The 121,896-nt window shown below is 48.2% G+C and overlaps 14 protein-coding genes across 25 annotated transcripts; 8 read left to right on the top strand and 6 right to left on the bottom strand.

The window, feature by feature from the left end:
- Window positions 1–34,847: 34,847 nt before the first annotated feature.
- On the bottom strand, window positions 34,848–51,350 carry LOC1277975 (protein drumstick). Of its 3 annotated transcripts, none has more exons than XM_061662742.1 (4): window positions 50,414–51,172; window positions 41,657–42,159; window positions 39,724–39,744; window positions 34,848–37,238 (listed from the first exon to the last, which is right to left on the bottom strand). In XM_061662742.1, exons 2-4 carry the CDS (start codon window positions 41,875–41,877, stop codon window positions 37,187–37,189), a joined length of 294 nt encoding a protein of 97 aa, XP_061518726.1. In that variant the 5' UTR covers window positions 41,878–42,159; window positions 50,414–51,172; the 3' UTR covers window positions 34,848–37,186. The 3 variants fall into 3 exon arrangements, with proteins under 3 accessions (XP_061518726.1, XP_061518727.1, XP_317494.1); XM_061662743.1 differs by having other exon boundaries at window positions 37,174–37,238; window positions 39,724–39,745; window positions 41,660–42,159; XM_317494.3 differs by lacking the exon at window positions 34,848–37,238 and having other exon boundaries at window positions 38,211–39,744; window positions 50,414–51,350.
- A 12,788-nt stretch (window positions 51,351–64,138) lies between these two features.
- Window positions 64,139–68,726, top strand: LOC1277974 (dihydrolipoyllysine-residue acetyltransferase component of pyruvate dehydrogenase complex, mitochondrial). 6 transcript variants are annotated; one of them, XM_061662762.1, is made up of 7 exons: window positions 64,139–64,253; window positions 64,607–64,838; window positions 65,275–65,465; window positions 65,731–66,132; window positions 66,273–66,960; window positions 67,036–67,191; window positions 67,263–68,726. In XM_061662762.1, exons 2-6 carry the CDS (start codon window positions 64,708–64,710, stop codon window positions 67,163–67,165), a joined length of 1,542 nt encoding a protein of 513 aa, XP_061518746.1. In that variant the 5' UTR covers window positions 64,139–64,253; window positions 64,607–64,707; the 3' UTR covers window positions 67,166–67,191; window positions 67,263–68,726. The 6 variants fall into 6 exon arrangements, with proteins under 6 accessions (XP_061518746.1, XP_061518743.1, XP_061518747.1 ...); XM_061662759.1 differs by having other exon boundaries at window positions 64,196–64,515; XM_061662763.1 differs by having other exon boundaries at window positions 64,196–64,515; window positions 66,321–66,960.
- Window positions 68,727–68,805: 79 nt separating this feature from the next.
- On the bottom strand, window positions 68,806–70,017 carry LOC4578400 (uncharacterized). Its single transcript, XM_061662778.1, has 3 exons — window positions 69,603–70,017; window positions 69,193–69,531; window positions 68,806–69,118 (listed from the first exon to the last, which is right to left on the bottom strand). Exons 1-3 carry the CDS (start codon window positions 69,672–69,674, stop codon window positions 68,948–68,950), a joined length of 582 nt encoding a protein of 193 aa, XP_061518762.1. The 5' UTR covers window positions 69,675–70,017; the 3' UTR covers window positions 68,806–68,947.
- A 530-nt stretch (window positions 70,018–70,547) lies between these two features.
- Window positions 70,548–73,431, top strand: LOC1277973 (FAS-associated factor 2). The gene is made up of 2 exons (XM_317491.5): window positions 70,548–72,472; window positions 72,545–73,431. Exons 1-2 carry the CDS (start codon window positions 71,324–71,326, stop codon window positions 72,713–72,715), a joined length of 1,320 nt encoding a protein of 439 aa, XP_317491.2. The 5' UTR covers window positions 70,548–71,323; the 3' UTR covers window positions 72,716–73,431.
- Window positions 73,394–74,310, bottom strand: LOC133394088 (protein C10). The gene has a single exon (XM_061662781.1). The coding sequence runs from the start codon at window positions 74,308–74,310 to the stop codon at window positions 73,807–73,809; it is 504 nt and encodes a 167-aa protein (XP_061518765.1). The 3' UTR covers window positions 73,394–73,806.
- Window positions 73,394–80,729, bottom strand: LOC1277970 (histone-lysine N-methyltransferase eggless). Its single transcript, XM_061662746.1, has 9 exons — window positions 80,517–80,729; window positions 79,901–80,407; window positions 79,486–79,835; window positions 79,272–79,404; window positions 79,072–79,212; window positions 78,724–79,010; window positions 76,604–78,632; window positions 76,325–76,485; window positions 73,394–76,200 (listed from the first exon to the last, which is right to left on the bottom strand). Exons 1-9 carry the CDS (start codon window positions 80,635–80,637, stop codon window positions 75,994–75,996), a joined length of 3,936 nt encoding a protein of 1,311 aa, XP_061518730.1. The 5' UTR covers window positions 80,638–80,729; the 3' UTR covers window positions 73,394–75,993.
- Window positions 74,640–76,588, top strand: LOC133394085 (MTRF1L release factor glutamine methyltransferase). Its single transcript, XM_061662769.1, has 2 exons — window positions 74,640–75,239; window positions 75,303–76,588. The coding sequence occupies exons 1-2, from the start codon at window positions 74,640–74,642 to the stop codon at window positions 75,762–75,764; spliced, it is 1,062 nt and encodes a 353-aa protein (XP_061518753.1). The 3' UTR covers window positions 75,765–76,588.
- A 638-nt stretch (window positions 80,730–81,367) lies between the features above and the next one.
- LOC133394086 (glucose-6-phosphatase 3) lies at window positions 81,368–83,402 on the top strand. 2 transcript variants are annotated; one of them, XM_061662771.1, is made up of 6 exons: window positions 81,368–81,642; window positions 81,734–81,898; window positions 81,967–82,152; window positions 82,214–82,508; window positions 82,586–82,701; window positions 82,785–83,402. In XM_061662771.1, the coding sequence occupies exons 1-6, from the start codon at window positions 81,635–81,637 to the stop codon at window positions 83,017–83,019; spliced, it is 1,005 nt and encodes a 334-aa protein (XP_061518755.1). In that variant the 5' UTR covers window positions 81,368–81,634; the 3' UTR covers window positions 83,020–83,402. The 2 variants fall into 2 exon arrangements, with proteins under 2 accessions (XP_061518755.1, XP_061518754.1); XM_061662770.1 differs by having other exon boundaries at window positions 81,368–81,638.
- Window positions 83,403–83,527: 125 nt separating this feature from the next.
- Window positions 83,528–92,612, top strand: LOC5668204 (uncharacterized). 2 transcript variants are annotated; one of them, XM_061662774.1, is made up of 4 exons: window positions 83,528–85,655; window positions 87,391–87,856; window positions 87,993–88,141; window positions 88,215–92,612. In XM_061662774.1, exons 2-4 carry the CDS (start codon window positions 87,392–87,394, stop codon window positions 88,441–88,443), a joined length of 843 nt encoding a protein of 280 aa, XP_061518758.1. In that variant the 5' UTR covers window positions 83,528–85,655; window position 87,391; the 3' UTR covers window positions 88,444–92,612. The 2 variants fall into 2 exon arrangements, with proteins under 2 accessions (XP_061518758.1, XP_001689040.2); XM_001688988.2 differs by lacking the exon at window positions 83,528–85,655 and having other exon boundaries at window positions 86,413–87,856.
- A 2,389-nt stretch (window positions 92,613–95,001) lies between these two features.
- On the top strand, window positions 95,002–96,450 carry LOC1277968 (uncharacterized). The gene is made up of 3 exons (XM_317486.5): window positions 95,002–95,160; window positions 95,416–95,741; window positions 95,837–96,450. Exons 1-3 carry the CDS (start codon window positions 95,146–95,148, stop codon window positions 95,997–95,999), a joined length of 504 nt encoding a protein of 167 aa, XP_317486.3. The 5' UTR covers window positions 95,002–95,145; the 3' UTR covers window positions 96,000–96,450.
- Window positions 96,451–97,958: 1,508 nt separating this feature from the next.
- On the bottom strand, window positions 97,959–102,012 carry LOC1277967 (17-beta-hydroxysteroid dehydrogenase 13). Its single transcript, XM_317485.5, has 4 exons — window positions 101,290–102,012; window positions 98,646–98,902; window positions 98,465–98,578; window positions 97,959–98,364 (listed from the first exon to the last, which is right to left on the bottom strand). Exons 1-4 carry the CDS (start codon window positions 101,884–101,886, stop codon window positions 98,283–98,285), a joined length of 1,050 nt encoding a protein of 349 aa, XP_317485.5. The 5' UTR covers window positions 101,887–102,012; the 3' UTR covers window positions 97,959–98,282.
- Window positions 102,013–105,300: 3,288 nt separating this feature from the next.
- LOC1277966 (angiotensin-converting enzyme) lies at window positions 105,301–108,831 on the top strand. Its single transcript, XM_061662757.1, has 5 exons — window positions 105,301–106,029; window positions 106,119–107,513; window positions 107,581–107,864; window positions 107,930–108,080; window positions 108,145–108,831. Exons 1-5 carry the CDS (start codon window positions 105,952–105,954, stop codon window positions 108,298–108,300), a joined length of 2,064 nt encoding a protein of 687 aa, XP_061518741.1. The 5' UTR covers window positions 105,301–105,951; the 3' UTR covers window positions 108,301–108,831.
- Window positions 108,424–112,590, bottom strand: LOC1277965 (endoplasmic reticulum junction formation protein lunapark-B). 3 transcript variants are annotated; one of them, XM_061662766.1, is made up of 6 exons: window positions 112,320–112,590; window positions 111,609–111,743; window positions 110,447–110,676; window positions 109,800–110,374; window positions 109,472–109,717; window positions 108,424–109,398 (listed from the first exon to the last, which is right to left on the bottom strand). In XM_061662766.1, the coding sequence occupies exons 2-6, from the start codon at window positions 111,633–111,635 to the stop codon at window positions 109,202–109,204; spliced, it is 1,275 nt and encodes a 424-aa protein (XP_061518750.1). In that variant the 5' UTR covers window positions 111,636–111,743; window positions 112,320–112,590; the 3' UTR covers window positions 108,424–109,201. The 3 variants fall into 3 exon arrangements, with proteins under 3 accessions (XP_061518750.1, XP_317483.3, XP_061518751.1); XM_317483.3 differs by having other exon boundaries at window positions 111,966–112,563; XM_061662767.1 differs by lacking the exon at window positions 112,320–112,590 and adding an exon at window positions 111,893–112,295.
- Window positions 112,591–113,740: 1,150 nt separating this feature from the next.
- On the top strand, window positions 113,741–117,141 carry LOC1277964 (GATOR2 complex protein MIOS). Its single transcript, XM_317482.5, has 5 exons — window positions 113,741–114,092; window positions 114,174–114,356; window positions 114,426–114,566; window positions 114,634–114,753; window positions 114,835–117,141. The coding sequence occupies exons 1-5, from the start codon at window positions 113,966–113,968 to the stop codon at window positions 116,829–116,831; spliced, it is 2,568 nt and encodes an 855-aa protein (XP_317482.5). The 5' UTR covers window positions 113,741–113,965; the 3' UTR covers window positions 116,832–117,141.
- The last annotated feature ends 4,755 nt before the right edge of the window (window positions 117,142–121,896 follow it).

A 121,896-nucleotide genomic window follows, 5' to 3' on the forward strand; every position in this document is an offset into this window, starting at 1 on the left:
CGATCGGCCATGTTTGTCTCAATTTGCTCGCGCGCTGGATCAGTCAGTGTCTCCTTTGTAGTTTGGTCACATTGGGCGCATTGTGGCGGTGCGGATCTGGTTCAAATGTTGGCCACAGAGAGAGAGAGAGAGACAGAGTGAGCAGCATGGGACACCCGATTTCTGCCAAGCAACCGTATGTGTGTAGGCAGTACGTTCTAAACCATGGGGATGTGGCAAGTTGAGTGGAGGAGACGGGAGTGCCCTCCACACAAAAGGGGGGAGACATCTTGTCGACAAACCGAGGCCAACGATCGCGCCCAACGTCAAACGATCGATCCGTTGACAGACCAATAGAAATTAGCATACGCGGGCTGGGCTCGGTCACGTCACTTCGAATTGGTGTCAGCACCTTTTTGGCAACTTTCAAGCATTCGTGCACGCGGGTTCGCTTCTCTTACTCTCGCTCTTTGGAATCAATATTTGTTTTGGAGTTCAGTAAGTAGCTAAAAGTAAGATAAAAAAGAAGTCAACGCTTCAGGGAGGTCTGGTGAATGTGTCCTGTTCACTATTTGTGGCTGATAACAGGAATCTCACGTGCTTACGCAAACAAGCATTTGAAGTTAATCGGAAACAGTTTAATTTTCTTGTTGAAGCCACGGTACGTGGAAGCTGTCCAATTTCAACAAAAACCAAAAAAAAAAAACAACCAAATTATGAGTGTTTACATCACCCATCAGCAACATGCTTCGAGTTCGGTACCGCCTCAATTAACCAGATCTAGCAGGCTGTAAAAACTGAAAGCTTGCCTCGGAACATCTCTATGCCACTTAATCAACGCTCCCGACGTCAGCTGCTAGAAAACGGTTTTCCAACTCTATCATCGCTGTGGTAGCCTATTATCGAAGGGTAAATATTATTTCTTCAACCCGAAAGGGAACCGTCCTGCCAAATCAGGATACATACGGATGACACGTAAATTACGTACGATTAGCCGGGCAGGAAGCAGGAACACGTCACGGCGAGCCCGCATGGCAACGACTCTGTGTCGGAGGGCGTGTCAATCGAAATCCCTCCGGCAGGATCAAAGCAAGCCAACGTCAAGCGCTAGGGAGGAACTCTCTCACTCGCTTGTTAGTTGCTGCCACGGAGGGATAGATCCTTCAGGTCCTTCAGGTCCATTTTTAATTGAAATTTTATAATCCTCCGATAATCACGTGGGGTTTCGGGTATGGTAGAAAAGCAGTTGGCGTCACGGTGCCGTTGGTGCCATGCTGCTGACAAGGATCTGTTTGCCTGTGCGTGCACGTTTCCAACGAAAAGGTTCAGGTTCGAGGCTTCCATTGCGCATTTTGCTGTGTTACGACGTATGGTACAGAAACAACAACTGATATTGAAACCACAATTTGCAGACGTGCGTACTTTTTAAAATGAACGGCTTACGTGCTTTATATAGAAAAAAACAGGATTTCTGTAAAGTATGTTAAGCACTGGGGTTAAATAATCCTGTCAGGAACAACCCCTTTTCCAAAAACTCACCCCTTCGGAAGCTGACCTCGGAAGCCCAACATTTAACGACGCAATTGAGCACCGTAAGGAAGCCTTTCAAATCAAAACAGGACACATCAACTGTGGAAGGATATGTTTCGTGGGGTGTTTAGGGAAGATGTCCTCGCTTTTTTTGGATATACCGCAAAGGGTGTGACATCATGGTTTTCCCAGGAAATAGTCCATGGCAACGAAAGATTGAATCATACTTGAAAAAATGGAACATGTCATTATCGGCTCATGAAAGTAGGCTCTGAAGTTCCTTAATCTAAGTGTCTTAGTATAAGTGATATTTAGAATGCGTTTAACGTGATTGTCATGGCGCCCAACAACAAGTTGCAGCTACAGAGAAAATATCTGAAACGAATCGAAAAGCCATTCAATCCATTCGAAACACCCTCAGTTCCCAAGGGGACTCCCCGAAAAGGGTGTGTAACAGCTTCGAACGCTGGGACCATGTTACGATATTCGGAGAATTCCTTCGGTTGTTCGGTTTGGGCGAGTGGCGCCCCGCGATCGAAGCATCCCTGCTGCTCGTCAGCGCAAGCGCAACGACGAGCCCAGAAGATGCGCAAAGATTTATCGCTGATTGATCAGCGACGGTCAAGGCACAGAACCAACCCGGCAGGAATTTCGACAACACCGGATCGCGTAGAGTCATCCTCTGGCATCGAACAACACACCGCCAAGGATATACACGAACGCGGCCCCGACGAGGGCTGGGGTGAGCAAACAAGGCAAGGACCGCGTCATGTCCCGGGCAACGGGTTCTCCATCTTCGTCCGTTCGAGTGTACCAAGACGCGCAACAACACAGAGCATCGTGTACTGCACACGGTGGTGTTCTTCGTCCCGACGGGTAGAGATGGTAGAGAACCTGGGAAGTCGCGCCAAGCGTGCGCGTTGATGGGATCAGCGGTTGTGAAATAAAACAAGACCACAAAAGCCACAGCAGGCACACACACACACACGGTACGACGACAGCCCTGCGGGATCGTATGGGGGTTTGATTTCTGCGGTGATTTCATCGATACGTTCTGAAACGTTCCTGGCAAACTTTATGGTTCTGTTCTTGTTTGGAAGCTCCCCCGAAATGACATTGTCGTTTTCATCGGCATGCGATATCCCGTGGATTATTGGTTTTTCGGTATTTATTTTCGGGCTCGTTCCTGTTGTGCGCTGTCGCCTCGGTGCAAAGCAACACACACACTATTCTTCAACTCCACTTCCTTGGTTCTTTGTTCCTCCCCTCGAGCGAAGTGATGAAGTGTTGAAGCGATGACTGGCGTAGCAGAACAAGATCTTCCGAGCCGAGGAGCAGGCCATGGCCGACATCGAGCGAGATGACATCCGAACGAGATGCGGCCAGGAAAGCTGGCAGTTTTTGACTCGTCATGGCGCTTTTCCATAGTGTTCCTGTTGCTGGAGGTCGCCGGCCGGTCGCCGGCCCAAAAAACAATCCACCACAATCGTCCCTCACTGTGGTCATCGTGGCAACACCAAAGGTAGACAGCAACATGGTTCAGCCGGCGGACGCCTGGACGCCTCTTCTCTGCTGTATTCTCGCTTTTTCGTCCTCTCTCTCTCTCTCTCCCTTCAGGCTGGGAGCGCCCGAAATAAGATGACAACTCCCTGCTGGGCGAAATCTCCGCTTTGGAAAGGGTTTTTCGCAGTCTTTAATGAACTACCCCGTGCTCGTGCTGTGGCAGTGGATTAGTTTGCTCACTTTTTGTGTGACGATTCTCGGCCGCAGCGTTTTGTGCTGGCTTCTACGCTTGCAGCATCCGTCGGGGACGGGGGCGACGACGGTTGGACTCAATTTTTGGCAATTATTACGATTTCCGGTAGAAGATTAGATTAGATGCAAAACATGCGAGGCAAAAATGGGCTTCCACCCAGCGACCAGGCAACTCAGTCGCAGCAACCACTCTTGTTCCTCGGACCCGTTCCCGTGTCGGGAAATGCATTATGGCGGTGTTTTCTTTTCCTTCTCCGGGCGACCCGACGCGACGCGGCACCAGAAAAAGGGGAAGTTTTGGGATAGCCTCTGTCTGGGAGGATAAATAAATTGTTGTCAACGGTCGTCTGGAGCGGAAATGGGCATTCTCGGGGTTGATAAAGGCGGCCCGATTACCGGATGATCGTTTGTAATTGTAAAGTGTTCGTTGTTTTGATAGAAAAGTGTTGTTATCGGTGGTGGAAGAGTAAGGATCGCTAATCAGTCACCCTTTTTAGGCTTATCTGATCGAGACATAATGGGAAAATGTTTAAAAATGAGTTGTTGAAAATGAGTGTGACACGAGATATAATTTTTCTAATCGATATTGGACCCTCCGTTCTTGAATTCTTTGCTGAAAAATGAGAAAAGATATCTTGAAGACATACACACATGTTTTGCAATCGTACGATCAGCATAAGACATAAATCAGGTTCTGTGAGCGGAAACAAACGTCAAATGGAAATCAAAATGCTTCTGTCAACCACCAGTTCCTTTTTTGCCCTGTTCCCCCCGTCATTTGCCCCCCTTCGACGATTCGCCAGACCCGACCCGGGTGTCCGTCCGTCCGCTGGCTGTCAAAATAATTAATATTAACATGTCGAACATGTCTGTCGGTTGCTCGTCGGTGTGCCCGACCGCCCTGCACTGACTTTGAAACCATGATAAATCGGCTCAATGTCACCCCACCTCTACGGGTAGGCACAGATCTCCCCAAACCCTCCGAGGGCCCTTTCGCTCAAACAATGGCCAATCCTCCGAGTCGTGACAGCTGCACGAGCGCTTACCCACGGGCGCACACAGTCTCCGGAGTCTCCGTTGGCATCCGTCATTGGACCATGTTCGGTTGGCAACCACTCCCCAGGACACAGAGCGCAGTGTGCGCACCACAAGCGAGTAGGAGTGTCCCCGTAGCCCCAACAAAGGAATCTGCCAAAGATGGAAGTGATGGGGGGATGGGGTGGATGGGGGGGCATTGAATCGGTAATCAAATGCGTGGGCAATAATGCTCAATAACAATAATGATGCGTTTGCGGCCCCGGGGACGCGGTGCACCCAGGCCAAAGGGTAGCCCGGTGCGCCCTTGGGGCTTCATTGCTGGCTGCGGTGCATCCTTCGGCGAACTTCCCTGTTTCCGAAGCAGAGCGACGTGCAGGGACGGTGGGCTTAATCGTACCGGAGAAGAATTGCTGAATCGGGATCGCCCCGGGCTGGGTTCTGCCTCAACAATCATGGCGCACGAGATCAGCTCTCCCAGGGCCCGGTGCTCGGAACAAAAGACGAAGGTGAAGGGACAGTCGGCTCGGCCCACTCAACTCCTTTGGGTGACGTCGGAACGTCGGAGGTATTCATAACTCCCCATCCAGCCGAGCCCCAATCTCGCGGCCGGAGACAGGAAGTGCAGTGTCGAATTATTAGCTTTCCTGCATAAATTTACCGCCACGGGAGAGTGATCGTTCGCGCGCGGGTCGGCGGAATCGACTGGCCTCAGAACCTCACAAGACGTCTCGACACAAGACGCGGGCGCAGGATTTGTGGCACGTCACCAGTTTTCAAAACTCGCCCGGCACTAAATCGTGAAGTATTGATCGCGCGCACCAGACTCTGTTGGTCTCCAGGCACCCTCTCCTGGCACCACAAAACCCAAGCCCAAAATGGCAAAAATGGATCGTACGCCCGGTTGTTGGTTCTTTATTTCCGCGGTTCAGACACCAGCGACCAGACCAGCGCAGTCGAGGGGCACATAAACGGATCATTCAGTCGGCGGCTGTGAAACCTTTTTCGCGCTAGTCACACACACACAACGAGCTGGACCGAGGGCCTGAACACCGAACGACTATTGAGACGTCTCCCATTCATCGATTATCTACGCATATCAGCATAATCGCTTGCGCGGTCTGGTTGCGCGAGTAGTGCACATGACTGACGCACACTTGCGCGCGGCGACGGGCCAAGGCGTTCCAAAGACCTAACAATAAAGTGTGCAACATACAAGCACACAACCATGGTTGAGTGGACATGGGTTTGGGAGCGATATTGAATCGCGCTTTGGGGTTTTCTCACACTTTCCCAAGCGTTCGCAAGGCATTAGAAACGCTTTGTGGCTCCGTTTAGCGCATGACGGCGGCGGCGGCGCGGTTGGTCGTTCTCGGCTCGTTCGGAACGCGGTGGACAATGCGGTCGTGAGGTTCTCATGTGCCGACACATTGGGCGATCGATGGTTGTTGAAATTTCTGGCCTGGCAAAAGGTGACAGTGAGGTTAGTGCGAAGAAAACCATCAAGCTGCGTTAAGAAGAGAATTACTGATGGATGTCGCTGGGACGCTAAAGAGTAACACAATATGAGGAAAACATTGTGTAGCCAGAGCTATTGTAAAAATAGCCATATAAACAGCTAAATCAATGAAGCGATTATTCTTCTTAAATGCATCAACACTCAATTAAACAAAATAACTTAATAAGCTCTTCAAATAGCCCCAAAAGCTAACAAAGCAGCAAACAACGAGCAAACAAGCGTCATTTACAACCGAAACATAATCATTAGGAATGATGTGTCGTGACGCAGAACTAAACCCCGTCTTCGCGCCTAAACCCTGCTGCCTTCACAAACGAGGAACGCGAAAGCGTGTCTCCAAAGTCGTGATCTTGCGCGGACCGTTGGTGTGGCGTGTCGGCGGCGTTGGTCGCACCGAGTGACGACGAATCGATTATTTGACAATTTAACGCCTCGCCCTAATCGGATTATGCGCGATGGATAAATATTTGCCACACAATACGGGTAATGAGTTAATAATCCTATCGTCCATCCCCATTGTAGTCCAAAACTTACGAGTGTTTCTTACCCACTCACGCCGCACCGGTTTGTGCTCCCAGCTCCTAGCCATTGGACATCGTACCCGCCACCCGCAAGCCAAGCCAGGCTTATCAAGATTCCATTTCAAGCCATCCCGGGACCCTCCTTCCCGGAGAGAAGTGTTACACGCCCGTTGTGTCCGTCCCAAGGGTGTCTTCATCTTCGCTCTCCCGTGCGCGCGCGCGCTTGCGTACAGTAATCCAGGTGCGCGGACCTGTTGAAATCACGACTGATTAATCGTCTTCAACACTTTGGCCGGTGCGATAAAACCCCACGGGACAGGTATCTCACCGTCGATGGGCCGGGAACGGGAACGATGGTATGGTGAGAGATGGTGAGATTAAGATGGATTACATCGGTGATTCGGTTCGAGCTGCGCGCTGCGAGCTCAGCAGCTCAGCAGGCTGGGAGGGAAAGCTAAGCAGACCATGGGTCCGGGGATGCCCGGTTCACCCTTTCCAGTACCGTCCAGCCGTTAAGAGCCATGAAATGAGAAATTGAATTAGAAATCTCGCAAACGAAACACAGAAGAATACCACGGATGAAAGCTGAAATCAAAACAGAGATCAAAATTCTTTCTCGTTTCCAAGTTTTATTATTATGATAAAGTCATAATTCCTTGAATATTTCTATCCCTCCCCTTTCCGACCGACCGATCGAACGACTCGATCGTCCCCTTTGGTGTGGGGCCCGTTTTTGTTCGGCTTTTCCTTCTGCCTTCCACTCCGCTTTTCAACGCTGATTGGAAATCAATGATGAACGTGAATTTGAATAATACAATTTTATTGATTGTTATTATAATTAAGACGACGAGCAGCGGACAAGCGTGAAGCTGTGCAATCGTCACGATTTTACGTCGTTGCCGTGTTTTTTGGTTGTTTTCTTTTTGTTGGCTTTGGTTTGATGTCCCCGTTTTGTAGAAAAAAGAGTGATCGTGAAGGAGTAGAAGAGAGTCGGTGGACTTTAGAAGATCGAAGGAAGAAGGTGTAACCATTTGGTTGTCGTGTAGATGTATGCTTTTGTGAGTGTGGATTGCATTGCGGAAGATTGTCAAAAATGGACGATGGGGATGGCACGGGGACCAAAAATGGCACGGGGACCATTTCTTACGAGTACTTGAGGTTGAGAAATGAGGTTTAAGCAGAAATGTGTTCTAATTGGATAAGTAGTTACAACAATTTGACGAGACACAAACCTTCGTTGCCCAGTAGCAATGCGCTGAGTTAAACGACATTCACATCCCAATCAAAACTAGTCATGGCTTCAAAAACTCAAAATGTCTAATGATCGAATTTGTATCCCTTGTTGCCAGTGACACCGATCCTCTTGTAGAAGTAAACGATCATCCCGCTCCTAATAAAAACCCAACTTATGGGGTGGTCAAAGATGATTAACTTCTCACCCAATTGTTTGGCGGCATCCGTCAAAACATCACACCAAATGCCAATCCACTTCAATTCCTCCAATGGTTGAATAAAATGATTCCAACGCATTGCGACCACCACCGACGTGCGATCGCGGCAATCGCTGCCCATCCCGCTGCCATCGGAGTTAGCCATGGGAAAAGTACTCAGCGTATAAATCGTTATAAAAGCGGCTTAAGTCAATAATTCTTTTCTCGCACCTAAACAGAGCACCTTCCAACAGTGTTGGGGTGAAGTGTCCATCCGACCGTGGCCAAGCCATTGATCATATTTAACAGCATTCATACCTTCATACGCCCGCTCTCCAAACGCGCCCGTCTGAATGAAAGCAAAATTCTCCCCCCATCGATTTGATGCGATCTTCAGCTCGTTGGGCCATCGGTCGTGGTATGATTTAGTTTCCACTACACCCATCCCAGAAACAGACCATCGCATGGGGACTCTCGAGCACTCCGGGGCCGGCGCAAACCGTTGTAACTCATCCTTTGCGCGACGAGCGCGTGATTAATGATCAGCCGAACCGATCCTGGCGATCCAGGCGGAACCAATGCAAAGTCGATCGTTTTGTCGAATTCCGAATCATCGTAAACGGGCTGATGAAACCCGTGGGTGGTGGGTGGATCCGAACCATTCCAAACAAGCGCGATTAAGTGCGCGCTGAGGGGGGAGATAAATAATTGCAGAAATAATTTCATTTTATTATGGCCGCAAAAGCGGAGCCTCGTGACGCGTGCGCACATTTTAACGTCCAACTGTATCGTGGGTATGGGGAGCAACAGCAGCAGCATTTAAGTGTGCATCGGATCGGCCACATCGATCGCGTGGTATTGCGTCGGAGGGCGCGCGCGCTCGCGCGTATACTCTCGGACCTACTTGCGCAAACGCGCGAGAGGGTGCGCGATCGTGCGATCATAAATAACGCGTACCGAAATATTTCGATTGCGAGCGATTGTAAGTACTGCTGGCACACGGCACATGATAGGGAGCGCGGGCACCGACCAAACGGGCCGACATCACTTACAATCAATTTAAATCAAAATTTATAAATAAAAACATAAATTTTTCTCAACAATGATGATAAATTAGCCCACATTCATCAAGCGACCGTCAGGATTGATTCAGTGAGGGCGAAGATGAGCCGGAGATGGGAGGTGGCGTGGGTAGAATGAAAGGAAACGAAAATATGGCTCAAATCGAAAATCGTACTCGTGGAATCAGCTTTTGGAAGATCCAACTCCACGCGTTGGCATAGCAAAACGATGTCATTTGCCTTGGTATGTTGAATGCTCTTGGTGATGAAACATCTGGACAACAGGTCGCGGGTTGACTCACACTTTGCTAGGGGAAATCCACCGAGATTAGCTTGGGAAAGCAAAGACTGTGACTAACCAAAACATTCCGCACAGCCTAAGTTTACTTTCCTGACCACACACCGTAAGTCACACTTCAACCAACCAAGTGCTGTACGGTGTGATGATTATCAACTTAACCCAACCCGACGCAAACAGACCCTTCCGGCTGTTGTTCCGGCCGACACTATTTGTTCCTGACCGATAATCTGAAACAGACTGTTCGACTGTATGGAATTTATTTCCGGGGTGTGACCACCGCTTCATTCCTTCAGGATAGTTCGCGAAAGCAGCTATTCGAATGTTTTTGTGAAAGACACAGCACCGCATCATTGACAGGTGGTCACACGACCAAACTAAGAGATCGAACCGAGTGGGAAAAAGGATAGCAAGTTTGTTTGTTTTCCACACAAGAAGACAAGCAAACAGCACCAGAAAAGCGGGCACAAATGTGTGGAAGGTTCTGGTTACGTTTAAGCTTAAGCTAGTTGTTGTTTAACAGTTGCTTCAACACTTCCCCGTATAAGCTGACCGACACATCGTAAGCTTTCTTACGTGATAAACAGCGCTCGGGGAAGGATTACGAAGCTTCACGCCATTGTTTGTCTATTTCTAATTCGATCGCAAACAAAGCGGCGTGATTTGTTTGTCCACTGTCCGGATATCCGTTTACCTACAAGGAAAACAAATTAAACTGCGCGTGTGTGCTTTTCTATTTGAGCTGGCAGTTTAAAAAAGAAGGAAACGGTCACAAAAAGGCCTTTCAGCTGTCTTGTATGATTGAAATGACTCACATTGAACGTAATGAAGCATTAAAGTGGACATTCAATTAGTAGAACAAAACCAATGTAGTAAAAGGGCAATCCGTCCGGCAATTGCTGGAATTGAAAAGCACGGAATTACCTGTCGATAATGACCAGCGTTTGTAATCGATGGAAATAGCCTCATGTCAATTATCGAACCACACTGACAATGCCACAGTAAACCATTCCACTTTTGCACCGCACAACTCGTCATCCGACAATAAAATGGAAATAAATTTAATAAAGCTTCCTGTGCTCGATCGATAAGCCCCGGCCGGCAAGCGTTGTGATAAAAATAAACCCTTGCCGTCAGCACTAGGGTGATCTCGGATCGTACGAAACGATTACCATAAAATGGAAATCTCATCCACCGGTGTCCGTGCAGTGCGGAATGGCTAATATTACTGCGATTTAATTGAATGTTTCAATTGCACATAAGCCACCCGATGCACCGATGACGTTCGTCATCACCCTTGCTGCACGGGCCCGCACGACTCGCACGGCCACTCCATGGTCCATGGAAGGGTGCGGCACCCATAAACGATTGCACTTAAGCTTCCACCCACCGGGTTCGTGCAGAACGTGCAGAAGGAGAAGGGTGAAGTTTGGCTGTTGTTGCCGTTGTTATTTGCCTTATCCGTCCCATCCGTCAGGGCAGACCGGCCCGGGGAGCAGGGAGTGATGAAACAGGGCTGCGAAGACTTTTACAACTGTGCAAGGCAGTTAAAATAAAATACTAGCGGGTCACCAAAGTTCACAACCGGCGCTGGTGGGATGTATTATTGTCTGCTGTTGTGGCTGCTTGGCGGTTCCGCCTATTCGCCCCAGTCCTAAACCCCCCCATTCAACCGGTGCCATGCCAATAGGTCACCCTTGTGCCTCCTGCACCTTCCCGCTTTTGCGGCCCAGATAGGTTGGCCGGATAAGCGGTGCTGCAGAGCAACAAGAAAAAAAGTAACAACAATCACTCGATCGGTCGGCAGGGTAAGCGGAGCTTTAAGGGTGGAAGGACACGGTGCTGCCGTGTAAGATCTGCAGGCGGTCGACCTCCCCGACACACACACATACGTGCGCGGTAGAATGTTTCATTCATTTGCGCGCGCGCACACGCTCGCGATCAGCGCCGCGGCTGTGAGAATCCGTGATCTTCGATCTGTGGCTGTGAAGAATTCATTCAGTCCTGTCCTCCCCACAAAACAAAACTGGTTCCTTTCGACAGGCTCGCGGCCAGGGAAGGGCCCACTAGAGGGCCTCAACCCTGCCGCTCGCTCTCGGGGCGCATTATTTGCTCGATTGATTACTACCTTCGCGGGTGTCTGGCTGGCGCGGGACTGGCGCGCCAGGAATGTATTTTTAGGATCCTGGCTTTCCGCTCAAGTTCCGCTTCAAACGACGGCATACTTTAGCGAGACGCCTGTTTCCCATTTCCGTTAGGCAGGGATGGGTTGCGATCGTGTGGGAGGGTGCAGGTATCTTCTCCAAGACACAACTCTCGGGGAAGTTATTTTGCCGAGACCAGAAAGCCTCCAAATTGGGCTGTTGTGGCAAAAACAAAGGATGATCCCATGACGTACCGTGAGCACCGAGCATTTTGAAACACAATAGAGAATTAATCTTCCCCTCGTTCCCCTCATGCGGCCCCATTTCTGCTCTTCTCTGCTACCCTTGGCGTCGCTTGGCAAAGTGGGACGGCCCGACGGCGCATCCTTCGCGCGTCTAACCTATGATCTTTGACGCGGTTGGAAGGAAGACGTTTGCTCTGCTCGCCGCAAACGTTCAGCTATGAGCGATGTGTCGATGCGTACACGATACAAGTTAATTTACGCTGAGCAAACAACGGGCCAACCTTTAGCCGGTGTGGTTATGCCTCATCTCCCTGCAGAACCACGCTCGAAACGGAAACAATAAAAACGGTTACGATAAAGCAGCGCTCGGATGAGATCATCGGTTCGGCTCGGGGAGGGCTTTGGGAAGGACCACGACTCCCAGGCGACAAGTGGTGACAGCCAACGGACATTCCCAAAATCGATTGTATCGCTCGAGCGGCCGTTACCGTCCCCAGTCCAAACGGCTACCATCGCACCAGGCCGTGGGACGATGAAGCACGCGGGCCACGAAGCGAAGGGAGACCAAAATAAAGCCGCGATCGAGCCCCGGCCGCACCAAGGTGTGATAATCTTATCAGCAAAGCACTTAATTATGTTCGAATTCCCCCACACCCGCAGGCCTGTCTCTGTATGTTTGTGTGTGTGCTGGAATAGCCTGTCGATTATATCGTCTTGGGGCTTGCGCAGTGAGTCTTGAGTCATGCCCCGGTGGAACGACACCCGGAACGCGGTTATTGATTCAAGGTGTCGCCCGCGATGGCGTTAGACATTTAATTATCATAATGCGCTGTAACTGAATACATCACACGTTCACGCACGCACCGTAGTAAGGATAAGAGTAATGGTGCACATTGCGCACACGCACACCCCGTACCCGTAAGGCGTGCGTAGGGAAGAAGGGGCCATTTGTTTTTCGGAGACTTTATTTATTGACATAATTTTGAGGGCATATGTTTTGTGGGAGTTCCAGAATGTTCCAATCTATTTGGTTTTTTTGTTGTCTGCAAGACACTGAAGGTTTCAAACAATTGCACAAAAGAACTCATAGATGCCAAAGTCTTATCTTGGGGAATGACTTGAAGCAGATTGCAGTTAATTGTGCATCATGTTTATCGTGTTGTATAATTCCAAAAAAACACAACCACCGTGCTCAAAAATTAACTTCAGCACACACACACGCGGTATCGATATCTGTGGCCTTTCATAAAGATTATCGAAACCGTTGCGCCTTCAGGAAGCAAGACCGCACTTTACTAAATATCTCAATATCATTCGCCGAAACTCGTGCCATGGAACGGAGCGATCCAACCTCACCGTCGCTTCCCTTGCTTCCCGATGCCGTTCCCGCCTCCTGGTCCGTAAAGAGGTCCTTTCTACCTCCGACAAGGTCGTCAAAGTCAACTTCAATTAGCTTCGTGGCGCGGCGCACTGTACACACATAGCCCGATCATGTACATACGGAGCATTAGTCCGTTTCGCGTGTTCCCCGATCTCCACTACATGTCCATACCTTCCACCTGGTCCTAGTTCAGCGTCGTTGAGTTGAGGCAAAGAAAAATAAAACCAACACAACCGCGAGCGGTTTGCGTATGTGTATAAATTCCTCCATTTAATATGAGTGGTGAAATTTGATACTTTCGATACTTGTACTTGGGGCTCTGGGGCCCCCAGCCCGTGGCCAGCAGGCGTTCGTTCGGCGCACACTGTCGCGAAATCGTTGCTTGTTCGATGATCAGTGAGCAGAAAAAGGGGGAGGACTAGCAAGACACACAGCACACAACAACCGAAAAGAAAAAAACGCTCACAATCACTGTTCGAACCAAATGAAACGAGACAAACCACCCGAAAACGCCCGAACAACGCATCAACAACAGCAACAGCAGCAACAACATTCGAAACAACACCGAAACACACTTATGAAAGCTTTTAAAAGCTAATTTTTCAACCAAAAAACCGCAAACGGACTCAAATAAATACTCCCCTCCTCGTTCGCTGCTCTTTTCCGCTCTTTCTCCTTCCCGCCTGACTGTGTGGCCGATAAATATGTATCTCCGAAAGCAAACGGGCACAATTGAGAAGAATCATGCTGCTGTGCGGGGAAGGCAGCCAAGTGACGTCGAAATTGGTTGTTGTTTAGTCGCGATTTTTCTTTCGCGATGTTTGCCTGGCTAATTTGGCCAACACCGTCCGCATGCAGCAGTGTGTGCGTACACGCAGTCGCTAACGATCAGCTTGTTCGAGCCGACACCGAGTGCGCCCTCGAAATCCTCGCGCAAAGCTGCAAAAGGATGGTCTTTGGAGCATTGCGTTGGCTAATTTGAACGCAGCAACCATCGGCGGCGCCATGCGACTGTGTGGGGTATCATCGCAACAGTTGTTCGCAACAGTCGGTCCAGGTAGCCTTTGACCTCTCCGGCAAAGCATCGTCCGGATCCACCGTTGCGGGGCAAACGACCTGTCAGAATCACACCATAAAAGTCACGAACGTTACATCATAAACTCCGTCCAGTACCGTGAGCCGTTTGCATTTGTGGAGACAAGTGTTGTTTGCACGGGGCCGGCCGGCTAGCACACAAACAAACCAGCAACAGCACAGTCTCAGCCACACACACAAAACCCATCCAACCGCGAGCGATCAGACCGGCCGATGACAGTTTCGGGCCGAAACAAAGCGAAGAAAAACGAAAGAAAAAGGCCGCCACACGCCGTGCGGTCTACCGCAACGGAATGTCTTTCTCTAGTTGCCAGGGCCGGGCAAGATATCTTCCATCCCCCCTGTACTGTGGAATGTGTCCGCACCACCCCACTTCCGCTACAGATCCCTACAGGGCGATTGCATTTCACGGGGCCAAAATTCCGCGTAATCAGAGATTTCTTTCTCGCCTTTTTGTACCACAATGCGCGTGGCGTAGATGAGTTTCAATTGTCCGGTCGGATATGTTGCATTCGCTAAAATTGCGTACCTTTCGAAACCGCGGGTCTCAGTTGTTGGTTGTTGGCGTACACGTGTTAGAGTTGTTACGGCTTTTTCCGACGAATGTTTGTGACGGATGAGCGTGAATGTGGTACTGGAAATTGAAGAACTAATAAGGATACATCAAAGTAAGCTTGTCTCTTGGAAACAGACCAGCTGAAATCTTGGAGAAATGAAAGCTTCATGAGTGACGACATGAAACAAACTAGTATGAATCTATTAATGGTATGTTGACAATGTTGAATTACTGAATTCCTACAAATGATGTGTGTTTTTTACATTTTTTACAAAAGCATTCTTTCGCAATTAGTCATCTTCAAATTAAACAAGTTATCACAGGCACACATCGGCGCTTTATGCTCATCAAACCGCATTAAAACGCCTCCTGCAGGGATTATTTACATTCCAAAGCTCTTATCGCGTTGAAATGTTTGTCCCCTTCTGCCTCCATTTACCACGTTGGAATGTGATTTTGGCAACGTACTTGGACTCAGCTTTTTTGCGCGCAAAAACGAATCCCTTCCCTTCGTTTCATCATTGTCCATCAACTCCTCTCCCCGAGATGCCTTCACGTTTATGCATTTATGGCTCTTTAAAAAATCATTTACACCGCACACAACCGTCTATCATACACGCACGGTGCAGGGACAAACATCTTAATTGGTTGGGCGCCTTCCTTTCGGTGCAGTTTCGGCCCACTGCGCTTCGTGCGCCTATCTGATGATGTAGGACATTGCTCTGTGCATGATTTGAATGCAGTTAAAAGCGAAGGCACAAGTCGTGAGAGTGATGCGGCTGGTGCGATTAGCTTAGATGGTGAAATACTACTACCAACTCCACCACACCGTCGGCACCGAATATGATCCGTGGCGGGTTTGGTTTAACACATGTTCTTTGCTTTTTGTGTCCTTTGCTTGTCCGTATCGGTGGATCTACCGTGTTTTATTTGTGGGTTTCGAGATGATTAAAGACAAAGAAACCATTTAGCGAAAAGTGCATTAAATCTTTCAGCAAGGCTGCCAATGTTTCTCATGAAAATAACCGTCTTAAGTTCACATACATTCTTGCATGTGGCAAGCCTCAGAAACACCTATGGAATGGAGCAATATAGCATTTGAGTAACAACCACGCAAAGTCGTATCCTCTGTTTTAATCAACCCAACTTCAGACCATTTCAAAACACCTTCGCACAATCGACCAAAACACAGACCCAGAGTCGTTCAATTATCGCCTTCAATTACATGCTCGTTGCACTCCGGGCGCCCTCTCAGGTTGGCTAGGGAAGCTAATAATTTAACGATTATTATGCCCCCTTATAGGACAATTTCCGATACCTATCCAAATGCTGCAACTGTCCCCGCTCGTATGGCAATTCACACACTTGCCCGGGGGGTTCGAATCCGTAGCGTTCCTTTGGTACAGGCGCCGTCGGCTTGTCAACAGGTTGCTTGACGGCGCGTGACACAAATTGCCCTGCACGACTGCAGCACCGGGTGGTTCAGCCGTTGGGAGACCGATTAAATGTAGAATTAGGAAAGAAATGTGTTCCATCCATCCGTCAGGCGGTGGTGGTTTCCGATAGCGCGCCTGCCAAGAAATCCATTAGCTTAATTATCTCACGACGCAAGCAAATGTGCTAAATGGCTAAACGCTTGGTGCGCCGGCTGGTGAGGTCGGCCTATGCCGTTGCACTTTGCAAACCCTGCGCGATTGGCCTGTTGTCAATCGGGGCAGAAAATCGTGCTATTTATTGGGACTCCGCGTTAAGGCACGTACACGATTTAACCATTTCAGTGCGATGGGATTGTTTCATATCAGTTTCATAAGTTATCCCCGTTTAATAAGAGCTTGCGATCTTTTTTATAAATTGTGTTGTAAGCAGTCTATGACTGGCCAGTTATCATCATTTATGAAGTGTTATAAGCGTCATAAAAAGGTTTTGTTTAAAGCCACGTTATTCTACAATTTCAACCGTCAATTACAGTCATCCCAAGTCAAGGGTTCTAGAACCAAAAAGGTGATCGTAACTACCACACACGTCATGGCTTGCTTTGTGCATTCCACTCGAAAAGCGCTACATCTAAATGTCACACTGCCCATTCGCTTTCAATTCTTACCGCGTGTGCGGACGGTAGTAGCCAAGGCAACGAGGAAACACGTGTTAAACATAGACCACGACACGGGCGCTCAAATGACCCTCGTCCGGTGGCCGGTTGAAGCTGGCCACAAAACATGGTAGCCATCGCAGTGAATAACTAATTTGAGCGAATTGTTCTCGGCTGCCCATTGCGTGTCAGCAACGCCTGGCCGCAACGATCTTTGCCCTTCGCTTTATGGGGGTAGGGCCCGACCGTGTGAGCGGTTCCAATGAAATCTATGCAAAATGCACCCGTAGCGAACGGTGCATGTGACGGCCGGACAATGTGTCAATAATGCGTCAAGTTTGAGGTTCGAGCAAGTCGGATGTTGTGCCGAGTTTATGTCAGCTGCTTGACAGTGGAAGGAGAGGCTGGGACTCTGTCGGGAGCTGTTATGGTAGAACGGGTTGTGAAGTCGTTTAATAAGCGTAATCAGCTAAAGTACTACGCTGAACAATACAATTAAAAGAATTGTTTAATTCCATGACATCACATCACAGAGGTTAAGGAGCATTAATACCATCATACAACATAATGAAGCTTGTTAGGTCATGATCATTTGAAGAAATAGCAACAATAATTGAAGGACTTTGAAATTTCCCAATATTCAATAATTCTTTCAGTTTCGCTTACGTCATAATACCACCGGGTACGTTACGGGTATCTTTTTGTAATATATTAAACCACAACAGCTGAAAACAGTTGTTATCTACCAAGAAAATGACCCAATCATTAAGGGGAAATTGTTTCTCCAAGGATCCAATATCCGGCCATTGACATTACCCTAATCTTGCACCGGGCATTGTAATGTCTGTTCAGGAAATCTTCACACCTTCGAGGATCTCCGAGGTAGCTTTTCTGTTGCTCTTTGATCATGCCATCCCCCTGACACTGCTGCGTCCACCAATCCTCGCACCTAATCTTTGATAATACTGCAGACGACGACTGATTGTATATTTTGACAGAGTCGAATTTACGAACACCGATAGTGTCCCGAGGTGGCCACTTTTCAGCCGAGAGAGTTGTTAGCTCGTCCCATTAGAGATAACCTACCGACTTGAAGGTGTCACGATGGACGCACTGTCGTTGTCGTGGTCTGCTGTCCGCTACCGCACCCGGACACATTTTACTACATCCAAACAGGGAGGTCCAGAACGGCGAGAGTGCGCAGGAGAAGGACGAACCGACTCCACTCGATCGGTGTCATTATCCCAACATGGATGCATACCGTTTGCCAGGTTTACACACCACACAGGCCACACGGATAGGCCAGCAAGCGTTCGACGGAGGTGACAAAACAGAGGCGGAGAAGGGACGTCTGGGAGGACCTGTGTTCGAGGAACCTTTGCGACACCTCGACGCATGTGGGTGGGCTTGTGATCAGCTGCGAAGCTCCGGCACGACCTCGCAATCTAATCTATATGGGTCTCTCTAAAAGACCCGCTCGCTTGCTCGCGTGCACGGCCCAGCACACCCAGTGTGTTCGGAACGCGTTTGTGGGTCGGGCCGACGGGTTGATCCGTCGATGTTTGCCTTGCTCGCACACCTTCCGACATGTGTGACTGCGGCCGGGGCACCTTGTGCGCTTCTCGGAACGATTCGGTAAGCCGCCGCCTGCAGGCCAGCGCAATCGTTTAACAGCCACGCCGCCCGGAAACTGAAGCCTGCTGCAGCCTGACACCATTAGACGGACCGACACATTAGGAGAAATACAGCCGAACAAAAAAAGGAACATTAACCACCACCACTAAAGCAAACAAATATTTACCTCAACTTCCCGTTTCGAAATGGAACGGGTGATATACACACACACACACACAAGGAATACGAAGAAATACAACAAAAGTCACAATATTTCCTTTTGGATTCCTCCCCCCAAGACGTTTTTGTCAACCACCAATCGGGGCCGAAAAAATAAAGCACACACGATCGTAAAAGTTCGAACAATCACAGAGGCTCGTTTACACCCACTCATCGAAGTCGTTTCCCGCTTGTTCCAAGTCAATTAGGCAGTTGTCGTCTAGTTTAAGATATCATTTCGTTCCCGCGGGCGTTCAGGGATTTACCACCGGCGTCGGAATTGGTGGGTGGTTTCGGACCATCACCCAATCAACTGGATGGAAATGGACAAAGAAATGGACGTTCTTTCGTTGCTGGGGAAAATTAATAACCCTTTTCAAAATGAGCATTTGATTGAACTTCAAAGCAGAAGCTTTTAAGGTCCTTTGTTGCTACAAGCATGAGTTTAGGGTATCATTTCTTCAAAACCATCATTTTATTCGAAAGTTTATGATTTATTTTGAATGCTACTCATTACTATATGTAACCTCATAAACCAGATCCACAGGAAATGTAGGCTCCTATACTATCCATGTTATTTAGCAGAGCTGTTTTCCTTTCACAGGTTTCTCGTAACTCCTATAAAAAGATCACAAAAGAACGAGATTCAAATTGTGCCTCCAACTGTGCTTTTCAAATACCAGTTCAATATCAGACACATGCCCACTGGAGAAGTTAATTAGCAACGTCTCTTGCCGTGCACTACGGGGATCGATGATCATCACTCCTTCGTACTCCTTTGCAGTACGATCGCCAGCAAGACCACCACATAGATCACTGCATCAAGGATCTCTCGTGTGCTGCGGTTGAACTTCCCTTTTTGCAGGACATAATAGGATAATCATCGCTGTTGGAAGCCGTGTCTCGGGACAAGCTTATTAGCTGCTTGCTGCATCGCTTCGCCTCCGCACGATGCAGGGTAACGAGGTCACCAACGCCCTCGAGCGATGTGTGAGCATGTGTGTGGGCATCGATTTCAAACGATTTGCTCCGAAATCCTTCCCGAAACTGATCCTACCACAGGCTACAATGTACCCTGCCGCGCAATGTTCTCTGTTGTCCCGTGCATGATCCTCCTGACGCACGGTCCTCCCTACCTGTCTTGTGTGAACGGTGTGCTGCGTCCTGGCGTGGTTATCTTGTCACTTGCCCATCACACCTAGCACACCTTTTTTCTCGGTGGGTGTGTGTTGTGACAGTCTGTTTAGACTCATCAATTTCTCTACAGGACAAGGGAATGCGAGGAATCCATTTTACGCATTGGGTTCCACTTTGTTGTTGTTGATGGGTGCATATCTTTGGTCCTGTTTTGATTTCTCTCTGTGTTTTGTGTCGCTTTTCGACCACCATGATCGATGCATACGATCGTCAGTGATCGTTATTTTCGTAAACTTAGTGACATTTAAAGATGCTTTCAAAGGAATGCCAAGCCTTAAAGGATGCGAAAGGATGTTAAGGGTTGCTACCTTCATCAAGTAGCTGTGAGCTTATGAACGTGATCAATGTGTCATAATGCGATTACCACCAGTGCAATCGGCTATGTCCTGCCATGGATACTGCTGTACGCCCATAGACAAGAAGATCCAACCGATTCAAAGCTACAGAAGGAAAGGATCGGTCCATCAAGCTTCCAAATATTTACCCAACATACGACGTTATCTTATAGGCGTACACAAGATTAACGGCAATGCCATGGCCACCTTGCTGGATGGTGAAGTTAATCCGCTTTTGCTGCACCTTTAGCACCTTCGACTTCCAAAAGGGGATTACAACGATCGGATCTTCTACTGGATGAACTGAATCTCGCTCTCTAGTTGGCAGTGGTGGTATTTTCGGAAGGTGGGATTTTATTTGCATTAAAATGTAATTCCACTGTTTTGCCAATTATTCCTAGTGTTCGTTAGGCTGCGTCGCTTCGTTCCAATGCCTATGCGAATTATAAAGTAATCCTAAAAGAATCAGCAACAAGACACGCTCTACACGCCCTAATCTCATCAGGCCAGTCTTTTCAATCCTTTCCTTGTACGCTTGGCATCTTGGTTTTGTTATTCTCCGTACTAGACTGCCTCGGAAATGTTTTTGCTACTAACCTTCTCGTGTTTGTTTCGTTTTTTCTTCTCGTCCACCCCGAAACATTTCCCTTCCAAGTTTGGCATATCTCGTCGACTGCACAACACCAATCCTCACCGATCGTTTCGCCACACCTTGCGCTGGCACACTACGGTGGCTTCCGAGTAAAGGATGCAAAAAAAACCCCAGTCTCCGATCGCATCTAACACCACTCCATGGCGCGGCAGTTTCTGCAACCGTCCGTGCCTTATCAAACGTGACCATCATAAACATCTTTCAACAAGCGAACCGTCCGGCGAGAAACAATTCAATAAATTATCTTCCAGCCTTTCTCGGAGCCATCCCGCGCTGTCTCTTCGGCTTCTTGAGCGACTGCATCGGACTGGGGTGGGACATTATGCCGACGCCGCTCGTCGTTGTCTAAGAGCGTCGGCCCCCGTCCAGCCTTTGGTATCTCGAAACAAAAGCCAAACCCCGAAAAACACAAGGCACGGGAAATATATTAAAATGTATCTTTAAATGTACAATTTTATGACAATCGGGTGGACACTAAATAGATATATTAATAAAAATGTCACCCACGCGGTGGTTCCGCTCCGCTCGCTGGTCACGGGGTCGTCGAATGGTATTTGGTGTTGGATCGTTTTCTTCATTCCGTCATTTTCCTGCTTGCGAGAGACCTTCGGCGTTCGGAGATGCTGGCTGCAGTGTCAGTATCGCTGTGTGCCGCTGTGTGTGCACCGCGTTGCTTCAGCGCACATGTTAGAACGCTCGTTAGCTGGATGTCGTAGAATTTACTCTTCCATTACAGTGTGTAGCACACGCAGCGCGATGTCGTTTGCGGTAAACAACCCTCAACACGCGAGAATGTCGTCACCCGATGGACGATTTTATGAATCTATATTTTTGTGTGTTCGTTCCCACCATCATTACCCGTCAGGCGTGTTAGTTTATTTGTACGACCACCACACGACCTCCCTCATTTATTGCCGATGCTTCACTTACGAAAGAAAAAAATCGTCACATAAACAAAATCAGCTGGAGACGGATGAGACATTCTTCCGAAGCGTTGGAGTTGGAGTGTTGGTGTTTTCACAACCAAAAACACACACTCACAAAAACGACCACAATCAATTTCCAAATCGATTGTTCGCACGGCACAACAAGAAATAGATCGTTCGATCGATGGTTGCTTCCGCATGCATGATCAGGCCCACGAGAAGGCCACCATGGTCGCCCAAATCGAGCGACTGATCGTGGAGCCAGGCGTGTGTGTGTGTGTGTTTATCGGACTCGAATCGACATTCATCCATCCATCGAATGCAAAAGTTTACGATCTTGAGAATGAGAATCGACACACCATCATGGTTAGTGGGATGGTTGGGCATACAAGAGGGGACCAACAAAAAAAACCAAACGCACATTGCAATTATGGTGAGTAAACAAATCATTTCCATCATTTCGGTCTGGTTGGAAGTTGCAGACTCGTTGGTAGATCGGGAGGGACCTTGGTGAGTCAGCTTGACGCTGAAGCTGGAGCATGTGCATATTTCAAAGTCTCCCACGGCCATCAAACCACAAATCCCACCAGGATTGAAAGCCTTCGATAAATATAAATACGGGATGATGTCAGCTACTTTACTAAATTGTGGCACTCTAAATTTCGAATGCACTCCGATGGAAATCAGTTGGTTCTGGATGGTGTGTTGGTTTGATTGTTTATTGCAAATGCATTTGATAAAATTTGTTGTTCGATTATGGTTTGAAAGACCAGAGGTCCGGTTTGAGATAAATTTGCAAATCGTCATTCAAAGTGAGCGCGAGAACATTCAAACCTACTATCATACGCTTTGCGATACTTGATATGGCTAATTTTATTTGCCAAGACAAGACCACTAACCAAAAGAAGGTTGAATATCAGCAAATAACTCACTGCAACGCTATGTACATGGCAATTTAACACGAGCATTGGCTACACGCGGGTAAAATACAATATTTCATAACTACCAGACGGGCGCAGTCACGGCAGTGGCAATTTCTGTCACTCGTTACCGTTCGACAGTAACTAATGGTCGCCCAGGGACTAGCGTCACCCTTCCACCCTCCATTTTAAGCGGCTTTTGATCACGTTAGAAACGGATCTATTGCAACGCTGGTGAGGTGCGGCAAGTCAGTCAGTCGTTTCACAGTTCCTTTCCAATTAGAAGCACCTTTACAGAGCAGCGGGGTCGTGTTTGCGGAATACGTCACCATCGGGTCGCCGTGTAAATTATGGAAGCCCCCGACGAAGGACCTGTTCCTGCGCCTGACATGGAGGTCTCAATCTATACACTTTGTAGCAAAAGCGTCTAATTTATTTCACCTTAAGACACCCAACAAACAACCCACCACGAAGGTTGCATGGAGCCGAAATTAGACATCCATCTTCCATGCTCTGGTGCATCCTCATTCATCTTGCCATCTCAACGGCAACAAATTCATCAGATTATCCCCCTGGCAACGAGGTTCAGCACACAATTTCAGCCAAAAAGCCACACTCTTCAATGTCACCCCGGTTTGCAGGAGATAAATCTTTCTGCTGCATCTTCTCCTTTTTGCATGCTTGATGCACTTCGAACACAGGGACACAGGGACGTTGGTGGACGGGAAATCATGCTTAAATGTTTTGACAAAATATGGGCGCACCAAGTGGTGCGAATTTCTCCACTCCCAAAAGGTTGGTGCATCTGCTCGTGTTCGTGGATGGCAATCAATTTACCGGCAAATGGAGTGATGCGCTTCGGGGACTCATCCGAGAAGTGCGAATTGCCTTTTCCGGTATGTAAAACGAAAATGTATCACCAAAAGTGTACGCGTTTGTCTTCTCGACCACCTCATGTTGTAGAATGATGAAGCGAGTCCATAAATTGTTATTTGCTGCAACAGTTTGAACAACTACGAGAGGGTATAGGGTGTTTCATTTTAATGCATTATTTTTAGATTCAAATTTGTAAGAACTTTGTAAATGCAGGGAAATAGCTAACTAAAAACATTAAGGTAGAAACAACAAGCTTTTATTTGGTACATTACAAGTACCTCCAGTTAACATCTTAAGTATAGTTTTCAACTTTGGAGATAATTAACCAAAAAAATCCCTATTAAGTTGCCCTGTTGCACACTGTGTACGCTGCATTCCACAATGTCCACCTTGATTCATGGGACCGGAAATGAAACTCCACCGCCCGAAAAAGGATCTTGCGCATCTTCCTTCCAGCAAGGGCAAGCTTCTCAATTTCCCACACTCCATTTGGCGACATCTTTTCACATTGCAGACTGTGCAAAAGAAAGCCTGCCCACCCCGCATGCTCACCACCACGCACGCAGGGGCAAACAGACAAACGGACCATTTACGCGTGCGTGCACTCGTTTAGTTTTTCGGAGCGCATTTCAACAAACGGCGGCGCAATGTCGTAGCACCGAAAAAAAAGAGCACAAATCGCGCGATGAAGCACATGTGAGGGTTCAGAAATAAATGCCCAACAATCGTGCTGCGGTACTGCTGTAGTTTTGCGCAAGGTCTCGCGGTGTTTGCGAAGCGCACCGGCGAGTGTAGCGAGAGCAGGATGGCGCGAGCACGCGAGCGCGCTGGCCGTGATATGCGTGTCGTCCGGTGGGGCCCACGAAATGGGCCACACAAGCGAAGCGGGGACTGCGCGCGCGCGAAATATTACTGAAAATCACACATAAATCACGGTGATTTATTGGATTTTTATTGTCTTGTTGTTTTTGTTACTTTTCGCTTCGCTGTGCTTTGTTTGCTGTGACGGGCGTATTGGTTTGCGTTGCCTTTTGTTGTTGTTATTGTTGGGAGGATTGCGCAGCAAAGAAGATCCATTTGGTGGTAGAGCGGGAGTGCTCTGCATTCTAGTGAATTTCGGGCTTTGCTTCAGTTTCATAATATCTCTGTCCAGCACCGTATTGACCTTTCTGCCGCGGTGGTTTTTAATGATTCTTTGGCGACTTTGAGGGGCTAGCTGGTCGAAGGACACGATTCGAACGTATCGGTGATCCTGTCATGCTGGGTTCCCAAAAATGATGGTTTAAAGGTTTTAATGACCATCTTATCACCGACCACACTGATTGTGGCTTCCATATACGTTTACGTCAGAACTGTAACAGCTTCACATTCCATCAGCGATGACTAACGCGTGCCGCAAGTAATGGCTACAGTCACTGAACATTTCATTTCAATTATGAGCAACTACTAACGATCGTACAAGCACTAATGTGGTCGTAAGGGGTAACAGGCACCACTAACAGCGTGCGCTTTAGATTTGACGAGAGCCCGGTTACCGGTGTACAGTGTGTGGTAATATTTATCGTTTTTAGTGCGCACCTTGACACGTGGCTTGCGGCGATGGAGACGCATGGTAGTGGGCGTAAAACTGCGAGCCAGACAGACAGACCCACATCCAGTCGAGCTGCGTTCGATCGTACATTAATTCTTACATTATTTATTGCATTTCTAGCGCGGGCTACTTGAAGTGCGATACTGATCGTTCCAAGCGCTTGTACGCTACATGATTGTTATAATACGTCCTTTCTATGCTGATTAGCCGAGTGTAGATCGGAGCGCAGAGTACGTGTCAAGTACATGTTAATGAGAAGCTGCTGCTTCATGAATGTTTCATGAGCTTCAGAAACTAATGACTCTGTGTACACGGCTAATTTCTTTCAAACTTCCTCTTTTTCTTAGCATTTCAAGTAGTTTAATTGTATTTTTTATCGAAGAAACAAGCTTCTATCTCCAGCATCTCTTGAAGGATTGTTTGCCCGAGCGTTGCGTTGATGCACTTTTTCCTATCATACCTTAGCGTCTCCTCTTTCTTTTACCCATTTAATAATGATGCTAGAACAAATTGCTCCCAGGCGCATGTCGCTACATTCCTGCAATCACGATCATCGTTGATCAACATTCCACTGGCAACGTACGGAAAAGGAACCCCGCGCTAATGTTCTATCGCAATCGCAGCTAAAGGAAAGGCTTCCACGCCATTGATCGTAAAAGAAAAAAAAAAGAAATACTCCCGATACTCGTCGCTTATTGTCAGCAATTTGTCATTCGAAATGGCCGTCCCGATACCGATCTAGATAATTCTCTGCTCGGCACGGTGTGTTCGGAACCGAAGGCTGCACCGTTGTGTAGGACAGCCCTGCCTTGGAACCCATTGACAACGGCGTCGCCTGTCAACCGTTCCGTGGGCGAACGACACACACACACACACAGCTCACTAGGGGGTGCGTCTTGGTATGTGAGGGGACGAGATCGCTCCCTGCACCTGGAAACAACCGGTGCAAACGAAGTGAAGACGCGTGACGATAAGTCAATTCGTTGACACCCGCTGCCACGCTGGCACAGCCAGGGGTGGATCCGGTGGGCCTGCACCTATGCTCACGCTTTCGGTGAAGCACAGTGAAAACGCCCCGAAACCCTGAAGCTGCCTGCCTCAAACGATCATTAATCAGCGCTTCAGATCCCTGGCCGTACGGTGCGAATGTCGTCAATGAAGTGACAATGCGGCGATCGGTTCGGAAGACAAGCGCGTTTGCCCAATCACGGATCGAATCGATCCGACCGTCGAGCATGGGCACTCCCGGGGAGTTTATGCTTTTTGCCTTTGGGACGACGCATGCGAATTAATGTGCTGCTAAGTAGTGTCTTTGGGGAGCATGTGGGTTGTTGTTTGATTTTTAATGACGGTGGGAAAATAATATTACTATCGGTGTCTATTTTCACAGCTTAACATTTATGAACCTTTTATAAAACTTTTATCTCAAATGATCGCAACGCTCTGTAAGGGCGTATATAGCTCACACGGGCGCACACCGTTTACTAACAAGCTCCCATCAGCCCGCTGATCATCGCCATTTCCCATTCGTTCGGACGTAATCCGTTTAAGCGGGCAAGCTAATTGAATCGTTTCCGCGAAGATTAATTTGAAATCGATGCCGTTTTCCATTCCGCTGCTCCATTTGATCCAATAATCGAAACGCATTCTTTCTTTTCTTGTTGGCTAATTTTAAGCACTGCGTCTTGCCTCCGTTCCCATCCTTTTGTGTCCCATTCAGGCGATCGAATTTGAATTTGAATAAGCCGTAACCAAAACACCACCATCACACTGGTGATCTCCCCAGTGGAGCAGGAAAACACGAGATGGTATAGCACCCGTGAATCAGTCGTTGTAGCTAAGCAGCGGCGCTTATTTGATGTTGCTTCTACAAACTTCGTACGATCTGGTTCATTTCATCCCCGGGGGCGTTTCGCTCCGCATGCCAACCCGACCCAAAAGTCCACTCCACACACACACACTCCAACACTCTCCCAGGTTCGTATCGCCCTCATCATCATCACACAGAAACAGAAGTTTCCACCGTTCATAAATTATGCTAAAATCCTTCCCGAGCCCAAGGAGCGGGCTGGACACCGAAACTTCCTTCTCTTCGGCGTGGACTTCGGTAAGGAAAGGTGGATGCGGTGCGGTGCGAGCGGGGAAAGAGAAATATTATTCATAATTATAATTTCAAAACAGCCAACCGGCGGGGCATCAATCGCTATTAATCGCCCCGAAGATGGCTCCACAATTAGCGGGAATGAATCAGAAGTATAAATTATCATTTGCTACTCTACTGCGAGCTGCTGCTGCTGCTTGTTGCTGCCTGTTGCTGCTGCTGATCTGTGGAGATGTTTAGCTGGGTTTCTTCTAGCTCACAATCAAGTTCAATCCTAGCGACAGTCGAACAACCACCCTCACTGCACACACACAAACACTGGGCCCTCGTTGGCTTGTTAATAGTTCGAGCTCCCCTCGCGATCACCGTCAGCTCGCTCTCGCTCGTTTGCTATCCCGAGTCGCAATCTCCATTCAAGTGACAATTACAAATCGCTGCTGGACAACGCCGCCGGCACTGCAGGTGGGCCAGCCCAGCCAAGAACGACGCCCGAAAGCGGTTGGACACTGCTTGGACCACCGTATGGTGCCGAACGATCGCCCCCGCTCGAGAAAAGTCCGCAGGCACCGCTGGTATTCTTGGTCGGGCATAATTGGATCTATAAATATTAGATTACTCCCCCAAAGGCCCACCGAAAAGGGGTGCACATGGTGTGTGTGTGTGTGTGTGTGTGTGTGTGTGCAGTTGCCGCATAGTGTTGTGCCGCACCGGGTGTGCTTAATGCATTGTTGTTTGTTGCTGTTGCCAAACCGTGGCGCAGTTAATATGCTGCAGCGGCGCATGATAATGATTTGAAATTTATGGTTCGTGCGCTTTGGGATCTGACCCTCGGGACCGCGGGAGGATCAACGACAGCGAAGGACGTGTTTTTTTGTGTGCAGCTGATGGGATTGTTTTGAAGACAGTTGTGGGGCGATGTGCCCCGTAGGACCACGCCATGTTTGCACTAATTGTGCCCCAAACAATATTAAAACAAACAACTGATTCAACAGGACATACAAACAACAACAAAACGCACACACTCTGCCGCAAAACCTACACCAGACACACAAAAACAAAGAGGCAAAGGAAACAATGCCACCCTTGCGCAGAAAAACCGGATGGACCGCATCACAGATTGTATAAATTAATTTATCAAAATAGTAGCCAAATTATGCACGGTGGGTCTCATTTTCGTATTCGTCAGCACAAGCAGCGCTCCTCTCATGTTCCCAACCTAGCCGCAAGGCGCCGTAATAGTGTAGAATGTTAGGTGCTCTGTCCCTCCGAACGCCACTCATGCATCATCCGGAAGCTTGGGACTTTGGATACGAGGGGTTTTTGTTTTGTTGCCGTTGCCATTCCTGGGTGAAGATTTCGGGTGCGAAATTTATGTCTCCGGCTGTGTGATCGTTCTCAATATCATCCTTACCCCCACTAGCATTCTAGCCAGTGATCCGATACGGTTGCCGGCTGATGCTACAGACCCACGGTTGGTTCCAGAGCACGCTTCCTCGTTGCTTCCTCCCCAACATCCCGAGGAGCTGTCCCCACTGCTCTTGGGTTCGCATATGGCGCGACCGAAATATGACAGCCCCGGAGCGAGAGATATATTATTAAAATGTCAAAAATTATATGTTTCGGGGATTATAAAATATTAAAATTGGTATCGTACTTGAAATTTGATACAGAATCACCGTTCGCTACGGTATGGTGTCCATTTTCCAGAGCTTCTCGCGTCTTGCTGTTGTGGCTTCTCGCGTCCTCTACCGTGCCTTCTCCGGGGGCGGCCGAGAAGGCGCGTGATGAGTCTCCCCCTATTTGCGATAATATGCTGCCGCACGAGGCCTGCGCAGGAACGACGATGGGGTCCGTACCGACAATCCGCCGGAAACCGGCGCGCGCAACCTCCCGCGCGACGCAAACTTGTTTGAAAAAGCTACACCTTCTTTATGGGACACCTCCATCGCGGTGTCCACGATGCGTTCAGGTGAACCCGAAAACTGAGCACGGGTTCACTGAAACACAGCCCAAAGACAATCGAGGGGTGAAAAAAAAATGGAACCATCGAATAAAGACGTGGATAATAATAATTTTAACTTCTGTCCCACTGTCCCGGCCACGGAACACGCACCCTCACGACTCACGACCGCCGGGTGCGATGTATAGGGGTTATGTAAGCTTTTAGAAGTTAATTGGCCACTCGATCTGCTGCAGATGGGAATGGGATGTCGTCCGAGACCGAGGCGTCCATATTGAAGATGTTCTACGCGGTTGGCTCTAATAAGTTACGATCCCCCAAAAACCCGTATGGCGGACAGCAAATGTGTTTGGAAGAAATTTGAACCGCTTCCTGAACTGGCTCGAAATTTGATGGTAATGATTCAGAAGTGGTTACGCATCAAATTACGACCACCGAACGTACCGGAGTGCTTTCCAACGATGCCTATCGGCTTTGGCAGGTTGCTATAAATAATGCTGCTATCGGTTCGCTGCTACGATTTCGATGCTTCTGGTCCATTTCGTACCATGACATCAACAAAAGGTACGTCCGGTTCGTCGTTTCCGATCCACTGTTTTTCCCAAAGTCTAACCGATTAATCGCATTACGGCATGGGGCTCAACGCGTTGCCTAGCTACCGATGTGAAGCTCTCTCACAGAAAATCACCGCTGCCGCCTGGGATGACAGACAGGCGGCGGTCCGTTCGAAAAAGTGATTGAATTCGGCAACTTCGGCTTTGTAATCGTGATCATCCCCATCGCACGATCGCAACAAAGTTAGGTAGCGTCGGGCTAAGCGCCAAACCGCACCGGCTCGGTCTAATGAAGTAGATTACTTTATAAGACGGTCGTATGCGTCATTTTCAATTTACTTCTCGTCCGCGTACTGCCCGGGAGCGCCTCGTTCGCTCGGATCCGGCGCTACTGGTAATTAATTTCCCGCATCATCATAATTCGTCTTCGGTCTCGTATGTTACCGTCGGTACCGGTCGGTAGCAATCTCAAGCCCCAAATCGGAAATGTCTTGCTGGAGGGCGGACGACGATGATGGAACATTCATTCCGTTCTCAAATCCCCTCTTTCCTGAGCGTAAATCTGTTAATCATCCAAGAGTGATCTCGTAACATCTTGGGCCAGTCGGTTGAGCCGGAAGGATCATACAACTGAAAAGAAGTAATATCCATCGTACTGGAGAGTTTTCCTGCTTGTGGCCTTATTCATGCCCTCCTTTCTTGGAGATGCATCGGACAGGAAAACTGAATCAAAGTCCACGGCACCACGAACGGAAGCAGCGGTGGCTACCGAAACCCAAAAAAGCTCATCTCTCTCTCTACCAAGAGTCTTCCGCCGGCTTCTTTGCACGATCATCATCGCTTGTTAACGAATGCGTAGCGTATTAATTAGCTCGGTTGATTAGTGTGTATGTAAAGGCGTGGTGTAATTAAAAAGGCTTGAACAATCTGTCTGTACATTGTTGGGTTTATATTGGTGGTTGTGTAAACTCAATAGTCGAGCCGAGTTTTAGCCCCATCCCGCTCCTGTATCCTGTGGCTATTTATTACCCTATCAGCTCGATTTGATCTTTATCATTTTGGGCTACCGTCCCAGATTCAGCAGCTCAAGCTCACCCATCCATTTGAGCCAGCGCCAAAGAAAAGATGCAACGGCAGTAAAAACGGCAACAAGCAAAACGTGACGGGAAAGATAAACAAATTCGTTCGGCGAACAACTTTATCTCGTCTCGTCCGGTTGCCGGGATAACCTTCGGGAAGAAAGGATTGCTCTACCTTCGGCGAATTTGCGTGCCTCTTGGTCTCCCCGGGCATCCGCGAGGGGGCATCATTAACGCACAAGTGCTTCCAGTGAAATCGTGTCCCACCTTGGCTGGGACCGGCACACCATATCTCCGGACAGAAATCAACGAAATTATTAATCACTACCAATCTTAACGAGTAATCTTGGGACTACCTCTGTGGCTCCGTGCACGGCAAAATAACAGAACCACTCGAAGCAGTAGTAGCTGGCGCTGAAATGCAGGGTAGCAGATTTTAGGCTAATTCCTTGACACCAACCGTCACGCTACGCGCGGTAGCGTAACATAACGGACGATTATTTGGAAGCGCAAAACGGAGACAAATAACGGCCCCGCGAGGTCTTGGCTGCCGACCGGTGAGTAATACCAGATGAAGCGATCGAGCAATCCTGATGTCTTGTTCGAGATATGCAGCCTGGGTTTGGGAAGCTGTTGCTGCCTGATTAAGATCAGACGAGTCTTCCCGTACGGTGATTCCTTTCTTGTTTGTACGATGACTCAAGATCGCTCCCAAAGACTTCTGCTCCACAAAATTAGGTCTAGCGTTGGGTTTTGATGGGGAAAGATCATCTGAAAGCCTTTGTTGAAGTACATGATTTTACATGCACACACATGCACCATGTTAGTGGCACACTACGCGTGAGAAAAGTCACCCAACGAGGTCGGTTTACCGTCCGTCTGCTGCCCGGCCCGACACCATTCGTCCGATTATTATTTCTTATTATTATTTCAGCTAAACATTCTAACCATCCGCCCCGCAGCCCGACACGCGGGTGTCGATGGAAGATGAAAAGGGCCGGCTGAAAGGCGATCAAGCGCGTCGAAGCTGATCGATCGATCACCCAACAACAACCACAAACAAGCGCAACAACAACAACAACAACAGCACGCCGCGGCTCTACAACAATGATGAGGTGCGCACGATGCCTGATGATGACGCTGTTTGATCGCCGTTTGATCGCCCGATTGGTCATCGTGTGTCATTTTTAATAATAGAAATATTAACACATTGACCGCGGCCCGCGTGCCCGGTGGGGTGACCAGTGCCAGTGCGGTGGTGGTGGTGATGGTGGTGAGTGACGATATCAAAATCGAAAGATCTCAACGGGCAGATGAGAAACGAACCCGATAGCTTGGCGTGCTTTTCCGCGGCCGGCCGGACGGCCGTTTGATCGAGCTGTGTGGCGCACACGATCAGGGCGATAGGGGTATCGGTTACCTGTGTATCACTTCAGTTCCCCTCTCCCACGTAGTGATGGTGGCCACTTATGCTGGAATATTAACACCGGCCTCCTTCGACGGCTTGCCGAAAGCGTCCGGGCGCGTGAGCACACTCAACCGGATCGAGAGACCAGACGCTTCGTCGGTGTGTTATTTTATCACACTTCCACTTTGTAGTGTAGCGCGGAACGCGGGCCTGTAAGCGATACTCGACCAGCCACGCTTAGTGTTAGCTGCCATTGCATCCTCTTCCCTCTGCCTCGCCCGTCGTTGCGTCGTCGTCGTCATCCGTTACAATGCACTGGTACTTGATCACTCGAAGCACCCGGCACACCGTTTTCAATAGACTTCATGGCCTGCCCAGCCTGCCGACAGCTGACAGTTGCGTTGCCCACCCTGTGACAGCATCCCAACCTATCCGGTCGGGCCAGAATTCGGCAGATCAATCGGCCAGCTCGATCGGCAGAGTTGTCGAAAATGCTCGATACGGGCATCGAAGCAACAACTTATGCTACTCATCGCGGGCCAAACACGGGCTGCTTCCCACATCGGCACTGCCTTCGCAGCAAGATGCAACTCACTAGCGACGACGAGTGGCGCACTCGATGCTCGATTGGTCAGCTAAATTCCTGTGCGATGAGTTGTCGGATCAACACTCCGAACCCCGAGGGCCAAAGTGCGAGAGCTTCAATCACTCCCTGGCGGGAACGCGGTAAAGATGAGACGCGGTGGTGAAGATCGCGGTAGTGGGTTTCACCTTGTTTCCTTTTTCCCGTGAGTCATTCGCTCAGCTGCTCCCAGCTCCATCCCGCCATGACGTTGGGGGAAAGGCATGAAGGGGAATTTTATGTTTCAAACACGCTCAAGGATGTGACTAAGTAACGATCGCTTTTATGCAGTACATGTGATCGCTTGTTTCTGTCAACGATCGTGTGTGTAGAGGTGACTCTTCATCATTCTGTTGGTCATAAATTCCAACCAGTAACTGTTGTTAGCAACCGAGTCTTTTGATGTAAGTGATAAATCTGCATATGTCGAAAACATTTCGCTTCTATTGTTTTCTATTGAGATTGCCATCTTTGAGACAAATTTTGTACAGAATGTGCTACCTACCTTCCAACGAGGATTGGCATACTGCAAACACACGTGCGACCCTTCACTTGTAATAAATTATGAACAATTGCTTAATCTTTCTTCGTCGACACATGCCAAACCTCACTTACCCCTTAGTGCCCTTTCCAATTCCCAGACAGATCAATTTCATCCCGAAATGCTCACACGCAGCTCACAGCGCCTTCATGAGTTTCGAGATACGTTTCGTGCCGAAGCTGCCAGCACGATCAAACTGTGCACATCGAATTGAAGTTTCCGAAAACAAACCCAGCAGGGCAACTGCTGCTGCTTCTACGAACGAATTTCTTCCAACATCAAGTACGGTAGCAATCACACCAACACTACAATGGAACGGTGCGTTTTGTTTGCCAGCACAAAACAATCGCTCACACAAAAAAAATAACCTTATCACTCTATGGGGTCGTTACGGTGTACAATCGGACGGTGTATCCTCCTGCAGGGGGGAGTGTGATATCACGCTAGAATTCTATTCAACTGTGGTCGTTGTGGAGTACATTCGCTACGGTGGCAGTAAAACGCACTGGCAATTCCGTCGAAAGCAAGACGTCTGCTGTCTGTCAGCAGGTGGGCTGCAGCCATCGCCGAACACACCACACCAACGCTCGTCAAACGATCGCAAACGGACATAATTTATGATGTTTTGACTTTGCTGTGCAATTTGGGCGTTGGGTACATTCGGCGCTGGAAGGTACATTGAAGGTTTTATGACACTTTCAAAGCAGTACGGTGCATCGTAGTCGTATATCCTTTCGAAAGTTGAATGCATGGATGAAAAATCAATCCAGACGGATATGCTCAATTGAGCTGAATCGTTTCACACTGTAGACATTGGAAATGTTCGCAATTCGCAACTCTCTGTGGGATCGACGGAACCGCAGCTAATGGATCAGAATATTGTTCATTCATAAAATTATGAATCACTGAGTTTTGCTCATCGCACGGTGTGTTACAGCTTCCATGAATTCGGTTTTTTTCGGTATTCATTCATTGAAATGCGCTGCGTTCGTATGGCGTCCAGCATTTTTAGGCCACATCCGGTGCGATGTGGTCGTGCGATGAAATATGGTTCCGATGGAATCTAATTTAAAGTGACTTCCAGCACCACCGAACGTCTGAAATTCTCCGACGTCGTGGACACGATGGGTGGAGGTGGAAGGAGGACCTTTTTCCTCTGCCCAGTGGACATTCACCGATAAACGGAACGAAGAACAGAACGCAAAAGGATAGAGAGAAAGAGAGAGATAGAGAAAAGACGCGACGAAGCGAATCTAACAGCGCATAAACGGGAAAATATTTATGTTATGATTATTGAGATTGGCGCAAAGAGCTCCCGCTGTGACGCGATTTTCGTTTGTAAATTGCTTTTCATCGTCTGTGCAAGGGAGGGCTACATGTGCGCTGAATTGCGTTTATTTGGGGTTTGAGAATTTCGTTGAGTTCCTTTTTTTGTTTTTGATATCACTTGGCAAGCTTTTTTCAGAAACCATTTCTGAGAAGGAAAACAGCAGAAAGATCGAGTAGAAAGAAATTTCAATATTCGATCGAATGTCATCGTACTTACCTTTTATACACCAATCCATATGTCATCATAAAACAAATCAGAAAGGAATAAATGAAAAAAAAACAAGCTTTTCTATTTCAATTTTCATGGCATATTTTGCCAGCTCTTTACTGTTGCTAATAATATTCAAAATTGTTTGCAATGCATTAAATGTACGATTGATACACTCCTTCTGCCACGGCACACACACACACACGCATGAGTTGCCGTTTTTTCACACAAATTTGCACGCACAGACCTATTGCCGATGGATTGGAGTGATTGTTCGGTTCTGCTTTCAGTTAAGACATACATTTCCGGTTTTGTTTAGTAGATTGTTATACTCTGATGTCATACGGATGAAGTAAGCATTATTGAAATCGTTTCTTGGGCGTATATTGATGAGACAGCAGTACGCACAGTACCCAAGTTTGGCACCTTTTTGGGAGCAGTCACGCTACAAGAATACAGCGCTGTGCTGTGGTAGCCTGGATAAACGGAGGGCAGGGATAAAATGGAGGGTTTTCTCGTTTGTATCGCCAGTTTATTGATCAATAAGCTGATTGCTCGTTTGCTCGTATGCTGTGCTGACATTGCTACTAACATAATTACAGCAGACTAGAATCTATTCTAAGCGCGGTTTTAACGTATTAGTCTAGGGAAAATAATTAAAACGAAAAGCTGTCACTCTCCGCAGCTCGACGTCATCACCGTCGGATGCGAATCTGGAAACGGAAGGAAGCGTTTGACGTAGAAGGAGCACTAATACCTAACCCTGTGAAATGAACAATCGCATGGGTCCGTGTATCCGACGGCCTATCGGATGCTAATGTAAGTGATTTACACAACACGGTCAATGCACAACCTCCAAAACTATCTTCATGACGACGAAGCACCGCCGATCGCAGTTAATAAAACCTGATGACAGGATCCTTTCTTCGCCCCGCGCTAACGAGTCGCTAATGCCGGCAGGGTATTCTGATGCAAATTTAATTTTACCTTTTTATCGGTGATCATGGATGGTGGAGATAAGTTGCGCCGATGATTCTCTCACATCAATCAACGAGCGATCGTGGGCTCATCGGGCCATCCTAACCACAACCAAAGACGACACACCGTGCACAAGTACGAAATGGCATGTTCCGGGTGGCAACGGTGGAGGAAACATGCTCAGCAACTTTATTGGATGCCGTTAGTGCAAATGACCACTCTTTTGCGTGGTATGGAATTGGACGGGTATGCGTGTTTGCGTGTGTTGCGAGTGTATGTGGGAATAGGCCAAACATTATCCGTGCACAAGTTTTAGCAGCGCGTGTAAAACGGTAGATAAATCATGGCATTGGCAAAGTGTGAGGAAAAGGCGGGTCGGGTCGTGGAGTTCGGTGTTATGTCTATTGCTACGTTAACCTTCCTACTCTATCGCTTACAAATCAACAATCATAACTGGGATAGTGTAGTATATTAATACAACATATAAGTCCTGATCGGTGCTCTTCCATTGTACGCGTACAAATCGTTGTTTTGATTCGTAAACTCATGTTTCTCTCTTCCTTTCCTTTTTAAAAGCTGTCTCACGATCACTCACGATCACCGATCACTGTTTGCTGTGTTTTTTGTTCAAGCATAAATTAGTAGTAAAACTTAAATAGTGGGTCAATCAAAAATTGTGCCGCTCCAGACGCGCGCGCAAACTCTCAATGTAGTATGATTTTGATTTTGTGCTTATTATAGGCCCATTTTTGCGAGCTCTCTGTTCTCTCTTCTATCAAACACAAGTACAAGTCAGTATAATTTTGATTCTGTGTGTCACATTGGGTAAGATATGTACAGATGGAAACGACTCCGGTTCGTTCACATTCTTCGGACACATTGGCGCTTCGAGAGCGTCGATGAAAACAAAAATACGATACGTTCAATGCTCCCCACTACTCGTTAAGCGTTAGAATCTTATTTAGAAGGAATATTGTACATACACATAAAAGGCCGCAACTCGATGCTCTTTTAAATAACTTATTCCAACCGCACCTACTACTGCTTTTTGTGAGTACATCGTCTTCCACTGTGTCCACACGGCCTGTGCTTGCCGGACCTCGGAATCACTCTCTCTCTTTCTCCTCTCTTCCTCTTGCGTATGCCTATCTTTAACGCATTTTCCGCTCACGAATAATGTTGATGCTTGCTTGACAATAATAATAATAATATAATAATAATATAATATAATATAAAAATAATGTATTACGCGTAGCTCTTTATCTTGTGAGCGTGTTTTTTGTGTTTTGTTTTGTTGCTGAAATCATGAACTCATGGGTAGGGGGTAGGATACGAAATCTAAATGCATCTTTTTATGTGTTGTAAAGATTTAGCAGAAAAAATAAAGTAAAAAAAAAACAAGACAAGCAAGGGTAAAGCAATCCGCCGAAACTAGAGCTCAGTATGCTCGATTGTTGTTACCGTTCATTGTCCTATCCATATGGATGGATCTGTCCGTGGGTGTGGTTGGAGGGAAAAAAGAGAAAGAAAAAGAAAAAAATACGAAAAACAGATAATGGTGATTTGTTTGCTGGTTGAGCTTTTTGTTTGGTTGAGAATTTTTTTTTTGTGTTTTGTTGAGAAGGTTTTTTGGTCAATCTAATCAAATAATAGAACAGAAAACAAACTAAGTACCAGAAGAAACACTCTCACAATCGAAAGAGAAACAAAACCGAAAAGCCAAACAGAACCAATACAGCCGAGCAATACACATTATTGTATTAGCGGGTAAACTACATAATTTTGGGGTGCAACATTGAAGCGGAGAGTGGGAAACGGAAGGAATAAACCAACACGCTGGCAAGGGTCCATTTGCAAAGAGTTAAGGAAGGAAAGGAAGGAAGGATCTGAGCAGGCTGTGTGCGACTAAGTAGTGTGCGGAAAATGATAAGTGGCTACTAGTGAGCTAGTGAGTGTCCCGAGGTGATTGAGTGTTAGATCAGTAATTTTGTAATTTTGCATCGAAAGCTACGGTGATGTTTGTTTGTTAAGTTGTTGTTGAATTTTTGTTTTCATAAATTTTGAGATAGTTGTGTATATGCAGTAGGTTTGTGTGGGTGTGTGTGTTTGTTTGTTTGTTTGGTGACGGTTTTGTGGAGTGATCATTGCGTCATTTGTGCATGGTTAGAATGACGGCACACTGTGCTCCACACCACAACCCCGAAAGGAACACCAGCCCGGGTACGTCGATGATACCAAACTATATCACAAACATAAATCTTAGCAAACTAATAGTAGAAACAATTTTGAGACCGAAACGTCCCGAGTGTACGAGTGTTCCTTCCGGGGTGTGCAGTGTGCACGATCGCCTGTTAATGTAAACGGTGTCCTTCGATCGTCATTCGAGATGGAGAATTTTGAAAGCCTTTTTCCGAAACATTGCCCACCGAAACCGATCGCGACTGTTTCGATTGGCTGTGCAATCATTCGAAACAATTCGACGGTCCGTGTGGATCGACATGAACATGAGTCCTTTTTTTTTGGTGTGTGTATGTGTGTCTCTGTGTGTGGTGTTTGTTTGTGTCACTTTTTGGGCCAAAACAGATCGGTTTGAGTCGGGTTTTCTTGCACGTGCATCGTGCTCGTGGTTGCAGACGCCGCGTCCGCGTAGTGATGGAATTCCGGTTCCGGACATTTGATGAAAAGCGTCGCTTAGCGCAAAGGATGGCAAAAAGGGGTTGGTAGAAAAGGGTAGAAAAGGGAGGGAGAAAAATGCTATTGAAAAAAAACATTATGGCGGGTAAGGAACTGTACTGCAGTAAATTTTGAAGTTTAAACAAACAACAATTCAAACATAACTGCGAGAGAGCGGTACAAATAAAATAAAATTTAAACACATCAAAAACATTCGCCATTTGGACATTACAATGAAAGCAATTCAATCGAACAAAGGCGCGAAACAAATTGATGGCTTGCGAAGGTGATGCGGTTACTTATAAACATTAAACGGACAATTATCGCAGAACAGTTATGCTTACGTTAACAACGACTCGCGATCGCGTGCCTGCTCTGCTCACTCTCTCACTCTCTCTCTCTCTTTCTCTCTGTTTCATTCTGACACAACTGCTAAAATCTTTTTACTTCTATTACGTTTGCTTGTCTGCTGCTGTGCTTGGCTCACGCTACACACGGCCAGACACGCTGTTCTGTTATCCTGCTAAGATGTTCCTTACACCGTTCGATCAGTCGCCGCCGGTGCGAATTGTAGATCCTTTTTTATGTTTGCACGCTTCGTGTTATCTCGTCAACGCATATGCCACGCTTTTCAATCTTAACACATTTCGCTTGACTCTAGCCTTTCCCGGCCCTGTTCTTGTAATCGGCATTCTACACCGCTAGGCGCAAGTCTACACGATCCGCTCGATCACACACGGGCTGGTTCGAGCTGATCTGTTCACTTTGCACTCGCCTAATGCTGGGAGATTCAAAGTAAGTAGTTAGTGTATGCTCTCGGTTCTGGTGTTGTGCTTTCCCCGGGTGCTTTTCATTTTTGCTGTTTTGGCGTGTTGTTCCGCTTGTCTCGCAGACAAGTGGCTTCAGCTTAAGTACCCACACTACACAGGTACACACACACATGGGACGTTTGTTTCGCTCCAGCTTTGCACTACTTGCTTTAGTAAGGTTTGGTTCTTTGCTATTCACCATTACGCTTTGTGTGTATGTATATGTTTTTTTTCTTTTTTTCTGTTTGTTGTTTCGTTGCTCTATTTATATACGGTATATTTATATGTTTCTCCATCACCCATTTGTTGTTTAGAAGTTTTTATGTTGGTTGATTGGTTGGGGTTTTACTTTGAGTGGTTTGTTGTTTTTTTTATAGATATATGTGTATATTTGTCGTGTAATAGGTATGTGTTTTGCAAATAAATGAGTGTAGATCGAAGGGAAGTGGGTTTTGTTTGTTTGTTTGTTTTGTTGTTTTCAAATAGTGCTTACCGCCAAATACATTGACTGCATCTGTGTGAAGAAAAGGAATAAAAAGAAATAAGAAAAAACGAGAAAAAAGACATTAATTAACTTCATATAAACAATAAATCAGCACTACAATGCAGTAACGTTTTAGCAAAACTGATCAAACGATCGTCGCATTCTGGTTAACATTGTAAAAAACTTTCAGATTGATGATCTTTCCGAAGGATTTCTCGTCATCCCAAAAAACGAACAGAGAAGACACAACAATTATTATATCTACCGCGTGCGGTGACCGATCATGTTACACCATCAAACGATGCCTCGAAAGACACGACACAAAACATAGGAAAGCAACGGAGCAGTGTGTCACGCCGCTTTGATCAAGTGTGTTACAAGCCATCAAGAAGCGTGAGAAAAGATTCATCTCCGTGTCATCTTGGAACGCGGTACCGTCACACATTCCTCTCGCCAGTTGAAGTAAGTCCCAGAATAAGAAAGATGACTAAATGTTAAACCAAACCCTTTTAAACTAGCAAACCCCACAGGGAGAAAGCTGTTTTTTTTTAGCGAAATAAAGCATTGGATGAGCTAAACAAACAAATGAATGCTACATTGGCATACTGGGGAGAGAACACTACGGCAACGGAACTGCGAAATAGAATTGTCATATGTAAATCAGTCTGCCATGGGGACCGTGGACCTTGTGCACGGCTGAAGGTGGACGGGGCCTGACATACGATACGTTTGGTCGTAACTTATCAACGGTGCGTTTTATTACTCTATTTCGTTTGCCACAAACTCTCCCGGCGACCTGCTTCCAGCCCAGCGAGGTGGCGAGGCAACTTCTAAAGCCATCTAGTTCGTTCCTAGATTCTTCCTCAGCACACACATGTTATGTTTGCTCTCCCTATCCCTCCCCAGTGTGGTGATGAATGAACGCTAACCTGAATGAACGATCGGTCCCATCCATAGGCTTGAATGAGCCGTTGCCGAACAATCTCCGTACAAGATTATTCAAACCCGATTGTCCGATTGCTTAATCGTCAAACACGGCCAATCCAGTTGTGCCCATCACTTTCTTCCCTCATCTCATCTAGCTGCAAGTGATGCGTGCGGGCCTGCACACACACACGCACACACACTTTGCTCAAATATTAACCTCCAACAAACGCACCGACAAGTGCCGACACGCCGACACGTAATGGTGTAAGGTCATAAAGCTTGGGCACTGATAAGCGCAACACCACTCGTAGATAACCTCTCTCCCCCTTTCTTGGGGTTGTTGTTTGAAGTTTGCCGCCCCGTTTTTTCGCCCCGAATAAGGACCGGAAGAGACTAGCTGGCCGTCTCGTGTCGTTACATGCAGGGTTGACGAAAAATCCCATCGGCACAACACTCGCAAACGATAACGAATCCGCCAAACGAGACGGTTGTTGCAACGTTCTGCACGAACCACCAATGGTTCGTACCTTTTTCCCTCCGCCACACGCGCGCTATCGACCCGGCGATAAGTTGCGGCTTTCGCAGCAACAATAACAACAACAACAACAAAAACGATCATGTCCAGAGGATGTGTATGTTTTCCAAATAATCCGTACAACAATATCAATATTGACACGCACAACAACGACGGCCGCAACAAAACGGAACGGTCGATCGAGGGTTTAGCCGATCGAGGCAAAGACCATGAGAAGCCAACCAAAGCCCGAGAAGAACCGTCAAAGGAATTGAAAGGCAAACAGAAACACACTAACAGCCCTACGGCTCAGACCGCAAGCCTCGAGCTCATTGGTTCCCCCAGTGTCGTGGGTCGCGTGGAATCGCGCTGTCGTAATAAAGCGCATTGATCGACAAAAGGCGTACCGCCGGAAAGATCTGTTCCGATTCCGAATCGATAAGCTTGTGCATTGTGAAATAGATTGCCCAATATCTCGTTTCTCCCCCATGGGACACTTACCTGTGCGAGCGTAGATTGTCCTGCCGCTTGAAGTATTTGCCGCAAACCTCGCAGGAGAACGTCACCTCCGGGCTTTTGTGCGTGCGCTCGTGGATCATCAGGTTGTACGGTTTGGTGAAGCGCCGCTGGCAGTACTTGCAGACGAATTCGCACTTTGGTCGCATCTTGCGACGGAAGTCGGCCCTACGGTCGTCGTTGTCAATACGCATTACCGCAAACATGGTGGTGGTGTATGTTGCTGGCGCGTCTAATGTAAGGTGTTAATGCTTTACCGGTGCTCGGTGCTCCGGTGGTTCCGTCGGCCGCTCGGTGAAGATCGACGCTCTGCCGCTGATGATGCGCGCTGTCTGTCTGTCTGTCTCTCGCTGTCTTGCCCCCTTTTGCTGGGTGGTGGGATCGTCTCGACTCCTATCGCCTACGTGCCGGGACGGGTGTAAGCCGCCGTACCAAATCTCACTCAATCGGGGCCACAATGTGTTCCGCCGGAACACGATGATTAATGCCTGCAGTAAATGGGGATGGTGGGGGGGGTGGGGGGAAGGGGAAAGAAATAAAGCGTTAAAATAAGATAAACTACTGGTGAGCGTAAAAATAGTTGATGGCGTTTTACGCGCCAAAGGCCAAGCGCCCCCGTTACCAATTGGTACGAGGTTTTATCTAAATTGCTGCAAAATTCCACCTCCACCGCAAGTGTGTGTGTGTATGTGTGTGTGTGTGTGTGTGTGTGTGTGTGTCGTGTAGCGGTTGCGTAAATATTTGTGTGATATTCGGTTGCGCTAGGTCGGTTTGGTGCTGCCGGTGGTGCCTGTGCAAACGATCATCAGCACTAACGACCACTGTAGCGGCATAAAGGGGAGCACGCAGTGTTGTACACACAGTTTACACAAGGTGGCTGCAATAGATTGCGAACGCCTACAATCAACTGGATGGATGAAATATGAACTGCTGCCCCGTCAGCAACCTCATTTTTCATCCGGCAGCCTCCCTTTCTTGAAGCGAGCATCAATACAATGCATCTAGTCTGCTACGTATTGGCTCGGATTGTTTACCCTCTTTCGAGGGCAAAGCGTACTAATTTCAAATCCTTTTAAAATTTATGACCAATCAGGTAGAGGATTACTTTTTTGCGTTGTATTTACTCTACCAACTGTGCGATCTAGAGCGTTTCACTCCCATACAATTCATGCAAACTACACTTCCTGCCTGCCACAGACACCGGTCGCAATCGTGACGCGCTACCACATTTAATGGACGATATAAACTTCTTCCCTCCGCGACATTGGCTCGAGCTGTGTCACTGTCACACGGGATGACCTCCAGCAACATCAGCAGCAGCAGCAGCAGCATCTCATCATTCCCAAACCCCCACATGTCTGCATCTCGGCGTAACCTTCACACTGGAGCTTTTGGAGCAATAAAACACTCTCGTCCAAGGAAGGCGCAGAGGAATACTGTGATAAATGCTACCTCACAGCGAACACTGAAACGGACACTCAAATGGACACTTATGCAGTTTTGTTGCTTCCCATTCGCCTAGCCCCTTTCTGCTGCTAGTTGGGTTCGATTTTTGGTTCGCGCTTAGGAGATAGATAAATCGAATAAAAAAACGATTTAAGCTACCTTCACTGCTGGCTTCTCGAATTTGCCCTTGCCCACTGATCTCCGACACTGATAAGCGCCCATTTAGCGAAACCACCTCCAGCATGCAATCGTGGCAATTGCTCGCATCACCCGACCATCACACAGACGGAAGCTTTGCTTTCATTCGAGACGAGATTGTCGAGACGCCGGGGACTGGTAATGGGACATCGTCATTCGCTTTTTTAATCGATATTGGCGCCGTTTATGATCCATCCACGATCGTTTGCTACCATTGCTCGTTACCGTCCGTCGGTGCCAGCGGCAAACGATTGCGGCCAACGCACAAACGCCACGTTTGGCTACGGCAGCATCAAATTAGTGATCGTAAACATCGGATCTACGTGCGCGCGGCCCGCCACGCATAATCGCGCATCGCGCAGTGTTGATGACCTGTTCCACAAGCCGGAAACTCGTTTCCGTCTAGCCACCGGTTTTCCTACGCCCTGTGCCGCCACGGTAACTACCGGTCATCTCATCGTGGGCTTTGAATGATGTGATCGGAGATCGTGAAGGATATATGTGTACACCTCCTCACTCAGGTGTCTTAAGTGGGTGTCACTCTTGCAAACGAAGGGTCACGCAGAAGCGTATCGGAAGCTTTCCATTATCCGAAATGGCTACCAAAGTAGTTTTTGGATTAATCAAGTTTTTTGTTTTTTTTTTTTTGCGCACATCCGAGCTCGATATCGTTTTATCACATTCCTTCAGCGATACGATCGCTTGCTGCTGTGAGCTTTCGCACCACTAATTGATTCATCGCGAAACAGATAAATAAGCCTTCCCTCGCAGTGGGACGCTTGTCAAAAGTTCCACAGCAGCAGCAACCAAGCACACAACCAGACAAAAAATACTCCAACCCACTGGAAGACTGGAAACCCCACTGCCATGCAGCATGCAGCGCAGGGTCTGCTGCTGCTACTGCTGCTGCTGCTGCACTTCCCTTGTCAAGATGTTGCTGCCTTGTTAGCTACCGGAATGGAGGCGCGTGATACTCCAATTGCGCCCCGAAAAAAAAAAACACACACACACACAAATCGGTAGCCCGGAAACGCCACAGCCGTCGATGGTGCCCTGCCAGAGCTTAACGATCAAACGGCAATCGGTCGGGGTCGAGGGCTGATGCAATATAATTGAAATTTATTGCCCCGAAGCCGTGGGTGGGAAATTAAGTTGCTTATAATTTATGTCAGATTTGCGCCCAGGGGATGATGCTCAGCCGGATCGGTAGTAGTAGTAGTTGGCGCACTAATGGTGAACCCTGCCTAAATGCCAAGCGGCGTGCTAAGCGGTGTGTTAATACGGGAGCTACCGCTTGGGGTTTCGGGATGACTGATTTTTCGAACGAAAATGAATATCCACAGAGGGTTATGTGAAAGAATGAAACAAATTTGATTCCACAAATCAGACAGGATGTGCCAGGGGACAGGTGTGGAATGACTCGTGTCACACTGAGTGATATTTCAGCTGAATGTGAAGAACCCACAAACGGTGGTAACTTTAGCTTCAAATTCATTCCTTCGTAACCTACAGAATGACATTCGATCTTCTTCTGAGCCTAACCGCACACGCGCTCAAATTGCTTCAAATCACCTTTTGTGTTAAATTCTTCATAATCGACCAAACAAAACCCGATCCAAACGTTTAGACATTTGTCACAAAACGCAACGCAACCGCTGACGTACACTGCTGAGACGCTTACTTAACACGCGCACAGCCGTGATTCATAGTAACCGACGGGACAGACAAAGAAACACCGTCAAGCGTCAAAGAAGGCGACGACGACGACGACCAACAGGCACCACCGTCGCTGACCTTCCATGACGTAAGGGTGGCGCAAGCTGCGGAAGGCTGCTTTTTGTACCACCCGAAACCCTGTGGCTGCTGCTCCAACCTGTGTCATTTTTCAAACCGTACTAAACATGCGCACCCTTCCGAAAGGTCTCGGACACGGCGGCGCGTAGTTCAATCAGTGCGGTGATTCAGTGCCGTGGTTGTTTGCGTCCTAACCATGCGTGTGTTCCGGAGGTACACACCGCTGACCTCTGGGGGACAAGCGGGAAACACCGAATCCGCGAGGGGAAGTAATTTGCCAACGGTCGTCGTGGCTTAATAGCCAACCCATTAGCTTGTCGCGCACTCGGCATCCCAAACCATTAAAGTCTCTCTCCCCGCGCGTCCCCGTCATACGGGAATTGGTAGCATTTGTGTTCGTTTCGGTTTGTATGAATTGGCTGCGGAATCCGTATTTACCCTGACGGTCAACTTCTCACCTCACCGCTGGCGGTGCTTGTTACCGTGGCTTGATTGCATTATTTCATCTATCTTCCCACCACCACCACCACCACAACAGTATGAGTCATCATGCGCGTAGCGGCTGTTGGGCAGATGTTTAACATCAAGTGGTAATAATAATCCTCTTGCAATGTAAAAACCGAAAGTCTATGTTGTCTGCTTCTTCGATAGCTCTGCTGAAAGACCACCCCGAACCGTCTCGGGGTGGGTCTCGGGGCACTATTGCGCAGGGTCTGGTTGGTTCATTGTTTCGGTTTTCGGTGCTCGATGGGTCAATCGAGGGTTCGAGGCTTCAGAAAGCGACGGATCTCCTGGTGAGAGGAGTTGCCTTTGCCTTTTGCTTCATCACATAGACACACACAGCTACAAGCAGGACTCGTAGAGTTTGCCAATCATGTGGTTTTTTGGGTCAAAATACACAAACAAAGCAGCATCCTGGGCGCTCCTTTCGTGTGCTGGTTTTTGGTTGGCATTGCATGAGTTTGTTTGCCATTTATAGTTCCACAAAGGCTCATCAATGTGTTTAGTTATTGTTTCCTAATGGCCCAAAGACAATGCTCGCCATGAATTGTACTGCACAAAAGTGAGCTGTTGTGAGTACGGTTTGGGAAATTCTCGAAATTTTGAGACAACTAAATTGAGAACAAATGCAACAATGAGTCGCTTGGCAAAATTCACACCGTACCACACACAGACCGGATGAAGTGTCCATGAATAACGAACCAATTTCTTGCACAGTCAACCATAAGGGATCAACATTCAACTGACGACCCGAGGCGCTTTTGGAATTAACTTGTGGCAAACGAGGGCGATAACAAGGAAGAGAGCGTTGCATTACGGAATTGCCCACTTCACACCGCCGTGTCTATGTGTCGTGTAAGCAGCCAGGCGAAACCCAACCTATCGCCTACGACACATCCATATTGCTGCGTTGCAACTGTGACTTAAGACCTCTCAGCGAGCAGCGAGGAGGAAAGCCACACCGAACAGGGGTGGCAAATGAACGAGCGTACACACATCTTCCCACCGTGTACGCGTCCTCATCATCATAATAAAGTGCATTCGTCTTGTAAGGCCCATGGTCCCCGTACACCCGACGCTTGCGTCTGCTGCTGCTGCTGCAGTTACGAAAGGCCGCCGCAGCCAGAGTGCAACATTCTGCACATTCCAAGCAGTGTGCGCAAAAGGCGGAGGTACCGGCACCACCGTGTTCGAAAATGGGAAGTGCCGAGTTGCAAACAGTGTTGGACATGAAAATCTGCTGTTAATTTTTAAGCGTAACGCTTGCGCCGACGGTTGAGCGGTAAGCGGCGTGGTGTTGTCATGCGCATGCGCAAAAAGCAACAAAAAAAAAAAACGGGGATGTTGGCGAGAGCACTCGGCTTGGTGTGTGCCCTCGGCCGACAACGATCCGCATCGGGTGGTCTTGGTTTTCGATGTGCAACGATTTTTGCGTACACAAACGCAGTCGGAGCTGGGGTCGGGGGCCCTGGGACGACTACAAGGGACATCGGTGATTAATGAGCGGAAAACGAGGCCGGTTTTTCTCCCATGTTTTGTTTGCTGCCTTCCCCTCAGTTGAAACTGCAGCGAATCCCACCTGTGTGTGGCCATTTTTCTCTAGCTCATTTACGGGCTGGCAAAGGTCGAAAGTGTCTAATTGTTGTGCACTTGGTGGTGTACCGTGGGTTTACATCGACGAGTGCAGTGCATCGAGTCTCGATTTATCATACTTACTTAAACACTGGGAAAAGAGATATTGGAATTTGGAGGATTTTCCATTCCAAACATTCCATCAACCACCATCCATTTGTGCACCGAAGGGCGATGAATGAAGCGAACAACGATTTGTTCCACATACAATCGATTCGAATGATTTATTGAATCGCTGAACAGCTCGAGCCACTTCATTCACAAGTGCACGCATACGCAACCGATCAATTGTTTGCCCGCACGATCATTCAAAGGCTTAATTCAGGAGCAGCCAGCTTAAAGAAATGGCTCAAAAGAATCTTTTTCCCTTCCTCTCTCTCTCTCTCTTGACACAGCAAAAAAGGATATGAAAAATGACTCCACACCCACTTGTGGTATGATGATACTGCAGATTCCTCTCGTCTGCCATCGGGAGATGCATTCCTTTATCCCGAACACTGCATCCTTTTATCCTTCCATTTGCTTCCTTTTGTGTGTTTCAATCCTCTACCCCATTCATGGCCGTTTGGTGTGCGTGGCCGTGTACGACAAGCAAGGACAATCAATGCCGCCTTTCTTCGGAATCACTTCTGCGGCTTGAAGTGCGATCAGTTTTCGGTTGTCCGATCGAGTGGACTTGAACATCGAGCCCAAAACGTCAACACTCGAAATAAAGGGGCTTGCGTCCCGGGCAGCTCAGCTGTGGCTCGTGTTTTTCGTAACGTGTAGGATGCAATGAGAAAGTCCTAGAACCATAAATGGAATGTCAGGCAAGGCCTTCAATCGATTCGATCTCTCTGTGAAGATTGGAACACACTTGGTCATTTACAGGTGAAGACATAGAGTGAAGAAATTTCTCTTCTAATCGATCAGCACCGAAAGAACATGATAAATGAATCAGGTGACTCAACAAATTATTGCAATAGGTTTCACCTTAAGGATGGTCCAAGAGCTTTTACAGAGAATCTGTGTGGTATGAATGTCTTTATTCGTTTCAAACTTTTAATTGGGATTCATTCGTTGGTTTTAGCGAGGAATCACAGACAACTGCGCATGAATGCTTCATATAATTTGAAGCAGATACTTTCGCAACGCAGTTCAATCTAACGAAAATGTGTCACAACTAGACCAGCCATCTCAGAAAAGGCTTCCCACGCGATACGCGTTTCTAGTTCAGGCCAAAAATAAAACACGCACATACGCACACACACGCAGACCCATCACAGAAAGAGGCACGCTATAAATCTCAACCGTCACAGCATCAGCGTCATCATCGTCATCGGTGCCAATTTTGGCTGCCAGTTTTGGGCCCCACGGCCACGGGTGCCACCAATAAATTAGCTTCAACTTTTGGAGCATCGCGACGCACGAAAGTAGCGAACCCAAATGAATGATGGCCAATGGCGTACACATACACACACACACGATCGAGATGGGTGATTTTACGACATCCGCTAGATTCGAACCTCCGTGCAGCGTTAACGGGAAAACGCGCCTCAAACTGGTTCGACCGGACGACCGGGATCGGTTCATCAAAGCGGAAGTAATGGGCCGATGGCGGTGGCCGTCGGCAAACCATGATCGTGTCACCACCACCATGGCCGGTGTGGCGTTTGATCTGTGCCGAGCTCAGACACTAGTACTACTACTACTACTACTACTACTGGCTCTACTCCATCCATTACGCTTTACCGGGAGTCACCGTGTCCCAAACAAACATACAACGAGCTCTTATCTCATACGAACGCCGAGACCGGTAACTACCGATTCGCAAAGTACTTTGGCTGCAGGAAACAAAAAGTCCCCCTCCGCGCCCAGACCCTTGCGTTGGCGATGAACAAGATTTACTTTTCTGCCACTCTCGCGTTCTTGTTCTTTTTGTCTGCTCTCAAACCACCCCCTTTTTGCAAAACAACCATCAAACAACTGTCCGCCTAATTGAGGGAACATTTAGCGAAACATTGGTTTTCGGGTTACGGCAACTGTCTCTCGTCGCCGCCGACGCCGCCGATGACGAAGACTCCCAATGACGCGATAGTGATCTCGAGTGTAGATGGTAAAGCATGTTGAACGGCGAACGGCTTCCACTTTTGAGTAGAGCGTGCTGTAATTGGCCTCTTTCGCGCCCGATAGATGACTTCATTACGTGACGGTTCTATTTATTATATGTTTGGGAGAAAAGTGGCGATAACGAATGCTGTTAACGGTTTAAAGTGTTAAATTATAGAGATAAAGCCACGCTTCTTTTTACAGTCAAACAAACCGAAACCTAACGATCACGAGAGTGCGTTATTCAAACGGCAGACGATCGCCATCATGCTTTTGCTTCCGTTTGGTTTGGTTTGCGCCGTATTCTCTCTTTCCCCTCATTGGCTACTGTGCTGCGGGCGGGCACGCGCTACCGGCATTACGCGCGCGGTAGCATTAGCGCGTCCGATCGCCATGTGTATGTGTGTGTGGTTGCGCGCACGTGCTTGTGTGTGTGTGTTGGTTGCGGTGGAATTATTAAGAAAGCGGTAAAAGCTCCGTTTCCACGCAAAAGGGGAAGCGTACGCGGGCTAAGAAGACAACTCCACCGCAGCATCCAAGCAACCGAGCGCAACTGCTATTGGTTTTCTCTCGCTCGTTCAGCTACCTGGCATCGGCGGAACGAGCGCACACAGTAGCACACGCACGCAGACCCGTCCGCATGCTATCTCTTTCGCACGCGCGCTGCAATACGGTAGCCATTGCGTAAAACCGGTAGCGCCATTTGCCGTGACGCGATTCGTTCCTTGCGCCTGCGTTCACCGCGGGCGAGATTATTACTTTCCACCGAAACGGTAGCAAATGGAGGGTGTTGCCGATCAGATGTGATCAACATCGACGGCAAACAGCGATGGAAGATGTCGCCAAATCGTTCGTTTTGTTAGTTTGAGCTAAAATTGTTCTAATTGTTTAACCATCTATACTAAACGAGTAAAAAAAATGCCTTATGCACATAAGCCGTCGGCAATTTGACATTGCACTTCCATCACAAAAACCTCCCATTTGAAAGGCGTTGGAACTGTCTCCATTGCGTAATTATTCAACAAAAGAAATATAATTTATGCAACCAATAACAGTACTTTAGTTTAATGCTTTTTTACTTACCTTTCGGGTGATTGCTTTAACGTTGCAATAGTCTTGACACAACTGCTCGTCTGGTATTATGAAGCGGCTTTCCAACACTTAAATCCACTCGTAGAGTCGTTTATTAAAGTGCACTGCTCCTCAAAGCTAGCTTTTAAAACCCGCTTTTGTGTCACTTTTTCCTCACAACTTCCTTATACGGTCACGATGCAATAGAACTATTCACACGTTTGTGAGGAAAGTATCATCCTTTTACTCGCAAAAAAGAATCCGTCACTAAATTGGCACGATCTTTTCCACTGTTTGTTGTGGTCGAAAAACCAAAACCGTTTCACTTTCACCTTGCAAGGCGAAAAAATCACACAAAAATAACACGGGCTCGGGAACTCTGAAACTACCCGACACGTTTGCACGACAAGCGTGTGTATATTATTGAATCTGCGTTTGTGCCGTTTCGATGCAATCACTCCAAACAGGGGTACAAAATTTCTCTCGCTCTGCTCGGCTCAGCTCAGCGTAGCTCGGGACGAAGCGTTCTCGTTCGATCGAGTTCGAATGATCGTTTAACGCACCCGTGTCGGCGCTGGTATATCGATAGGTCCCCGGGATCTGCTGCTTCTGCGCTGCTGGTATATTGCTGCCGTGCTTGTTGCTGGTGTGCTGCCGTTGCTGCTGCCGCTTACTGCAACTTCCGTACGTGAGCGGATGGGATTGGTTACTGGAATTGACTTCTCCGGCCCGACCTGGGCTCGCCCCGTAATGTGTAAAGCGAGAGCGGGTGCGCGGTGCACGAGGGACGAAGGGTGATGGTGGTGGTGGTGGTGCTGCTGCTGCTACCAAAAACCCGACTCGCCTATCGCTGTGTGCGTGTGTACGTGTATGTATAGCTGCTTAGTAAGCGCTGGACCTGGTGTCGAGCGAATGTGTGTGCGGCTTGCGCTAGTAACAGAAGTCAAAAGACCTTTCTGAGCAATAGTAGCCCCGCTTGACTGCGGGCTGCGATGTGATGTCGGGCGAGCAGCGTAGACATACACACACACACACACATCGGAGCACAAAACACCGGGGGCTGATTTCGAGCGTGCGAGCGAAACGGAGCGAACGGTGATGTTTCGGTACATAAAGCGCAAAGGCCAGGCGTTTGTTGATCTTCACGCTGAAGCGAGAAACCAACCTCGAAACGAACCGGAGCGTGACAGAGAACGGGAGAGAGTGAGCGAGCGGGAGAGACTCTAACGACTGCAGGGGAAAAGAGCGAAGTTCGAGATCAACCGCTGAGCAGGCCATGCTGGGCTCCCTTGGCTTTTTGTGTGTATCCCGATTGATGTATATCGGCACCGTGTTGTGGGCATTTACACGGCCCATGGCCAGTGTGCAGGGTTAGCTCAAGCTGAGAAAGGGAAAGAGAGAGAGAGAGAGAGAGAGAGAGAGAGAGAGTACCTTCTGGAAAGAGAGTCGGTCAGGCAGCCCAAGGGACGAAGACGCATCGTGCGAAAGAGAAGGCCCGATCCCCTGGTGTACAAAAGAGGCAGGGAGCACACGGCCCACACGGCAGATAAGTGGCAGGAGCGGCTGGAAGAGGCCGGCCGCCGGCGGTCGGCGTGTGAGGTGTGAGAAAGGGGCTACTCGACGATGCTGCGCGCGCGTAGGACGGAAGAAGATTGAAACCGAAATAAATGGTCTCGAGCTGGGCTTTGCTGGAGGGTGGAGGAGTGAGGGTGGAAAGAACGAGATAGCAAGCACTCGACGAGTGCCTTAGAAACTAGTAGCCGTTTCATTGATGCTCCCAGCCGTCGTCCCTGCTCATGCCACGCTTCCCTGTCGCCGACCCACGCATTGAACACGCAAAACGCAGGAGCCGATTCTCCCGGGCACCTCCACTCATCATTCAAAAGGGGTGTCGGAGAGATAGCGGGCAACAGAGGATGAACAGGAGGGTGTATATAAAATATTTATGTAAAACGAGAGCCAACTCCCCTGCGGAGCGAGCGACTCTTTTCGAGCAGTTTTTAGATACATCGGAAGGCAATCGAGCGGGACGGTTCGCGGCTGCGGACGGTAGGGCTGCTGGTAGGAGCGGTTTAATCTGGGAGATTAACGCTACCGCGCAGATCACACAATTAATCCATCCATTCGATTGCTTGCGTTAAATTCGTTTTACCAAAACGCAAGCCCGTGGCGCAAACGGCCAACGGAACGGTCCCGAAACGGAACGGCGAGGGCAAAAATGGCGAACGAGAGAAAAGTAGGCGTGGCTTTCGATTGCGTTTTGCGTTCGCGCTTGGCTGGTTGGGGATATTAACAAAAAGGGAAACAATTGTTTACACAGCGCAAAGGTGGCCACCAGCTTGAAATTCCGGACAGGGTTCGTGGATTGTGAAATAATGTTATGCATGTTTCTAAATATTCTTGCTCCATTGAGTCAATATTTCATCTTTATGAGAATCTTAAAGGCATTTCGTCAGTTTAATCCCCATTTCTTTTCATCCAATTACGACAAATTGTGCATACCATCATCTCGTTTTCGCCCATACATTCCTCTGGGAACAATTTACCGTCCACCAAGATCACGCCACAGGAAGCTGCGCGACTGCTGGGGCACATAATTCTCCCTTCGCCCGTGCTCCACCAGCAAAAGAGCGGCAGCAAACGTAAAACGGTTAAGTGCGAGCTGCCTGTCTTTACGCGCGGCTCGCCCAATAGAATGCACAGCCGCCAGCATATGCAAACGGTCCGATACATAATGTGAATTTGCCCCACCGCAGCACGGGTACATAGCGTGCGCGCGTGCGTGTGTATGTGTCGTGGTTTCGGCATTCAAGCGCGTCCGTTCTTATGTACCGAGCTCTGGGGGTAAATGCTTACCGGTGTTGAGCAGACGGAGAAGATTCTTCTCTGCCTCTCTCACTCACACGTATCCCGCCGCAGCGAGCACATTAGCGAGCGGACCGGCCACCGAGCATAAACTGTCGCTACCGTGCGACGCATTGCGACGCTTGCCGTGCGGCTGTGTGCGTTTTGCTCTCACATGATCGTACGAGATAGCTCAACCAGGGGGACGGGAAGGGCGGTTTTCGGGGCTCACGAACGAACCAGAGTACGATAAATTTCCCTTCCCCGCTTTCCGTGGGCTTCCTTTGACGGGGCTGACGGGACGGACGGTGGGGACGGTCTCTCCCACAGCCTGAAACGGTAGCACCAGGAATGGCTCAACGCAGCAGTGGCGGCAGAGGAATATCGCGGAAAAAACGGCTTTTTATCTCTTCCCTTCTGGCAGCAGCGAGCCCGCTGCTTGCTGGTTGGTTGAAAGGGTGGTCGGATTTTATCGTCCACCGATGTTCGATTGGTCCATTCTGGCGAGGTGATGCGGTATGAGGCCCGGCAGACACGTGGCTGTGTGTGTGGGGTGGGTTGCAGGAGTGACCCCCTTCGCATGCGCGCGCTCTCGCACTCTGACTGGATCCCGGGGGAAAGCTTGCCGTTACATCCTGCTGTTCGAGTTTCGGGGGAACCTGAAGCTACCTGAAGCACGATTAGGCTGTGATGAATTAATTCGCCCACAGCGAGCTGCTTTTTATGCTTTCAGCTTCCCTGCTTTTCGGGAGATTAGCGTGGAAATAGATCTTTATTAGCGCACAATCAAGATCTGGTTAGGCGAGATTGCGTCTTAAAACTAGCATAATTTGTGAAACTAGTTGAGGGAAATGCAAATTCTGTCTTGTGTCTTATTTGGGAAATGCTTGGACACCTAAGTCCTTTGTATATTAGACCAGAGACATGTGTGAGAATAGTGCTCTTATCTTGCTAATATACTCCTATTACTGGAACCAGCTTGTCAGCACGATCAAGCAACACCAAATCCATGACTCTACCCAAAGAAGCTTCCACGAGAAACGATTTCTTCGTGATGGAAAAGCTTAACTCAACCACCCTTCGCCTTTTAGGGCCTCGAACATGTTTCTGATGATCATTCTTTCCCTCTGCAATATCCAATCTCAGAAACTACTGATAAACGAATGCTTCAACCCAACACAGCACTTGCTTCTACCGTTCGCACCGCGAATATCTCTCATGCTGATTGAATAAGCTCCACCAGTGCCACCGTCCAAGACGCCCGCACGTTTTCATTCAACCTGCTGCTCCCTTCCTCACCATTGCGTGACACTAAGTACCGAATGATGAAATTATTATTATCATTTCCTCCCGTGCATGTTTCGCCCTCAACCCGTGCACGACTGCGGCTCTGCAAAAATCGATTAAGCCACCGCATTCGAGCTTCTTTTAATGGTTGCTCGCTATCGCATTGCCGCAGCGGCTACCATCCATCGTGCACTGGCAGCTACCAGCTACTCCTGTGTGGGAAATCCTGGGAAGTCAATCCAAGCAGGCCATGCCAGCAGCCCATCAACTGTACCGCCGACTGGTCACTCTCCCGTGCCGTGTGATCTTCGGAGGAATCACAAATGAACTGCTTCGAGCAACCGTTGCACCCTACAGCGGTGCAACGGTCATTATAAACGAATGAAAATATTCGGAACAATTTCCACCCGCTTATGATTGACATCGACGTGACCGACCGAGGGGGAAGGAGGTGGGCTTGCGCTAACGGCGGCAATTGCGCGTCTTACGCGGCCGCACAGTTACATACGCGATCGCGATCGCGTTTTCAGCTCGCGTTCGTGCTTTCTTTCCACACCGTTCTAAACGATTTCATGCTTCAGCATTAACCCGCACACGGACGTGTTCTCGAGTGTGGTGGGAAAATGTAGCCTGATGATGCGTCTGGGTGGAGGAACATAATGATTCCTTCCCGGTCGGCACTGATCGCGTCCATTTGAAGGAATGATCAAAGTTTCATTCATGAACTATCGCAAAACAAGAATACTTTGAATGGTTGATAATTATGTTACATTACATACCTTTATAGTGGGATAAATTTTCCCAAGAAATTATGCTTAAGATTGATAAAAACATGGAATTGATTTGATTTCAAATAAAGGCAATAAAATATAACACCAAGTTTGTTTCGCAAAAGATGGTTCTTTCTTTTTCTGAAAGCAATAAAATGCTCCACCGAAAACATTTCCCCAACTAAGTGCATGCTGGCTTAACCCACGCATCAAACTCCTCCTTCACGTCTACCATACAACAGCTTAAAGATGTCCAAAATCAAACAACATCCGTCCCATTTGATTCAAAAAAGGATCCCATTTTATTAGTCACTTTTTGTGGGTTGTGCAATTCATACAACACATCTCCCCCCCAAGAATGCCCCTTGGACGCGACGGAGGTTTCGCACGATCTCCCCAGCATTTGCCCATTATCTGCCGGCCGGACAGCTTGTCACATCGCCAGCAAACACACCAGACAGTATGCTCGTAAATCCTGCCCCAATCATAAATATCAATCAACATTCAGCTCCGGGGCCACAAAACACGACGCTGCGGACAGAAAATTGTAACCCCAAAGTGACGTTATACAGTCATAACGATGTTTAATGTTTTACGAGCCGAGTTTGACCGAGGCGACATGGGAGAGATAGAGACACAGTTTGTTGGTTTTGTTCGTTTCGTCCAAGCATCGAACAGCTTTACAGCCAATATGTCACACGCGCTTCTTTACTTTTGCTTCAGCGCCCGAGTCTCCCGACGACCACAGTAACGGATCTCCTCTGCGTCCCCGAGGACTCCGAAATCGAACGCCGTTTAGCAGCGCGGACGATCGCGCACATTAAAAATCGAACATGGTACAACGCCGATGAGGGGTTACGAGAAGAAAATCTTTAATTATCAATTAACGGTCACCACACTCGTGTGCGCGGCCATCATCAACGCGCCCGACCGTTGTACCTGCTCGATTCGATCATTCCCAAAGGGTGGTGGTGATCGTTCCCTCGTTTGCCGATTATTATTGCAGGCTGGTCCACTGAAGCACCCGATCCTGCCACGGGCCGAATGAAAACCCACGGCCACGCCACGGTCCCGATTCCGACAAACGATTCATTTGAATGTCAGACGGCGCATAAAACTCGATGTTATTATTAATGCGATGGATGGGGCACACGCGGCTCCGGCGCTTGCGTCCTGTGGGAGAACACAGGTATGAGTCAACGAGGGTCCACAGGCCCGGCTAAATGGCGCCCGTGTTTGTTCGTGCATTTGGATATGATATTCTGACTGACTCACTCATTTGGTTTGCAGGAGCTTCATTATGTGTGTGAGACCAGTTGTGAGCAGCAAATTCCAAGAAGCATTGCAAAACTTCCAGAAAAAACGGAATTGTCCTCTAACTTCTCGCTGACTCCTAATGAAAACGCTGTTGTAGAACAGCAATAACCGAACTAACAGCCCCAGTGCTCTTATTGTCGGAGGCGTTTTAATTACCTCACATACAAATGATCAAAAATGAAATAGAACCAGCGTTGCGAAAGTGGCCGCCATTACGCGCACCCACTCGCGACATCTTCATTCTCGGTAATCGGGTTTCTGTACCGTCTCAAAAACAAACTTGGCTTTTAATTGCTGGCTGACTCGGTGCTTAAATGACACAAAAAAGCTCTTCCCAAAAATCAAAACGCCAAGCTCGATCATCTGTTTCCCCCTGCCGATCCGCACGCTACTAATCGATTCCAGCAGCGCAACAACAGCGCGCCCGGCCCGTTGCTCATTTGGCGTGGCAACTGCGTGACATAAATTATTGCTTTATATGTTAATGCGATCATTACTATTTATAGAAGCATCAAAATATTCACCTTCGTTTGGTTAATTATGCTTGCCGCGGCTGGCTACCCTCCCGGGGGGGGGGGGGGGACCGAGGGAGTGCATTTGATTTTTCGGTGTTGATGCGTAGCCGTGCTAGTTCCTGCGGTGAGTGCTCCTGCTGCTTTTGTGCAGGCGAATCGGGATAAAGATAAAGCTCACGCATGCACTGCACTGTGCTGCTGCGCCCGGTTCGATGGAAGCATGTGATCATGTGCAGGTGGGATCACACATGTGGGGATGATCTTCATGGGGCAGGAAAGGTAACTTTGGGGGCAACAGGATGATTCTAAAAGAAGGTGATCATGTTGATAGACGATCATTGGCGAGTGCAATTAAGTAAAAATGCAATTTCAAGTATGAAACGCTCTAAAACACATTGGAATGAGCAGAACTTGGTAGTTCTTGTACATCTTGCTGTTTACACATGTTACAGGATGCACTCCACCACAGCAACGTTGAATTGCATTCTCCATATTCATTCAACCCGAGATCCAAGACTCCACTGCATTCTCGCGCCCCGTTCGATCGCGATCGTTGTCTTTGCTTTGTTCTTCACTTGTCCTACCCAACGGTGAGAATGATTTTCAAGCATCCGAAGGGGGGGAATACCAACAACAACAAAATCACCAAATATAATTTACGAGCGTTTCGTTTGATTTTAATGTATCAATTAGTTTGATATTTTTATTTTTACGATTCACACAGTTTCGGGCAGCACACGGGCGAGAGAGATAGAGAGGGAATATCAAATGCCAACAGCGCGCAAAATGGTTCTGATTCTTGTTTTATTTGTTTTGCGTTTGTGTTAAACGTGCGCTAAGTGTTTCTGTGTGTGATTTTGGGAGGGTTGTGTGATTTTTTGTTCTTTTGCTGTTTCTATTTATTTTCGACCATTGAGATTATAATGCGGGAGACCATCGAGGCGGTTTGCCGCTGCATCGTCGGTTTCCCGTTGGCCGCTGGGATCGCTGGGATCCTTATTAGCAGTGTTCGCCTAATGATCAATCCATTTGTGGTGAATACACCTTCGCAGGATCGGCGAACAGCATGGTTGCGGCGGCGTGTTTCTGCAGTGCGGCTTTTTTGCGGCAAACTGTTTTCAATTATATCTGAACGAATATTTATCAATTTATTGCCATCATAATGTTTCGGCCACGGTTGATGAGCGGGACACTATAAAAACGGAATGCTGTGTCCAAAAAAAAACGATCGTACGAATAAGGCGTGGGGAGTGCACAGGATCATGTTACACCTTAAAGTTTGAGCAAGTGCAATATTTCAATTATAGTATTGTGCACATAAAATGCAACATCACAATGCTGGTATGCTAATTCAGCCTGCATCGCAAGGTTTAACGCTTCTCCGACGCATAAATCAAACACTTCAGATGAAGAAGCCCCAAAATTAGGCTAATGATATAAATCATATCATTAGAGCTTAAACAAAATCACCAAACAATCAATGGCCATTTCATCGCAAGCCGCTACCAACCCTTCTCCTCACAAAACGATGACCGAAGGGCAGATCCTTTCGCCCCAAAATGCCAATCGTTTATCGCCTAAACCTTAGGCCTGAAAAGCTGCGAAAGCTCTCACGCTATATTGCGCCCCTTTTGACGAAACGGTGAGCCACCAACACCACCTTCAAAACCTTTCATTTTGGCTCCAAATCATCCTGATTAGTTTGGCCGTATAATTAAACAGCAAAACGAAACGGTTCCCACCATCATGGGACAGTCGAAAAAAGCGAACCATTGGCTTAAATTGTAGGGTATGAGCTCCTTTTTTGCTGCTCCTGCTGCTGCTGCTGCTGTTGATGCTTCTTCCATTTCACCAGGATCCCCATTTGTCCAGCGCGGGAGAAGATTTGGCACACGGGGCAAGGTGTCCCGAACGCCCCCCAATCCCAGGGAATGTGCATAATGTACCACGATCGCGGTACGTTAGGCTTTTTGCCATTGTTGTTTGACTCCTTTACGTCAAGCCTGGCGAACCATTCGCTCCCATCGATTCCTAGACACAAACACACAAGCGCGCGCGCGCGATTCCTAGACGCTCATCAATCAACCGCAACGAACCCCCAGAAAAGCTCGCCATTTCGCCGGGCGTTCGGGACACAAACCCCCCTCGATCACATAATCTCAAGAAGCTAGGCAATAAACTAAAGACCACCGGCTCTTTCTGCACAATTGATCGATGGAACGAAGCGACCGAGCGACCCATCTCAATGGCACAGGTTGACCGAGGTTGAAGGGACTAGGCCACACGAAACTATCACGACCAACATCTTTCCCTTCAACCTAGGGCGATCCTAGGGACTTCTTAGCGAGATGATGATTTATGACGGAAGAAAATTAGTCTCCCGTTTGTTTGTGTGTTATTTTGTGGTTTTCAGCTCGCTTTTTTGCCCCTTCTCTCGCGCTCTCTCTCTCTCCCTCTCAATCCAATTGTGACTGCCCAAATTACTACTTGCCCCCTTTGCTGAGCCATTTTGTAATCAAACATCGAAGGCGGGAGGCTGATAGTTTCATTTCGCATTAACGCAAACCATCCTCACAGTCACATTCGCTTTTTTCCCCCTGTTCATTACACACTCGAGAGGCTTAAAGATTTATTTGTTTGTCGCTTTTTTTCTCTAAAGCTTTGGCATTGTTTTTTTGGGTTGACGAAACGAAAACTCTGATTAAGAAGCGTGTCTTTTGGGCTGGTTCGTTGCTCGATCGGGTTCGTGTTCGTTCGAGAAACCCGTTACATCAGGTCGCAGTGATCGAAAACGGCACCGAAAGCGGCTAGCAGCGTTGTGCCTAGGCGGAGTGGGAATGATTACACATTACTCACCTCATAATGCGCTTTGATCCCACACAATTAGGGGCTGCAAAGTGGGTGCTATTATAGCATAATTGACCTGTTATTAAATATCGCTTAAAACAAGCATGGTGTGATCGAGCCAGTGCCCGGGAGAGCTAGGCTAAATACGTCATCGAAAACGGCTGGGGCGTAGAGTTGGTGTAAATAATCAATAGATGTGGGAGCGTATCGAGCGGAATAGGAGTTTTTAGTCCATTGATTAGTGATTGTAATTAAGGTAGAATAATGTAAGGAAAAAATTCGCTGGATCAATGTTGGTTGAGTAGGTTCACGAGTATCAATATGATGAAATTGAGCCCCTTTGAGCACCTCTATGGATACAATGACAAAAATTTCTTCTCTTTTTTGCTTCTAAGGCATTATAAAAATATTCTAAAAAACATTTCAAACAAAATATATCTTTCAGCAACTTTTTTACGTTACATTTGCATTTGCGCCGTGTCGTACTGCTCAAGACTCACACGTACATTTATTTCCCCTTCTTTTAAAGCCCCCTTCCCTGTTTCTTCGCAACCTTCTTACTCTGTACCGTTTTGTTCGCTTTATCGTGGAGCTTTCCTTTGCGCCCACCCGAAAAAAAAAAATGACGCACACAACAATCACGGAGGGCAAAGCCACACACAACCGTGAGATCGCACATTTTAATTTAACGCTCCAACCCCGTCCGTCCGTCCGCACCGCCACACGGCCAAGGCATTCGTTGGAATTTCGTTTCGCGATGTACGCTCAAGCAAAAGGACAAGGAAAAATCGAGCCCTGCACACAAAAAAAGGCTTTGCGAAAGGGGGAGGCAACATGCGCGGAATGCGCGTTCCTTTGCGCTCTGGCCGTGGAAGTGGAACCGCCAGTGGAACCGCCGGTACCGCACGCCCAAATTCGGTACCGCGAGGACCCACGCCCGACCAAAACCATGCGAAGACAAACAATCAGCTCACTTAGCCTGCCATCGTCCTCCCCGTGACGTGACCATATGGGTTGGGGAGGGAGCGGACGGGCTGTGTGCACAAGGTACACAAGGTCCTCCCGGAGGCGATCGCGAACTACAGTGGCGCAGATTCGAGTCGCGTTTGATTTTGCGTCTTCGTCGCCGCGTCGTCGTTGTGGTTGTCGTCGGGTGAGATATTGCGCGCAACAGTACACGGGTGACGGTAATCGCCCGGATCGAAGCCGGGAAAGGATTGCACACAGCGCTACAAACAATCCTCCCACGGCCGAACGCGCCCAGCCCCAGTCAGTAATCGCACCGTTTATGCCGGGGCAGGGCCGGGATGAAAATAAAATGCGCAGCAAAGAACGAGAGCAGGCGAGGGAGGATACGCTAGCCAGAGGCGAAATTCTGCACACCAACAGCTCGTTCGGCGGCTGCGGCGTTCTGGAGACGTTGTTCGAAATCGTCCAGTCCAAAAGTTTGCATAAGTCTCGCTCCCCAATCCATCGCCTCCCGGTGGATCGGCAATCTAGCTCAGCTTCAGAGCTCCAGCGAAGTAGCCTGGGCATATGATCCTGTGTGTGTGTCTCCAAGGCAACACCAGGGGGATGGGGCACAAAGACGAATGGAGAGAGAAAGAGAGAGAAAAAAGCAAAACGGAATAGCAGCGAGCGGGGGAACACAAAAATTTATATAAAACCCGCCCGGGAACAGCGTGGGAAATGCACAGTAGTGTGTCTCTAATGTCTTATGTTTTGCCTCCCTTTGCTGTGGGGGGAGAGAGAGAGAGAGCAAACGAGCATGCGAAAAGGGGAGAGGAAATACCATGCCCAGAGCACCGCGATGGTGAGAGTCGCGAAGAACGCGTGTACCACACAGTCCATTCGGTGCAGGAATTCGGGAAAAGAAGCCGGTGGTCCTGTGGAATGGCAGCCGCCCCAATAGCCGCCCCCGGGAAACGAGCCGAGAGACAGAGCGCGTCTATGACTGTTTGTATGTATGTGTGTGTGTTGAAGAAGGGAAATGGATTGGGGGGGAAATTGGAGAGCAAAATGGGGAGCGGGACAGATAAGGACGGACAGTTGAGCGCTTCTTTTCATGTAGCCCCACGCAGACTGACTCCACGCAAGGGGTCGATGCCGGGTAGGGAAGAATTTGGGGTGGGCCATTCTGGTGGTGGGTTTTGTGTGAAACCATTTACTGTGGAGCCCGCGTCCATTGGTAGACAGTTTGACAGTGAAGGGTTAGGTTCGTTGTCTTATTATTATAGTATTAAAAAACTTACTTTTTCTTTACAAATTATAAAATATCAAAATTTATAGATTATTTTCTACCAAAATACTGCAGGTTTCAATTGCATCTTGAAAATGTCAAACAATTAAAGCGTAGCGTTTTTGGCACAAACCTTTGCCTACTTCGATGGCCCGTGTAAATGCCAAATCCATGCAGAGCGCCAAACAATCGAGCACTGTTGCTCCAAACGCACATAATGGCCAGTAAATAACGAATTGCTATTATTGATCGCACAGGGCAACATGAAGGGAAAAGACGAAGAAATAAGGAAAGAAAAACGACGGCAATCGAAAACCCTTGCTGAACGATCGAGGGGAAATCGATTGATAAATCAAACATCGTGACCGTTGCTGGGTGCGGCACCGGATTCGAGCCCGTTTCAGTCCGTGCGATCGTTCGGTAAGGGTAGGTACGGGCGCCCTCCTCCCTCCCAATCGATTGTACCACCAAGGACCATCACCACACGCCGCGGCCCATCTGGGCAGGATCGGTGTGGAAGAACACACATACACAAACGGCACAGGTAAATGCCTATAATCAAAACGCGAAGAAGCTAAAACGGCGCAAGAGAGGCATTAAATTCCACCACGTTTGTGCCGCCGTCGAAGGGGGGACGGGGAATAGGGTTTGAGAAGAGCCGGGGAGGCACAAATAACAATAACAATAAGCTGGCGAGCGAGCCCTTTGGGGCCATAGAGGCGGAGTAATTTCGGAGTCCAGCCTGATACCTGCGACACACACACAAACACACACACACAAACTCCACCTCACGTGGACGGGGCACGTATTCGATTGGCTTAAGTGCGGCCGTCGTCTTCGTCGCCGTTCTGCAGGAATGTTTTGGGCCGAATTTCGATTCGGTTTAATGCGGCGCGTTTCATACTGCGCACTGCGTTGTTAATTCGTCGTTGAGGTGGTGTACTTTTGTACCATCCCGAACGCGTTGTACGTAAACGTACCTTCGATAAAGCAGTAAAGTATGGGCTGTATTAACAACTTAATCAGCAATCAGCCAGCGTACGATGGTTGGTACAGGCAGAAGCAACGAAAAGTCGTGGAATTCAAAATGGTGCTTATTCGAATGGAGCTTGGATGAGAATGAAACTAATTTTTTCATACAAATATGTATGTTTTTGCAATGATTTTAATAGAACGAGAATCTTTAGTTGAATTTCCGCTTAAGAAGACCTTAAGATGATCATGAAGGCTTTAAATGAAAACTATAATGACAGAGTCAAACTCTTATTACATTTAAAGGTAAACTGGTCGTATCATGGCCAAGTCTCTTTAATACTTCATTCTTTGATCTGATTATTCCAACTTAGAAATCATATGCACGAGGAAACAGCATGTAAAAAGTAAATAGCAAATCACAGACAGATTTTCATGACGTATACAAATAATATACTAAACTTGATACTATCAAACCAACAGAGCAGCATAACATTTGACTTTCTTCACGAGGTACACTCTAAACACTAAATAAAACTTCGTCATTCATTCCTCGTTATCCTAGGTCAACGAATAATCATTACATATCCGAAATAGGAAAAGAAAGATAAACTGAAAAGGAATTTTGCTGCATGAGAACATTAGTCTGTGACAATATAATACCTTCTTCTTAATGTATCGACCTACGCGATGCTCCAAGTCGAAAACAGATTCCTCCCGAAGATTAGAAGCGAATAACGTCTAGCTTTCACAGAACCAGGAGGTGTCTAACATAAATCCCTTTATATAAGTTTGTTTAATTTGCTTCATTATGTTATTGTTACAAAAAATATGCATTTCTCGAGAAAAACGACTAATTTCATTTCTGGAGTCGATCGTTACTCCATCCTGTAACGGTTACCCGTACCGTACTGGTTATTGCAGTTTAAATCTACCAGTAATGTCAGATGGTTTATACCAGCGCGATCCAACCTCCCGATCCCGGCACGATTTTCCCCGAAGTTTGACAGCTCTCGCAGCGAGAGGAACACAAGCATTTCTGTACATCTTTCTCGTTTGAGGTAAATTGATAATAATTATTTATCAATGAATATTTAGAGTTAGCTAAACTCCCCCACTCCCTTAATCCTTTCCGACGGACGCACTGTACGCGGTACGTGCATCGGATTATCCCGCCCTATCACTGCCACGGTACTGCGGTACAGACCGACACAGAAGTAGTTCCGCGTACACTTTCATCGCCAAGGTCGCCGCGGTCGGTCAGAAAGTGAAGGAGTAAAAAATCTCGTCCTTCCAGCATATTCCATACCAAGCTGTGTGTGCGTGCGTGAACAGATTTTTGGCAAAATTGCAACCGCGCGGCGCCTCTATTGGCAGTGGAAATATTAACCTTTTTCGTCCTTTACTTCGACAGTGACTGGGGGCCGGACGCAACAACCACACACACTCACACACGTCACACACGTAGTTCAGTCGTCGTGCAGAGCTTGAAGCGATTGGACCACTGCCGTTAAAATGTTACGAACAATCATCGTACGAAACGAGAATCTCCTGCTGCAAGGATCGGTCCGCAAAATACTGAAAGGAACTGCCGTCCGCTCGCTCAGCAGTGAGTGCGCCAAACGATCAGCCGCCGGCCACCGCAGGTAGGTCCCGTCCGCCGAACTGCTGCTGCTGTTGGTTATGTAATCTCCGGAAAACGAGATAAATCGGTGAATTTGTCGGTGTTTTGCATACTGTTCCCGTGTGGAAGCAACCGGTGAAATAATGGCACGTGCCATTGCGTGTCCGCCTGCCCTCCGGGAAGGACAAACGACTGTTTGGAGTGCGGTGGAAGTGTGGCCTTGGTTTTGATATACGATATGTTGTGTAATCTAAGCAACCCACTCACCACTCACTGTCTAGGCGCCAGCGGGTGGGAGGGAGGGAGGCCGTGCTTGCAAAACGTCATCATGTGCATGTGCGTGTGATTGTGTGACGATGTTTACCGAAAGATAATTGATGCAATCAGTTGCAATTGCACAACAAATGTGGCTTTACTGATTTTTGCGAACGTTTCGTTTGTCTATTTTGCTGTTTTAGAAACTCGCACAACAACTTATCGAACGGTCGCAGCAGCCTGAAGGAGGTGACATGGAGAACGAACTTTGTTCGCGGATATTGCAGCGGCTTTCCGGCCCACTCGAAGGTCCTGCTGCCGGCCCTGTCGCCCACGATGGAGCTCGGAACTATCGTCAGCTGGGAGAAGAAGGAGGGCGACAAGCTGAATGAAGGTTTGTTTATGTTTACTTGGTGTAGTAAACGAATGCAGCTTTGCATACGAGTACGGCGTGCCGTGCTTCGCGTAGTTTGCAATATTCCCAATGACCTTGCTGACATTCAGCCAGCATGGTTGTGCATCGGACGCGCTCGGTCGACCCGACCTTATCGCATGATCCGACTGATCCACTCGAATGCTTGCCAAGCTATCAGCGAAGAGGGGCGAAGAAGTGATGATGATGTTTGTGCAATGATCTGACGCTTTTCCTTTCCCCGTAGGTGATTTGCTGGCGGAAATCGAAACCGACAAAGCGACCATGGGTTTCGAGACGCCCGAGGAAGGCTACCTGGCGAAGATCCTGGTCCCGGCCGGCCAGAAGGATGTCCCCATTGGCAAGCTGGTGTGCATTATCGTTGAAAACGAGGCCGACGTGGCAGCGTTCAAGGATTACAAGGATACGGGCGGTGCGGCCAAACCGGCTGCTGCGGCTGCTCCCGCACCACCACCACCGGCCGCCGCCCCACCAACACCAACGCCACCGCCAGTCGCTGCCGCACCACCACCGCCACCAATGGCGGCCGCCCCTCAACCCATGACTGCGGTGGAGCAGCGTGGACCCCGTGTCTATGCCAGCCCGATGGCGAAGAAGCTTGCCGAGCAGCAGCGTTTGCGATTGGAAGGTACGACGGTGTTCCGGCACATTAACCAGCTTTGGTACAAACACAGCAGCAACCACGTCATGACTAACGCCGCATGCATTCCGTTCGTTTTATTTCTTTTTTTCTCGTCATACTTTCCTTCCTCCCCCACCGCGAAAAAGGCAAAGGATCCGGCTTGTTTGGTTCACTAACGTCTAAGGATCTTGCAGGTATGCAAGCGGCCGGTGCTGCCCCATCGGCCGGCGGTGCGCCTGCTTCCGCCGCTTCCATCCCTGCCGGTGCGGCGTACGTCGACCTGCCGGTATCGAACATCCGTGGTGTGATTGCGAAGCGATTGCTCGAGTCGAAGACCACCATCCCGCACTACTACCTGACGGTGGACGTCAACATGGATCAGGTGACGAAGCTGCGGGCCCGCTTCAACAAGCAGCTCGAGAAGGAGGGCGTCAAGTTGTCGATCAACGATTTTGTCATCAAGGCGGCGGCAATGGCCTGCAAAAAGGTGCCGGAAGCGAACTCCGCCTGGATGGACACGGTGATCCGTCAGTTCGACGCGGTCGATGTGTCGGTGGCGGTGTCGACCGACCGGGGACTGATTACGCCGATTGTGTTCTCGGCCGACCGGAAGGGCATTGCCGACATCAGCAAGGATGTGAAGAATCTGGCGGCGAAGGCGCGCGACGGCAAGCTGCAGCCGCAGGAGTTCCAGGGCGGCACGTTCAGCGTGTCGAACCTGGGCATGTTCGGGGTGACCCATTTCTGCGCCATCATCAATCCGCCCCAGTCGTGCATTCTGGCCGTCGGTGGCACCCAGAAACGTCTCGTACCTGACAAGGACTCAGAGAAGGGGTAATGTTGTAATGCAAAGCAGACCCAAAAGAGAAAGGTGTGACTCATTGGACTTTTCTTTTTCACTCGGAACAGCTTCAAGGAAAGTGACTACGTGTCGGTAACGCTCAGCTGTGACCATCGTACGGTTGATGGTGCTGTCGGTGCCCGCTGGTTGCAGTACTTCCGCCAGTTCCTGGAAGACCCCAACTCGATGTTGCTGTAAAGTGTTGTAAAAAGTGTTCTTCGACGGTAAGTTTTGCTGTAATTTGTGGGCAATCCCGTGTCCCGTGTGATCATTACTATTCTTCCTGTACTTGTAGGCCCTCTATATGCCTTGTGGCAGCAAAATTAAAGAAAAAACGAAACGAATGTCCATCTTCCATCAGGGGGTGCTACCAGAGCGAAACACACACACACACACGTAAGGAGGATGATACATGAAAGAGTGGATATAGAAAAAAACATACTACTAGTAGTGGCCAGAGCCAGTGGCCAAAGGTAAGGAAAAGTATTGATGCTTTAGTTGCATAATTACTGCACTCATTCGTCCCAGGATGTGTCGCGTCCTATATCAAACGCTACGCAACGCAACAAACAAAGAAAAGAGAAGGTCATCGGACCACCAGTGAAGATGATGATGGACTGATTTCCCTCCCTAGCAACGGATTTCCCCCTACATCGCATACTTATGTACCAAATAGTTAATAGTTCCATACCGAGATTGACGAGCAATACACGAGCAACGCAGGACACTTTTAGCTGCAAATGCTGCCGAAAGTAACCAATTACCTGTTCATAGTGTAGGCCATAGAGAGACAGAGAGAATGAAGGAGACGTTATACCGTTGTACAATAGGAACAGAGGGCCGTACCGCTCATATATTATATATGCTTATTGAATAGTAGTCACACACATACAGGGAGGGGAAACATTGCACTGAAAGAAGGAAACAACCCGTACAACAACAGCATCACAATTACAATACGAGATCTGCTCATATGTTTGTTGCGCAGCCCCGAGTGTGAGTGTGTGGCAGACCGGGAAGCCAATGAAAAGCGAACAAAATCATCACCACCACCCTTCCTTCCTTATCGGCTACTCTTTCTTCAATTCGGCAATGAAATCGGCCACGAGCGTGACTGTCGCGACGGCAGCCGCTTGTTGGAATTGGAATTGGTACGAAAAAGCCATGCAAACATCTTCCTCTATCAAACAGCGCTCCTAAAGCCACCAACACATCGGCCGAGTCTTGGTGGAGGTTGAAAGACGCGGATGAGCCACAGATAGAGCGAACAGAAGAAAAGACACAAAGACATCAAACGTAAAACAAAAAAAAAAATACTAACGAGGGGACAAATTTAGACGACACTTGATAATGATAATTGATGTTTTGCTTGTTGAACAAGATCTTTATTGTATAGTTTTGTTTTATTGCGCTACTATTATTTTTAACATCGAGGAATAAATCAAATTTATTTATTGGTTACCGTTGGTTCACCGAAGGCACTTAATTGTAACAGCCCCAAATGCGCTCATTTGAATGTGTCTTTCGTTTTCGTCGTCGTCCCAGTGTGTTGTGTTGTTCACCGAGACAATAAAGCACACACCACACGCACCAGGCAGTTGGTATTTGAATCTTGAGCAAAACAATTATTGTGATCGTACAGAATCGAAAATTTTAGTTTAAAACAAAGCACCACCACCAGTCAGTCAACCAGGCGTATGAAATATGTACTAGAAAATGCAAGATACAGGATACAAATACAACAACCTATCGGAGCTTACTTCGGAATTGTATCTCTTCTGCGGCAAAGGAACATTATTCCAATCAGAAACTCAACGCAAAGAAAACAGATCAATGTGTGAACCAGGTGGAAGAATAACAATCGGCGTTTTTGCAACCCCATTTCCCCGTCTCGCTTAGCAAGATGTGGCTTATTTAATGTGGATAGTTTGTACAGTTTCAGCATTTACGCGTTAAAGCAACTCGACCACGATCGCACGTTCAATCGATCACGTCAAAGTCCATCTCGCAGCAGCCGCGCACGTTCAGCGTGTCCAGATTGGTGCCAGGGATGTGGAACAGCATCCGTACGCGATACGTGCCCTTGCCCATCGCGATGTACTGCTCCAGGTACTTGATCTTCAGCACCGCAGCATCGAGATTGTAACGACCCTGTCGATGAAAGAGAGAGAAAGATTGCAATGACCATCCAAAACAGCTACTCTGTAACCGACTTAATAACACACCGTCATGCGGCCACACCGATCACCGTTGGTCATTGAGCTGGCAATGAAGAACCAGGGCCCACTGTTGTCGGAATGGAACCGATCGCAGTGCATCGGCTCAATGTACTCCTTCGGATTGTCGAGACAAATTTTCGCCGTCTGCTGTTCACACTGGTAGGTCGTGATGATCAGTTCCCACTCGACGTCGTCGGACGATTCCCGCACCTCGTACTCCGCGTGCAGCGTGTCGCAAACGCCCTCGGAATCGCGATCAAAGCGTACCGTTTCCAGCGAGATGGGCATTTCGTTGTAGGCAAGCTTCACGTCTTGGCAGTTGGAAAACATGGTCATGTTGACACGCTGCAGGTTGGCGGGGAAGTTAGGCAAACGTTTACACTCTCCACACTTACACTGATTTTCGCGCTACTTACCAATCCATGAGAAAGTTCAAAGGTACCACAAATGATAAGCACATACAGCAAGATGCACCTTTTGATAGCCATTTTTCAAAGAAGGAAGTGAATTTACCCTCCAGCTTCGTGGTGAGTAGTGAAATTGAGCTTCACTGCAGTTGTGTCGATCGCTTTATAGTCATCAGAAGGTATCGGAAGGGCTTGGCTTCGTTTCAACAGCCGCTCCTCGGATATAGTCATTATTATGACGGTGCAAAATTTGCGTAAACGCAATGGCATACTGCATTTGCGTAGAGCTGTAATTTATGCGTAGACTATCGAATTAGGCGCACGTGCTCGCATTGTTGAAACGGGAGGGAACAGTTTCGGTTACATTGATTAATATATTAACCAATAATTGATGAGTGTCTGTATGGTTTGCCACATGAAGGCACGTTTTTTCGAAACATTCGTTCGAAATATGTCGGTCAGTTGTAAGTTGCCATCATAGCGATCAGTGACCGCCTCCAAGTAGGTGGGTGTGGAAATCATACAAACACGACGATCTTGTAATACCTAATTCCGAATTAAGTTATTTTCGATCGAATTCCACCAACATACCCAAAATACATGTTTTCAGTCCAAAAAAAGCGTTATGCAGATTTTGAATTTTCCACCGCCTTGTACAATTGGCTCAGTATTTTCACTGGGAAGCATCGCCGTGGCTGGAAAACATTCAACTGGTTGCGACTAGAATCATTTAGATACAGAAAATGTGTCGTATGGGCTTAAATGACTTGCAAATATTAATTAAATTTATTTTTGCTTAAAAATAGCACAGGATGAACTATTTCTTTTATTTAAACTCATTCGCATTGTAATTTCCTTCACAAACTACGCGCAGTGTATTGATCGCAACTGTCAACGCAACATGACAACGCACCTGACAGCGAAACATACACGTACCCGCTTCGTTGTCGTACAACTTGTCAAACTTTTGTCAAAATTTCTAAATCTAGCAATTTAGAAACGAAAAAGAAAAGAAAAAGCGTAGTGATTTCTATTCCATTGTGTAGGATTTTACATTGCACTCGGTTTGTTTGGCGTAAAGAAGGTTGTCTTCTGCGCACCGACGACTCTTGCTTCAATTCGGTGCCAGTTTCCTACACTACAGCCCACACGCCAGTCGGTCGGACGGATTAGCCAACGGGGGCGACTCTTCGGTAGGCAGTCGTCGTAGGAGAGGAGTGCAATCGCAGCGATTACTCGACTTGCCCGATTCGGTGCGACACCAAAACCGATTCCGCACGGTGGTTCCTGTCCGTTGCCACGGTTCGCATTGATTTGTCCATTATCCTTGCCACATTACGTAAGGAGAAGTGCTGCAAGGACACAGCCTACGGAGGGGGGAGAAGGTAACGAGGCCACCGTTGATAACACCGCTGCACACCCACACGAAGAGGAGTAAGAAGAGGCCGCTGGTGAGGAAGTACACTCCCGAGTCGGTTGGATGTTTGGTTGATGAAAGTGGTGGCAAACATTGCTCCAACCCGTCAATCCGCCCTTCTGTTGGCCAGAAGAGAGCAGCGCAAGTGTGGAGTGGCAGTGGAGTGGTAGTTCCACCGTACGCAGCTTGTTAGCACAGGTGATCACACATCACAGGCGGCCATCCATCAACGAAGCGGAAACGATTGGCGTTCGGGCGAAACGGCTGTGGCACGACCACCGAACGACGGCACGAGCGCACCAGCACCGCCAGCATGGATAACGATGGGCTGTCGAACGAGCAGACGGAAAAGGTGCTCCAGTTCCAGGACATTACCGGGCTGGACGATATGAACGTGTGCCGCGACATACTGATCCGCCACCAGTGGGACCTGGAGATCGCCTTTCAGGAGCATTTAAACATACGCGAGGGGCGCCCGTCGGCGTACGCCACCGAGTCCCGGGCGCCCGCCGTCATTAACGATCGCTTCCTGCAGCACGTGTTCTCCAGCGCCCGGACCAGCCCGTCGCGCGAGCCGGGCGGAATTGCGGGCGTGATCGGGTACATGTTTAACTACATGGTTAACTTTTGGTGCAGCGCGTTCTCGTCGCTGCTGTCGTCGATCCTGGGGCTGTTCCGCGACCAGGAAAGCATTCCGGCCGATCCGCTCGGCGACGTGCTGAAGTTCATTCAAACGTACAATGAAAAGTACCCGGAGCATCCGGTGTTTTACCAGGGCACGTACTCGCAGGCACTGAACGATGCGAAGAACGAGCTGCGCTTCCTGCTAGTCTATCTGCATTCCGAGGCGACGTCCGAGGCGGTCGCGTTCTGTCGCGGCGCCCTGTCCGACCCGCTGGTGATCGAGTACGTCAATCGGCGGATGCTGTTCTGGGGCTGCGATATGGCCTCGCACGAGGGCAAGCGGGTGGCGACCACGGTGAGTGTCCGTACGCACCCGACCCTGCTCATCATCGGCATGCGGGCGAACAAGATGATCATTATGGGCCGGCTGGAGGGTGACTGTTCGGCGGAGGAGCTGATCCGCCGGATGGACACGGTGGTGAACGATAACGAGGTGTGGCTCAATCAGGCCCGCCAGGATCGGCTCGAGCGCGATCTGACGCAAACGTTGCGCCAGCAGCAGGACGAAGCGTACCAGCGCTCGCTGCAGGCCGACCAGGAGAAGCAGCGCCGGAAGCAGCAGGAGCGGGAGGAGGCGATGCGCATCCAGGCCGCGATCGAGGCGGAACAGGCGGCCGAGCAGCAGCGCAAGGAGGACATCGAACGATTAAAGCTCGATCTGGCCCAGCTAGTGCCTTCGGAACCGGAAGCCGGTGCGCCCGACACGATCAGCATAGTGTTCAAGCTGCCGAGCGGGCTGCGGTTAGAGAGAAGGTTTAGAAGCACCGACACAATGAGGGTAAGAACGCGCCGGGTGCACCAGCCAGCGTGAATCGCGCCTAATCATGCTTCGATCATGCTTCTTTTGCAGGATATTTACCACTTTATTTTCTGCCACCCGGATGCGCCCGACTCGTTCGAAATCACCACCAACTTCCCGAAGCGCGTGATCGAGTGTTCGGGCGACGAGCCGGGACAGACGCTGCTGCTGTCGGGGCTGAAGAACCGCGAGGTACTGTTCGTCGCCGATCTGGAGGCGTAGTGTGATAAAGAATGGATTGTCGGAACACCATCACCACCAGCACCACCAGAAGCAAACACTGCGTGATGTTAACACCGATTTGCTTTTTGAACCGTTAATGCTACTCGCGCACTGCCAGCTGTCAACTGGCGGACAGGAGGAAGAATAGGAGGGGGGGTTCAACTCGCGATGGTCGTGGGGATGGCGCAACGGATGAACCCGCAGCTACAACATATATACCTTGTAGTAGACGGCCGATGTGAGTGCGATTCCTTTTTCTCGTTCTTTTCGAAGGCAAACGGTGCAGGAGGAGGGCAAGCGCAAGACAAATCGGAGAAAAAAGGCGTTTAATTTTTAAGAAGATCCGTTTTCTAAGCTTGAAGCGCAACAACTTGTGTGTGTGTGTGTGTTAGTGTGTTTGTGTGGAGAAAGCACGAGACGTGGTGGCCAACGCGGACGGCGCGCGGTGACAGAGAGAAAGAGAAAAGGGAACGTTTACAATACCAAATGGTAGTAATTGTGAATACTTATTTGTTGCTTACGTGAAACTCTTAACACTGTACATTCAGCTAGAATACAGAAGCATAAATAGTCTCTATCGAATGTTTTTTTTTACAGTTCGCTGTATGGGTTCTTTCGTTTGAAGATCGCCCTCTACGGCGTACGGCTTGGCTGTATAGAGAACTGAATACGCGTGAATAAAATCGATTTATTTCCTTTTATTTTGAACCATAAAATACACAACGGCGTTTACGGCGCTGTTTGGTTTACGCAATACATTTGCGTATTTGTTCGCAATACATACGCAAGAACGATGTAAATAAGATATCACTTATAATAATTTAAAAAAAAACGGAGGAAGCTATGAAGTACGGTTAGAGTAATAAAAGTATAGAAAACCATTACGTTAGGACCATTTAACCTTACGCTGGAACTATCCAATACTTCTGGCGCATGGCCACGTCACTGTAAATTAGACCGTAAATATGGTTTCGCTGCATTAATACTACACACTGGCAGTTGTATAGGGTTTTCGCTGGCCGTCCGACCGTCCTAATCCTCAGTCTTAAATGCACCGTCTTCCGGGAGTCTCGCTGGAGACGGCCACAGTCCTATATCAGCACGTCGTTGGTGCTGTTAATGTTGATCGGAGGTAGATAGATCGAGCGTATCTGGGCCCGCAGCCGCGCAATGTCCACCTCCTCCCGCTCGAACTCGCGGATGATCTGCTCGAACTGCACCAGCCCCTCCCGGTTGCCCGGGAAACCGTAGTCCTTGATGACCTCGATCTGGATCTGCATCACCAGCGGGAAGACGTTCTGCATCATCTTGATCATCTCCTTGCCCGAGTTGGCCTTGGCTTCGGCCAGCTTTTTCGAGTTGTCCGGCTGGTTGACCGTTTTGAGGATGTCCACCAGTATGGTTTTGCCCGTTTCGGCGTTAAAATTCGATAGATACGACATGGCGTGGCGAACGGGCGACTGCTGCGATGGATTTGTTTTTATTGTCCACTGCACAAAGAAATAAACAATCTTGCTTTTTCTCGGCGTGGCTGTATTGGTGTGTTGAAGCGTAGCTGTCAGATCAGTGGATTGGCCAGTGCTGCCAGACAGCATGTTTTTCAGTTGATTTTTGAATTATTTTGATGGATATTTTTATGCAGCTTTTAATTTACGATACAAATAGATAAAATGTTTATTGTAAATCACCTCGAAGGAAACAAAATCACAAAATCTACCAACTGCATTTGAAACACGAACAACTTATACAACTGGCAACACTGCAGCACACTTGTCAGCTGATTGCAAAACATTGCGAACTGCTCGCCGTACCGATCGATTGCGCAAAGATGAAACGCGACCCGTTACCGTTATTGTGAGTTTTACGACCTTTTAATTTACGGCTTTCGCTTCAGCACAAATCCCACCCACACCACGCGCCCACGATGTTGCTGTCGTCGAGCTCCACACGGGTTGCGGCACGGATGGGCGTCAAGATGCTTGCACGCGGCATTGGCCAAACGGACCATCACCACCGGCCGCTACTTCAACTGTGCTGCACTAGCAGAAGCAGTGCGGGTTCTACCGCACCGACGAGCCTGTTTTCAGCCACCAACACCACCACAACTACCACCTCCACGGTACGGGTCACCCAGGAAAGGTGGATGCAGCGGTTCGAGTCGGAAAGCATCCCCGAGCCGGAAACGTCCATCGTCAACATCATTGCACACGTGCTCGACCTGTCCGGGCCGGGCGAGGTGGGCAACCATCAAAACTCGGCACTGAACGAAGCGCAGATGGCAAAAATCGAACAGCTCTGCCAGTGCCGGCTGGCCCGAATGCCCATCCAGTACATCGTGCGCGAGTGGGACTTTCGCGATCTGACGCTGAAGATGGTGCCGCCAGTGTTTATACCGCGCCCGGAAACGGAGGAGCTCGTCGAGCTGATACTGCAGCAGATGGACACGCAGCGGGAAACGCTCTTTCTGGAGATCGGATGCGGTACGGGCGCAATAAGTCTTTCACTCTTGAAGCATGCCCCCAAGGTGAGATGAATAGTGTTATTTTGTTGCCAGCCAGGCCTTTCATTTCCTTTCCTTTGTACACAGTCCTCTGCAATCGCGATCGACCAGAGCCGGTATGCGTGTGAGTTGACGCGCGAGAACGCCGAAACGGTGGGCCTGCACGAACGGTTGCGTATATTCAAGCACAAAGTGGTGGACGATCTGCCGGCGGAGCTGGGCGGGCAGCAGTTCGACATGATCGTTAGCAACCCGCCGTACGTGCCGTCGGTGCTCATTCCCACGCTCGATCCGGAGGTGAAGATCTACGAGGATCTGCGCGCGCTGGACGGCGGGAACGATGGTTTGACTGTGATAAAGGCCATCCTGCGGATAGCGGGTCGACATCTCGCCAAAGATGGCGTTCTGTGGCTGGAGGTGGACAGCACACATCCACCGATAATAGAGGAGTTTCTCTCGAAGCACGGCGAACTGATGGGATTACGGTTTTTGGCATCGTATAAGGATCTGTTTCAGAAGGATCGCTTCGTGGAAATTGCTAAGCTATAGACGGGCGGGCGGGCAGGCGGGCCCGAATGTGTTAGTTGAGCATAAACAGGAACATAGTGCAGATAATTGCAGTGTCAACATGTCTGTTAAATTATACGTTTTCGAGTGGCATGGTATGGCATTGCTCTCTCTCTCTCTATCTATCTATCTATATCGTTCTCTTTGGCAGCCGTGCCCCTCTGGCTACACTCGAAAAAAGCTTTATTCTCGTATAGAAACGAATAACTTATTAGAGCAATCGGCCCTTGCAGCCCTTTTCGCCACAGTTGCAGGTTAGATGCTTCCCGTTGACGGAACCGACGTCATAGTTGTAGTTCCACGTTAATTCCGTACCGGCTGTAATGTTACGCTCCGCAAAGAACGCTACCCAGGGGAACCGCAGATCGTGCGTATCGACAAACACGTTCTGGACGAAGAGATTAGGATTGCAGGAGTGCTGCGGTGTGGAAGGGAGGGGGGGGGGCGGAGATGGAAGAGCACAGGGTAGCCAAAACATAAAATAAAAAGACAGTTAAATCGTTTGCAACGTAGGAGGTAAAGGCAGCGCCGTTTCTACTCACGTTAAAGTACCGGCCAAGGTTGCCCGATTTTTTCGCATCCATCACGTAGATATGCTCATTCTCGCCGTACAGCTTGCGGAACAGCGACTCATCGTTCGGTCCGCCGGACGCGTCCATCATGTCCATCTCGGGATTCGGTATCAGATTGACGCACTCTTGCTCTGTGTAGGTAAAGCCAAAGGCAAAGTGAATGTGTGTGTGTGTGTGTGTAGAAACAACATACGCCTTTCGTGCAAAGCAATAATATTACTCGTAACACATTAAGCTTGTTTCGCTTACCATCATTTACGCCGTCGTTGGATGACTTTTTGCCAAACATGGCCGCATTCGGTCGCTCCGTAGTGCTGGCTTTTCGCAGCTGGGCCCGCGTCTTGACGACCGTTCCGCTCGGTTTGCTTTTCGTCGTGTACTCCTCGTCCGAGTCGTGCGTCGACGGGGATGGCCCATTCTCGATCGCATCGTCCGACGCGTCCGAATCGTTCGCATTGCCGGCCGGCGTCGAGTCCTCCCTGTCCGACTGGTACGCTTCCGCTTCGTAGTCCGCCTTGCTCTTTTCCACCGTTTCGATGAAGTCCAGATCGGCAAAGTACTCGTCGCCCGACTTGTCGTCGCTCATGGCGCAGATGCGATTGCTCGTCTCCTCCGTCAGCAGATGGCCGGCGTAGATGCAGATGAAGCTACCCTTCGGCACATCGTTCAGGCAGCGGATGCCCCAGCCCTTGTTGTGCGTGTTGAACACCTGCAGCTTCGTCTGGAGCGAGTTCTGCACCACCCGGTTGAGACATTTGTCCTTCTTGCACTTGCACTGCACGTTGCACTCGTATATGCCGGTCGACAGATGGCTCATCAGCCGCTTGTAGTGGTAGCCCACCGTGTTGATGTCCTGGTTCTCCTTCAAGCCGTACTTGGCGCCGGCCAGCGTCAGCTGCCAGCACTGGCATTTGCTCTTGTCCGTGCAGTCATCTTCGCAGTCGCACCCGCACAGGAACTCTTTGTCCAGGTTCAGGTTGACGCCTTCGGTGGGGATGCGCTCGGTCGAGTACTCGCACGACGGCGGCTGCTTGTTGTCGTAGTTGTTTACGCAGTGCACCGGCATCGGCTCGAGCCCGAACGACAGGTCGGTGCATTCGAAGAAGACGTTTTCCGCTTTGAACGTTGCCAGCGCTCGGATATCGGGATCGAAGTCAAAGTGCTCCACGTTCAGGGGGGAATCGGTCACCCGCAGATACTGGTGCAGCTCGGCCATATTGCGCAGCCGCCGGCCGCAGGGCGCACGGTACAGCACGACAGACTTTTTCTGGCCCCGCGCAGCCGTTTTGTGCCGCTCCCAGCCAGTGATCAGCGGCCGGGCCAGCAGATTGTACGAGCGTAAGTTTTTGCCACCCTTGTACGGGCAGCTCGGGCCACAGTTGTGCGGTACAAACTTTCGCGGGCCACGATAGTTTTTGGTCGTGTAGAGCAGCGTTCTACCGTTCGACTGGTCCTGGTCGCAATCGATGTAGATGGTGTTCCGGTTCAGCGACACGGGGACATTATTGTTGTTGTTAATGTTGTGGTTGTTGAGTGTCCGGTTTGCCGTACTCTTGCGGGCCGTCGCTCGGTTCGGCGTGTCCGGTATTTCCATCTTGGGCGCTGGTTGGTAATTAATCGTTGCCGCCTTCTTCTCCGGCGGCTGTTCACTATCGTCGTCCTCCAGCGTAATGTACTCGATCGATGGTTCGTTGCGCTTTTGGAACTTGGAGAACTTGTTGTTCGGTGCGTGGCCCGTGTTCACCCCGCGGTACAGCGGTGCCAGCCGGCTCGAGCCACGGTAAATCCACTCCTTCCTCTCCATGCCCGAGAAGTAAAGGCGCACCAGACTGCTGTCGGTTTCGAGCACAGTGCCCTGGAACCATTTATCGTCGATCTCGACCATCATTCGCTGGCCCCGGTGCGCTTGCACCATCGGGCGGACCGATCCGCTCTTCAGCATGTAGTTTCTAATGAACTCACGCGAGTGGGGATGCACATCGTCCCAGACGTGTTTGGACTGATCGCACACCACGCGCACATCCGTGAACGGCGAGTACTGCGGGTGGCCCGAATCCAACACAATGAGGTACCGGTACTTGTTGTAGCTGCTTAACGATTCCAGCACTGTGCCCGCATAAAACGTACGGTTCATTCCGTCCTGGGTGGCGGAACTGGTTCGGGCGACTACGCGTGTACCAAGCAGCAGCTTCACGTTGGGAGGCGTTGTATAGGCGAGATGCTTTGCCGTAATGACCGTAGGTTTTGGGTCGCCGGTTAGAAAACGCACCGTATACATCTATCGGAGAAAGAAGGAGATAAAGAGTGACTTGAAAAGATGGAAGTCACGCGACAGAACTACCTGACTGATTATGGGTTTCAATACTTACATCCGATTTTACCTCCAGCACCTTACATTCAGTCCAGCTGGCGAGCACGGTTGTTCTTACACCAAAGTACTGGCAGCCCACCTGAACCGGTTCCCGGTGCAGCGTTTCCGTTTTGCTCAACATGCTCCGGAAGCGTTCGTGGGCAATTTGTTCACTCGTTGCATCGTCCTCGATTATGAGCTCCGGCTTATCAATCTTGGTCGTGCGAACGCTGTAGATATTGTTTTGAATGTCTTGAAATGCCGATTTTAACGTTTTCATTTGTGCTTCGATGCGGTCCGAAGTTGCTGTGGAAACAAGCACACGTTAAATCTTTCATCCTATGTTGCCATTTACAAAATGCCGTACCTTGATTTTGTTCAGCCTCATGCAGCAGGATCGAGTTTGACCATTTAATTTGGTCTAAGCACAACGAACCATACAACTTGTAGATGACATCGTCCAGATCGGATTCGACCAACGAGACCGCTTCGGCTGGCAGGGCCGGCTCTAGAGTGAACATTCATAAAACGTAAAAGAGGGATACATAATGAGCTATGAATGCTTACCATTTTTTCGCTCTATTACTGTATCCTCGTCTTCCTCATCGCTGCTATCCAACACCATAAGTATCTCTGCCACGTCCGGTTGGTTGTCGTGCAAGAGCAAAGGTTGATGATTTACCAGCAATCCGGTCAGTGTCTATATGTGTTAAATATATTTAAAAAAAACATATTCTTCATAAAAATCCTAATTGAACTTGTTGTCCCTTCATGCACTTACCTCATAGCGAGAAACCGCCTCTTCAAAGCAATCGTAACACAAGTGCTGCACTTGAATACTGTGAGGGACTTTGTACAAGCTCAGAGCAAACTCGGGAGCGTCACAAAACTGTACGTTTTTCTTTTTGCACGCCGTATTGCAACATTTGGGTGCGCACGGTTTTTTGCTCTTCTTCGGCTGATCAGCGTTGCCATTGGTTACGACGGGTTCCTGCTGCTTGTTCTGCTTGTCTGCTTGTTCGTTAGCAGTTTCATCATCAGCTTGCTTGTTATTTGCATCCGTCATGGCAACTGACTGCGATCCATCTGAGACTGGCGGTGCTGGCGGGTCAGCTGGTTGACTATCTGAAACTAAAAATGTGTACGGTTTTAGGATTTTAACGTAGATATGGGCAAATTCTATGCTCTGGCGTTACTTTTCACTTCGTCCTCCTTTTGGACCACTTCCTGCATTTCTACATCTCCATCATTAATCGCATTTTCCGTTTCCAGGGGTGGTACAGTGTCATTAGATGCTGATTCTGGAGCTGTTTGTTCTTTTGATGGTTCTGATCCTGGTTCTTTTGTTGGGTCTGATCCAAGTTCTTTTTCTGTTTGCGATTCTGGTTCTCTTTCTGCTTGCGATTCTGGTTCTTTTTCTGCTTGCGATTCTGGTTCTTTTTCCGCTTGCGGTTCTGGATCTTTTTCCGCTTGCGGTTCTGGATCTTTTTCCGCTTGCGATTCTGGCACTGGTTCAGGTTGTGACTTGGGTTCTGCAGTTGGCAAAGCTTCTTCCGGTGCTTTCTCTTCAGGAGTCTCCTGTACGCTAGGCTCCTTCTCATCATCATCAATGCATATTATTTCGGAATCCTTCGCATTTTCTACAACACTAGCATTATCAGGAGCTTTCGACGGGCTTGGCACATTTTCAGTGCTGGGAGATTCTGTAACAGTAACATACAAAACGTTTAGGAAGGGCAGGAAAACTCCAACAAGCAATAAAGTAAGGTTAAGAATAGTCATTCCGTGGAATTGTTCTGCAAACATTATTACCTTTATGTGGTGGTTCCTTTTCGAGCTGTAATTCTGTAGTCGCTTCCGACTCAGCATTGGTTTCCATCTCCTCGTCCGATTCGAGGGAAATTATGGCGGACGGATTGCTATCCTTGTCCATTTTTTCAGCTTAATCAATCGTGTGTTCAGAATGCTTCTTCGAATGATCGCAATTATTTCAAACAATTGAATGCATGCCAGGGCTGAGACACTTGACTGTGGCTATACAAATATTCTAATAATGCTTCCGAAACTCAATTACAGCGACTCTTGCAAAATGCACAATGCAAATGATGCTTTTTCAGCGTGTACCAAACAACAGTCCCGGCTATACAGGTCAGTTCACAGTGCTTTTCTCACCAACACACTGACATCTGCGTTTGACATTTGAGTGCAACACAAAGCAGCTCGGTGTAAGCTATTAAGGTGCGTCTACACGTGAGAACTCTGCCGAACCGGTGTCGCAAATAGGTGTCGAAATAAAAACAAACACAATTTTAGAAGAAACAGTAGAATTTTAAACAATAGTAATAAGGTAGTAAACGATGAAAATAACACTTGCGACAAGAATACAAAAACAATCCTCGCGAAAAATCGATCCGAGGTTGCCACCGCCACGAAATCCCTGCAATAGTAACCCTGTATTTACAAATTCAACGAATCGCATTTCCTTCGATTGGTATGCTCTTCATACCAGGTGCGCATGGCTGGGCGGAGATGGTATTGATTTTTCGATGTCAAAAAGTTGTTCCTTTTTATCCTGCCAATATTTTAGAAATTGTTGTCTTCCTGAGTCACACGAACGCCTTGTTTTCTCCCTCCTCGTTACGGCACGAAACATCCCTTCTTTTAGTTCCCCCCCCCCACGATTTTCCCCGGTTACTAGAACTAGGACGTAGAAATAGTTGTTTCTGCTTTGGTTGGGAACTGGATGTCTTCTCGGAAATTGGCACACAAAAATCAAGTTGTCATAGCTCGCGCGCTTGTTGATGGGTGTTGGCAAAGCATTAGCACTTGGCAGCAACACCCACACTGGTAACCCACTTTGCTAGGGCTAGTTATGAAACTGTACGGTTATTTGTTAAAGCGTGAGATTTACCAAATCATTTACGTCCAGGATGTGTAAGTAAGAATCGAGACTGCCTGCCCCAACCAGCCCTTTCGCAGGCATGCCGGTACTAAGCGAACATTCTGCTTTGTTTTGTGTTGCGGTGAAGGTTTTCTCAGTATGAAGATTTTCTGGCAGCCGTTACGAAGGCGTTCGATCCGAAGGTGCTATTTCTTACCGTCATACCGGTCGTAGCTGGTCTCAGCACGACGCTCTATTCGAAATTGCTGCTCAGTGTATTGCTGACGGAGTACGCCAACACGATCGTCAAGTGGTACGGCACATTCGTGGCTTCCTGTGATTCTTTTGCTGCACAGTTTCACATGTTTCTTTTATTTGCAGGATACTCGCTGAAGATCGTCCCTTCTGGTGGCTGAACGAGACGAAGGAGTTTTCCTCCCTGAACCGTCCAAAGATTTATCAGAATGAGCTTACTTGCGAACCAAGCCCGGGTAATCCGTCCGGTCATTTGATGACCTCCACGACCTACCTATTTGTGATATTCTCAGTTCTAGAGGAATATTTAGCGTAAGTTTAGTCGGCATTAAAACTCTCCAAGACAGGAAGAGTTAACTCAGCCTCATTACAGGAAGTACGGAAGGTTCGCCAGAGTGTCACTGCGCTTCGTCTACTACAGCACGCTGTTTTTCATATCGATTTCCCGCATGTACTTCGGATGCCATTTCCTTCATCAGTGCATCTTCGGTATCTTGCTGGGAATCCTTATGAGCAAGGTGTGTCTGTCCCATCGGCTTGAAAAATACATTGCGAAGCAGTCGGGCAAGCGAAGAGTGGGATTTGTAGTGCTGATATGCCTGGCGATGCTTTCCCTATACTGGGCTCAAAAGCTGTTGGGGATCGATCCGCAGTGGGCGGTGAAGATGGTAAGTAGAAGACTTTTTTTTTTTTCAAAGATAGTTCACTAACACCAACTAACCCTCGGCTTAAATACACTGACCAGGCTTTCAAGTGGTGTGAGGATCCGTTCTACTTGAAGCCAACCACAACACTAGTGTTTAGCGCAATTCGCCTTACTGGGTCACTACTGGCACTGGCGGTGGTAGGACCTATTCAAAAGTAAGTCGAAGCAAACATACACAAACAGCAATAACTCTACTAACTCACCCATTGGTCTCGGTGTACTTCTTGCTTTTCCCCAGAGCTAAACCGCTCAACGTAAAACTAAGTATTCCTATGGTAATGGCAATGATGGCGTTCGAATGGATAGCATTGGACTTTACGCCGCGCAACTTCGGTGTGGTTGTGTACTTTTTATACAGCTTCCTGCTTTACTTCCTATTCACGTATGCCTATCTGCGCTGGGTACCGGCACTAGCGGCCGGCCAAGATATCCGTGCGTCGCGCAGCGAGAGAACCAAATCTAAATCGAACTAACAGCACCAGCATAAACAGCCGCTAATAAGTAAGCTATTAAGCGTCGTTTTCCTAAACAGCATCGAAAGGCCTGAAACACTGCTAGGGAAAACGCTTTTCCCGGCGGCATGCACTTTGCATTTTTTGTCATTCCATCACATATCAATTAACAACCGTAGCAAAGTAGAGGATAAAAAGCGCTCAAACAGATTACCGACAAAGGTAGCAGCCACCAGCAATCGAAAACTACTACACAAAAACTACTAGTGAATCTACAATTGCCTCGCACAACTACATTCACCTACAACATAAAACGCCTGCTCGTGTTGATCTCTAAATTCTAAAACAACTGTTTATTATGGTATTTTTTCCATAAAATATTCAAAAATGCTGCTTGTTAAAAACGCCCATGACTACGATATTGATTTAGATGGTCCGAAATGTGCTTAAATAGAGATAGAGTGAAGTATGAATCCTTCAGAGACAGAACAAAGCGAGAAGGGTTTCGTCGTCGAGTGAAACCCAAGAAGCCAATCAATTCCAAGCTTAAAAAAACATCATCTGTGAAATCTTACCTTTCGGTGATCTCTGGTACCAGTTTGTTGAAAACCACTTCCGCGTTGCATTCGTACCGCCAGGTTCGGTTCGTGTTATGTGTGCAGTGTTACGCACGGACAGAACCTTGAACATGACATGGTTGCAACGCAAGTTTAAGCCACGCTAAAAGTTGTCCAGAGAGCGTGCTTACCTTTCGTCTCTTGGTAGGGCTGGATCAAACGTTTCGCGATATCTTTTTATTTTTCTGTTACCGTCGCACGCAAGGGAAGGTGTTAGATAGTACCCCATTCTTAAAGTTACCTCATACGATACGGGTGTAGTCGGTTAGAATAGCCTGCCCCCGTACTGCGGAACAGAACATGACATCGTGCCGAGGGCGTAAGGCGTGTGGCCTCCTTTTTGAAATTATGTATTGCCGTCGGTCCCCGTTGGCCTGCACAGGTGCTCCGTTGGCCCATGGCTTTCCAGCGCGACCATTTCCGACCACTTATGCTAGGCGCAGGTGGAGTAATGAGTGTGGACGGGATCTGTTGCTCTTGCCAGCACTTTGCGAATCGTTGAACTGGTTCGCAAGATTTACCATGACGAACGGAAGGTAAGCTAAGCGAACACACGCTGCTCGGGCACATTGGTCCCTGGAGAACCGGTCTCAGGCGGTGCAGTGACGTTCCCCAGAAACGATCGCTATGGGCGCGCGCGCACGGGCTCGTAATCTGACCACTGCAATGCACTGACCGCAACAGAGGAGCAGTTACCGTGCGGCCATAAATAAAATCAATGCCAATGTCTTTCCCCATTCGGATCCGCACGTTCGTGACGTTTGTGTGGGTGCTGTTTGATTCCCTTTTTTTCGCCTCGTAAAACAAAGAATTAAAGCTGAACGATCGCAAACGAGCGGAAAACTCGGTCCAAAGTACAGCGGCTGCCGTTGTGGATAGTTTTTTTTTAATAGAAATTAATTTACGTTTTCACTCTAGCTGCACCGTTGCACGTTTGCGACATTGCTCCACCCTGGTGGCAGTGCTGGGGCGAGGCCATCAGGAAATCGGAAGAAAGCCATAAATACCGGCGACAGCGACCGGTAACGACAAGCAACGCAGAAGTTTCTAATAAAGTGCATGAGCTGTTAATTACAGGCTATAACGACAAATCTAATCACCACGGTGGATTGTACCTTTCAACTCTTGGTTCTTGGTGCATACTGGTTCAGTTCGGGTCTCGGTGTTGCCTTTCTGAACTGGATGTTGTTCTTGGCTTGGATTTCGCTGTCGGATGTTTGGACATTGGACGGAGACTGTCCGAGCGTTTCCGTTGCTACCGTTACAGTATCGCGCCATAATGTGGATTATCTCGATGGGCTTTCAAGCTGTTGGATATCCAGCGAAGGTTGTATAGTTTTATATCTCAATTATAGATACCACCGTTCGAATTATCTGTCCAGTGATGGTTTACGACGAGGGCTATAAAACTGTTCGCATGTCACCTCGCAACGGTTGCGAAATCACATTCGTTCGATACGTAGCTAACAAATGCACTGAAAATGGTGGACCGATTATGAAAACGGTCGTAACCGACTATTTTGTTTGTATGCCCCGTTCAGTTCGTTTCTGGCAATCACAGGTGTGTTTTGATGATTCATAAATGTCCTCCCGCTCCATCGTATTAATCATGTTACAAAATTAGTCAAACGAGTAAATCAAATTACTCAATGCATTATCAAGTTACAAGATCGAATCTGCAAATTATCTGATAGTGTGTGTGTGTCCCTCGTGTACTATGGCCCCTTTGATCGATACAGAACCCGCACACTTGTTGACAGGGCAGCAACGGGGCAGATTGATCGTGTCGTACGATTAAACTTCCCACAGCATGCTTTGATAGTGTTGGACGTAATCTGTCAACCGTTTGTCAGCGGTGACGCTGGCTGCACTACACACGGAGACGTGATTGTATCGGGCTTGTGGTCCGTGCTTGCTCGCAAGGTTTTTCGGTGGCGATAATCTAAGAACACATTTCACTCAACGTGCCCGCACACCAGTGTTTGATTCAATTTCACGCTTGAAGCGTCGCTAAGCCTGCAACAGACCCAGGGGGTTGAGGTAAGATACCGGGCCGGCAATACTATTTCTTCGTTCCGTTGCCATTTCAACAAATTAGTAAGCCCCGGCTCCGCAGGCACCACACACCTACATACCTTGCTGAACGGTTGGAGGTGTCTGTGTGTTTGCCAAACATTACAACTTATTTATAACGCTCATTATGTCACTTAGGTGGAGTGAAATATTTGACCCGCCTTGAATGATTGCGCTAATCGGTAAATATTTATGGTTCTTTACAAAACGGGTGCCCACTGCACACCGGTTGCTATATTCCGGAACACCGTTAAAGCCGTTGAGCTGGGCATTTAAATCCGCAACGCAATGGTGTTGCTTGGTGCAGGAGAATGCAACGGGTCCGTTTGATTGGCGGAGGAAGGAGATGGAAAGGGAAAAGGGAGCGAAAAAAGGTAGCGCCTGCGTTTGAAATTGTTCCAATAATAACGGCTCTTTTTATCCCCTGCCTAAGACAGTGAGGCACGAGGGCTCGCGCATAGCTGGTAGGGCTCGAGCGCGTGATTGAATGTACGGCAGCGGTATGCAAATCCTGGCTGCCGTGCATTATCATATTAGTGGTTGTATAATGCGAACGCCTAATTGATATTTGAGCACAAGTGGAGCCCCCTATCTGTCCCGGCTGATGAAAGGGAGAGTGCTTTAAGATGGCGTCAGTAGCTAGAACGATACAACTATAAATTTAGAAAAAAGAGGGAATGATCGAGTGAAGGGGTTTTGTAGTACGAAATGGTTGGTCTTTTTTGTAAAGAACGCTAGAAAGAACAGGAAAGAAAGGAGCTTTATAGTTGCAAGGTTGTTGGAATTATTACACAACTATTTACCTTTGCTGCGTCAACTCGCTGGCATCAATTAATCTTCCCTTTTTTTGTCCCAATTAATGAGCTGCTTGCGACTTGTTTACGAGCTTGAGTTTGTACAATGGGCTCACATCACATAAATTCTGCTCCATATTTACCACCACCAGTACAAAGAAATGTTGCATGCTGCTTAGAGGTGACAATAATCGTTATCCATTAACGATTCCCATTGAACTTAGCGTTGGGTATTACGCTGGGTACTCCACAGGTTCCCCGAGTCGCACAATTAGAAATCATTTATCATTGCATCATTGCAACTATGCGCAGAAACATGATTTCTGCATCAGGATATGATAGGCCTCCCTCCCTCACCTCGCTTCAAGCTGGCCCTTTTTCTTGTAGGTGACGTAATATCGGCAGTATGCACCGCGCCGGGGCTATGACGCAGAAAAAGAAGGCTTTAGCACCACCGCCAGGCTTTGTGGAGAAATGTTTTTCAGTTCAACTCCCTCCCTCCAGGGCAATATCTCACTCCACGCTGCGGGGGTGTCCGGTGTGTTTGCTCGACACTGCAAGCCGGCGTTTAAATGTCACACAGGAATCTAAATAAAGCTCAGGCCCCGATTGGCCCCCGCGATGTGGAGCGTTTGATAAAGGCTAGGGCGAATAAATTGAGGTCGAACCAATTCGTTAAATAATTAAAATGTCACAAAGCCAGCGTTTCGACCTGCAATGGCGTCGTTAACAACTCCCGAGCAAGAACTGCACCTTTGGCGCATTGTTGCTGGGAATGGAACTCTTTTGATGCCAACGGAACAATTGGCGCTGGTAACGCTGCAAGGATTTAGTATTGTTGAACGCTACAGAGAAGAACGACGGAAGAGAATTATGTTCCTTGCATATTGAAGCGTTTATCTTTCCAGAATGAATAACGAAGAGTTGGTGCTCAGCAATGAGTCCGGATTTCAAGGAGATTGGAAAACCATCTACCACCGGGACGCGCTGCTCTGGGCATCGCACGAATACGACACCGACTCCATCATGAAGCCGCTGGCGCAGATGGTCATTGGTCTCGCAAACCAATTCCATCTCTCACCAACGATAGAGTTCACCACGATCGATACGTTGGAGCTGCTGCTGGTACGCGCCTTCCAGAGCTGGATGCAATCGCCCGTCACTTTCCCGGACACGGTCGAGCAGCAGAAAGACGCCTTTCTGCGGCAACTTCCGATGTACGTGGTGGCAGTGTTTGACATCGTCGCCAAGTACAGCAACCTCGGATCAAAGCTGGACCTGGCGGCTATGAAGCGAGCAGCCAAGGTGAGCGTTGCCATCGATACGAACATGCTTACGGTGGAGTTCGAAGTTATAAAGATTTTGGACAGCGAGGTACGTGTAGGCAGCGACCGATCGATCGATCGATCGGTCGAAGCGGAAGGGCTTGTCACATCCGCGCGCAAATCTAGGTAGAAGGTCACCCAGAGTGGGTAAGGTACACTTTTCCTTCTTCGTTGAACCGTTGCAGCTACGATCGTCACTGTTGCTGGGTGCATTCGAACGGTTCTCCAAGCAGTACCTGCTGCCGCTAAACATTGAAAGCAAGGAAACGATTGCGAGTATTGGAGTTAGGCTGCTCCGGGTGGCCGTCGCTGAAAGAGCGCTCATCTATGACAGGTTTTTAATACAGAGCACCGAGAGATCGTTCCGGCGTGTGTGTTTGATTCGTCTGTTTTCTCGCCCTTTTCAGCCTGAAGACATCCATGAAGGATATGGAGTGTTTTCGCCGCTTCAAGTCCAACAAACTGATACTGGCGGGCGCTATCATCCTCACCGTGCTGTACGTAATACCAGCGGCGCGGCACAGCAGCGTGCTGCTCAACCAAGTCGCCGTACCGCTCGCTGACGACTGCTGCGTACAGTCCACGAATCTGATCTACCTGCGCGATGCAATATTGCGTGTCATTGGTGGCCACTGAGCAAAACCATCGAGCAGCAAAGAGCCATTCGCCCGGGAAGCCTTTTTCTCCGGAGTCGTTGGCCGCCGTACCGATCGTGCCGCCGGCGCAGTTGGTTCGCATTCGATGTAAATTAAATCAGATCAGACGATGTAAATATTCATAACATATTTGTGGCGTTGTGTTTGCTCGACTTTCCTGCAACAGCTGGCTCGCATTGCGGAGATCGTGCGAGCGATGTAGAGAGGCCCTTTTGTGACAGGTGGTGCATTGGAGTGATGGCTAAATCCAGACGGATCTCCAACGTCAAAAACGATTGAATTGTCAGGTGTGGGAGAGCTCGTGTGTTCGACCTTACGATGTTTTTTCGATCTACCCTCCAAGCGCATTTGACACCAGAATCGATAGTCTCGTTGTGTTTGTCCGTGCTCTCATTGCAGTGCTCTGGCAGGTGTGCATTTCCGCATTTTTGACACCTACCAGAGGGGAGGCTAGATAGAAATAAGGTGGTAATTACGGGGCGCTTGGTAATGATATCCGGGAGCGCATAATTTACAGCAAGCTTGGCAAGCTTAGAGCAATTTTACATACATTAAATTGAAAGCCTTTTACGTTGCGGGCACTTCGTGACTCATTTGGAACCACGGGAGAAGTAAATATAGCATCTCATTAGAGTGATCTATTTGGATTAATTAACCCGTTGGAAAGCTCTTGATACACCCACTTGGCTTAGGGAGCGTGATAAATGATTGTGTTCTAAATTTGGACACTTCGCGCTGGTGATCTAAGAGCCTTTCAGGAAGAACCATTACGCCAGACGAAATTGCGCATTATTTGTTTACACACCTTCGACCGCAGAATTCTTGTTCCGAGCAACTTGTCGAACCACAATTTACCTCAAGAACAACCTGCCGTCCAGTATGCCCTGGCTGGCTGTTTAACGAAACACGCCCGCAACCACAAAGCGATCCAGCGCATGCGATCAGTTTGGAATTCAATTTGTAAAATTTGTTTCACGATAGCCACCGCCATCACCACCACCGTCACCCAGAGCCCGGCGGCGAACCGTTGAACCGTGTTGGTTGTGCGCGATCAATCATCTATCGAATTCATTCGCGTCAAAGACAATTGCTGTAATTTTCCTGACTTTGCACGGCAAGGTGGCTGGGGTAGGGCAAGACGCTCATAGGGATTGACTTTGTGTGAGGTCCCTTGTCCCTCGCAAATGCAGGCTCCGGGAAGTTCCGTTGGCCGTGGCTTACTTTCGGTTTTCGCGTTAACACCCCCACAAAGGTGACAGTCCGCAAGAGTCAGCTGGTATCCCGAGGGCCGTCCCTCAAATCCGCGGATAGCATTCGCGTGTGTTTGTTTGGTCGTGTTTGCGGTGAGCTAATCGCGACACCCGGCATCAGCTGGGCGCAGAAATCCGTTGCCACCCGGCCGTAAGGCATATGCAACACATCACATTCCGCCAGGCTGCGCCTCACGACGGATGGGCGAAAGTGAGCGGCCGATGAAGTTATTACAGCGGCCGCAGCCGGGGAATGGGGGCGCGGTGGTGTGGGTGGGCCTGACTAGTGGGAAAGGGGGGGGGGGGAGGACCGGGAGGAAAGGAAATATCATTGAGCGATTATTGCCGCTCACGACTGAAGCATTGGCCGGGGGGCGGGTAGTGTTTAACCGTCCTCCACCTAGCCCTCCCTCCCTGCCATTCCGATACACCGATAATGATTATTAATAGGCGTGCGGGCAATGTAACGGATATTGGTAACGTTCTAATTCTAAATTTTGCGTGATTATTACTCCATCGATGTTGACGCGTTCGGTTGTGGGCAGAGCGGCTGCAAATTACCTCACACGGGTGTAGTTTACATCAACATGTAGCAGAGATTTTTATTCCGTGACAATATCTTGGCTTAACTAATTGCCAAGCATGTGCTTTATTGATCACGTTTACGGTTGATGTAAAACAAAAATGTTTACGCTCGATCGGTTTGAACAAAGAGAAGTGCGATCAAGATCGCGCTAATTAATTCGCTAGCTTGGAAAATACGACTTTCCCGACGTGCATGCAATGCAGTTGGATTTGAAATTGATTCCAAATTGATTGGATTCCTCTAAGGAATTTGATTTTAAAAAAAATCCAATTGGAAATCGCGGTGAAATCGATGCGTTGATTGGCATTTCTTACGCCATAAGTTGTATGTTCCTTTTGACATTCTTTCACAGATAATTCATAAACTTTGGCCATGTTTGTACAAATCTTTTCCTATGCTCTTCTTAAACGTTGCATCAGCACTTTGCACCCACCAGGCAGGTTCTTGGTGGCTCCATCGAGGTCCATTACGAGAAGGCGTGGGTCACGGGAAGGTCACAATAATTCCCATTCCCTTTTTTTTTTGCTTCGCGTTACCATCGTCCTACCCCGAGCCCAACAAGAACCAATAACCCACCACAAGCTTGTTCGTTCGATTTTGCTTCCCTATCGGCGTGGAACGATCGGTGCAGTAAAGCACACGAGCGCAACCAGAACCGCAATGGCGCAACGGTGAAGGAGTCGACAAACACCCAGCCACATAACAGTGCACTTGCTGCGCACGGGAAATTGCTTCACCATTCTTGGCAGCTTTGGTCGGGATTTTGTTTTTTTCGTGGTTTGCTCTCTTTCTCTTTCCCTAGGCAATGCCTGATGGGAGTTTCCTGGCGAGCGATCGAGCGCGATTCAAATCTATCGTGCGCTAATGTTCGCAGATTGCGAAGACACTCTCCTTGCGCAGAAAATCCAGTAGCAACAGCGACCTACCGATCAGCTCTGCTTCACCACACGCGATCCAAACACACAAACGCACACGGTTGATCGAGGGCACCAACCACCCAATGCTAGCCTTATTTAAACGAAAGCACCCCTGAATGATCGTTTTTGTTGTTGTTGTTGTTGTTGTTGTGCATTGGCTGCGCACTACTTCGCTTTGTCCACTGGATGACAATGACGTTTTTGCACGGTTCCGCGGGTAAGTCTGGTAGCCAGTAGTGGCCTGTGCTACTAGTAGTACACCGGAGCAAAGGCACATTAACGCAGCCCATTAGCGTGGCACGAGCGTGTGGGGCTCCAACCATACTAAGTGTACACTTTGTAATCGGCCGATTGCCGGATCCGATCGCGCGCTCGCTCAGCTTCCTTCTTGGCCGCATCGTTCCGCTCGAAGCGATTGTTTCCATTTCCATTTGTGGCGCCCGAACCGGCTCTCCTGCCGGGTTGGCCGAAGCGAGACAGATAGACGGACAGGCAGCAAAAAAGCGTGCTCCTCTGGTACGGTGCGAGTGGCTGTGGCCTGCAATATCCCCAAGGTCCGATGGGTCGATGGGCTCGATCCGGTGTGTGCCGTGGCGTTTTATCAGTAGGCGCAGATCTTGCTGACCCCGTCACAAATTCCAACCGCTGAGCGCGGCGCGCACGGAAGGAGAGCACACACGACGCCGCCGTAGGTGTCCGCTGTACTTCGGCACTCGGAAAAAGGAAGCAGTGCTGGGGTAGCAACAGCTGGACGCATCGATGCACCGTCGATCGGTACGTACGGGAGCAGAACAAGGTACGGCTGACGGTACGAAATCAATGGTGGCCAAATGGTGCTCCCCCCGTCATTGTCATCGTGCGCTGTCACTGTCTTGTGATGTGATTCGCAATCACCGCGGGGCGTAACAGGCGCGAAGTTCAGGGACACTGCCGCGAGGAATGCTCGGCGATTTGGGCCGCGCAGATTTGTCAGGAAGTGTGTGTGGGGGGACACAACAAAAACAGGCACAGATCGAACGCAGTTCCATTCAATTTGGGGTGGCCACACATAGGTGCGGCAGCATAATTTATACATGGTTGTTAGTTGCGGCGGATGCGGCCCGTTCGGGCCTGTTGAAAGGGTGTTGAAATCCTTTCGAATAAATGTTTTGTTGTATGGTTTTTGCGATGTTTTTTTTCTGCGGATTCCAATCAGCAACGCCTGAGTTAGTAATCGTTTTATGGCGCTTTGGGTGTAGAGAACCAATAAAACAGTAGGTGCGAAGTAGAATGTTGATTCCGTGTTTTTTTTTGCAATTTTATCCTAAAGGAAACTATAAAACACACAACTTAATTTGTGTTTTTTAAGATTCACGATAAGCTTTGCGAGATAATAATAAAATTTAATTAAATTGTATTCACCATCACATCATAACATCAATTAACATCTTAATAGTGCTGCTGTGAGATGAATGGTTTTAGATTATCTTTGTCGCATGGTTCTGTTGCGCCGTTTGTCATCCGATCAATCGCCATCCGAACGGTCTCTCAACTTAGTGATCTTAGATTTCACTTCTATTTGAGCTACACATTTCCCAACACCTTCCCAGTGAATGGCTTTTCCATTTCCCAATGCCAGTGTTGTCCAAAGTGCCCCAAACTAAGCCACGAAAACCCACCCGAAAGAAACCGAAAGCGAATTGGAAGGTGTTGGCGAAGGAACTGAACGGATTGCACTCATCGTGCAATTGATTTCTCGCACCAAAACGAATGCGCTTTCACGCATCCTCCCCCTTCACACAGGCTCGTCGTGCGTTAATTGCTCGCCCCCAAAAACCTACACCTACAGCTCCTCATTAGGCTCACTGGCGATCATTACCAGAGCCACTGGCAGAGGCGTTTAACTTTAATGATCGTATGCGCAGCAATGCAGAGCCACACCGCACCACGTGGTCGTGTCTGTGTCATTGCACAGTCGAATTGTGCGCAGCCGGGGGTGCGCAAACACGCGATCATAACCGGCCACACGCTCGCCGTAACACTGCAACACTAGGAAATGACGCCCGTGGGAAAGAATGCAACACTCGCAAGCCCTTTCCTATACACGCCTCGGTCAACCGGGGGCCATCGGAAAGATGTCGATAGGGCTAGAAGGACCGCTCTGCATCCATTCTCTTCGCTGGCTGGGCTAGAAGTGTGACCAAACGACACACACATGGCGCTTCGGTTTCGCGCATTCACGCAAAACAGTAGAACAAAAAAAAAAGAGAATAAACAGCAAACCCAAACCGACTGATCTCTCTATGCGGCTCCGCTGGTAGGATCTGGTTTGGCGCGTTTGGAGAGGGGTGCGTCGCGGTGGTGCCTAGATGCCTTTCCCTTCCGCTTCCATGCCGCTGGTTCTTCGGTGGTGGCGCTCACTTTCGCTGTTTCGCTGACGCGAAGGCGAAGGCGAACTGGACCGTGGCACAGAGGAACCGTGGCGCGCCTGAAAGCGACTGAGACTAAAATATTATAAAGAAAACTTTACAACGCAGGGGCGGAGGTGCTGAGGGGATGGGAGGGGAGCGTTGACGCAGAATCATACTTTTCCGGACCAGCAATCAAGGGCAACTTGTTGTTATTTACACGGTCGCTGATGTGGCGGTACAGGAAGGTGGTCGAAGGTGTAAAAGTGCCCCGGAGTCGCCTACAGTACATGACAAGATGGAAGATATAGCTTCCCGACTAGCCTCTAGCGCGGCGAGTGCCAGGGGTGCGTTGTTGGAATTTGTTAAAGTTTTTTTGTGCCTTCCTCTTCCTGGGAGTACCGAAAGGACCGCTGGGTGTGGGAGTGGACAACAATTTGTAATGATCATTATCGAATTTCCTACACGTAATATGCTTCTTGTTTCCAAAAACAGCGTCCCTATGCCTGTTGAAGACAAGAAGATTAAACAGATCGAGCCACTTAGCACGATCTTGCAGGCACTGTAATACCTGATCGTGCGTCGTATCATGTCTGCGAGGAATGTTTCTTTAATTTACTTCTGTACCTGTTGTTTTGTCGATCACATGAAACGTGTTCTGTTTGGTGCGTGTCTTGTTTTTTTTTGCTCCGATTTTGGTAATCTGTTCCGCTTCCTCCCCGGCACGCATACGTGAACACAACGATCGGTCGGCGACGAACCTTTGTAGCCTGCGTCGGTGTCACATTTGGCGCGAGACAGAGGTCAGAGGTTGCTTGGGGGATGGTGCAAGACGGGAAATGGTGGGGGGCGAGGGGGAGATAGATGTGCTCATACACCCAATTTCCGTGCTGGCTCATAAAACCGGCCGCCGCGTTAATTGTACGCTCCGCAAACGGACGGACTACAACCGGCACTGGCACTGCTGATCGATCACCACCCTCTTCTAGCCCTGCCGTGGTGGAGGGGGGGGGGGGGGTTGAAGGGGTTCACCCGCCCGGGTAGTACTGTAACTGTAACCGCCGACTACTCGAGCCGATCGTTCGGGGGAGAATGTTCGGGCTCTCGGCGTACGGGTACGGTCGAGTGGTCCAATGGATCGATTTCGGCGCGGAGAAAGAAATCGTCGGTGGCGCTCGTGGGCACCCTTCCCTTTAATGGTTCGCCGTTGGTGTTTGGCTAGGTGGAGCTAAGGTAGGGGGCTGCTCGAACCTCGGCTGCTCGGTGGAGCCGCAGGGAGGGGATACCTAGAACGGCTCCACGAGGCTCACGAGAGAGCGCCCCGAACGCGAGCGACGAACCTCGTGGCCGGGCCCGATCGGCTGGGTGTGGTGTGGTTTTTACTATAAAAGCTCGGTATTGTCCTTTCGGAGATCAGTATTCGGTACTCGGTTTGGAAGTTTTGTGTTAAGCGAACAACAGTCCGTGTTTCGGTAACATAAAAGTCCAACTTGCCTGTGTGCATACGGAAGATTGAACGCAAGAGATACTCTGCATCCCAAAATGTTCTCCAAAGTGGTAAGCAATTCAGAGGGTGTCACAAAGGGTATGAGGGATCAAACCCTTTGAAGGGTTGAGCCTGACCTGTGTGTGTGTGTGTGCGAGGATAGACAGCCCCAACAGAGAATGGCTGTCAGAAATGTGGAATTATGTGGAAGAGGATCGTGTGCAATCAGTGTGCAGGGGGCGTGATGAATCGGATGTGCAACTGTGTCTAATCCAAAGTCTGGTGATGCTAATCGTTGCTTCCTGTGCTTGTGCGCTTGCTTGTAGATCGCTGTTTTGGCCTTTGCCGCCGTGGTAGCCGCTAAGCCCCAACATCAGCCAGCCGCCCAGTATCCGGCCGGAGTCGATCCGTCCCGCTGCCCGTCGTACCCGAACTGCGATAACGCGGCCCTGCACAGCCCGAACCCGTACAACAACCATGCCGCCAACCACTGGAACCCGAACTGGAACGCTCAGCCCAGCTGGAACGCCGCCCCTGCCCCTGCTCCGGCCCCGGCCGCCTACTACCACGGAGCTCCCCACTCGTACCAGGCCCTGACTGGCCCGAGCCACAACTACATTGGAGCTCCCAGCCCCTCGGCCGGTGGTGACCGGTAGGTTCAAGGTTCCCCGAGACCTCTTCCGCACCTTCACACAAGTTCAATATTGCTACAACGTCCGCTTCCATTCGCTCTTTTCCCCCTCACAGTTACCCCGCTGGAGTGAACCCGCAGTCGTGCCCGAACTATCCGTACTGTGATAACACCGTTCAGGCTGGCGTTCCTCAGGTTGCCCCACTGCCAGGATACACCTCCCGCCAGTACCCGGCCGGAGTGTCCCCGCACACCTGCCCGAACTTCCCGTACTGCTAAGACATTCGCCTTCCCAATTCCTGACCCTCCCCACACTACCCTTCATCATACTATCGATCTGTGACCACACGTTTCTTCCTTCCTTGCGCAATTTTCATCCGTTCTACCCCTACCCTGTACATCTTCCCACGTTTGCCATGGTTGTGTAAATAACTGGTACTGGTTTGTTTTCGTTAGTGTTTTGTGCATGAAATACTGCCTCTTTAGTAGGAGAGATGTTAGCTGTGTTCCTTAGAGTGATTGATTCAACAAGCAAGAGCGATAAGAGCGCAACAATCAAAAGCATTGGAGAACTTATGGGAAATATCATTGTAAAAAAAAAAAAACAAAAAGAATCTGTGAAACTACAACTGCAACAACAACAGCAAATATCTTCATCGACTATGTTATCTCAGCGTGCAATCGCACACATCGCAAATGAAATTGAAATGCAATTGATTTAAGAATCAAACGGATTATGTTGTAGTGCGTTTAAATGAATTCGATGTTACACCGAACATTCATGTTGTGGGTTGTGGGGGGAATGGTAACGCTTGTACTGGTAACAGCTAAGTGATCAAAAATGTTTACTGTTGATCCAAAGATTCTAGCTCCTTCTTCTATTCTTATTCTTATTTGGCGCCACAACCTTAGTCGGTTCAGGGCAAGCGAAGCTTCTAATGAGCCTATTGGTATTTGCATAGCAGTCAGAGTCCTGAGTCTGGTCCATATGGGGCTTGAAACCATGCTGAGCATGTTCTTAAGCCGTGCAAGTTGACGACTGTATCGCGGGATCTTAATTTTCTTTATGTATTAAGAGGCTAAAGTGTACATGATCGTATTATTCAGCATGATATAGCAGAATTGGGGATCATATCTTCTTCTGCTGCTTTAATTCACCTGCTCTATGCGGTCTTTTCGGCCAATATAAGCCTCTTAAGCCTATCCGGACTATTATCATAGCATTATGGGCTTTATGGAATGGTCCTATGTCGGCATATGAAGCTAGTGCAGACTAGTGATGGGTCATCGGAATCGCACCCACGGCTCGGAATCGCTTCCGAGCATTGCTACTCCGGCTCCAAATCCGACAAATTAACTCCGTCGATTCCGCTCGGAACCGTCCGGAGCCTTGGGAGCCGTTCGGAGCCGTCCGGAGCCATCGGAACCGTTTTAGCCGTCGGAGCCGTCTGGAGTCGTCCGAATCCGCTAGTCGGCAGCCGGAGCCAGTCGGAGCCGTCATAGCGGACGAAACCGGTTGGAGCCGGCTCCGACTGGCTCCGGACGGCTCTGCCCTGCTCCGGCTGCCAACTAGCGGCTCCGGACGGCTCCGAGTTCGGAATGTTGCACCTACCTTCCGGAACCGCTTTCGATTTTGGCGGAGTCATTCGGTAGCGATTCCGGATTTTTGTTGAATTTATCCATCACTAGTGCAGACATGATCTAAATTTTACAATATAATTTTGTTATAAATTATTCAAAGTAGCATTTTCTAATTCAAACTTTCAACTATGATAGATACTCTGAATACAAATAAAACTATACATCGAACAATTGGTTTTATATTAACTCAGAGCGCAATGCAATCTCGCTGGCCCTGTGGTGAAGCTGTCAAACGTGCCGTTAATATACGCTCGTCGTGGGTTCAATTCGTGTACACTACTTTACTACACTGTTACTGATAAAACGATGGATCAAAGATAAGAAGCCAAGTCCTTGAGAGGGATAGTACGGGTTCTTAGAATGCAGACTTAAATAGTTGCTCCTTCGAAAAGAAGAAGACAATTTCTTGTCCAAAACATTTGAAAAAAATGAATGATTTTGATACTAGGAAAGGCTACGGAACTGCGGAAGTAAGTTTTTGCATTCATTAACAATTATCGTCTATCTTTAGGCCACCATTTGATCGTCGTAACTACCAATTCAAAAAAATTGTGGCTGGAAATTCTTTGTAATCTAAAACAAAACGCATTGGAAATGTAGTTTGTTTGACACATATCCCCCATTATAATTTTTATTCACTATCATTTAAAGGATCTATCACTTCAAGTAGTTTAATTCACTTTAAGCTCATCTGTCGTATGCAACCCATTGCATACACAATAATCAACTGCTACACAAGGCAACGAATGACTAACACAGTATAACGATCGAGCTATTCCGTACGAAGTTTTCAAATACTAATCAGGCATAAACCTCGAGTCACTCTGCTTAATGATTATCGGCACTATGGACAGCAATTGAACGTATTTATTCGGTCATTTTCGGTAAACAAAAAAAGGCCTCACTTGTCGGCTACGTGGTTTACATGTGTAGATTGTTGTTAAGCTCATATTCGCGGATTAAATAATCTCGAACGAGCTGCTGAACTGGCACTGGGAAGAACCTGGGAAGAGTGTGTGTGAGAGCGAGAGAGAGGAGTAACAGCACGATCAGTCTTATTTCCGTTTTCGAAGTTGGGGATCACCGTTCGCCAAATTACTCACAACATAAACCGTGTAAAAACGCCAAATAATCGTGGTATCGTCACAACGATATCTTGCCGTAGAATTCCTTTTACAATTTCACGAGCGGCCTCATCTACCGTCAGTGGAGCAAACCTAAAACAGAATAAGACGACGGCGCATTATTTCGTGTACTTATTAGTTGTATGAAAGATGGGCATACCTTGGTTTCTGCAGGAACTCAATAACATCTTTTCGTGTCGTCACGTAGTACGGGTTAACGCAGGTTGTTCGAACGCTTTTCGAAAGTCCCTGGATGCGCAGCTGCTCCGTTAGCGAAGCCATGAATCCGGAAACGGCAAACTTTGTCGCCGAATAGACGACGCCCCACGGGAAGGCGTACATGCCGGACATTGACGATATGCCAATGATGTGGCCCCGTTTACGCTTGATCATTCCATCCAGAAACACTTTCGTCATCTGCGTGGAATGAGATAATCAATTCAGTTAAGAAAAATATATAGCTTATCGTTAAATTTTGGCATCGTCATTTGCATAGTAAATAGTGGCGCGAATGCGACGGTATCATTTTGTGTCTAACGTGCTTTTCTTCTTTCGCTGTGTGGCATTTTTTGGCGAACATATCGCAAAACGCAGATTGCAAAATCCTATCAAAATGATTGATTATCTCAGTGTTTGGACACCATCACATGCTAGTGATGGGGAATTGTGAGCGAACCTGGCGTGGAACCCACGCTTGATCGGAGTAACGATTTGCACTTGTAGACTATGCAGACTTATTAAGATTTATCACCAAATTACGGGATGAGCAGACTTTCAATCGAACAGATCGAACCAGGCCGACCCAGAATCAGTTACATTACCCGATTACCCGGTTAAAAAAACCTTTTGGTTCCATTGTGGTTCCAATATGGATGGATTGGTTCCAATAAGTGAACGGTTTCAATCCATCCCTTTTTCGGAACTTTACCATCACTACTCGATGCCACTTTCGGGGTTTCGATTTTGAGATTTTTTTTATTTTATTCAAACAAGTTAGCCCTCAGTGCATGTTAACTTTTTGAAAGTTTTCCTTCACCTCATTCCGGTTTTAAGTGAAGACACATAAAAAAGTACATAAAAGTAAACTCGTTTTTCGCGCTATGGTGGTTCGTTACAGCGCCAAAAATAGTCCGCAAAAAGCAAATTGTTTTGATAATATTGTTCCCATCACTTGCGATATTGATATATCGTTCAGACTGGACAAAGAAACACACTTAACCCGGATTGATTGACGAATGTCCAACTCATGGCAGGCAGTGTAAAAACACTTATTAGCAAAAATGACAACACAAAATAACGCAAAACTCACCCCGCCTGCCCTTCTAAATAACCTGCATGTGTTGTAAATGATCAAAACGATCGAATAGCATGTGCAAAGCATAGAAGGCACACAAAAACAGACCCTGTGTTTTGATTCCACTGTATTGTTCACCCCCCTTTGCCACTTTGGCCTTTCCCACTGAACGTGATAGTTAAAAGTTCGTTAAGATCGTCAGAAGCTACCTGAAGTGTTACTGTATGTTGGAGCATCTTCAGATATAAAAATCTGTATCGCCCTGTTAATGTTATTGGACGTTCTACTCTAGTGGGTACTTCCTGCTTGTGGCATAAATCATTGTGAAATGTTTCGTCTGCCTCTTTTTTAGAAGAACATTGAGACCTGCTATGGTGTGTTTAAAGAATTTCTATCTCACCTAACCTTGGCAGTGGAGTTTCGTTCACGAGCCACATGATTAGACAACATTATACAGAAAACGCTTGCCCATTCGATTGAATGGGCAACATCGCAGACAGCTTGCAAAAGTATGGCTATTTTGCCGTGCTAAAAGAAAAGGCCAGGCCCACGATCACTGCTGGAGAGAGGGAGATCATAGGACGCATTTCAATCAACATCATGAATGGGCAAAAATCGAACCCCCGATCAAAAAGGTTTGTGAAACGCACAAAGCTGTAGCCTTCAGCTTCAAGATTACACAACTCTACAATACATTTCTAAAACAGGTTTTAGTAAAATGTATTATCTGCAAAAATATCAGCCGGACATTCGGATAGGCAAACCGGCATGAGTTCCCGTCACTTTTGACTTTACGTAAGAGCATTCCGCCAAAAAGCCAAAAACGGGAAATCGAGCTATACCCACAAATGTAGCTCACGCTGGCGAAGGTAGTTTGGCCTTCGTGGGTTTTAGGGTACAACAATTGACTTCGAAATTTCTCTTCCATCGAATTGATTTATCTTGATCCGGGAGGTTGATGAGCGAGAGTCGTATAAAGTGGATCGAAGTTGGATTAAAATAGTATTAATGTCCAGTTTGGTTTGTTTTCAAATGCCCCTGATGGTGTTCACAAGGTCAGCCACTTTAATTGTATCTGGTCAGACACGTTAAACAGCGATCTTTTAAAACTCATCCCTTTCGTCACAGCTGATCGGAGCACACAGAAGTACACATTACGACTTCCACTTCTTCGATCGCCATACACACATACACATTATGGTAAATATGTGGTCATTTAATTTTAACGCTCTTCACGCGTGAATAATATCCACACACGACACACCTTCGCGAGAAGCATCTCTAACGGTCACTCTTCACCGATCGTCTACACAGCTTCCTCAATTGTATACGCACAACGCACATACACACACACGTGAACACGCTGTTTGTGTGACGATTAGATGCACTTAACCGTCGCAGCGTCGCGAACGCAAACGGAAACAGGATGCAGCATGACCGATGGCACCCTTGGCCTTGAGACTTGGGAACCGGAGAGTGGTCCCGCACAGGGCTGAGTGAGTGAGCTTACCCATACGTGCGACTTCATGTTAACATCAATCACGCTGTTCGCCCGCTCGACATCGGAATCGTTCACGAACGCAAACATGATCAGCCCGGCATTGTTGATCAGTATGTCCACCGGGCCGGCGCCATCCCGCTCAATCTGTTCGCCCAACGCCCGGCACTGCTCGTACTGGGACACATCCACGCGGTAAGCACGAGCTGCCACGCCGTACTGCTGCCTCAGCTCCTCGGCCGTCCGCTCGGCCGCTTGCAGATCAATGTCCACCAGCACCAGATGGCAACCGCGAGCCGCAAACAGCTGAGCCATCGCACGACCCAACCCATTGCCACCGCCGGTAATGAGCGCTACCTGGCCGCGCACATCTTTCTGTGGGCGCGGGACAAACATGGTGTAGATTTCGCGCACTATTAGCGGCACACCGAGCAGGACCACTTTCACCAGGTCCAGCACAATAGAGAGCACCGTCAGCAGGGGTTCGAGGGCGATCACGAGCCGGACATGCGGTGGTTCGGTGGAAGATGGTGTGACCGATTCCTCTTCGAACGTCTCGGTGGGAGACGCCAACCCGTTCGTTCGTTCACTGGTCGCGGACGGCTTCATCTTTTTCGAGCGACGCGATAGCCACGAGTTCCAGGGACAGACTGGCACTGACGTCGCCGGTATCGGACACTGACAGCGCGCAGGGTGGCTGTGCGTTAACGGATTGTGTGTTGGTCCGCGCGAGCGCGCGCTCCCCTCTCTCAAGAGGTTATCCAAAGGGGGAGGCTTTGCACCGGGTGGGGAGAACCGCGTGTTGATCGATGATCACTATGAGACAGTGTGGAAAAGGTTGTTAACCGCCGTGGTGGTTATTGCATATTTTTTAGCAAAATATATTATTTACCAGGCGGGTTATCATGTGCTACACATTCGGTGCATTTTGCGCAAACTTTGATTTGCGTTCTTTTGCAAATTTCGATGTGCATATATATCTATTTGCAGAAAACTATGCCAAATGCCGGGTGCTGTTGTTATTTACATAAATTTTCTAAATTATTATCTCACGCAGCATCCCATAGTGCGTCCATCTTCCAAGACAAAACCTTCCGAATCACGCTTCCTTTTTGCGTGTCGATCATTGGCGGGCTTTCCACCGTATCGTCTTGTTTTTTATTTCTTCTTTCGGATGGAGACATCCACCAGCAGCAAATGATCCACAGTGATGACGTACGGAGACGAGTTCTATCCAACACAAATGTGCAAACATCCAGGCAAAACGTAGCCGTAGGTTTGGTTTTGTTTCTTCTAAGGCTTCTTTTTTGTCGCTGCTGTATTCTCACTTATAATGAGAATCTTGAATTATTGGTTACGGTTCTCGCTGCGGTGACTACTACTGTTGTTGATCGCCGGACGTTACTCAATGCCATGCCAACGGCACATGTACGTCCGCGAGGGGCACATGCTGTACGTGAACGGGTATGAAATTAGCACCAATCATTGCCTTTGATAATAATAACGCTAACGCTTACATGCGTTTGAATCTTTCGTTTCGTTAGTGTGCGTGCTTCCTTCCATCAAACCTTAAAAAAAATGCCGCAACAACAAATTACGGATGCATTGGTTTGACACTTTTTTGTTGCTGTTGTTCATTGGATGTTGATTGGAATGATCATCTGTTTTTTGCGACATTATGGGGGGACAGCACATGTTTACAAACATCTTATTGATTGACTATTATTTTAAACTATTTAGGTTTTGCTGCCCGGAGACGTGCAGACCTGTCTGCCTCCATCTGACTCAGTTCTTGTCTTTTCCCACTTTGTTTACTCAAATTTCATTTTCGTAAACTTAAATCAATATTGGCAAGATCGATCACCTACAAAACACAAACGGTGGGGTTGGTCGCGTTGTGGGACAGTCGCCACCACTTCACCCGCTACCCACTTCAACATTAAACATTGTCTGTGACGTACATTGGGGCGTACTTCGACCACCCAATTCATCCCCCCCCCCCTCCCCTGCACACCCGTTACAGATTTTGGTCAAGTGCGCCGAGTCACTATTTGTTGACGCGCTCGCCGTTGTTGATGAAGTTCACTGTCATGGGTACGATCAGCCGGGCCAGTCAGTCAGTCAGTCAGTCAGTCTCGGGGGTTTCTCGTTCGATCATCAACACGAAAATAATGAACGTTTCTGTCCTAGGCCCTCAGACGCACTTAAATCAACAAGCTGTTTGCTTAGGCAACGCATTATTTGCCGTTTAATGATTGTGTCGCAGGTAATTGGTCAAATATTTGAACGCTACAGAGTGTATAGTTTTTGGCAGTTAGCAGTTAATCCAGTGTGTGTAAAGCAGACTTTCTCTGATGAGCTATAAAAACAGCTAAGAGCAATCCGGTTTGAATGTTTTAATTGGACCAATCGTGAAAGTTTAGCTTTATGACAAGATCACTAAACTTTGCACGATCATGCTCTGCTGACCGTTGCGATGATGTAAGACAGTACGAGTCAAAATATTGACGTTAGTTTATTCAGTGTTTGAATTCGTTTGATTAAAAAAATAAGCTGCGAAAAGCTATGTGATGTATGCGATTGTATAATGTACTGTGATAAGAGTTGAAAGCGAATGGGCCTGCTAACTCTTTACGGTTCCAAGAGTTGTACCCAAACGAAACTATGAAGGCGTGACGAGGTGTCCGGAAATAGAGAAGTAAGAAAATCGCCACGAATAATGTGATCGCTGGTGGGAAACCGTATTGATAAAGAAAGTAACGATCATGCTCGATCAGGAAAGTTTAAACTGATATCCATTACCTGAAAAGATTTTTTAGCTTATTGAGCAAACTTATGATCATATTTTGAAAGTCTTTACCTAATTTTAGAGTATCCAAATAGTTTTACAGTGTGTAAATCTCTAACCTCAACTCTGTGCTCTGTGCTCGATCCTCAAATGACGCCACTCCACGCGAATGCGAATAGATCAACTGCCACTGCCGTTCTACGGTGAGCGTCGAAAAGAGTGTTAATCTCCCATAAGGTGACACGCTTGAAGCAATTCATACGCGCTTCCCTTAGATCATAAACCGGAAAGCGCGACCACACTTAATTCTAACCTCTCCACAGCCACAGCCATTAGATGCCGGTGGCGACGCGGTGAAGCGTTCCGAATGACACAAAAATGATAACTTATGAGGTCAATAGCGTAAGATGTCACCAGCAAGATAACTGCCACGCGGGGGGAGAGAAAAAAGGGCTTGCAAGTAAAGTACCGAGCGAACTCTAATTGATCCATTGTTCGCGGGCAGATTATCGTTGGGCGGAACGCGAAATATGTGCGGATATATGCGGCAGAGGAAGGAACGATTAGTCTCCCTTTGGGGTGTTATTGTCGCTGGAATGCTGTAATGTTATACAATGCCAATTTTTTGAAGACACACATTTGTTGTAAAATTATTCAAGCTATATTGTTCCCTGCTCGTAAGAATAATTAGAATAATGTTGTTTTTTGCAGGATTAATATTTGCAACAGCACAATAAAAATAAATAAATACGTGATTGTCTCTGCTCGTGTCCAACTTTAGCTCTCCAAAAGGTTTTTCTGAAAAAGAGACATTTGGTAATGAGCTTTTTCAACCTAGCAAGTCTGCATTGGCCCCTTAGTCATTTACAAACCCACTGGCAAACACTTTTACTTCCAAGTGTGCGTGTGTGTGTGTCGAGTCGTATGTTAATTTTACTAAACATTCAGCTCAATTGTAGCTGCCTTTCCGCAAGCAAAACTACCAACTGCCGGTACCGTTTACTCTAGGCCACGATTGCGGTTTTCTGGTGTGGAACCACGCGAAAAGCTTGTTGCGCTTGACGACTTGGGCTTTGAACGTTTCAGCGGGAAAGGGCACAGTTATTGCTAACCAAACACACTGATCTACCAAATTCTTTCCCAGTGTTGGTGGCATTTAAATAATAGACTAAGATGAGTCTTCGTCACCCTGAAAATTGCACCAAAAGTAAGGAATTTTCAAACAACTCCTGGAATGATTAATCCTCCCAAAACCATAGCGTTTTTCCACCTAGAAAGAGATGAGTTTTTTCCCTTGTTCCCTTGTTTGGGATGGAAAAACAGTTTCAAACAACCCTACCCCAGATTGTCATAGAAAGATCGCGTACGCATCAGCTGGCATTTTTTTTCCTTCAAACCCTCTTCTATGCGCGATCTTTCTTCGCCCGCGCGCCCTTACGGTACCGGTCACGGTGTGTAACTTTGGAAACAATCATCTACGTCGCAATCAAATGTGCCCCTCTTGGTAAGAAGTTTTCACCTCTGCGTCCCCGCCGGTTTCGATTCAGGAAGAGGAAACCCATACTGCGGTGGTGGCGTGGAATGATCGTTAGAGGTGGCGTATTGTGACGCGGGGGTAATCACGAGGGAGTGAGAGACTCACCTCTACTAGGTGAAGCTTAGTGACTTACCGCTTGACGACGCGATTCTGTGGCCACCAGTATGGCAACGGATTCGAACGACCACGGTAGTGTGTGAGGGCTGACGTTCTTCAGGAGTGGTGCAACTGAAATAAATTGAAAACAAATATAAGCATCTGGTGCACTGGTTATTGGGTGTGTGTTGGGCTTTCTATGTCGCGGGTAGTTGGTTAGTGATGCGTGTATATCGATCGTTCCGAAAGAATCATGGAGCACGTTTGGTTCTGCTGCACTCTGCTCGTAGTGCTCGTGAGTGGTCAAATCAGTGATCTTCGTTATACAGAGGTGTGTGTGTGTGTGCAAGTGATCGAAGTAAATGGCCATTTCAAAAGAATGAAGTTAATGATCCCGTGTAACCCTTTTCCGTTTCGCAGACGAGCAATGATAATCTGTCCGAGGCGATCCAGTTTTTGCGTGAATATGATCGCGAGGCGGCGGAAATGTGCAACCGGGTGGCGAATGCGGAATGGCGCTTTTCCACCAACGCTACCGAGTACAACAAGCGCCGTATGCGCGAGCAGCAAAATTTGGCCTCAAAGCTCGAGTGCATTAGCTGGCGGAGGGCCGTATCCTTCGATTCGTCGCGCATAATCGACACCAGCATTCGGAGGCAGCTTGGTCGGATCGTGCAGCAGGGCAGATGCGGTCTGGGCGATACCAAGTACGCTGAGCTGCAGCACGTGTTGATGCTGCTGAAGGATAACTACAACGGAGCGAAAGTGTGTCCGTTTCGGCGCGTTGGATCGGAAGCAACCGATCTGGGAACGTTTTCTTCGGCGGGTGGCGGTGTGGGCTATCCGAGCTCGAACTATGTGTCGGCGTACACGGGGTATTGCGATCTGAAGATTAACTCCGATTTGACGCGCATTATGGAGACGAGTCGTTCGGAGCCGGAGCTACGATACTACTGGGTGGCGTGGCGTGAGAAGACGGGACCGCCCGTTAGGAACACCTTCATGCGGTACCTTAACCTCGCGAACCAGGCAGCCGAGCAGCACGGATTCCACGATGCGGGAGAGCAGATGCGCTCGGTGTACGAGGATGGGGACTTTTTCTTCACCGTCAATGATCTCTGGGGACAGCTGCAGCCACTGTACAAGCAGCTGTTCACGTTCGTCCGCAAGGGGCTGATCCGTCAGTACGGGGAGCACGTGATCCGACGGGACGGTCCACTGCCCGCCCATCTGCTCGGCAACATGTGGGGTCAAAATTGGCGCCACATCATGGACATCATCAAGCCGGGACCGCCCGAAACACCGGACGTGTCGGGCGAGATGGTGCGCCAGGGCTACACGCCGATGAAAATATTCCAAACGGCGGAAGAGTTCTTTACCTCCATCGGGCTGTCACCGATGGCGCCGGAGTTTTGGCGCAATTCCGTGCTGCAGAAACCGAATGACGGTAGCGGGCAGTGCAGTGCTTCGGCCTGGGATTTCTGCAACAAGGTGGACTTTCGCATCAAACAGTGCACGCAGGTGTCGTTGGACGATTTCATCGGAGCTCACCATGAGATGACGCACATTCAGTACTACATGCAGTACGCCGGCCAACCGTACCTGTACCGGGAGGGGCCGAATCCTGCGTTTCACGAAGCGCTGGCCAATGCGATTACGCTGAGTGTCGGCGGGCCGGCGCATTTGCAGAAGATCGGGCTGCTTAACAGCCCGGTCACCGTGGCGAACGGGAACAGTATGGTTAATATCGAGTATCTGTTGAACCTGGCGCTGGATAAGCTGCCATTTATGGCGTTCAGTTTGGCACTGGAAAAGGTACAAATGAAGAGAGCAGTTAATCGCTGAATGTACAGAGCTAATATACTTATCTTCCTCTGCACAGTGGCGTTGGTACGTGTTCGAAAAGGGCCCGGTCGGTATGAATGCACGCTGGTGGGAGCTACGGTTGCGCTACCAGGGAGTAATACCCCCAACGGGACGAGGATTCGAACACTTTGATGCTGGGGCAAAGTATCACGTGATATCTGATCAGGACTACATCAAGTATTTCGTGGCGACCGTGCTGCAGTTTCAGATTTACTCCGAGCTTTGCCAAGCGGCACAACATTTCGGGCCGCTTCACACGTGCGATATCTATCGATCACGTGAAGCAGGTCGAATTTTAAGGTGAGCCTTTTACATTCATTTTGAAGTAGAAGCCTAATAAATTTCCCGTTGTGCCATTTCAATAGCGATGTTATGCAACAAGGTGCGTCCCTATCATCGGCTCAACTGATAAAACTGCTAACACGTGGGAAATCGTCGCGGCTGTCCGTCGATCCATTGTTGGAGTTCTTCCGTCCACTGGAAGCATGGTTGGAAGCACAGAATCGCGATGAGCAGGCAAGATACGACAGTGCATTTCCTCCTCTAATTAGCCATTAACGTATGTCGTCCTTCATTGCAGATAATTGGTTGGAGCTCTACGATGGAAGATGTGGCACTATTTCAACCTTTGTTGGGGAGAAACGGACAAACCGCGAACGCCTCTAGCTTCACGTTGATGCTTCTGCTCGGATTGATAACGCGGGGACTTGTTTTACACATTAGCAACATAACATAAAGCAAGCTTAAAGCAAGTTCACATAATGTGATCGGTTGTAGAATAAATTGTAAATAATACCTCTTCAGCGTGTTCTACTCGTGTTCTCTCTTTTTCGTGAAACGTTCCAAAAGGTCGTCAACATTTTTAGACAAATTCTAATTCTTTTTTATTGCAAAGGCCTTACATAAGTACTATAATTACAACAAGAGCGTACAAGATCAACAAACGAGTCTTTTTCATTCCCTATGATTTAGCTAGCAATTTCCTCACTTTTACCTATAACATAGCCACGTGCGCGCCCCACGTGCACTGACCATCGTATGCTTGTACGCTTTCCGAAACAAATTCAACGCAGAAAAGAAAAATGCTGTAAATATTGATTAATTTCACATTAGTTGTTTGCTACTCTAGCTCCCACACTTCACTAGTTAGGCACGTTCTATAGCGTTGGCAAAGAGTTTCACTTAAATGGTTTCACAGAACAAACTACTTTCACTCTTGAATGATCACCGTTTTGTTTTTGTTTCTTTTTTTTTTACAAGGAGCAAATGCTAGAAAGAAAAATTGGTTACCTAAGATATTAAATGTGTGAGTGTAGATTGACTAGTGAAGCTATTCCGTGCTTGGTGGTGTGTGGCCTTTCCCTAAATGCACAAATTTACAGAACTGTGAACACTAATGAGAACAAGATGGGGGAAAAGTGACTTTGTCAGCGGACTGCAGCGTGCAATCGTTGTCCACTGTACTAGGGATCCTTTTTCGAGGCGTTCAGGGGTGTGTTTGTGTCTGTGTGCATAGCGGCAGTCGATATTTAGAAAAAAGAGTTAGATAAAAAGTTTAACAGGGCAAAACACGTCATCTCCTCCTTACGTGGCAACAACACAAAAACCAACAATATGTTCAGAGTAAAATAATAAATTCAGTCCACTTTTTTCGACCCGACGGTTTCCGGTCTGCTTGGCACTTCGGTGCTGTCGGGTGTACTGCTCTCCGCTGGCTCTCCATCCGTTGGGAGCAGCTTTTCGCCGCTTGCTTCACCGGCATCGGCTGAGCTTTCCGTTTCACTAGTTGCTAGGTTTCGCATTTCTTCTTGCTTTACTTGCTCTTCTGGTTCAACTGAAAGAAGGAATGTGGGGGAAGAAATTCAACAACACATTCAATAAAAGGGTACTGAATGCACTTTACTTACATGGCTCTTCCTCACCGACACCCGGGCTTCGTGGTTCGCCCGATTGCGACGAACCGGAGGAGCGATCATCCCCTTCTTCCGCTTCCGATTCAGAGCTTGTGTCAGGCTTTTGCGAAAGTCTGTCAAGCTGCTCCTGTTCGTATGGGAGCCGGGGAGCGACGGGACGCTGCTTTTTCGCCGGATTCAATGCATTGCAAAAAGCACACCGGAAAGCAGTGTACTCATACTCTTCCTTCAAAACCATGCCTATTTGGAGGGGAGTGCGAGAAAGAGAAAGGGTTCATTAGGTCTGCGGTTTACCGTGAAAAGGAGGAAAAAAGAAACGAACCGTTGTGCATGCAACATTCGCTGCAAATCATGGCAAACCGATTCGTCGGTCCATCGCCCACCAAATAGTCCACCATCTTCTCCAGCACGCCCTTCTCGTTCTGGTTGATGATGGGGAACGGCGTCCTTCGGTACGGCATACTGCCACGCGCACCATACATAGGTGGGGCCCTTATCATCATGCCGGGTGCCGTTTGCGGTGTGTGATGCATTGGACCGCTGGGGCGCATCTGCGGTGTCATCGGTGTTGCCGGTCGAACCGCTACCGAGGGAGGAGATATTTGCCTTTGGGGCATGGCCGGGGTCGGCATTCGTGGTGCCGCCGCAGGCTGTCCCACGGGCATCGGCTTAGGGCCGCGCTGAGGTGTCAGCGAAGCGGCGAATGCTTGCGTTTGAATGCGATGCGATTTTTCGCCGAATTTGTCCAAAATCTCAACCGCCACCTTGTACGTCTCCTTTTCCATCACGTTCTCTAGGATCTTCTTTTTGTCCGCCCGAAGATCCTTCAGCTTGTTCGAGTTTAAGCGTAACTTGCGTTCGTAATGCCATGCTAGTACCCGTTTTAGGACGAAGATGCTGTGGGAGAGGAAAGAGATACATTAGATATAGGCGTCAATCTCCATAGCTAAAGTAGAAGCTTCTACTCACAGTATAGGACAGATGAGTAGTGGGACGGAATAGACGATCCGTTCATTCCACGTTGGCGGGAAGAAGACGAAGTAAAATATCAACGACCCGACGATGTACAGCACGATCGATGTGACTAAAAATCGGCCAACGAAGCGTTTCCGCCGATCCTGGGTGCTGATTGTGTACGCTTCGAGACTCTTGATTTTTTCCTCCAATTCTTCCAATTTCTGGAAAGTGCTTTTCTCTTTCTATATACGACGCAATAAAATGAATCAGAAGAAAATTTAGAGAAAAGAAAAGTTATTAAACCACACGATTTTTGAGAGGTTTGTTTTAAAGGCGGCACCATGCTTCGATGAACGCGGAGATAAACGGCCGGCGCTGCTGGACGGTCATTAGTGTGCGTCCATTGGGACTGGCGTGAAATATGGCAGCCTAAATCTTGCTGCATTTTGCTTCCCCTTTTACTTCGTATTATCGCCTCAACTGTTTTGGTTGCTTTTTATCGCGTGAATACAGCCGTGCTAGGCCTAATTGAATATTTATAACCGCCCTAAGCATGCAACGCACCTCGCAGTCTTTGTACCGTATTTACGTTCACGATACTGAACACTTTTGCTTTTTGACCGTCTGCATGGGTTTGGATCGAAACTTTGGAAAGGCAGCTGCGACAGAAGGGCATTTCAGTGTGGTATGGCTGCAAATTAATTAACGCACCGTATAGTTGGTGTTTTTTTTTCTTATGTAAAAAAGATTCGCTTTATCATCGGAATATGATTAGCTAAACAGCAGCGACCTTTAACTTTACATAACTGATGAAAACAAACTCAAACGTTGGTCCGGAACTGCAATCTTGGGTGCATCTTAGCGTCCGGTGGCAGCATCTCGAGCAAGTAAAAGTGAAAACAATGATCAGAGTAGGCTGCATTAATAAACCTTTCCTGCCCCGTCATGGTCGACCTTTCGCTCGAACCCATCGATTCCGGGCAAATGCATCTTAATCGCTAAATCCGATTAGCTACCAGGCAGCGTGCGAACGTTTCTTATCACAGGCCTTCTCCTCTTTTATTGATAGCGACCGTGCAAGCCGTGCGTCATCAGTTTCCACGTACATCCATCGGTAGCTTTTGCCGTTTTCTCGTGCTATTAAAGCTTATTAGCGGGCGAAAGAAATACGTACCCGAAATCTGGACAAAATGACCCCCATCGTGGTGCTGCTTGTTGGGTGGGGAAAGTGGGCCGGTAGGAGCAAATGCTTGACCCCGCTGCTGATTCGCCAACCACAATCCACCGCCGCTCCGGTGTGCCACGCTCTCTGTAACGATGCAAAGAAGATTCCAAACGTGCGTGCGTGAGTAAGATTTGTGAGTGTACAAGGACAAGACACGAGCAACGATTCTAGCACGCCGTTGGACGCATTCAGCCGTATCGTAGAAGCTAAATTTATCCATGAAATGTTCGGACCGTTTATCTTGTTGCTCGTCTCTTCTGCTCTACCCTAGCCATTGAAAACTCCGCCAAAAATAGACTAACTGACCACCACTTGTACAGCACACTTGATCTTCTGTGCTTTGTGCAACAGATAGGCTGGCGACCGTGGTCGTGGCAAAGGCGGTGAACGGAAAATACGACGGAAAATGCCAACCACTATTAAAGGCCCTGCATCTCGTCGCCAACGCGTCACTGAACTTTCTTTTCGTCAATGGCCAAAATGCCACGATTGGCACCGAAATCTGTCGGATGCGCGATGGTACTAGCAGGGACAAACAAACAATTGCTTCTGCAAATGGCTAGTGCCGTGTCGCCGATCCAACAGTCCACCGCAGGGCAACCCCCGGCCACCCCTCGCAAACACTTGCTCGAAACGTCAATAACCGTCACAAGTACTTACAAAAAACGTCGCCAGCGAGGGAAATTCGCACCGATTTGGAGCGTTGACGACGGTTTTTGGCCTGCGGGACCCTCGCTCGAAACGTCAAAAGCGAGGGAAATTCACACCGATTTGGAGCGTTGGTGAGCTCACGAAACCCGGTTTTTGGCCTGCGGGGTGTTAGTTTACGCTTTTTTGTGTAGTTTACGCGTGGCTCGTCGGTTTTTCGCTCGTCGTGGATGTTTTGATTCTTTTCAGAAGACGCGGTCAGTCACGGCCAAGAAAATGTGTGCTAGTGTTGTATTTTCAAGCAAGCCGCGCTTCGTTCCTGAAATCAGAGTGACCAGAAATACCGATTTATCTGTATTCCTACCGATTTTTGATATGCCTACCGACTCACAGATGAGCCCCCTAAAGCTTCCGATTTTTCATTTATCCTACCAAAAATTACAGATTTTTTCGTAATACAAACCAAAAAGTCATATAACCATTCCCCAAATCACTTAATGAATAAAACTCTATATGGAAATCACTAGCAACCAGAACCAGAAGTTCAACAGAGACAGCTAAGGTCCGTGTCTGTACCTCATGAAGTCGAACGCGCTGATAAAATTTTATATAAATTTTATATAAAATATGCAATTTGACAGATAATGTAACCCGGCGCTCTAGCAGCAATAGAACACGACATCGAACATGAAAAATGTATAGGACTTCACATGTTCAATTTGTGGGTTATCACATCGAACATGTAAAATCCCATATATTTTTCATGTTCGATGTCGCGTTCGAGCGTCCCAATCATTTGTTGTGAAACGACTAACTACTTTCTTTTTAAAAATAAATAAATTATTTTTATTTGATATTACGCCAAACCAACTAAAACTTTATTGCACGAGCCAAAACCACCACCAAACATCCTGTTAACCGTTACCAAAGTGCCGCGTCTTTTTTCGCCATCGCGCCGCAAAACCGCTCGATCATCGTACCGCTTCGTCCGATCGCTCGCTCTCTCGGTTTTCGGTTCGCCTCTCGCAACTATCCGCAATATTTATTCTCACGGCCGCCCCTTTAGCCGCAGCTACACGTAGCCTTATCGAAAACGGATCGTAGCGGGCAAGGTCGCTACAGTTGGGTTAAATTCCCTAGTACAATTTTCAGATCGAAACTTCAGAAAAGCCTCATGTGAGCGATATGAACCAAATCTAAACTATCTCCTTTAAATAAATGAAAGATGTTATTTTCTCGGGCTGCTCTTCATGGGACAGATTAGCTTCCATCTCCGACAACCCCCCCTCCCGCTCAATACTTCAAAGCCTGCCGAAAACTACCGAAAAAATCTTAAACTCCTACCGAAAACTACCGATAAAATTTTGATGCGCCTACCGAAAACCGCAAAAATAATCTGGCCACTCTGTCTGAAATTGAGAAACATTTGGAATGACAAGCAGTATGACCAAGTGGACGCCCCTTTGTTGAGCTGTCAAAAAATTTGCGGGATTCGTCGGAAAGAGCGGACACAAACAAAATAACCAAAACAACGCAACACTTTCGGACGAATCAGCGATAAAGTTTGATAACTTTCTGTACAGAATATTGTGCATTTTCTTCACAGCTAAGTGCCGATCTGCAGTGTGGTGTAAATGCGGTAGAAGATACGCATCAAAATGTCGCAAACCGTCGTGGAGCTGCACTGGTTCCCGAAGTATTCGGATCGATTTTTGACCGCGGCAAGTTCCGAAATCAATTTGTACCAGGTGAAGAACGATCTGATTGATAATGTGGAAAAGTCGAGTAAGTAACGTGTGTTGCATTGGAGTTCCGCAGAACGGTTGTTTACTAACTCGTTTGTCCTTCCCTCACCATTTTTTCCAGACATAAATTTGGACATTTCCAAATCAACCACTGCCACGCTGATAGCTTCCGAGTCGCGTTATCAGTTTGTACGGACCGTAGCACCCTCGTACCATGGTGGAGGCGAAATCAACTTTGCAGCCGGACTGCCGAACGGAAAGGTCGCGTTATGTAACTTTGTCGCCGAAAACAATGTCGAATTCAGTAAGTGTCTCTTCTGCAGCTTGCCCGGTAACTGGCGGTTCTGACACGTAAATATTTCTATGCTTACAGCCCCAAGAATATCCCGAGCATGCACGTGTATCGCCTGGAGCGAGCTGGAACCGAACTTCCTGGCGATGGGACACGACCGGAATCGGTCCGACAACTGCATCACAATCTGGGACACGGAACGCGGTGTTCCGAATCAATCGTGTAAGTCGGAGGGGTAAAGGAGCAGAATCTGATCGTTAGTTCATTGTATGCTTCAATTTCCTTACAGCAATTGTAAGCATGATTGGATTGTCGGAAACGGCACATTCTGTGTGCTGGGACAAAACATTCCCCCAGGTGCTGATAGCAGGCATGAGCCACAAGTACATCAAAATGATGGATTTGAGACGTAAGTGGGAAAGCAATAACGAAGCATGAGTAGTACGCAAATGTACCAAAAATTACCTTTCACATTAAATACCTTTCACAGAGAACCCAGTCATCACGACGGTAGCAAACACACGGACGGTAAACGGAGTTTGCGTCGCTCCGAACGGTCGCTACCTGGCAAGCTACGTCGAAAACATAATAAACCTTTGGGACTTACGTTCGTTAGAGAAGCCAATCAGCCAGATACAGATGCAAAAGAGCATCAGCCAACTGTCCTGGTGCCCAACGCGTTCCTCCGTGCTGTCGACGCTTCAGCGCGATTCGCCGTTGATAAATTTGATCGATTTGCACTGGCCCGGCTCGGAGATGGACGGTGGCGAACCGCACTCAGTGAAACGGTTCGTTTCTCCCTTCCAAACAACGGCCACCACGCTGATGACGAGCCGTGTGCCCTCGATGGCGTACCTTTCCTGGCATCCGTACGATCTCGAGCGGATGCTGGCACTGTCGAGCGTGGGCAACATTTGCGATTACCGCATTCCGCAGCGAGTGGCCGTATCGTGGGACAACAACAACAATCTGTTCGGTAACAACGGGAACGATCTGCGCCAGTTCGCTACGCCGACCCGTTCCTCGACGCCAACCGATTCGCTCAACCAGTGGAACATTGACAGCAGCGAGGAAGACATTGCCGAAACCATGCAGCATCGGGCGCTGAAGAACTACGGCCTGATGGCGGACCTGCAGCGCAATGGTGATTTGGTGGAAAAGAACGACGGACTGCAGGCGGTTTGGCGCATGTTGGGCCACATGGTGAAGGAAGATAACAAGCAGGGGCTGAAAGAGATACTGGGCGTGAATAATGCGCTGGACGGACCGCCGATGTCGCAGTCCGAACCGGTCAACACGAAATGGGTCGATTTCAGCATGTGCAGCGGGTTGGTGGTGTACCGTAGCGAGCAGCGTGACATGGCCCAGCTGCTTTGCGGCTGGACGTTCGAGCGTGAGAAAGAAGCCTCGTTCGGTGCGTTCCTGGACGAGCTGTGCGCCAAGCGCGAGTACACGCGGGCGGCCCTTCTGGCGTGCTTTCACTTTCGCGTACGGTTAGCGATCGACATTTTGGGCCGCGGAGCGGATCAAGCGTCCGATCCGAGCTCGCTGTTGCGTGTGGCTGCGATCGCACTGTCCGGCTTCTCCGCCGAGCGGTCCGAGCTGTGGCGCAAGCAGTGCGGAGCGGCACGCACGCAGATCGACGATCCGTATTTGCGATGCATGTTTTCGTTTTTGGCGTACGAAAAGGACGGCTTCGAAACGGTCACGAATGAGACGCAAATTTCGCTGAGCGATCGGATGGCGTTCGCTTGCAACTTTCTGTCGGACGTGAAGCTGGCCGAATACACCAAGGGCATGGTGGCGAACTGCATCGAAATGGGCGATCTAAACGGGCTGCTGCTCACGGGTGCCACAAACGACGGCATTAGCTTGCTGCAGAGTCACCTAGATCGGACGGAAGACGTTCAAACGGTCGCGCTAATTGCGGCCCGCTTTCTCACCTCGGAGCTGCTCGCCAACTATCGCGTGCAGTACTGGATTGCGACGTATCGGGACATGCTGGACGTGTGGGGCTTGTGGGAGCAACGATCCCAGCTGGACATAACGCTGGGCAGCATTCGGTCGCCACCGCGCAGCTCCCGGTCGGTGTTTTTGTTGTGCAATTTTTGCGGCAAAAACGTCTCGATGGCACTGCAGGAAGATGCGCGTCTGCGCGGGAACGCAACCACCATGCATAAGCTGTCCTCCTGCCCACACTGCAGGAAACCGTTGCCCCGTTGCGCACTCTGCCTGCTGCACATGGGCACGACGATGGGGGCGATATCGCAAAGCCAAGCCATCCACGGCCAGATCGGGTGGCAGTCGAAACCGTTCTCGAAGTGGTTCAGCTGGTGCCAAACCTGCCGCCACGGTGGTCACACCGAGCATTTGACGGAGTGGTTCAACCAGAACACCGAGTGTCCGGTGACGTCGTGCAATTGCAAGTGCTTCGCCAAAGATCTGCCAATGCCGCAGTTTCCGCGCGACAAGGACAGCGTCTCCTGACACCAGCTGTCGACGATGTTTTAGAGACCGGTACCGTGAACGATGTGTGGATGCCGTTCGGGTTCTTTTCTTTTTGTTGCAATATGGGACAAGTCGTGTGCGTGTCTGAAAGGAAATGTTTATCTTTTGGGGGATAAGAGATGCTGTTGAATGTTATTCATCTTTAGGTCGGAACAATGTCTTGCAAGAGGGACTTTAAAATTATTTTAGTTTTGCATTGCGTTTTGTTTTTACAATTTGAACGGGGGAATGCTAAGCAGCGATCGCTAATAAAGTAACATGAATAATCACGAGACAAGATTAAATGGTACGTTCACTTTGAATGTTTTTAGTAATTGAATTTTTACAAAGAAATTAATATTACAAAATTTATGAGGTGGCTTTCTAAGTAATAGGTTTAAAAGATAAGTTCACAAAGCCGCTGATTAAAGCAAAAGCGCCCCTTCAGCTATGGTAGGGGAGGGAAAGCTATTCACCATTCGCTGTTGCTCCCCACCAATGTGCTTCACAAGCACCGCCCACTTTGCAGATGTAGCTGTAGGAAAGCATACGAGTGTAGCTGTGTTAGTGCCGCGTGCTTATTGCCGTACAGTTAAAGAGGGGAGGGCGGGTTTGTAGAACATTAAATAACATAAATTACGCTACGGTACTCGGTAGCGGGGATAAAGGTAAACTGCAGAGGCTTACAGTAATGGCAAATACATGGCAAGTTAAATCGTACCGGAACCGGTTAATCACGGGGTTGTAAAAAAAAGCATAGAAGCAAAGGGCATAAAGAAGCAGCAGTGTAAAGGACACACAAGTACACACGGGCGGGTTGGTGTGTAGATAGTATGGCGCGACGAGGAATCCGAATGACACGCCTGGTGCTGATGGTCGAGATTGGAAGTAATTAATTTAAATTTATCATTCATTAGCCAGGTCGGCATGTAATGGAAATTGCGCTCCGTTATTAAATTTCACGTATTGCAGCCTTTTTTTGCGCTGTGTGACAAATGTGGGGTCGCTTTCTTGTATAAGGATATACGTACACACGCTCGCTCCGGGTATGACGATGCTGGGGTATGCTAAATGTCACATGGTCGAGGGCACGAGGGAAGGTTCCCAGGCTCTACCGTGAACACAACGCTTTTCTCTTGCGCCTTGCGCTACGCAGCCGGGAATGGGTTTTGATGCAAATGGCGATGTTATGAAGGCTCGGCTGACCATTAACGTAATTACGCCGACATTTGCTTGGACGACCGAGCTGGCCGAGCTGAAGCTGATTTCTTTGGGCGGCCTCCAAGCGCGAGACCCTCCAGGAGGCGGGTGGTATTTTATGTAATTCCAAGAAGAAATTAAAGAAATAGTGCACAACCGAGGTGAAGCGATCGGAAACGGCTCAAGCAGGGCCCTGAGAACGGACGGGCCACCAAAACCAACGAAAAGGAAGAAGAACCTCATTTCCTCCTCCCGCTCCTCATCCGATCGTAATAGCGTTGTGTTTATCTTTATGCCGTTTTAAAGTATGGAAAAATTAAATTAATGCTTATCGTTTGTTTCTCTTGCGCTTTGCGCTAATGGAAATGGAATGGTAGGGTGGCGGCGTAGCACTCCCCGGTGCACTTCGAAGTGCGAATAAAATGGCGTCTTGCGGCCGCCAAATTAAACAAAACCGACCGAGAGACGCTTAACGCTGGCCGGCTGCCCAGGCTGTCGTAAAACTTGTATCTAGAATGCTGATGCGTGGCGCTGCGTTTTGATTAGCGCTTGCGCAAGGGGTGTGATGAGCGTTTGCGCTGGTGGCTTGCTTCGTTTTTACGAGTTCCGAGAAGTTTGCTCCATTGTGTGTTTATGGATGAGCCCCACGCAGTAGGCACGGCAAAAGTAATTGTAATTTTTGATGAAGGGTTTTCGCCGAAGAAGAAAGCGCCTGGCTGAGGAACTGGGGAAATGCATAATGTGTGCAATGTGAGTGCTTTTTGGATTACAATTTTTGATTGGATTGCGGTGGGTACATTCAAAACTCTCAAGGCGGTAAAAATATAATTGTTAAGGGTGTATAATTATGTATAATAGTATATTAGTTTGTCAAAAAGTCTTCTTTTAACAGTGCAATAGAAACCTTATCCTTATCGACAAGTATACGCATAATGCTACTGACAGGCTCCCCTTACTAATGTGATGACAGCAAAATCACATTGATTCCGTTGACTTTCAATAACTTGTGTTTTAATTAAAATGTAATCACAAACCTCGGTACCCAGCCCAACTGCAATTTCAACCTCTACCAGGCATTGCTGGATTACACTCAAATGCCGAACACGTAAAATGATCTTCATTACCATTAGTTTTATCACGGGCGGCGCTTAAAATTATATTATTTAGAATTATTTAAATTGCTGAAAATTATAGTTCCCCACATCCCGGCTTTCCCGTTCCCACTCTCGCGGCTTTATCGAAAAAAGCGAGGAAAGGCAGAGAAGAAGATAACGCATCTCCACGCAGTCCCATGTGTATTATAAGCGTTTATTATCAATTATGTTTCAACGATTACGGACACTACTACCACTACTACTACCTCCACTACTACGGACGACAGTGAGTGCGTCGGTCACACGGTGTCCCGAGTCAACTTCGATTGCTCTCAGTCCGGTCCGGGGCAGTGGAAGCGGTTTATTATCGCTAATAATAATTTTATCCGAATGCGCAAAACGCACTGCCACGAGAGAGAGACAGCGAATGAGAAAGAAAGCCTTCATTCGATCGAGCTTCTTTCCCTTTCACACGAAGGTTTCGCGTTTTCAATTAACTCTCGGCAAAAGCATGGAGTGCTTCAGTTTTTATTCTTCCTGTCACAAACTCTCTGGGCAGGGCAGGGCTTGAAGACTTGGTGATCCATTTTCATTAGCTCGGTCTCTTGCTCCGGCTTGGCCGGGATGGGTAATGCCAAAGCCGATTGCTCACCTTTCGAAATGGCGAAACGGGGCAAAGTGTGAAGAAATAACGACAACACCACCAGCACTACGATCAGGAAACGAGAAAGGGAAGGTGCATCCGGTGCAGTTGCCTGCCTGAAAATTGAATTCAATTTCGTTAGCCAATTAGACAGCAGGGCAGTCGGGATCATTTTGTCGCTCGATCGCGCGCCCGGTGACGAATAACGCTTCGAAACCGCAGCCGTGATGCAGCAGCCTCAGTACCTTTGGAATTGGTTGTGCCGTTGCACTTAGAGGTCATAAAATAAACGCTTCAATTTGGATTGGGTTTGGCACTTCGGGGCGGAGGTGCAACGTGCTGATGAAACGCATCCGTCCGTGGCGTGGCAGAAGCTCTACACAACGGCGTTTTTTTTTTATTCTTTTTAATACTGTTTGATTACGAGCTTGACCGGGGCAGGCAAGGCTTCCCGTGTTTACTTGGTCCCCTTTTGTTCCTGTTCGTTTTGGTGCAAGTTTACGATCTTAACCACCAAATTGACCAAAGATAAGTCAATTTCCGTTTCATCCCTTTTTTTCAGCACAAGAGTAAATTAACTTTACCTAAGAATCGAAGGTGTGTGTGTGTGTGTGTGTGGAGCGCTTTTCTTTCACTCATCTCCCGTACAAACATCCCGTGTAAGTGTGCTATTGATTCGCCCTTCGTGCATACCCGCTCCCTTTAGCTCCACAGTGAATTACCGTCGATCAAGCTGCACCCGAAGTATTTACCATAATTGATGATCGTTACTTACTGGATCGTTCATGTGCTGTGTGCGCGCGGAACGGAAATGATTCTAACCGATGATCGAACCCAATCCGATGTGGTGGAAAGCAAATGAAGACAAGCGAAAGAAGCAGCGGAAGCTCACTTACTCCCATTTTGGTGCAGTATTTTCGGTTGCCTAAAGTGTTAAACAGCAGATTAATTCGTCCGGGCTGTGTGTGGAGCGTACCTTTGCTAAATTGAATCGACACCTAAATCAATTTGTTTTCGACAGGTTGAAATCTACCTGTTTCGGCTTGTGGCCGGCAAAGATGTGAGGGAATGCTGCCGAACAAATTGCAGCATTAAGTGGAGTGGCTCTTGATTAGTTAGTTAGCGAAGAGAAGGAGGATCGTGAAGAAGGAATTGCTTGGAAGTGCTTTTGGAATTAGTGAGCGTATACTATGTTGCATGAAATGAAACGATCTTGCTTTGAAAAACAATGAGCAGGGGAAAGAAATTGTACCTAATTCACTGTTTCTATTGCTATCTAATTTTAAAACACTAAATGTGATTGTGTCTTCTAAACTAGAGCTTTTTCAACAAATCGCCAAAACATACACGATCCACACATCGTCATGTGATCTAATGTTATTATACAATTAGTGCTCATTTCACTCCTAATGAAGACATTCCGGTAGACAATAAACTTGCAGTCGGCTGGCTCGGCTCGAAATGGGAGCATTAGCGCACCTTAGCCATTAGTTTAATGCCTAGCTTAAGCATATCATGATGAACGATCTTGACAAAATATCACGATATGGAAGCCACAAAGCGGGTTTGCTCCACAACGGGCCACACCCGATCGACTTCTGTATCGTAGAGTTTCTTGTGTATCAGTCTTGATGGTCTTCACGATCGTGTCTGCGTATAGTAAGAGTTGAAAATCTGTTTGTAATATGCGATTAAATGCAAAAACGAAGATATGTTTAGCCTTAATAAGACTCGATGACAACATAAAGCGGTGCTCGTTAGCGTTTGGTTTAAGGTTAACTTTTGCACAGCACTTCCTCTCGTATGTTAGACAACAAGCACTGTTATGTCGGAGGCAACAACTGAAACCGTTGGCTGTATTCATTTCATGGACGATTTGAGTGCTTTTGCATCACTTTACGCTCCATTGCTGGTAGCTTTCGGTTGCTGGAATGAAGTTGGCGGAAGGTTTTGAAATTATAGTTTTCTAGCTGGTACTCAGGGGTTGCCTAGAAACTCTTGAAAGAAAATCTGAACAACTGTGAACACAAGTAAATCAATGAACAACTCATACGACAAGCGTTTGATGGTCTACTTCATGTAATTCATTTTTACTTCATATCCTTCGTATAGACGCTTCAAAATATCA

The sequence above is a fragment of the Anopheles gambiae genome, chromosome 3, assembly GCF_943734735.2.
Source record: "Anopheles gambiae chromosome 3, idAnoGambNW_F1_1, whole genome shotgun sequence".
NCBI lineage: Eukaryota > Metazoa > Arthropoda > Insecta > Diptera > Culicidae > Anopheles > Anopheles gambiae.

Coding starts and splice junctions, on each gene's coding strand:
- LOC1277975 (XM_061662742.1), bottom strand. CDS start 41,877: ATGTTTGCGGTAATGCGTATTGACAACGACGACCGTAGGGCCGACTTC. Junction 39,745..41,656: donor GACAATCTACGCTCGCACAG/GTAAGTGTCCCA, acceptor TTCTTCACACAG/ATGCAGTCAATGTATTTGGC. Junction 37,239..39,723: donor TGCAGTCAATGTATTTGGCG/GTAAGCACTATT, acceptor ACCCACGGACAG/ATCCATCCATATGGATAGGA.
- LOC1277974 (XM_061662762.1), top strand. CDS start 64,708: ATGTTACGAACAATCATCGTACGAAACGAGAATCTCCTGCTGCAAGGA. Junction 64,839..65,274: donor TCAGCCGCCGGCCACCGCAG/GTAGGTCCCGTC, acceptor TTGCTGTTTTAG/AAACTCGCACAACAACTTAT. Junction 65,466..65,730: donor GGGCGACAAGCTGAATGAAG/GTTTGTTTATGT, acceptor CTTTCCCCGTAG/GTGATTTGCTGGCGGAAATC.
- LOC4578400 (XM_061662778.1), bottom strand. CDS start 69,674: ATGGCTATCAAAAGGTGCATCTTGCTGTATGTGCTTATCATTTGTGGT. Junction 69,532..69,602: donor TTGAACTTTCTCATGGATTG/GTAAGTAGCGCG, acceptor GCCAACCTGCAG/CGTGTCAACATGACCATGTT. Junction 69,119..69,192: donor ATCGGTGTGGCCGCATGACG/GTGTGTTATTAA, acceptor TTTCATCGACAG/GGTCGTTACAATCTCGATGC.
- LOC1277973 (XM_317491.5), top strand. CDS start 71,324: ATGGATAACGATGGGCTGTCGAACGAGCAGACGGAAAAGGTGCTCCAG. Junction 72,473..72,544: donor GAAGCACCGACACAATGAGG/GTAAGAACGCGC, acceptor CTTCTTTTGCAG/GATATTTACCACTTTATTTT.
- LOC133394088 (XM_061662781.1), bottom strand. CDS start 74,310: ATGCTGTCTGGCAGCACTGGCCAATCCACTGATCTGACAGCTACGCTT.
- LOC133394085 (XM_061662769.1), top strand. CDS start 74,640: ATGTTGCTGTCGTCGAGCTCCACACGGGTTGCGGCACGGATGGGCGTC. Junction 75,240..75,302: donor TCTTGAAGCATGCCCCCAAG/GTGAGATGAATA, acceptor CTTTGTACACAG/TCCTCTGCAATCGCGATCGA.
- LOC1277970 (XM_061662746.1), bottom strand. CDS start 80,637: ATGGACAAGGATAGCAATCCGTCCGCCATAATTTCCCTCGAATCGGAC. Junction 79,011..79,071: donor TGAGGCTGAACAAAATCAAG/GTACGGCATTTT, acceptor TTGTTTCCACAG/CAACTTCGGACCGCATCGAA. Junction 76,201..76,324: donor ACCTTGGCCGGTACTTTAAC/GTGAGTAGAAAC, acceptor TCCACACCGCAG/CACTCCTGCAATCCTAATCT.
- LOC133394086 (XM_061662770.1), top strand. CDS start 81,577: ATGAAACTGTACGGTTATTTGTTAAAGCGTGAGATTTACCAAATCATT. Junction 81,639..81,733: donor ATCATTTACGTCCAGGATGT/GTAAGTAAGAAT, acceptor GTTGCGGTGAAG/GTTTTCTCAGTATGAAGATT. Junction 82,153..82,213: donor GTTCTAGAGGAATATTTAGC/GTAAGTTTAGTC, acceptor GCCTCATTACAG/GAAGTACGGAAGGTTCGCCA.
- LOC5668204 (XM_061662774.1), top strand. CDS start 87,392: ATGAATAACGAAGAGTTGGTGCTCAGCAATGAGTCCGGATTTCAAGGA. Junction 87,857..87,992: donor TAAAGATTTTGGACAGCGAG/GTACGTGTAGGC, acceptor GAACCGTTGCAG/CTACGATCGTCACTGTTGCT. Junction 88,142..88,214: donor AGAGCGCTCATCTATGACAG/GTTTTTAATACA, acceptor CGCCCTTTTCAG/CCTGAAGACATCCATGAAGG.
- LOC1277968 (XM_317486.5), top strand. Junction 95,742..95,836: donor CCCTCGGCCGGTGGTGACCG/GTAGGTTCAAGG, acceptor TCCCCCTCACAG/TTACCCCGCTGGAGTGAACC.
- LOC1277967 (XM_317485.5), bottom strand. CDS start 101,886: ATGAAGCCGTCCGCGACCAGTGAACGAACGAACGGGTTGGCGTCTCCC. Junction 98,903..101,289: donor ACATGAAGTCGCACGTATGG/GTAAGCTCACTC, acceptor CATTCCACGCAG/ATGACGAAAGTGTTTCTGGA. Junction 98,579..98,645: donor GAGTTCCTGCAGAAACCAAG/GTATGCCCATCT, acceptor ATTCTGTTTTAG/GTTTGCTCCACTGACGGTAG.
- LOC1277966 (XM_061662757.1), top strand. CDS start 105,952: ATGGAGCACGTTTGGTTCTGCTGCACTCTGCTCGTAGTGCTCGTGAGT. Junction 107,514..107,580: donor TCAGTTTGGCACTGGAAAAG/GTACAAATGAAG, acceptor TCCTCTGCACAG/TGGCGTTGGTACGTGTTCGA. Junction 108,081..108,144: donor CACAGAATCGCGATGAGCAG/GCAAGATACGAC, acceptor CCTTCATTGCAG/ATAATTGGTTGGAGCTCTAC.
- LOC1277965 (XM_061662766.1), bottom strand. CDS start 111,635: ATGGGGGTCATTTTGTCCAGATTTCGG. Junction 110,677..111,608: donor TCATTTTGTCCAGATTTCGG/GTACGTATTTCT, acceptor CGTCGTATATAG/AAAGAGAAAAGCACTTTCCA. Junction 109,399..109,471: donor TGTCGGTGAGGAAGAGCCAT/GTAAGTAAAGTG, acceptor TCCTTCTTTCAG/TTGAACCAGAAGAGCAAGTA.
- LOC1277964 (XM_317482.5), top strand. CDS start 113,966: ATGTCGCAAACCGTCGTGGAGCTGCACTGGTTCCCGAAGTATTCGGAT. Junction 114,567..114,633: donor CGGTGTTCCGAATCAATCGT/GTAAGTCGGAGG, acceptor ATTTCCTTACAG/CAATTGTAAGCATGATTGGA. Junction 114,754..114,834: donor CAAAATGATGGATTTGAGAC/GTAAGTGGGAAA, acceptor TACCTTTCACAG/AGAACCCAGTCATCACGACG.